At 44.9% G+C, this 128020-nt stretch overlaps 5 protein-coding genes and 5 non-coding genes across 17 annotated transcripts; 7 read left to right on the top strand and 3 right to left on the bottom strand.

The window, feature by feature from the left end:
- Positions 1 to 11238: 11238 nt before the first annotated feature.
- Positions 11239 to 34901, top strand: FBXO47 (F-box protein 47). Of its 5 annotated transcripts, none has more exons than XM_025280231.2 (11): positions 11239 to 11453; positions 13938 to 14144; positions 14659 to 14826; positions 20017 to 20093; positions 21575 to 21652; positions 24604 to 24712; positions 28810 to 28986; positions 30146 to 30292; positions 31263 to 31405; positions 33558 to 33717; positions 34380 to 34901. In XM_025280231.2, the coding sequence occupies exons 2-11, from the start codon at positions 13964 to 13966 to the stop codon at positions 34487 to 34489; spliced, it is 1350 nt and encodes a 449-aa protein (XP_025136016.1). In that variant the 5' UTR covers positions 11239 to 11453; positions 13938 to 13963; the 3' UTR covers positions 34490 to 34901. The 5 variants fall into 5 exon arrangements, with proteins under 5 accessions (XP_025136016.1, XP_044794955.1, XP_044794957.1 ...); XM_044939020.1 differs by having other exon boundaries at positions 14737 to 14826; positions 34377 to 34901; XM_025280230.2 differs by having other exon boundaries at positions 11244 to 11453; positions 34377 to 34901.
- On the bottom strand, positions 19464 to 19941 carry LOC102389586 (40S ribosomal protein S15a). Its single transcript, XM_006068535.4, has one exon. It carries the CDS (start codon positions 19914 to 19916, stop codon positions 19524 to 19526), a length of 393 nt encoding a protein of 130 aa, XP_006068597.1. The 5' UTR covers positions 19917 to 19941; the 3' UTR covers positions 19464 to 19523.
- Positions 34902 to 46365: 11464 nt separating the features above from the next.
- On the bottom strand, positions 46366 to 87074 carry LASP1 (LIM and SH3 protein 1). 3 transcript variants are annotated; one of them, XM_006045882.4, is made up of 7 exons: positions 86863 to 87074; positions 79925 to 80019; positions 70496 to 70580; positions 63211 to 63318; positions 52463 to 52610; positions 51634 to 51737; positions 46366 to 49459 (listed from the first exon to the last, which is right to left on the bottom strand). In XM_006045882.4, exons 1-7 carry the CDS (start codon positions 86929 to 86931, stop codon positions 49286 to 49288), a joined length of 783 nt encoding a protein of 260 aa, XP_006045944.1. In that variant the 5' UTR covers positions 86932 to 87074; the 3' UTR covers positions 46366 to 49285. The 3 variants fall into 3 exon arrangements, with proteins under 3 accessions (XP_006045944.1, XP_044794958.1, XP_044794959.1); XM_044939023.2 differs by lacking the exon at positions 86863 to 87074 and adding an exon at positions 80668 to 80807; XM_044939024.2 differs by lacking the exons at positions 79925 to 80019; positions 86863 to 87074 and adding an exon at positions 77687 to 77742.
- Positions 87075 to 87804: 730 nt separating this feature from the next.
- On the top strand, positions 87805 to 87876 carry TRNAC-GCA. Its single transcript has one exon. It is a non-coding gene; the product is annotated as a tRNA-Cys (tRNA).
- A 2037-nt stretch (positions 87877 to 89913) lies between these two features.
- Positions 89914 to 89985, bottom strand: TRNAC-GCA. Its single transcript has one exon. It is a non-coding gene; the product is annotated as a tRNA-Cys (tRNA).
- A 3273-nt stretch (positions 89986 to 93258) lies between these two features.
- Positions 93259 to 93330, top strand: TRNAC-GCA. The gene has a single exon. It is a non-coding gene; the product is annotated as a tRNA-Cys (tRNA).
- A 5260-nt stretch (positions 93331 to 98590) lies between these two features.
- Positions 98591 to 103089, top strand: RPL23 (ribosomal protein L23). The gene is made up of 5 exons (XM_006045881.3): positions 98591 to 98730; positions 99324 to 99407; positions 99698 to 99826; positions 102736 to 102849; positions 102962 to 103089. Exons 1-5 carry the CDS (start codon positions 98718 to 98720, stop codon positions 103042 to 103044), a joined length of 423 nt encoding a protein of 140 aa, XP_006045943.1. The 5' UTR covers positions 98591 to 98717; the 3' UTR covers positions 103045 to 103089.
- LOC112584126 lies at positions 99439 to 99574 on the top strand. Its single transcript, XR_003108472.1, has one exon. It is a non-coding gene; the product is annotated as a small nucleolar RNA SNORA21 (small nucleolar RNA).
- Positions 103090 to 105902: 2813 nt separating the features above from the next.
- C3H17orf98 (chromosome 3 C17orf98 homolog) lies at positions 105903 to 109986 on the top strand. 2 transcript variants are annotated; one of them, XR_006549476.2, is made up of 3 exons: positions 105903 to 106622; positions 108386 to 109467; positions 109554 to 109691. XR_006549476.2 is itself a non-coding variant. In XM_025280232.2 (3 exons), exons 1-3 carry the CDS (start codon positions 106416 to 106418, stop codon positions 109709 to 109711), a joined length of 465 nt encoding a protein of 154 aa, XP_025136017.1. In that variant the 5' UTR covers positions 105914 to 106415; the 3' UTR covers positions 109712 to 109986. The 2 variants fall into 2 exon arrangements, 1 of the variants encoding a protein (XP_025136017.1); XM_025280232.2 differs by having other exon boundaries at positions 105914 to 106622; positions 108386 to 108485; positions 109554 to 109986.
- Positions 109987 to 110498: 512 nt separating this feature from the next.
- TRNAC-GCA lies at positions 110499 to 110570 on the top strand. The gene has a single exon. It is a non-coding gene; the product is annotated as a tRNA-Cys (tRNA).
- Positions 110571 to 128020: the final 17450 nt, after the last annotated feature.

Consider the following 128020-nt stretch of genomic DNA (forward strand, 5'->3'; position numbering starts at 1 on the left):
CTGGACATTGATGCAATCTAAGAAGTAATAAAATCAGAATCTCAGGGAATTCCTTGGCAGTCCAGTGGTTAGGACTCTGTTCTCCCTGCCAAGACTAAAATCCCACAAGTCGCAAAGTCAAAAAAAAAAAAAGTCAGAACCCAACATCTTTTTAAAAACTAATCTTGGAGGAGGGCTCCTTTTGAAAGGAGATTGGAAAAAGATTCTGGGCAAGGGGGGTAGTGCTCACTAACTTCTGTGCTATTTGTTCTTCTGCCTCATGATTTCCCAGATAGCTATCAACTGGCTTAAATATTTGAGTATATTTATTTATTGATATCTTTCAGTTGATGATGATCCTCATTAAAAAATATCCAAAATGACTTTTCAACCCTCTTCCATCTCTTCCATTTGTCCTACAGTAATATGCAACAGTGTATATTTTAAATAATGCTTTTAATAGAACAAATAATACATACTCAATACAAAGAGCTTGGAAAACCCAGAAATGCACAAAAGAAAAAAGAACTTACTTAAATCTCCCTTAATATTGCCATGCAAAAATAACTACTATACTACTCAGTAGGGCTTCCCAGGTGGCACAGTAGTAAAGGATCTGCCTGCCAATGCACAAAACTCAGGAGACGTGGGTTCGATCCCTGGTTTGGGAAGATCCCCTGGAGAAGGAAATGGCAACCTACTCCAGTATTCTTGCCTGAAGAATCCCATGAACAGAGGAGCCTGGAGGGCTATAGCCTATCAGGTCTCAAAGAGTCAGACATGACTGAGCATGCATGCAGGACATATGACATATTATTAGTGGCATTTCTTCTGTTACCTGAAAACTGGGTTCATGTCTTAGTGGGTACTGAGCCAAAAGAGAAACCCAAGCCAAAGTTTGGAGGAAGGAGGGAGTTATTACTTGCAGAAAGTAAGAACACCTCAGAGGATCTTTCTCAAAGCAGTATCTCCCCAAACAGCAAAATTGGGCAAGGTTTTAAGCCAAGCGTACATACATATTTTTGAAGGGACTTGAAAAGAGAAGTCAGCATAGAGTTGAGGTAAAGGACAACAGAGTCCAAGTTTTAGTTGATTAAAGCCATGGAGATCAAAAGGGGTCAATACAATCATCACTTAGATTCCAGTTGCTTTGGTGCTGAGGAGGTTTGAATTCTACAAAACAGCTCAAGAAAGTGCTTCAGACTGATCTCTACCTTTGAAACAGAACCTGAAATCTTTACAACTGATTTGTTATCTTTGCTGCTGGTACGTCTCTTGCCTGCTAACAGATTGTTATTGTTTCCTTAAGTTCATTATTACTGAGACCTGTTCAAAGGCGAGCACTGAGACCAGGCTTAGATTACAAAATGGCTTAGGCCAAAAATGGCTTCTCTTATGTCAAAAAGCGATGTCTGGTTCTCTTTCTCCAGGGAGCCCCTACCCTATCAGCTTACACTCCCAGTATTTTATATAGTCATGTATACATTTTTTTCATTTTAAAATAGTATAACACTATGCACATTATAGTAGACTTTTTTGGCCTCTTTTTTCCCCCTTCTTTTTATATAGTAGAGTTTTTGTTGTTGTTGTTAGGCATGTCCAACTCTTTGCATCCTGGAGGAATGCAGCACACCAGGCTTCCCTGGCCTTCACTATCTCCCAGTTTTCTCAACTCGTGTCCATTGAGTCAGTGATTCCATCCAACCATCTCATCCCCTGTCACCCTCTTATTCTCCTGCCCTCAATTTTCCAGGCAAAATTTGACATGACCCAAATGTAATTACTCAAACTGGCTTCATAACAAGAAGGATGCTGGAGTTGAAAATCTTAGGAAAGACACATTTTTTGGACCTTGGTGTCCTTGCCTGAAAAGTGAGGAATTTCTTGCCATTCTGTTGTCAATGTCTATTGTGGGATGAAATCTTATCACCAAGTTACAGTCTAAGGACTTTAAGTAATAGTCTCTGGTTCCATATACCCTTACACGGTTTTATTCTTAGTATATTTTTTTCTGACTGCCTGATTCAAGTGCCCAAGGCACATGAATTTGCCTTATTATTTTTGCTGGCAATCTTTCTGATTCAGTTGACTAGTCTTTAAATATAAAAATAAAATTTTAAAAATAAAATAAACATAAAGAAAATACTCATCTTTTCTGAAAGAAAAAAAAAAAATGAGGACCAAAGAAATGATTTTAAAAAAACAAAAAACCCATCAACTGGGGGACTTCTCTGGTGGTCTAGTGGTGAGGACTTGTGCTTCCAGTGCAGGGGCCATAGGTTCAATCCCTGGTTGGGGGACTCCCCATACACCACGGGGCGTGGTCAAATTTTTAAAAAAAATTAGTCAGTGGACTTTATTTTTTGTATTTAAATAAATAAATGCTCAAAAGTAAAGAACAGAAATCACTATGTTTCAATTCAATTCAACCAGTTAGGCTTTAGTCAAAAAAAAAAGGGTAACAGACTTAGGGTCCAAATAAAGCAACATTAAAAGAGGATGAGAAATACCCCAGAAGGATGAACTAGGATTTGGATACGCCAAGGAAATCGAACTAGAAAGGAAATCACTGTCTAAACAAGGGAATTTAGAAGTAGCTTTAATTATTTTCAATAATATGAAAGATATAAGCCAACTATGTGGTCTTCTCTATCAAGAACCAACAGGAAATTTATTTAAGCTATTAGATTAATTTGGACATTAAAAAACTGTTTACTAAGGGTTGGGAAACCAGAAGATAAAATGTACCAAAAGTGGAAAGTGTGCTTACTATTTGTACAGGGACTGTTGTTGTACTCGGAGAAGGCAATGGCACCCCACTCCAGTACTCTTGCCTAGAAAATTCCATGGAAGGAGGAGCCTGGTGGGCTGCAGTCCATGGGGTCTTGAAGAGTAGGACATGACTGAGCGACTTCACTTTCACTTTTCACTCTCATGCATTGGAGAAGGAAATGGCAACCCACTCCACTGTTCTTGCCTGGAGAATCCCAGGGACGGGGGAGCCTGGTGGGCTGCCGTCTATGGGGTCGCACAGAGTTGGACACGACTGAAGTGACGCAGCAGCAGCAGCAGCAGTTGTTGTACTCTGATAGCTGCTCTTCCCTTCTTATATAGTAATAGCATCCCCTATTTTTAAGCTGGACACAGGGTCTTCCAAGATATTTCTCAGTTAGGACTGACCATGTTACTAAATTCTGGTCAAATCCACGTCAAGGGAAGGGTCTTTGAACTGTCAGGGAGAAGTCCCTTCTTTCCTTTCTTTCTTCCTGCTGACTGGAATGTGAACATGATAGCCTGAGCTCAAGAAGCCTTCTTGGGCCATGAGGTGGAAGCCACAGGTTGAGGATGTGGAGCAACTAGATAGAAGGGGCCTGGGTTCCAAATGTTTGTGGAGCTGCCACACCAGTCCCAATTACTTATCTCTAAACTTTATTTATATGAGAAAAATAAACTTCTATCTTGTTTAAGCTACTATATTTGGTGTTTTCTATCACTTGAAGCTTTTCCTAATTTTAAGTGATAGCCTCTTACAACCAAAATTTTTAAAAGTTTATCCTAAGATGAACATACAAAGTGCTCTTTGCAGGATTGTTTAATATAAAAAAATTGGAAAAAAATTAGTGATGCTGAACCAGTTAAACGAATGTCTGATGTATCTTTACAGTGAAATACCATGTAACTAGTGAAAAAGATGATACATATCTATATTTACAGACCAGGGAAGATTCCATCAGGAAGGCAATGTACCAAAGTATTATTATTGGTTACCCTCAAGTAGAAAGATTAAATTGATTTTTAAGGGATGGAGGGAAAGAAGACTTGTGTATATTTTTCTTTTTTCTGCACTAAACAACGATTTATAATAGGAATTTTAAATTAATATTTTTAAAGAAAAAACGTATGTATTGGTTTAATCAAAAAAATTTGTGAAATTTCCTTTCCTAAAATATTTGTGTGATGTTACAAGTAACCAGCTGTTTTTGAATACTTTATGTCAGCTCTCCACTTCTCTGGAATTTGCGAATGAAGACATAATTTGATCATTTACCCGCAGCTGAAGGTAAAAGGAATGATATTCTTTCATAACATAAAGTAATAGTTAAATGCTCATTTTATTAAGTAAAAAGTAATGGCAACAGAGGATATATGTATACTTGTGGCTGATTTGCATTTGCTAAAGCTGAAACTCCAGTACTTTGGCCACCTCATGTGAAGAGTTGACTCATTGGAAAAGACTCTGATGCTGGGAGGGATTGGGGGCAAGAGGAGAAGGGGACGACAGAGGATGAGATGGCTGGATGGCATCACTGACTCGATGGACGTGAGTCTCAGTGAACTCCGGGAGTTGGTGATGGACAGGGAGGCCTGGCTGAGATTCATGGGGTCGCAAAGAGTCGGACACGGCTGAGCGACTGATCTGATCTGATCTGATGGCAGAAAATTCTGAACACTGGCGGAGGACACCAGGCACCCAGAAAGGCAGCCCATTCTCTTCAAAAGGGGGTAGGACAAAATATAAAAGACAAAAGAGAAACAAAAGAGTTAGGCATGGAGACCTGTCCTGGGGAGGGAGTCATGAAGGAGGAGAAGTTTCTAGAGTAGGAAACCCTCTCACAGGCGGGTCTGTGGGGAGTTTTAGAATCTCAGAAGGCAACATAACCGGGAGAGAAAAAAAAACCAACCCACAGAATACACACCTAACCACAACTGCACAAAAGAGAACTTTCCTGTGAAAGGCTCTAACCTAACAGCTTAAGACGCAGCCTGGCCTGCTCTCAGAACAAAGGATTGAGCGAATACAAAAATGACACGCAAATTCGTGAAGCGTTCCATATTTTTTGCAGTACTGTTTATAATAGCCAGGACATGGAAGCAACCTAGATGTCCATCAGCAGATGAATGGATAAGAAAGCTATGGTACATATACACAATGGAGTATTACTCAGCCATTAAAAAGAATACATTTGAATCAGTTCTAATGAGGTGGATGAAACTGGAGCCTATTATACAGAGTGAAGTAAGCCAGAAAGAAAAACACCAATACAGTATACTAACGCATATATATGGAATTTAGAAAGATGGTAACAATAACCCTGTATACGAGACAGCAAAAGAGACACTGATGTATAGAGCAATCTTTTGGACTCTGTGGGAGAGGGAGAGGGTGGGATGATTTGGGAGAATGGCATTGAAATACGTATAATATCATATATGAAACGAGTTGCCAGTCCAGGTTCGATACTGGATGCTTGGGGCTGGTGCACTGGGACGACCCAGAGGGATGGTATGGGGAGGGAGGAGGGAGGAGGGTTCAGGATGGGGAACACGTGTATACCTGTGGCGGATTCATTTCGATATTTGGCAAAACCAATACAATCTTGTAAAGTTTAAAAATAAAATAAAATTTAAAAATAAATAAATTTAAAAAAAAGAGAGAGAGAGAGAGCTAGCTGGCTGCCTACCGGCCCCTCCCCACCAGGAGGCAGAGAGGCAGGCTCCGAAGGCAAGAGGCTGCTACACTCTTAGCCCCAGAGACGGCATCTTCCACCAAACTGTGAGCAGGCTCCCAGCTGCTAACCACCTCTTCCTGAGATCCTGGATGGTTGACATCTGCCAGGAGGGTCGCAACCTGAGATCAGCTCTCCAGAGAAGACATTCAGCATACCTGAGATGGTGCTCTCACGGTTTGCCCGGGGAAACCAAGCGGCCGGGATCAAGGAGGTGGTTAAGACGCACAGCCAACCTGTGACAGTGCGCAAGAAACTGACCCAGACATGCCCATGAGTGTCCAGGAGTCTCCAGCAGAGGCTTGGGTCAGTGGTGGCCTGCTTCAGGGTTGGAGGCACTGAGTCCAGCAGTGCATGCATGGGACCTTTTGAAGGAGGTCGCCATTATCTTCATTGAAGTAAAGTGAAGTGATGTCTCTCAGTCGTGTCCTACTCTTTGCTACCCCATGGACTGTAGCCTACCAGGCTTCTCCCTCCATGGGATTCTCCAGGCAAGAGTACTGGAGTGGGTTGCCATTTCCTTCTCCAGGGGATCTTCCCGACCCAGGGATAGAACTCGGGTCTCTTGCATTCCAGGTAATAATTATCTTCATTACCTCCACCATAGTTGGGCTTCAGGTCCAGCAACAGGGAGGGAACACAGCCCTGCCGTCAACAGAAAATTGGATTAAAGACTTCCTGAACACAGCCCCACCCATCAGAACAAGACCCAGTTTCCCGCTCAGTCAGTCTCTCCCATCAGGAAGCTTCCATAAGCCTCTTAACCCTATCCATCAGAGGGCAGACAGAATGAAAACCTCAATCACAGAAAACTAACCAAAATGATCACATGGACCACAGCCTTGTCTAGCTCAATGAAACTATGAGCCTTGCCGTATAGGGCCACCCAAGACGGACGGGTCATGGCGTTCTGACATAATGTGGTCCGCTGGAGAAGGGAATGGCAAACCACTTCAGTATTCTTGCCTTGAGAACCCCATGAATAGTAAGAAAAGGCAAAAATATATGACAATGAAAGATGAACTCCCCAGGTTGGTAGGTGCCCAATATGCTACTGGAGAAGATGGAGAAATAACTCCAGAAAAAATGAAGAGATGGAGCCAAAGCAAAAACAACATCCAGTTGTGGATGTCCCTAGTGACGGAAGTAAAGTCCAATACTGTAAAGAGCAATATTGCATAGGAACCTGGAATGTTAGGTCCATGCATCAAGGCAAATTCAAAGTGGTCAAAGAGGAGATGGCAAGAGTGAACATTGATATTTTAGGAATCAGTGAACTAAAATGGACTGGAATGGGTGAACTTAACTTAGATGACCATTATATCTACTACTGTGGGCAAGAATCCCTTAGAAGAAATGGAATAGTCATCATAGTCAACAAAAGAGTCCAAAATGCAGTACTTGGATGCAATCTCAAAAATGACAGAATGATCTCTGTTTGTTTCCAAGGCAAACCATTCAATATCACAGTAATCCAAGTCCATGCCCTGAAAATTGAAGAAAGTAGGGAAAACCACTAGACCATTCAGGTATGACTTAAATCAAATCCCTTACAATTATACAGTGGAAGTGACAAATAGATTCAAGGGATTAAGACTGATAGAGTGCCTGAAGAACTATGAACAGAGATTCATGACATTTTACAGGAGGCAGTGATCAAGACCATCACCAAAATAAAAGAAATGCAAAAAGGTAAAATGGTTGTCTGACAAGGCCTTACAAATAGCTGAGAAAAGTAGAGAAGATAAAGGCAAAGGAGAAAAGGAAAGATATACCCATTTGAACGCAGAGTTCCAAACAATAGCAAGGAGAGATAAAAAAGCCTTCCTCGGTGATCACTGCAAAGAAATAGAGGAAAACAATAGAGTGAGAAAGACTAGAGATCTCTTCAAGAAAATTAGAGATACCAAGGGAACATTTCAGGCAAAGATGGGCACAATAAAGGACAGAAATGGTATGGACCTAATAGAAGCAGAAGATATTAAGAAGACATGGCAAGAATACACAGGAGAACTATACAGAAAAGATCTTAATGACCCAGATAAACACGATGGTTTGATCACTCACCTAGAGCCAGACATCCCGGAATGCAAAGTCAAGTGGGCATTAGGAAGCATTACTACAAACAAAGCCCATGGAGGTGATGGAATTCCAGCTGAGCTATTTCAAATCCTAAAAGATGATGCTGTGAAAATGCTGCACTCAATATGCCAGCAAATCTGGATGTAATTCAGCCCCCAGATGTAATTCAACTGCCTTCTTGACGTCTCCCTTGATATCTCATAGACACACCAAACTTACCATCTGCAAAATTAAACTTTTTATTTTCTGCTAGAACAACTCCAGCCTTGAGTAAATGAAATTAACATCTATCAACTTATGGAAGTCAGAAGGCTAGGAATCATCCCTATCTCCTTTTTCCTCCCTCCCATATCCAATCCATCAACAAATTCAGTTACTTTTATCCCCCCAAAATATCTCTAATCTGTCTTTCCAAGGCAATCACTCCAACCCTGCACAACAATTCTAACAGATCTTACCTCTCTACTCTCACCAGCCTCATTCATTCTCCACACAAAAGCCAGCGCAAACTTTAAGTGATGTAAGTCAGATTGTATCACTCTCTGCTTAAAAGACCTCCATGACTTTCCATGACATTGAATAAAATCTAAGTTTTTTTATCACTCTGTATCTTTGTATCCATTAGGTACTCATGGCTCACTGCCTAGAGGTTGAGATCTTGTCGTGGACCTAATAAAAAACAAGAGGAAAAAAAGAAGTAGCTCCAAAAAACTTTTTTTTTCTGTCTAGTCTTTTAATTCACTTATATATTTAAAATGTATGTGTGTATATATATATATATATACAAACAGAATATTTAAATTTGGAATCATATCATAACTTTCTTAAAACTTAATTTTATATCCTATGTCATTTTTCAATGAAAAATCTTTAATGAAGATTTTTTAATCTTTGAAAGGACATTGTTAATAATGGACAAAGTTGTAGTGTGAAGAGGCATAATTTATTTAGTCATTCTCATATGATGAATGTTTGCAGAGTTTTCGCTGAGTCTTGGGGTTACCGTTCTCATGTATAAACCTTTTATAGCATCTCTGATTTTTCTTATATAAGGTTTCTAGAAGTGGGATTATTGGGTAAATAAGTATGAATATTTTTGTGGTTCTTGATGGATCTTGCAAAACTACTTTTCAAAAGTGCTCGTTTGCTTGACAACTGACCCTCTGGACTGTCTGGAGATTTGGCAGTGTGTTCATCACGTTGCAGAACAAACACATGTCTTTCTACCTGGCTTACGGTGGACACTGTGAGCCCACGGCCACATTCTCCCGTGTGGCCCTCCTAACAGACCCCTACAAGCACAGTTCACACAGTACTTGTTTCTCAGAGCCAGCAATCTAAAGGGCTAGGTGCTCTCGAAAGAAATGCAGCCGCATGAGGTGACTTGGTCCTGGTCAGCTCCATGAAGGGCTCCAGAGAAGACTTCAGAACCAAGAACCAGGGGGGGCTCCAAAGAGCTCAAATTTGAATAAACACTGCATACTCAGTCCCTCAGTGGTGTCCAACTCTTTGCGACCCCATGGACTGTAGGCCGCCAGGCCACTCTGTCCATGGGATTTCCTAGGCAAGGATACTGGAGTGGGTTGCCATTTCCTTCTCCACAAAAAACTTTGTAAGTCAAATTAATGAATGTCTGTGACTACATGATATATGTCAATTAATCCTAAATTTCATCTCAACCTTTATGAAGTTACTTATATATTTTATTTTACTGAGGAATGTGGGTACATCTTAATTTCTTGCATATAATGTAGAGTGGGTCTGCAAAGACAGGAGTTTCTGCTGTGTCTGACTCTTAGCCCGCCAGACTCCTCTGTTCATGGAGATGCTTCAGAAAAGAATACTGGAGTGTGTAGCCTATCCCTTCTCCAAGGGATCTTCTGACCCAGGAATCAAACCAGAGTCTCCTACATTGTAGGCAGATTCTTTACCAGCTGAGTTACCAGGAAGAGTCTACTGTGTTCTAAGTTGGCTCTCATTTAGGGCCTTTATATGAGGTCCTGCACATCTGCATCCATGCTGCCTCTCCAGGATCTCCATAGAGTCACTCCTGCTGCTGCTGCTAAGTCACTTTAGTCGTGTCCGACTCTGTGTGACCCCATAGACGGCAGCCACCAGGCTCCCCCATCCCTGGGAGTCTCCAGGCAAGAACACTGGCGTGGGTTGCCATTTCCTTCTCCAATGCATGACAGTGAAAAGTGAAAGTGAAGTTGCTCAGTCGGATCCGACTCCCAGAGTCACTCCTAGTTGCTTGCTAAACTCTGCCAACCAGGCTTGCAAATACCTAGAACATACCAAAATCTATACTGCTGTTCCCTTTTCTCCCATCCCCTCTCCTGACTGGCTCCTTCTCCTTCATTAGTTCTCAAATTAAATGTAACCTCTTCAAAGGGATCTTTCAAACCAGTCCATCTAAAATAGGTAACACGCTCCCTGCCTCCAACTTTCATATTTTCTGTTTGCCTTATTTTCTCCATAACACTGCTATCTGTAGTTTATTTTGTCTGCTCATTCTATATTTCCCATTAGACTAATGAGCTCCAGTAAGGCAGAACACATATGACTTCTCTGTCGTATCTTTAGGACCTGATCCTGTGACTGGCCCAAAGCAGATTTCAATAAATTGCCAATGAATGAATAAATAAATGAGAACGTATTCTTCAAGGGAGGAGGAGGACCAAGCAAGGAAGATTTGTCTTGGACTCCAACTTGAGATGCTGAAGGCACTCATCCTTCTTTGTTCTAGGCACACCCAGATAGGTTTAAAAAGGAACATTGGGGGTTTTCCCCAAAAGAAGTTTTCATGAAAGCTCTTGTAATTTAGTAACTTACCCTCTTGGCTGGGGGGGGGGGGGGGGGGGGGGGTGAGGGGGGGGGAAAGTGGCTCAGTGGAGTCCGACTCTTTGTGATCCCATGGACTAGCCTGCCAGGTCCCTCTGTCCATGGAATTCTCCAGGCCAGAATACAGGAGTGCCTAACAGTTCCCTTCTCCAGGGGATCTCCCCACGGCATCAAATCCAGGTCTCCTGCATTGCAGCCGGATTCTTTACCGTCTGAACCACCAGGGGGTGGGGGGCGTGGATTTAAAACCCGGCTTAAAACTAGGTTAAAAGGAAAGGAAATCGTTTGGAACAGATGTGCGGTTCACCAGATTGGGGCTCTTCATTTTGCACCCTCCCCTCTCGTTTCTGGGCTTCCCAGATGGCGCTAGTGTTACCACTAGCCGAATGCCAATGCAGGAGACTTGAGAGACAACGGTTCGATCCCTGGGTCGGGAAGATCACCTGGAAAGGTGAATGGCAACCCACTCCAGTATTCTTGCCTGGAGAATTCCATGAACAGAGGAACCTTGCGAGCCACAGAGCATGGGGTCGCAGAGTCTGACGCGACTTAGCACGCACGCACTCCCGTTTCTAACGGCCCCACCCCTTCCTGTTATCAGCCTGAAGCAACGAGTGGCTTTGGTTTAGGGTCTGGCACCGAAGACCTACTTCGTCCTCGTTGATTATTCATGAAGTGGGTGGGTCTGGGGGGGGGGGGTGTTCCTTAATATTTATAAGGGGCGGAGTCTCCTTTCTGAGGGAGCTCAGGGAGGGTTCTAAAATATTCTTCACGGAGGACGGCACTATGGGGTCCGGGGGCGGGGCCCTCTTCCCGCTGGGGCTCCTGGGAGGATTCTAAAATATTCTCGAGGCCAAGGGGGCGCCTGTGAGACTGGAACGCAGCTTCGGAGCCGACGGGAGCCGGACGTTCCCTCTTCCTGGCGGCAAAACCTTGAGGAAATACTTTCTTTTCTAAATATTGAGAAATTTGAGGAGGTGGGGCAGAACGAGCAAGTCCCATTTTCCTGTGATCCTTTAAGCCGGAAAACTGTCAAAATCTGTGGTAAAAAAAAATTTTTCCCCAATAATTTCTAGAGATAAGTTTCATCTTTCCATGGACTGGAGACAGTCAAAAATGCATCCCAGTGTGGTTTGACTCTTAAATTGGAAAGTTTTTCTTTTATGGCCTCTCTAGTTTACCTCTTTGAAGATATTTTGAGCTTATTCCGGAGCAGGGGGGGATGGGTCTCTTCAAAGGGTTTTCTTATGTTAAAACAAAATAGAAATCCTGCTGAATTGCTATTAGAAGGTTTTCTCAGAGGGAGAAAAGTTCATCCAAGAGGTACTTAAAGCCTTTCAAACGTGGGCAAAAGTAGTGAGACGAAACGGCGTTGAAACGTCATCGTATTACGATTATTTGGGTTCGTGATTCTCATTCTCTAGAGGGCTGAGAGGAAACCAGAAATAATTTGGGATTACACCTTTAGGATTTTCAGGAAGTCTTCTTATCTCCCCTGGAACGTTCAGGTCTGAGTGAGAAAAAGAAGGAATTTTAAGAGGAGACTTTAGTTTTAGCAGGATTTAGATCACTGTTTTAACTCCTCTCAGAGGTTTAAAAATATATACAGTGTGTGGTTGACACACTAAAGCCCCCCAGGTTTTAGGTGTCAGTGAGTTTCTGAAGAGCCCGCAGGCTCCCACCCAAGTCCCAGATTACACAGTGCTCAGAGAAACAGAACAAAACCTAGGCCAGGTGTATATTTTACTATAATGAAAAATGCTCTTAAATGCCTACTGTGAGAAGTTAAAAACAATCTTATGGATTGAATAAATTAATATTCTTTCATTTGGTGAAATCCCATGCAGTCCTTTTAAAAATATATACTTGTAGATATATAACTATTGGTATGGAAAGAAATGATAGTTTTAATTACAACTGAAAAGGATTACAAAATAGTGTGAACAGTGATTTCCTCTGTTTTTGTAAAAAAGAAACATATATGGAAAACTCTAGAATGTTATGAGCCAAAGGGCTTGATTTTGTGCTGAAAACCAAATGAATTTAATTTTCTTCTTTTTGTTTTGCTGTATTTTGTAAAAATTTTTGACAGTGCATGTTACTTGTGTAATTTTAATGATTATTTAAAAATATCTACTAGCAAAGCACTATGTAGGGTATAGTTTTAAGGGAAATTCACAATATGCTTTTCACTAAGCACTAAATTTCTTGGCCACATTTTCAATTATACAGCTGATTTTAAATTGATGTAAATTGGCACGTAACCTTTTAGATGAATAAGTAGCAATGTGATTTTTCAGCAATTTTGTGCCAAAAGGAGAAAATGCATTTTGGTTAGATATATTTGTAACTCTCTGATGAAATGTCTTAGTTGTTTCTTCAGAAATAAGGAGCCCTATATTGGAGTTATAGTTATGCATGTGTACATATGCATGTACATATTTACATATTTACAAGAGTGTTTTCTGAATAGGAAAAGGAAAGACACAAAGTCACTGTGTGTGATAACATTTTTTTAAAAGAATTATTGTTTAGTGTAAGTGAATTACTAGTAACTTCAATAAAATTCTTTCTATGAAATGTTTAGTTTGAAATAAGTTATGTAGATCCTTCCTAAGACTTGTCAGTTCAGTCGCTCAGTCGTGTCCAAGCTTTGCAACGCCATGGACTGCAGCACGCCAAGCTTCCCTGTCCATCACCAACTCCTAGAGCTTACTCAAACTCATGTCCATCGAGTCACTGATGCTATCCAACCATCTCATCTTCTGTCATCCCCTTCTCCTCCCACCTTCAATCTTTCCCAGCATCAGGGTCTTTTCCAATGAGTCAGTTCTTTGCATCAGGTGGCCAAAGTATTGAAGTTTCATTATAAGCTGTTATTAAACAAAAGTGGAATTGAGGGAAAATTATTAATTTATTCTAGTCTTATTAATTTTACAAAACTTTGATTTCATCACACATAGTGAATCATAATGAAACCATCTTAATCTGTTAGAGCTAGTCAGTTTTAAAAAGCTACAAACTAAAGTCTGTTTTTTAATCTGTCTTTATTGTTTCTAACAAAAGAACATGTCAGTATTGTTTTTAAAAAATAGAAAAAGTTTTAATTCTACATTAATACTTTGAATTTTTTAAGAATTAAAGTAAAAACAACATACTAATTGACAAATATTGAATGGATTGAAATTATAATTTTTGTGTTAATTTTTTTGCTTTTTGAAAATGTCATATTTCTTTTCTTAGAATACATTTCATCTAAATACGTACCTCATTTTCTACTAAAACTCTGTCTGAAATATCTGGCTAAGAGGGAAAAGATTTTTAAATATTTCATATTATGCTGGAATGAATAAATAGACTCTACTGGTTGGAATGCCCTATATTGGACATCACATTAAAAGTTCTGTAACTATAGAGAGATAACTATTACCCATCAAAATATGAATCTTTCTATTTAAAGAAACAACATCGCTTCATCAATATAATTTCCTTTTTTCTTTGTCTCTTGTGCTTTTGTTTTCTAATCAGAATAAATTCATGAGATAAGGAAGAGGATGACGTCTAGAGTAAATACCAGTTTCACTTTGATTCCTAACCAGAAATATAGACGTAGTAGTCGTCGATCCAGCTATTTTTCCAACACCTTTGACTCAGATTCTCAGCCCTTATCAGCGCTTGGAAATTTTAAAGCCTTGCCATTGGAAATATTCCAAATAATTCTAAAATATTTGTCAGGTGAGGTTTGGCAACTATAAGTAGGCAACATGGACAATGGAATATTTTATTTTCCCCAAGAAGTAGTTTTGTCATCTTAGACCCCGCTAGAATGTTAATGGTGTTCAGTTCAGTTCAGTTCAGTCTCTCAGTCATGTCCAACTCTCTGCGATCCCATGGACTGCAGCATACCAGGCCTCCCTGTCTGTGTTCACATTTAGTTTATTTTTTTAAATTTCATCATTGTTAGGTAAGTGGTACTCAGAGAAAATATGGCACTCAGACTCCTTAAAGTATGATTCTAATTATGACATGGTAATTTGAGTGTTACATCCCCAAATGTTTCTAATTCATTGATAACTAGATTTCAAACAATTTTAAGATTTTTCCCTTTTCCCCACTTTAATTATTTTAGTAGTATTATTAATAGTAGTATTATTAATGAGCTAACTTGTAAGTTCATAGACTGCTAATAGTGATGTTCTTGTATTTAAGCCATTTACATATATGTATATATGTATATTTCTTTTGATAGTGAAGGATATCAGCATGCTAAGCATGGTGTCCAAAACAGTCAGCCAGCACATTATTAATTATATCTCAACCTCATCAGGAAGCAAACGACTTTTACTACAGGATTTTCATGACCTTGAGCTGCCTGACAGAGAAGACACCGCTATATTGGAACACTACAGATCTCTAGGTAATTTATGTAATGTAATGAGAATTGTAACAGATAAAGAACTATACTTAATTAAGGGGGTTTTATCACGCAATTCTGTAAGGCCTGTGGGAAATGGAATACTTCCTATTTCCATGACACTTTTACTCTCCCAGTGTGAGGACTTTCCCTTAACAGCAATCCTTTTGTTTATTGTTTAGTCGCTCAGTTGTGTCCAACTCTTTGCGACCCTGTGGACACCAGGGGTCCTGTCTTTCAGAATCTCCCAGAGTTTTCTCAAAGTCTTGTTGGTGATGCCATCCAACCATCTCATCCTCTGTCACCCTCTTCTCCTGCTGCCCTAAGTCTTTCCCAGCCTCAGGGTCTTTTCCATTGAGTCGGCTCTTCACATCAGGTGGCCAAAGGATTGGAGCTTCAGCTTCAGCGTCAGTCCTTCCAATGAATATTCTGGGTTGATTTCCTTTAGAATTGACTGGTTTGATCTCCTTGCTGTCCAAGGAACTCTCGGGAGTCTTCTCCAGCACCACAATTCCAAAGCATCATTTCTTTGGTGCTCAGACTTCTTAATGGTCCAATCTCACATCCCTGCGTGACTACTGGAGACACCATAGTTTTGACTATACAGAGCTTTGTCAGCAAAGTGATGTCTCTGCTTTTAATACACTGTCTAGATTTGTCATAACTTTTCTTCCAAGGAGCAAGCGTCTTTTAATTTCATGACTGCAGTCATCATCCACAGTGATTTTGGAGCACAAGAAAAGAAAGTCGGTCACTGTTTCCACTTTTTCCCCATCTATTTGCCATGAAGTGATGGGACTGGATGCCGTGATCTTCATTTTTTGAATGTTGAGTTTTAAGTCAGCTTTTTCAATTTCCTTTTTCACCTTGATCAAGAAACTTGATCAATTCCTGTTCGCTTTCTGCCATTGGGGTGGTGTCATCTGCATATCTGAGATTATTGATATTTCTCCCAGCAGTCATGATTCCATCATGGGGTTCATCCAGCCCAGCATTTCACATGATGCATATAAGTTAAATAAGCAGGGTGATAGTATACAACCTTGTACTCCTTTTTGACTTTTGAACCATTCCATTGTTTCATGTCCAGTTCTAACTGTTGCTTTTTTCCTGCATACAGATTTCTCAGGAGATGGGTAAAGTGGTCTCGTATTCCCGTCTCTTTCAGAATTTTCCAGTTTGTTGTGATCCACACAGTCAAAGGCTCTAGTGCAGTCAGTGAAGCAGAAGCAGGTGTTTTCGTGAATTCCCTTGTTTTCTCTATCATCCAGCAAATGTTGGCAATTTGATCTCTGGTGCCTCTGCCTTTTCTAAACCCAGCTTGTACATCTAGATGTTCTCAGTTCACATACTGTTGAAGCCTAGCTTGAAGGATTTTGAGCATAACCCTGTTAGCATGTGAAATGAGTGTGATTGTTAGATAGTTTGAACATTCTTTGGCATTGCCCTTCTTTGGGACTGGAATGGAAACTGACCTTTTCCAGTCCAGTGGCCACTGTTGAGTTTCCAAATTTGCTGGCATATTGAGTGCAGCACTTTAACAGTATTATCTTTTAGGATTTGAAATAGCTCAACTGGAATTCCGTCACCTCCACTGGCTTTGTTTGTAGTAATGCTTCCTAAGGCCCACTTGACTTCACAGTTCAAGATATCTGGCTCTAGGTGAATGGTCACACCATTGTGGTCATCCGAGTCTTTAAGACCTTTTTTGTACAGTTCTTCTGTGAATGCTTGCCACCTCTTCTGAATCTCTTCTTCTTTTAGGTCCATACCATTTCTGTCCTTTATTATGCCTTCTTTACATGAAATGTTCCCTTGGTATCTCTAGTTTGCTTGAAGAGATTAGTCTTTCCCATTCTGTTGTTTTCCTCTATTTCTTCACATTGTTCATTTAAGAAAACTTTCTTATCTCTCCTTGCTCTTCTTTGGAACTCTGCATTCAGATGCGTGTATCTTTTCTTTTCTCCTTTGCCTTTCACTTTTCTTCTTTTTTCAGCTATTTGTAAGGCCTCCTTAGACAACAGTCCTTTACATTATCTTTAAAGATGAGAATGCACTTTAAAGTGTCTGTCCTTGTGAATTCATGTGGACAGAATGTCATCGAAACTTATCATCTGGTGGCTTACCAGTTTAGGAAATTGATGTATTTCTATGCTTTACTTTGTGTGGATATGATGAGTTTTATCTCTGTATTTCTTTTCCTTTTCAACCATAATCTAGTTCTTAAAATATAAAATAAATTTAAATATATTATTGTGGAAAATCACTTATTCTGTTATCAGAAACAATGGTTTCCTCTCTTAAGGATGCTATGCATTTACTAATAAATCATTATGCTATTATTAAATTCACTTTAGCAAAGGAAGTTGTGGACGGTTTCTTCCCTGGATTTGTAATCGTTTATATCTTTCATGCCATTCATTGATTTCATTCTTCCTGAGTGCTAAAATAAAATTCTAATTTTGACTTGATTTAATGACACCAGTTTAATTATGAAGCTACCTGTAGTTAATCAAAACATGGCAATGAAACAAAATATCTGATGTTGAGAGTTAAGTGAATATTACCTTTTAGTATCCCAAGGATGCTTAGTTTTCAAATAATGAAATAAGACTGCATAGATGTGAAATACATCAAACTGTATTTGATAAGTATACTTAATAAGACTAAATGAAAAGTATGTGATCTAGTTACAATGTTATTGCTTTCAGTACTTATGATTAAGCTTAGTAAAGCTTGCAAATGAATACATCAGTTACTTTTTGCCACTTATTGTAAATATCTTTTTTCAAACATCATCAGTTGTGGAGGAAGTGGTACTTGGGAAAAGCTTATTCTTTAGTTTAATTAGAAAGAATTTTTTTCTCCCTGATCAGGCTCAATTGCATAAACAAACAAACAAACAAAAAGCATTAAGACAATTATGTGGATAATTCAGTTAAAAATACAGATATGTGTTGATCTTTAAAGGTAGCTTTTAAATGTGGTTTTATTCGTATAATGATTTCAACCTTCCATTTAAATTTGGTGCAGACAGCTAGCTTATGACTGATTCTTTAGATAAATGTTTGATGTACTTGCCATTTCCTCACATTGCCATTCCTGTGTTCTTGTTTTCCGACATTAAAATAACATTTTCACAATTCTGCATTCTGAGGTTTATACATTTTAATTTGCTGCTTCATACAAAACAGAGCAGATGGCCAGTGTGAAAAGAACAGTACATCTGATCTATTTTAGTGAGAAGAAATTAAAGAAGTTGGTCTCTAAAGGGTATAACAGAGCACCTGTGTTAAAAAATAAATAAGTCAACTGGCATTGGTTTTTATGGGAAATTGCAACCCTTAAAAATAGGCATTCTGCATTTAAAAAAGCAACCAGCATGCAATTAGAGTTTACAATTCCCTGGCTATGATATGCCTTGAGACTGGATGCCAGAACATGAAAGGAAAAGAACTCAGCCCGAAAACCAAACACTGAAAATGTCTTTTTATGTACAAAAATAAGAAGAGTTTATCTTTAAAATGCAATCCTGGTAATGTGTTGCCCAAACATAGCAACTTCTAAAAATAAGTTCAATTCCCATAGATTTTAAAGAATTATATAGTTTTTTATATTATGTAAAAAAATTAAATGCAGAGAAGATGAAGACTAAAGAAAGTCATGATATTCAGGTATGTGTTTTCTTACCATATGTCTTATTTTTAGTTTGAGGATATTTGCCCTTATAGGAATGTTAACAATATATTGCCATTTTAGGAGAACAGAACACTTAAAGTTTGAGAAAACAAATCATACACTTCCTGTCACTGTAGTTCAAGTTACATAGCTCACTGGGAAATTAAAGGCTTTTAAAAAAATATGTAAACACAAAATTCTATACATTCTTAACATGTGAGCCCCATAAAAGGATATCTTTAAAGAAAGAAATAAATATTTCATCCAAACTGGATACTTTCTGTGAGGGAAAAAAGCCTTCTAATCTCTGAAATTTCAAGTACTTAAGACTAAGTTTTTGTACAGTATTTGGAGAAAAGAATACAAAATCTCTTCTCTCACTCTTTCCATTAGCAATTCTTAAAATATTTTCCCTTGTGGACATGAGGCTAATTTTAAGAGATACCAGGAAAAAAAAAGAGATACTGGAAAATGTTTTCTATGGAATAAGGACAGTAGAGTTTCCCAATTGTGTTTTGTATTTGGTTATTGTTGTCTTTTGGGGGGCTTCCCTTGTAGCTCAGTGGGTAAAGAATCTGTCTGCAATGCAAGGGACCCGGATTTGATGCCTGGGTCAGGAAGATCCCTTGGAGAAGGAAATGGCAACCCACTCTAGTATTCTTACCTGGAGAACTCCCACGGACAGAGGAGTCTGGCAGGCTACAGTCCATGGAGTCCACCATTGTTATCTTTTTAAATTGAAATACGTTCTTAAATCTATTCTATAGCACCAATTTCACAATTTTTTGTAAGATTTCATGTCATAGCCTCTTGGGTGAATACCAGAGTCATCCTTGGTAAACACATGTATTACAAGCGTTGTGCACCCTTCCTCCCAAACTTGCCCTTAAAAACACTGGTATCAGCTCACAGTCCGCTAAGGTACATCTCACTTTCAGGAAACATTATGCTGTGAGTTATAGATATTCTTTTTTTTTTTTTTTTTTGTCCTCTGAGGCATTTTATTTGTATGTATTACATCCCTAGAAAAAGAATCCAAGGATTTTCCCTCCTGTATGTTTTCGTCTTGCTTCTTCATGGTCCATGATGCCAGCTGAGGTTGTCAGTACAATGAAACCAAACTGACGGGATGGGAGCAGGTTATTCTGCCATTTTTCTAGATCTTTGAGTTGCACATCAAATCTAGGGCTGATCACTCCACACTTATTTAGCCTGCCTGTGAGGTTCACAACAATTTTCCCAGCCCTGTGATCATCAATGATTTCAAATTCGCCAATGTAACCATGCTTCATCATCACTGTTAGAAACCTGACGATGACTTTGGAGCACGGCCTAATAAGGACCTGGCGTTTGCCTCTTTTTTCAGCATTGTTGATACTCTTGAGAGCATCGGCCAGGACATTCATGCGCACCATTCTGGCGGCACGGAAAGATGGCGGAAAGAGCGAGTTATAGATATTCTTTAGTTAATTACATTATTGTCGTTTTCTTTCATGTGTCTCTTTACTTTCTCAGGTCTGCTATTTAAAAGATGTACATTGCTGCTACCCACAAAGGAAAGACTAAAGTACATTCACAAGATACTTGCAGATGTAAGATCATACTTCTAAATTAGTTCACAATCTTGATTTCCAGTAAAGATGTTTTATTATTAATGTCTTATACTTGTTTTAAATCTGTATTTATTTTCATGGAATTTCATGAATTAGTACTAAAAATTGATTGATGATAATTAATACTTTACCAAGTACTCAGATTATAAAACACCAAAATGTAGTATAGTAGTATTTTCACTCAAGTTTATTAGGTTTATCAAAGTAGTAAAAGTATTTTTACCTCGTGGGAATTCTGAAGATGTTTTAAAGTGATGATGTAGATATTTTATTAAAATGAAAATAATTTCCAAGTGTTAACATTTTACTGTTTAAATATTAAAAGCATTTTAAATATATAAAATGACAAACCTTTTATGATAATTTATGACTTGGAAATGTGTATTAATGTGTTAGGGCATAATCTCTGTTAGACATTGAGTTTTATTATAAAAGTCCAAATATATATCTACTATTGCTGATTCAGTTTTACACTCAATAGTATGCAAACTGTTTCCACTGGCTTTTTTCATGTCAGTGTTTGCATTAACTTCAGCCTCTATGTTATTGCAGCAACTTCCAAGATGATCTTCCTGCCATTCATTTCTTCACTCCCCAAGACATTCTGTATGCTGAATCACTTTCATCAATTTAATTTTCTTGCTTAAAAATCTTTCAGTGGTTACTCAATTTCATCACAGTAAGGTCCAAAGTCCACAGGTGGTATTTAGGTTCCCTTTGACAAGGGCTTCCCTGGTGGCTTAGAGGGTAAAGCATCTGCCTGCAGTGTGGGAGACCCGGGTTCAATCCCTGAGTTGGGAAGATCCTCTAGAGAAGGAAACGGCAACCCACTCCAGTACTCTTGCCTGGAAAATCTCATAGACGGAGGAGCCTGGGAGGCTGCAGTCCGTGGGGTGGCAAAGAGACGGACACGACTGAGCAACTTCACTTTGACAGTGCAAGCTTAATTCTTACTATCTTAAGCCTGACTAAGCTGCTCATATCTTTCTTTCCAAACGAACCTTTTTTATTTTTACCTCTATACAATTTTCCCTTTATTGTTTCCTCACCAATACTATCTATTCATTATATTTGAATCCCACTCAAAGACATTACTTGTTTTACATCCTTCATAAGCTTTTTAAATCATTCTCAGAATGATCCTTTCCCTGATTTCATCATGTCTGATATGCTTATTTGGTCATTGCAGCATTTATACATATTCTAACCTGAAATGTAAAAATAACTTTAGGTGTGTATATTGGCCTAAATAAATTGTGAGCTCCTTGAAGCAGAGACTTTGTTTTATATTTCTTTCATAATCCTCCACCTATGTAACATGATGCTAATCAGTTATATAGTGTTTTAGTTATTTTCAGTTAAGATTGAAAAAGGTCATTGCATATTTCCACTTAATTTGAATGTCAAATCATTGTACAGTTGCACTGAAAAGGAGGAATTAATAGTTATTCTCTTTATAGGTTTCCTGTTTTAAATTCAATGGATGTGCAGCTCCTTTGCAATGTGTAGGATTACTATGTTATGGCATATTTTTACAGGTACATTTTTTATTTACTGAAAGAAGAAAAGGAATTCTTTTTGAACTGTTAATAGAGTATGTAATCTGTCTGTCTATAAAATCATAAAAGTGATAATAATCTAAAAAGAAAACAAAATAACATTGTAAAGGTTTGAGAATGTGTTAATATGTTTGCCACCTCAGGTTTTCTTCTTGGATTTCTCACTAGTAAGAAATGTTTAACATTTATATGCTCTATACCAATGTCCTTGAAGTTTCCAGCCAATTGTAATGACTGGAAATATTGTGGGGTACAGAGTGTGGATGTGTAATAAATTTTAAGTCTTGGTCTAGTTATTGGGATGTGATTTTAGAAATCAACTGTATTTTAAAAATTGTGACTATAGGAAATGATAGATACAACTGATTTTAGTATGGGGCTTCCCAAGTGGTGCTTGTGGTAAAGAACCTGCCTGCTGAAGCAGGAGACAAAAAAGACCCAGGTTCGATCCTTGGGTTGGGAAGTTCCCCTGGAGAAGGACATGATAACCTGCTCCGGTATTCCTGTGTGGAGAATACCATGGATAGAGACGCTTAGCAGGCTACAGTCCATGGGGTTTCAGAGTCGGATATGGAGTGCAACACCTCAGGCTTCGTTGTCCTTCACTATCTCCTGGAGTTTGCTCAGATTTATGTCCATTAAGACAGTGATGCTATCTAACCATCTCATCCTCTGCCGCCCCCTTCTTCTTTTGCTTTCTCAGCATCAGGATCTTTTCCAATGAGTCGGCTCTTTGCATCAAGTAGTCAAAGTATTGAAGCTTCAGCATCAGTCCTTCTGATGAATATTCAGGGCTGATTTCCTTTAGGATTTATTGGTTTGATCTCCTTGAAGTCCAGGGGACTCTCAAGAGTCTTTTCCAGCACCACAATCGAAAGCATCAATTCTTTGACACTCAGCTTTCTTTCTGGTCCAACTCTCACATCCGTACATGACTCTTGGAAAAACCATAGCTTTGACTATGTGGACCTTTGTCAGTAAAGTGATGTCGCAGCTTTTTCATACGCTCTCTAGGTTTTTCATAGTTTTATTTCCAAGGAGCAAGCATCTTTTAATTTCATAGTTGCAGTCATTGTCCGCAGTGACTTCGGAGCCCAAGAAAAGAAAATCTGTCACTGTTTCCACTTTTCCTCATCTATTTGCCATGAAGTAATGGAACCGGATGTAATGATCTTTTTTTTTACAATGTTGAGTTTTAGGCCAGCTTTTCACTCTCCTCTTTTGCCCTCATCAAGAGGCTCTTTAGTTTCTCTTCACTTTCTGCCATTAGAGTGGTATCATCTGCTTATCTGAGGATGTTGATATTTCTTCCAGCAATCTTAATTCCAGATTGGGATTTATCCAGCCTGGTATTTCAAATGATATACTCTGCATAGAAGTTAAATAAGCAAGATAACAATATACAGTCTTTATATATATATACAGGCTGTTTATACAATATACAGTCATACTCCTTTCCCAATTTTGAACCAGTCTGTTGTTTGATGTCTTGTTCTAACTGTTGGTTCTTGACCTGCATACAGTTTTCTCAGGAAACAGGTAAGGTATTCCCATTTCTTTCAGAATATTCCACAGTTTGTTGTGATCCACTTAGTGTAGTTAGTGAAGCAGAAGTAGATGTTTTTCTGGAATTCCCTTGTTTTCTCTGTGATCCAGCAAATGTTGGCAATTTGGTCTCTGGTTCCTCTGCCTTTTCTAAACCCAGCCTGTGTACCTGGATTCTTGGTTCACATACTGCTGAAGCCTAGCTTGAAGGATTTGGAGCATAACCTTGCTAGCATGTGAAATGAGTACGCTTGTTAGGTAGTTTGAACATTCTTTGGCATTGCCCTTCTTTGGGACTGGAATGGAAACTGACCTTTTCCAGTCCTGTGGCCACTGCTCAGTTTTCCAAATTTGTTGGAATTTTGAATGCAGCACTTTAACAGCATCATCTTTTAGGATTTGAAATAGCTCAACTGGAATTCCATCACCTCCACTAGCTTTGTAGTAATGCTTCCTAAGGCCCACTTGACTTCACACTTCAGGATGTCTGGCTCTAGGTGAGTGACCACACCATCTGGTTATCTGAGTCATTTACACCTTTTTTGTATAGTTCTTTGTATTCTTGCCACCTCTTCTTAATCTCTTCTGCTTCTCTTTGATCCTTACCATTTCTGTCCTTTATTGTGCCTATCCTTGCATGAAATGTTCCTTGATATCTCCAATTTTCTTGAAGCTATTTCTAGTCTTTCCAGTTCTACTGTTGTCCTTTATTACTTTGTACTGTTCGCTTAAGAACACTTTCTTATCTCTCCTGGCTATTCTCTGGAACTCTGCATTCATTTGGGTATATCTTTCCCCTTGTCCCATGCCTTTTGCTTCACTTCTTTTCTCAGCTATTTGTAAAGCCACCTCAATCACTTTGCCTTCTTGCATTTCTTTTTCTTTGTGATGGTTTTGGTTACCACCCCCTGTACGATGTTACAAACCTCCATCCATAGTTCTTCAGGAACTCTGTCTACCAGATCTAATCCCTTGAATCTGTTCATCACCTCCACTGTATAGTCGTAAGGGATTGATTTAAATTCTACTGTAGTCTGAAACTAAGCCACGGTATGGTTGTGAGTCCGGTATCTAAAGTTGTGTTCTAGGGTTTGGGCCTTACTTTGTTATTTTCCTCATAACTGTCAGAGGTCAGGATTCAATACCATTTAGTTCTCTGAAAAGAGATTCTCAATGCAACCACAAAGAAATTGGATTTTGGAGCATTTCTAGGTTTTGTTTAATATAAAATTTCCTATGAATTTTAACAGTCCCATACTGGATAAAAATTGCACATCACCCTGATTTTGTGCTACAACAGTTGATGGTCATAAGGCAATAGTGACTTATGTTTTGATTTGATGGTTTGAATATCTGCAATGTTTCCTTTATTTTATCATTCTCAGACCTTAACCGCAGGTTGGGATGAACTTGAGTGCCATCGTGTTTATAATTTCTTATGTGAGCTGACTCATCTGTCCCGCAAGATGCAGACAGTTGTCTGCAGCAAACCAGGTAAAGAACTAAAATTCAGAGATAACATTATACAGAGATTAAAATAGAAAAAAATAATATAGTTCTAAAGTGTATTTTAAAATAAACTGCAGTGTTTACTTGTAGAAAGAGGACAAAGAGATGTAAGGGAATGATAAACACTAAATCAGATAGTGAGGCAGAAGTGGCCTGTAATTACAGAAAGAGATGAGCTCAGAGGGTCTTCAACCATATTAATAATATTTTATTCCTTAAACTGGTGGAGGATACAAAGGGGTTCATTATAATATTCTTTAAACCTTTATATATACCTGAAATATATCATATTTTAAAAATTAAAAGAAATCTATAATTTAGCAATGTCATTCTTAGAAACTCCCACAGTGTGCACAAGGAGACATGTATAAGAATGAGCATCACAGGGAAGACTGCCAACAACCTAATGCCTGTTGTCAAGAGAATGGATAAATGAATTGTGGCATATTTATACAATTAAAATGAGTTAACTAGAGCCATGTGTATTTTTAATATGGATAAATCTCAAAATATAATTTGAGAGAAAAGGCTACCAAACAATACTTTTAATATGATACCATTTATATACATATTAAAAACATGTAAAATAGTTCTATATATTCTTTATGGTTATATACATATGTAAAAAAATATAAGAACATAGTTGGGAGGTATGATAGTTAATTTTGTGTGTCAACTTCGGTAGTCCATGGTACCCAGATATTTAATCAAACATTATTCTAGATGTTTGAAATTATTCTTTAGATAAGATTGACATTTAACTCAGTAGACTTTGAGTAAAGCAGATTACCCTCCATAATGTGGGCGGGCCTCATCCAATCACTTGAAGGCTTTAATAGAAAATGACTCTTCTCCCCAAACAAGAAAGAATTCTGCCAGCAGACTGGACTTGAATTAGAAGTCCCCGCCTTGTTGGAGCCTGCCAGCCTACCCTGTAGATTATGGACTTGCCAAGCTTCAGTGATCTGCATAAGCAAGACAAATCCTGTGTATATATGCACATCCTGCTACTTTTGTTCCTCTAGAAAGCACTGATTAATACAGCAGGAACAAAACCCAATTCAAGATGGTGATTATCTCTAGGGAAGAAGGGAATTGGGACTGATAAACAAGAAGTTTTAACTGTGTGAATAATGTTTTTTTTTTTAATTCTGAAGCAAATATAACAAAAAGATTTGACAAAACTAGATGATCAGTATACAGTGTTTGTTATAGTATCTCTGTTTTTCTGTCAGCTTGAAATATTTCATTATGAAACAAATCATGGCAGAATTTTTTAAGGCAGATATAGAAGCCCAGTGAAACAATAGCAAAATTAATTTATCATGTCCTTCTCTTGATCAGAAAGCTTTATTAGTTCCTGATATCTTCCCTGGTAGTTCAGCAGGTAAAGAATCTGTTTGCAGTGCAGGAGACTTTGGTTTGATTCCTGGGTCAGGAAGATCCCCTGGAGAAAGGTTAGCTGTTTCTCCAGTAGTGGGAATACTACCCACTCCAGTATTCTTGGGTTTCCCTGGTGGCTCAGTTGGTAAAGAGTCCTCCTGCAATGCGAGAGACCTGGGTTTAATCCCTGGGTTGGGAAGATCCCTTGGAGGAGGGCATGGCAACCCACTCCAGTATTCTTACCTGGAGAATCACCATGGACAGAGGAGCATGGTGGGCTGCAGTCCAAGGGGTTGCAAAGAATCGGAAACAACTGAGGGACTAAGCACACTAAGCAATTGATATCTTCAAAATAAAGTCCAAACTATCCTGCTCTTCATATACTAATCCCAACCTACCTTTCCAAACTTACTGCCTACTACTCTCTGTATCAGTTTGACACAGGGATATTGCTTTGTATCACAGATTCCTCTTACACATTTCTACCTCATACCTTTCATTCGTTCTCTTTTTCCTGAAATGTCATGTCTCCTTTTCATCCTTTAAGACCCAGTTTACTTGATCTTCCCTGATCTCCTTAGACCTGCAGTAATCTCTCTCCTCTAAACTTCTGAGCTACTTAACACATCAAGAAATACTTATTTATACTTGGCCTTGGTGTGAGGGCTTCCCTGGTGGCTCAGAAGCGTCTGCCCGCAATGTGGGAGACCCTGGTTCGATCCCTGGGTCGGGAAGATCCCTTGGAGAAGGAAGTGATCCCCTAGAGAAGGAAATGGCAACCCACTCCAGTACTCTTGCCTGGAGAATCCCATGAAGGGAGGAGCCTGGTAGGCTACAGTCCACGGGGTCGCAAAGAGCCGGACACAACTGAGTGACTTCACTTTCGCTTTTTTTTTTTTTGGTGTGTTGGTAGACTTTCCATTTACACTTATGTACAAGTAAGTAGATCATAAGTAGTATAAGGATATAAAATGTAAAATGGTGTCACCACCATGGAAAACAGTTTGGTCATTCCTCAAAAAACTAAACGTAGAGTTACATGTGACCCAGTAATTCCACTCCTCAGCATCTAACTAAGGAAATTGAGAGCAGGTACCTGAACAAATACTTGTATAACAGAATTCACTGAAACATTATTTTCAATGGCCAAAACCAGGAAACAACCCAAGTGTTCATCAATAGATGAATGGATAGGCAAAAGGCGGCATATGTATACAGTGGAATATTATTCAGTCATAAAAAGGAGTGAAGTTTCTGGCCACACCATGTGGCTTGCAGGATCTTAGTTCCCTTACCAGAGATCGAACACGGGCCCCAGCAGTGGAAGCACAGAATCCTGACCATTGGACCACCAGGGAATTCACAGGAGTGAAGTTTTGATATAGGCCAAAACATGGATGACCTTTGAAAACACATGCTAAGTGAAATAAGTCAGACACAAAAGGACAAATATTGTATGGTTCCACTTCTGTGAGGTACCTAGAACAGGCAAATTCATAAAAACAGAAAGTAGACTAGAGGATACCAGGAACTGGGGGGAGAGGGGAACGGAGAGTGATTGCTTAATAGTCACAGAGTTTCTGTTTGAGGTGAGAATAAGTTTTAGATAGGGTAAGAGTGATAACAGTTGAACAACATTTTGATTGTAATTGATGCCACTGAATTTTATACTTTAAAAATGGTTAAAATAGCAAATTTTAGATTATATGTATTTTACCACAATTTAAGAAAATAATGTAATATATCAAAAACTGTTGAATTATATATATTAAATTATATACATTAAAGTTATATGGTATGTAAATTATACGTATATTCCAATAAAGTTGTTTTTAAAAATACATGAGATACCATTTTATACCCACTTGGATGGCTAGAACCAAAACATCAGATAGCAGTTGTTGGTAAGTGTGTGGGGCAATTGGAGCCCTGGTACACTGCTGGCCAGAATGCAAAATGATACAACCACTTTGGAAAACAACCTGGCAGTTCTTCAAATGATTAAATATAGAGTTACCATATGACCAAGCAATCTTATTCCTAGGTATATCCTCTAGAGAAACATATTCATACAGAAGTTTGTAAATGAATGTTAATAGCAACATTACTCATAATAGCCAAAAGGTAGAGACAATCATCAATGGAGGAATAAACAAAATGTGGCATATCTATACAATGGAATGTTATCTGGCTATAAGAAACCATGAAGTATTGATACATGCTATAACGTGGATGAACCTTGGAAACATGCTTTGAAAAGAAGCCAGTCACAAAATACCATCTACTATATAACTTCATTCATATCAAAGTTCAGAATAGGGAAATCTATAGAGATATAAAGTAGTGGTTAGTGCTGTGGGTAATAAAGGACAGAGGGATGGAAGAGGTATAGTTAAAAGAGCAGGGCTTCTTTTTGAGGTAATGACGATGTTCTAAAATTAACTTGGTGATAGCTGCATATATCTATGAATATACTGAAAAAAAGTTGAACTGTATATCCTTTAAATTGGTAAGTGTTATGGTATGTAAATTGTATCCCAGTAAAGTTGTTTTAAAAAGTAGTTCCTTGATAATCTAAAATTCTTACAGAGTAAATGAAGTAACATTCTCAGTACAAAGCATATTAATGATGTATGTCTTTGATCTATCCAATTACGCATATCAATCTAAGAAGAATGCTTTACAATTTGTCTTCATAGGAAGCGCCCGAAAACTGGAGTTAAGGATCAGACTATTCTGTAGGAATGTGCTGCTTGATCACTGGACCCATCGAAGTGATTCTGCATTTTGGTTGACACGTATATTGAAACCGTGGCCAATGGTGAATCAGGCAAGATTACTGTATATCATCTTCGGACCTATATCTCCTCAAGATGGTGAGCATCTATTTCTTAGGGATGTATGTTTCAAAGCTGGTTAATTACTTGTACTTTAGGAAACATCATTTTATACCTGCTTAGTTTCATCATTCTTTTTTTTTGGATATCATTAGTTATTATAAAAGAGAACCATGGAAATTATTTACATGATGAAAGATTTCAGAACTTCAGTGGAATGGGCAGCTTCACATGATGCCATTTCAATTTCAGTCAACATATTTCCCAAGAATGTGACCACTGTAAATAAGAAATAGTCCTGGTTGTCTGGAACTACTTTGGTGCCTCCATATTCTGGGAGAACTTTTATCTCCAACTTTCATGCTAACTGGTTGAATCTGTCCACCCTTTCCTTTAGAGCCGGATCCAACAGCTACCACCATTGCTTGCAATACTTTTCCTTGTGATTTTTCTGGAAGCATAATGCCTCCTTTGGTTATAGTTTTGGCTGCACTTCTTTCAACTAATACATGACTCCAGCTGCCACAGTTCATACTGTGCTCTCACACCGCAGCCACAAGGAGAGACCTCTCATCATTCTTAATAACGCAAGTGGATACAACTGTATACTACATTACACTACATTTGCTTGGATGAATATATTTTTTTTGTTCACATGGCATTATGTCAGGACTTAACCAGTTTAAAGTGTGTTGCATAGCAGCGGGAAGCCAATCTGCAATCAAATTTTGTTTGTGTGTATAATTTAGAAAAAAAATTGGTCATAGGTAAACAATAAAAAATTGACTGGATTACTCAGTTTTGATATAAGTGTCTGGAAGATTCTGAAATATAGCATGCTCTCTTTTTGGAAGGTTATCACTAAGTTTTATTTCATTTTAGTAAGATTTTTGTCAATTGTTTATTTTAATTTCTGTTATGGATAGATAACATTATCTTTGAACCATAAACAGTGTTTTGCTTGGTGAAACTACCTTTTCTTTACTTCATTTAGCTATTGTTGCTGTGCTTCATTGCATCAGTCAGAGACATTAAAATTTATACTGTTATCAGAATTTACCTTTCATTATGAAAGTAGCATGTATAAGTAATGGATTTCATTATGCAATCCAATTTCCTTTTTAAATAATCCATATAATCTTTATCAGAGAAGCAACTGTTCTGTCATAGCCTAGTTTTTGTTTCAATTATCATTCAGGACAGGTGGTTTGGCAGAAAATGATAGAAGGACCTACAGATGAATCCTGTCTGAAAGGTTTGGCTGATGCCATTAAATTACTATATGACACAGGCACCAAAGAATGGACAGCAGATGATGTTATCAGTCTTGTAGATGAACTATCAGGTAAAAAAAAAATATTTACCACATAGAGTAATAGAAACATATTATTAGAATACAGTTATAAAATTGTAAGGACATAAAGCAATTAAAAAAAAATTTTTTTAAGTTATACATACAACTCTATCGGAAACAACTTTTTGATTTTTGAAGAGAATGCATATAATCAATTTACTTTCCTTCGGTTTTCCTTGTCAATTTTATAGATATTATTCATTGTTATTATTATTTGAAAGTTTCATTATTTTATTAGCTTCAGTTCAGTCGCCCAGTCGTGTCCAACTCTTTGCGACCCCATGAATCGCAGCATGCCAGGCTTCCCTGTCCATCACCAACTCCCGGAGTTCACTCAGACTCACGTCCATCGATCGAGTCAGTGATGCCATCCAGCCATCTCATCTTCTGTCGTCTCCTTCTCCTCCTGCCCCCAATCCCTCCCAGCATCAGAGTCTTTTCCAATGAGTCAACTCTTCGCATGAGGTGGCCAAAGTACTGGAGTTTCAGCTTCAGCATCATTCCCTCCTAAGAAATCCCAGAGCTGATCTCCTTCAGAATGGACTGGTTGGATCTTAGTTATTCCCATTTTGCAAGTTCTCAGAAACACCTCCTAATGTTGCATGAGAGGCAAGCCCTCTCCTGTTGGTACAGGAGAGATGAAACAATGTTTCCCATTCCTGCATCATCCTTTAGATTTTTAAAGTTCTCAAGATTTCTTTCTTTTCCCAAGGTTAGACCACTTTGTCTGTTGATCTTTGTGGGAGAAATGCTTTGACTATATTACTAGTACATTTGTGAGAGTCACTGTGACTTGGCAATAATTTCTTTTGCCCGGTAAAGGCTGTAACTGGAAAACTAAAGCATTTTCTCCAAGATTCTCATTTGACACTAATTGTATTTCCAATACAGTGTATTTAATGATCTTTACTATAGCTATTGTGTAATATCTCATTAAATACTGTTTTTCCTTTAATAAAAGTGGTTCCTCGTGAGTGGCTTCTGGAGAATAATGCACGTCTCCTAATCCTAAGTGGAAACAATATCTGTTTCACTTTCATGGCTAGTAAAGCTGTGAATGGACGCACCATTGAACTGGCAAGACTGATAGTCTTTTTGGCTTTGGTAAGTAAAAAATAAATTTTTTCTAGCAAGTTTAACGATATAGCTGACCTACCAAGAAGCTGCCGTGAAGGAACTGAAATATGTACAGAACATTTTGAAAAAATAAGTATTTAAGTATATTTTTATATATACTTAAAAATTTTAATTTATATAAAAACTATCATATTTGGAGACATTCCTTATATTAACCTCTCCCCATATCTCATATCTGGATTGTCATTATACAGCTCTGCCAAGTTATATCCTTTTTTTCCCCTTAGATTCCATTAAAAAAAATAAAGCACCCTATATAATTTGCTCCAGGATATTTCCTGGGCATCAGGGAGAGAATGTGGAAGTGAGTGGTGGTAGAAGTGAAACAAGATTTGTAATTGCTGAAGCTGGAGAATGGATACTAAGGGTTTATAATACTATTCTCTTTACTTTTATATAGTTAAAATGTTTTTTTAAATAAAACATTAAAAAATATATTTAATGTCCATTCATTTAACACAAATTGAGTGTTTACTATGGCCCATACACTGTGTGAGATTTTAGGACTATGGAAATTAGTAGAACAAATCCCTGACCAAAGCTGCTTACAGTCTTTTAAGAGATATCAAAGTATGTATAAATAAATTCAGTGTGGGAATTTCCTGGCGGTCCAGTAATTAGGACTTAGCACTGTCACTGCCGCCGCCTGGGTTCAGTCCCTGGTCAGGGAACTAGATCTCACACGCCGCAGCAAAGCTCTGGCACAACTAAATAAGTAAATAAGTATTTCTTAAAAGATGTGAAAATATGAAGAAAGCTACCAAATTAACTGTATTCTCAATGTAAATATTTATTTTAATAAGCAGATGTCCTAAAAAAAGAGAGAGAATTGGAATTGCATGGCTGTCTTCAGGGAACTATAAGCAGCTCAGTATGATTTCTGAAGGGGAAAATGTGCAGAAGAGGAGGAGGTGGTGGGTTTAGATAAGAAGGGAGGGCCAGGCAGGGAGGGGCCTGGCAGACCTGCAGCCTGAACCACAGCAGCCACACTGCGACATGTTTTAGGAAGCAGGGCGACACTGTCAGTTTTACTTCTTGGAAGGTGACTTTGGCCTCACTCTAGCAAAAGGAACGGAGAGGAAGCCATTAGGGGTGGAGAAGCCTTCTCTGATTAACATCTCAACTCTGATCACTAATTTTCTCTAAATCGCCTCAGATTTGTCTTCTATTTATCTTCATTTACCACTGGTGTTCTTAAGCCACTATCTTTGTGAGGTAATTGTCTCCCTAAATAGGGAAACTCTTTGAAATCCAGAACTGTGTCACTTATTTCTTTCACAATGTCTTATACAGTGATTTATACATAATAAGTAGTCAATAAATCTCTCCTGTCAGATTAACATTATTTGGTTATATTATTATATAGTTTATTTTCATGCTGTATGTTATTTGGCTACGTGAACAATTTGCCATTTAGAATGTTAGTAAATCAACCTTTTTCCTTTCAGTCAGTTTTAGCTAAAAACATGTAATCCTCATTTTATTTATTTTTTTAATAAGAGCGAAATATTCCTTCCAGTCTCAACATGGAAAGTTAATATCATCATAGAGTTCTCTTGCCTATTGAAATTGCCTGTTTGTCTGTCACCTTCATTGGATCCCTTGAATATAGAGGCCTTGTGTTTATGGTTTGCCATAGTATCCCCAGCTCTTAGCATGTGCTCAATAAATATTTACTGAATAAATGAGTAAATAAGCAGGAGCCTTTTTTTTTATATGTTTAATAATTGGCATTTGTTTGGCCGTGTGGCATGTGGGAGCTTAGTTCCCCAGCCAGGGATAGAACTCATACCCCCCGTAGTGGAAGCACAGAGTCTTAACCACTGAACCACCAGGGAATTCCCAGTAATTGTTTTCAATATTATTTTTTTGCATTAATAGTATCCTATAATAATCTTGAACCAGGCTTTTATTTACTTCATGCTTTTTTCCCCATAAAATTTGTACCATTTGAAAGCAAAGGAGTATTAGATATTAGAGCATTTGCCATTTATAGACTCAACATACTAGGTTATTAAATTATGTTAAACTTATAAACAGTAATTGTTAATACTATTTTCAAATTCTACAACTTTCTTCACATGAAAATTTACTGCAATGGTTTGTATGTCTAAACCAGGTGTCTGAGAAAGAACTATACTGCATGGATTGGGCAGTTAAAATGATGCAAAAAGTCTGTAAAGTCTTTAGCACTCCAGTGGAAAGAAATAACTTCCTGCAGAGTGTGGCAAATGCATTTGCATGTGCTATACTAGAAATGCTACAGTCAGTTATGTCTGGTGAGTATACACATAGATGGTACACAAGTGTGAGTGAAATGCATGCTAGTCTTCCCTTAAGACAAATATAATTCTGTGTAGACCTTTATTTCTAAGCAAAAAATAGAAAAATCAGTCATTGTTAGTTTTTTCATGAGATATATTTAGTTTCTAGTATTGTCACTTTTAAAATCTGGTATTGGTTTTAATGGAAAACATAAAGTTGAAGAGTCTGCTCTGAAAGGAACCAATATAATTCTGCACAGCAAAGAATCTTAACCTGTTTACTTGGCCAACTATTATAACCATAATAATAATATCCTTTATTTGTATAGTTTACACATTATATTATTTCACAGTTTTATTAGGTGGCAAACATGATAATTAACCCTAATTTGGCAAGGAGAAAACTAAGGCTTAGAGAAATCACCTGACTTGCCCAAGGTCATGAAGTTAGAAGCAATAAAATATGGACCAGCATATTTTTTTTCTGATTTCTAATTCAGTGCTCTTAATATAATTCCATGATTTCAGTTGTTAACATCTAACTTAATGAAAATCACTAACTAGTCTTCTGTTACACAGTATTAGGAATAATGTGTATGTTTTGAATAAATCATATATTTAGAAACTTAACTGTCATTTTCTTTTCTCTATGTCTGTTCCTGTGTATGGCATAGGAGATGGTGATGACGACGACAGAAGCTTTATGAATTTATTCCATCTTGTGCAGGCTCAGGCTAGCTTCCATAAAGAGGTCCTGTATTTGACCATGAATGTTCTCCCTTCCTAAATACTCAGAATCTTTGCATTTAGAGAATACCTCACTGAACTAACTATTAGAAGAGTGTTACTTTTCCACACTCAAAGAAGAGCATCCTTGGGACTTTTTATCACCTAAGTAACCTAAGAATTTAAAAGCTGCATAAAACTCTAGAAGCAACTGCTTAAATCATTATTAATATAAAAATTACAGGCAAACCCAAGAATGTTTTGAGATTTCTCTAGAAAACAAGCTGTGCTTCTCAAACTAAATGCAACATTAGTGTTCCAAAGCAAGAGAAAATTCTGTTACATAATTAGAGCAGACCCAAATAATGTGTCTATGTTCATTTTGCTTAGATTGTATAGACATAGCCTAGAATGTTTATGATTTGCAGTATGATGTTTTGGGTTGTGCAGATATAAATCATATTTTTTTTACCACCTTTTTGCATATGATTACAGAGAACATTTAAGAAACTTCCCTGGTGGCTCAGAGGTTAAAGCGTCTGCCTCCAATGTGGGAGACCCGAGTTCGATCCCTGGGTCGGGAAGATGCCCTGGAGAAGGAAATGGCAACCCACTCCAGTATTCTTGCCTGGAGAATCCCATGGACGGAGGAGCCTGGTAGGCTACAGTCCACTGGGTCGCAAAGAGTCGGGCACGACTGAGTGACTTCACTTTCACTTTCACAGAGAACATTGTGTTTGGTTCAAGTTTTTAATGGATCAAAAACCAAAGGAAGTATGTTTCTGTGTATATACAGATCCATACATGTATGTGTATATATACATGTGTGTGTGTGTGTATACCACATACACACACATGCGCAAACACACATATAAGTCCTTCTTTAAGACAAATAATCTAAAAAAGTCTATAAATAGAGGAAGGTATACAGAGGAGCCTGGAAGGCTGCAGTCCATGGGGTCACTGAGGGTCGGATCACTTTTCACTTTCATGCATTGGAGAAAGAAATGGCAATCCACTCCAGTGTTCTTGCCTGGAGAATCCCAGGGACGGGGGAGCCTGGTGGGCTGCCATCTATGGGGTCTCACAGAGTCGGACACGACTGAAGCGACTTAGCAACAGCAGTAGCATATATTATCTTAACACAATCAAATCATCTTCTATTCTTTCCTGGGGATTTGAGTAAAATACTGCAAGTAAGGGAAAGTATAAAGTGAGAGAAAGTAGCTATTCTGCTCCTAAAGCTTTTCTCCTTATTTTAAATAATAGGACTTGATGGTTCCAACATGAATGGTTCCAGCAATCCATGAGAGAGTGAGGTTTATCTTCACTCAAGTAAATGGATTCCAAGAAGCTCCAGGACTATTTCAGTTTGACTAGTATCTGCAACCATCACTCTTACTATTAAAATAGAAAAAATAGTGCCCAATGAGCTGAAATAATGCTGGAGCCCTCCTGGATCTCCCATTTTCTTCTCCTTGGGTTTGATCACTTTACTTCTGCTGAAGATACACCCTTTCCCACTGGACTTCTCAGAGGCTGACTTTCTTTTCCTGAGCCCTTGATGTTTTAAATCATCTCTGGAGCTGATGAAGGAAAGAAAAACCAAAAGATATGGAAATTACGCACAGAATTGGGATAGAAATTGTGGGAAATTCTCAAGTTCAACAAGAGGGTTAAGAGGTTTAATAGGGTTGAGAAAATATGAATTGTAACAGGATTTTACTACACTTTAATAGCAAAAAGACTTACCTTTATTTTGAGTGGTCAGAAATTAACTGCCTTTCTTTGATGGATTGTCCAACTAATTCCATCAGTAGCAGGAAATTTTTTTCTCCAGAGTCTAGTATTTGTATATTTATGCACAAAGTTCTTTCTTTTATCCTGATTTCATTTTCTTCTTTTCAATTTAAGGATTCACCCAAAAAAAAAAAAAAAAAAAAAGGATTCACCCACAACTAAATTATAAGGATTAAAAGTTGTCAGATACCAGAATATAAAAACAACACTTTAATTAGCTTTTTTTCCCCCTTCTCTCACTCTTTTTTCCATACGTGCTTTGGAAAGCCTAATGCATTTCTTAATCAAAACACTGGTGATTCCAAATTGAGAATACTAGATTATATGGGGGAAAAAAGGAAAAAAATTTTAAGTAAAAATTTTCATATAAATAGTGAATATTTTAAATATTTCCTAGATGGATGTTAAGTTCATTGCCTTAGAGAAAGAAATTTAACATTGTGAAATTGCTTTGATTTCTTGAATTATCCAAGTCTCCACAGCAGTTATTTTCAGCATGTTTACAAAAGAATAATGGTTTAATTTAAAACATTTTTTTAACCTGGACTGTGAATTGTGTTATACACTTCACCTGACGTGATTGCTGCAGCAAATTTTTTTTAGCTCACATTATTTTGTTATTCTTAATAATTGTGAGATTATTATCTCATCCTCCCCAGAAATTTGGAACATAAGAAAATCTGATTCATTCTTTGGATACAGTAAATAAATGATATCATCTTGTTACCAATAAAAAGTAAACTGAAAATTCTTCATTTGATTACTAATAGATAGAGATAATCTTTGAGACCAAAATTGCAGTTTCCTCAACTTGGCAGTTTTTTTGCTGAATACATTTGTCATCAGCAATGAAATGTGATATCAAATTTTAAAGTGGGAAATTAACTTGCAAAAGTATATATTATTATCAATAGTATTGATGGTTAAGTGATGGTAGAGGCAATCATATCACCACAAAAAGGGAGCATTTGCAAAATGAATAGCTTAAAAACAGTGGGCAACTGTCCACTTCTAACCCACTCTAGAACAGTCATGATAAAATAATGATGTAAATTGTCAACAGGTCAGATAATTTATCCTGTACCTCTTTCTAAACTAGGAGATTAACCTGGGTTTCTAGCTTTTTTCCTCTTTTGATAATGATTTCATCAGTCTCTTTTGAGCTTGATTTATAGGATGCTTTTTATTTCCACTAGAAGACAAGCTTAACAACACATCATCATATTTATCTTTACTATGCCACCTCATGCGAAGAGTTGACTCATTGGAAAAGACTCTGATGCTGGGAGGGATTGGGGGCAGGAGGAGAAGGGGACGACAGAGGATGAGATGGCTGGATGGCATCACTGACTTGATGGACATGAGTCTGAGTGAACTCCGGGAGTTGGTGATGGACAGGGAGGCCTGGCGTGCTGCGATTCATGGGGTTGCAAAGAATCGGACACGACTGAGCGACTGATCTGATCTGATCTGATCTGTTTCTAAACACAGACATCACACCACATAGCACTAATAACAATCTAATGACACTCATTTTCTTAGAGACTAAAGTTTTTATCTTGTGAGAAATACTCTGTGCCTTATGAAACTATAGAACTTTTATCATTAGTACCTTTTTAGATAATTCCTTCTCATGCTGTGCTGACCCCTCAACTTTATCATCTTCACAGTGTAGTACATACTGTACTTGGGAAGCCACTCAGGAAGCTCAAGCAATTGTTCTATGAGGGAATAGTTGGCACATGATTTCATACTTTATCCATCCCTTCATGGCTTACTTGGTGCTTCCAGTTCTTCTATTAATAACAAAATATTTTATTGCCAGGATAATTATTCACCTTTGGAGATTACAGCAAGCATGAGGTGCCCAGTAAAAGGTGTAACTGGAAAAACGACATTATGTCAATAAAAAGCAAACATGAGCCTCTTTGTGTGATGATTACTCAAGAGTTAATTGCCTAACTACCCCACTCCAGTACTCTTGCCTGGAAAATCCCATGGATGGAGGAGCCTGGTAGGCTGCAGTCCATGGGGTCGCTAAGTCAGACATGACTGAGCAACTTCACTTTCACCTTTCGCTTTCATGCATTGGAAAATGGCAACCCACTCCAGTGTTCTCGCCTGGAGAATCCCAGGGACAGGGGAGCCTGGTGGGCTGTCGTCTATGGGGTCGCACAGAGTCGGACACTACTGAAGTGACTTAGCATAGCATAGCAATTGCCTAAGTGAATAATACTCAATTATATGATTACAGATTTGCATGTCAATATTGTAAAGGATAAAAACACAGTGCTCCCACAAAAACTTCTTTCGTTATTTGATACCATACTAGCAATAGGACTCCTTTACCAGTTCCACTAGCAGGCAGCTCTGAAACCTGTGAGAGATCAGGTGATGGAAATAGCTCCTTGGCTTACTGAGACATCACTAACAGGAAAGATGACCCGAAAGACAGCTGTATTGGACAATCTTTTCTAGGTTAAAAAAAAGTCCCAGAGGACTAAACACATTTTTTTCATCAAGAAAGCAAATACAACTCCAGAAAATTCCTCAAGTAACTAGACTTTAAAAAAAAAAAGTTTATCCCTTGAAAATTTTTTACATTAAAAAAGTAATAATTATAGATTTTCTAAGATCACTGCTTTCTTAAAGGTGCACAAAATTGAAAAATATTCATTGTTAAAGTATTTATGGTGAACTGTATTTGATACATATTTGCTAAATTTTATGTTATTTATTAATGTTAATAAAATACAATTAGAAACATTTCTAACTTGTTCAGAGTTTGTCTTTATGCAAACCACTGAGCATGTAATGCCTTTAAAATTTTTTTTGTATTTTAAAATAAATGTTTTAAGTTGATGTATAACATATAAATTACAGGTGTACAATATAATGATTCACAAATTTTAAAGATTATACTCCATTTATAGTTATTATAAAATATTTGTTATGTAATTCCTTTAAATTATTTCATGTAGAAGAACTTATTTTTATTTAAGCTGTTAATTATAGCTCTACCATGATCAAAAAACTAAATGTTTTAATACAAAATAATGCTTCAATTAGCTATATACTATATATTTATGTGTTTTATGCTTAATATTTGTGTATAAATTCATTTATTAGCAACAACTCAAATTGAATAATAAATCTACAAGCAGAACAGTATTCTATACTATATGCTGTTTAATTCATCCCAAGCAATTGATATTTCCAATTACTGCTAAAATACCGCAATTGCAGTTGTCATAGTTTAATACCAGTTTCAAACAACAAAATATGTGATTATTGCACATTACCTGCAATTTCCTCTTACAGTGTTTTTTAAAACAAAGACGTACTTAAATATTTCTAAAAACTGTGTCTGCCTTAGCAGTTGTTTTTTAGTTTATAATGGAAATTGTGTCAATGATTTTTTTCTGTCTCTCCCTTTATATATGACTTTGATTTTATTTTTACTTAAAATATATGGAAGCAAAGCTAACTTAGAAAAGGCCATTCTAGGCTTAAACATTTGGTCTGTGATAAAGCCAAGCATACAGTTTACAAAGACAATTTTCCCACTTTATGCTTAAGTACTTTATTAAGGGAAATTCTCAATTCTAAGTGAAGTGAAGTGAAGTCGCTCAGTCGTGTCCGACTCTTTGCGACCCCATGGACTGTAGCCTACCAGGCTCCTCCCTCCATGGGATTCTCCAGGCAAGAGTACTGGAGTGGCTTGCCATTTCCTTCTCCAGGGGATCTTCCCGACCCAGGGATCAAACCCAAGCCTTCCGCATTTCAGGCAGAGGCTTTAACCTCTGAGCCACCAGGGAAGCCATTATCATTTCTAAAAGATAATGTAAAGTTAAAATGATGCTTTTTTAAAAATTCAGTTTCGTTTATTTTTGGCTGTGCTGGGTCTTGGTTCCTAAGTGGGCTTTTTCTCTAGTTGCAGCGTGAGGGGCCACGCTTTGTTGCAGTGCACAGGCTTCTCACTGCGGTGGCTTCTCTGTTGTGGAGCACCGGCTTTATGGTGTAAGGGCTTCAGTAGTTGTGGTGCGTGGGCTCAGTAGTTGTGGTTCCCGGGCTCCAGAGCACAAGCTCAATAGTTGTGGCGCATAAGCCTAGTTGCTCCTTGGCACGTGGGATCTTCTCGGACCAGGGATCAAACCCATGTCCTTGCACTGGCAGGCAGATTCGTTACCTCTGAGCTCCCAGGGAAGCGCTAAAGTGATACTTTTAAGGGATTTTAAAGTTTGAACAATGCTAATTTTAAGCCTTTTAAAAGGAGACAAATTTTCTGAGGTTTAATAAATCATGTCATGCCAAGTTTCAAATTCAGAAAGTTTGGATTGGATTTCTTATAAAAAATACCCAATGAGTTTTAGGTAGTTCCAACTTAGTAACATTTATTAATATCTTCCCATTGTTTAACTGTTTCCTAAAATATGTTCTTTCTCCTAACATAAAATACATTATTTTCCACCTAAACCCCTTATTTTTTTAGTCAAGAAAACAAGTATTAATATAATGATTTTTAGCCAATTAATTTTGTCAATTTTATACCAATTAATGTTTAAGTTATCTGCATTATTTAGAGATGTTTTTACTACATTGATATGTAGTAAATGTTCAACACCATTTTTATAGGACATGATTGCCTTGTGGCACAGATTTATAAGATCTAAAGAAAACTTTATATTACAAAAGTAATTTTTGCAGGGTTTTATTATTTTAGGATGACGATACACAAATAATTTAAATGTGAAATTTAGAAAACTTTTACCGAAATGAGCACAGGAAAACTCAAGTTATAAACTGACATAGCATGGATATAGGCACAAAGTCATAAAATTTCTTCCAAAATGTAATTATTTATTTTTTAAAACCATAATATTTTGCAAGTTATTGAAAATATGATCTGCCTGTATATTGTGCCCAATATCACTGGTGTATAACTGAAATTGGCTGACTGTTTTCACTGAATTGATTAGTCATATCAACTTTGTATGGCCTTCCCAGGTGGCCCTCGTGGTAAAGAACCTGCCTGCCAATGCAGGAGACATAAGAGACGCGGGTTTGATCCCTGAGTTGGGAAGACCCCTGGAGAAGGGCATGGCAACCCACTCCAGTATTCTTGCCTGGAGAATCCCCACAGACAGAGGAGTCTGGCAGGTTACAGCCCATAGCGTTGCAAGGATTCTGACACAACTGAAACGATATGGATACAGCCTGAAGAGCCTTGACCTCATAAAAGACTTAAGAGGGAGCCTGGTTAGAGACTATATATATACCATGAAGATCTACATTACCATAATTAACTGTGTAACTTGGACCACTCCAAAATATTGACACTTGCCCTCCTTACCTACGAAAGGACCTAGAGCTGCTCTCTTGACTTGAAGTACAAAGTTTAGTTTGAAACACATGTTATGCCAGAGTTGGAGGAATGTTTTAGTGGGAAATGTTACATCAAGGACTCCAGATAACTGAAGATCATCTCTGAACATATTAATGTTTGGAGCCATGCTTCCCCCATTAGTATATCTCTCAGCTTACCTCATTTGGCTACATACCACCCCATATTGTACTTGTTAATATTCCTTAAACAGCTTAGGCAAATTATCGCTGATATGTTTGGGGTAAATAAGTATTTTCATTTTCTCCTCATAATGTGGCTGTTGGTACCCAAAAAGAGTTTTTCAGGTGAGTTTTCATTATAAAATGTCATTTGGGGAGAGCAGAAAAGCGGACTCCTGGTAAACTATAAAAGAGTTTGTTTTGTGGGAATTCTATTCTCAAACAAAGATGGAATTTCCATCCTAGAATTATAGAATTTTGAAATGGAAAAGCTCATAAACGATTTTCCGGTCCAACTGTTTCTTTTATCAGAATAATCTGAAGCCCAAAGGTTAAGTGGGCTTCCCTGGTGGCTCAGCTGGTAAAGAATCTGCCGGCAATTTGGGAGACCTGGGCTCAGTCTCTGGGCTGGGAAGATCCCCTGCAGAAGAAAATGGCTACCCACTCCAGTATTCTAGCCTGGGCTGTACGCCATGGGGTTGCAAAGAGTCAGACACTGAGCGACTTTGACTTTCAAAGGTTAAGTGACTTATTGAAGATCACATAATTTGTTGCCTAGACAAGTTCCTAGAACGGTGTTTTTTCTTGGCCAGATGTTGTGACGTATATTATACTTCCTTGATTTTCTTTTTAAAACATGGAAATTGAACATAATGTTTTAAATAAAACTATTAGGCTAATCTCTCTCGTTGTTTATTTATAAGCCAGAAAGAAAAATCAAATGTAGAACAATCATGACAGATTTTTCAAAGAAATAGATACCACAGATTTGGAGCCCAACTCTACTCTGGACCCTCAAATATATGGTTTCTTTAACCCTACTTGGACAGAGAAATGTTGAAAGATTTTTGCTTTTGTTTTTTGAGAAAGAGAACATTTGGCAATACAAAAAAGAAACAAAAAAACACATTTATTTGAGGGTAAGAGAGAAGTTTATCCCAAATAACACATGTAGCCATTTTGTTTCGATAATTTATAATTCAGGTATGCAGAAAGAATGACTGTATAACTGTTGCTCTCTTTAAATGAGAAACTGGAGCCCAAGGGGCATGGAGTGGGGAAGATAAATCTTAGAAACTCAAATGACAAGTTCCTTCTACAGAGTGAGACACGGAAACCGCACAAACCCAGACTGTGCAATCTTTAAAGACAGTGAGTGATAAAGCAACTACTTCATAGATGAAGATAGACAACATGCTCTTGGACTTAAAAGGGACACCCTTCGTGTGAGCAAGAAAAGAACATAATTTAGCTTAACATGAAGTTGCAGTTAAGACCTAAGTGAAGGCTATCAAATAAATTTTTGAGCAGTTCTCCATGGTAACTTTAATGAGTCTACATTTTAGCTCTTTCTCAACATCCTCCATCTACAGCTTAAATGCACGCTGCAGTTGCCAGCCATGCCTGTGAATTCCTGATGTCCCAGCCAAGTGCTTCTGCCTCTGAACTCTAAAAAGCCCCTTGCTTGACAGGGGTTAACCATATCCGGAAAGCTTTAGAAGAGGTCTGCTGGGCAGCAGGATTACTGTCGATAAGAGGCCTCTTGTTGGACTGGAATCCAGGAGCTGTGGGAAACCCAGAAAAAGCAAGGCTCAGATGGGAATACAAAGGTATCAGCTCCTGACATTGGGAGTTCCTCTCTCCGCCAAACCCCACAGTGGGGGAAGAATTGACATCTCCCACAAATCCCACTCCCAAGTAAATTTCATTTGCTATCTCATCCTCAAGTTAGAATGAGTTACTAGTTAATTAATTAATGCAATTATGCAAGCATAATTGTAAGCCACTCTACTGACATATAAAGATGTTTTTAACCTTTAATTACCAGGAAAAAATGGACGAAGTGGAGTTTGAGCACCTAACTTGAAGAAAAAACTAGGAAATAATAGTCCCTCCCACCATGCACACCACTCCCAACCCATTCTACCTAAAAAATCCTTTGATTGTGGGCTTTATTTTCATTTTAAAAATCATTATTTTAAATTAGGTCTTAAAGAAAGAAGTTGGCATTTCTTATTCTTTTCAGAGTGGTCTGGGAAATGCTACATCAATACATCTGAGAAAAAAAATAGGAAAACAAGATCCCTTGTAATTTTGTTTTTGAATCAATACCCGAAATAATGACCAGAAGAAAAAAATCTACCGGTGCGTCAGCAAGCAGGATGCTCGGCCAGTCAGCTTCATCCTTTCCCCCTGAGCTGTGGGCTCCACGCCGCCGTTTCGGGTCCCTAGAGCAGATAGATAATGTAGGACAGAATGACCAGGCCTATGATGGCAAAGAACATCAGGATGAAAATATCCAGCATTGTGGAGTCCTTGGCCGAGGACGCCTCTGGATTCCGGGGAAATGTGAGCACGGAGACTGCAGCCAGTGGAGAGAAATGGCTCCCCCTTCCCTCTACAGCTTAGCCCTCTTTCCCCCTCCCCCTCTCAGTGCCTGAGACTAAGGGATACTGCGGCTCCATCGGCAGCTTACTACCCGCCCCCGCGCCCCCCTTCCTTCGCCAACCAATCAGAAAGCTCGGGAGCGGGTAACCAAGGAACTGCTCGATTTAGACCAGGCAGAAATGAAGAGGCTCAATTTCTCTCCAGGAACCCAATCCTCCCATTTGTATCTAAATGGAGTCTGAATATTATGGAAGTAGGGAAGAGATCTGACCTGTATCCACGTGCCCAAGGAATATCTCCTGAGTGCTTTTCTTCTCCCTTTTTCCTCTCATGAATCCTTGGCAAAGGAACTCAAAATGATGGTTGGGGGCTGGGTGGGCCATTGGCACGTTGTAGAGTCAGGTTATGGAGGGACAAGGACAAAGGTCTCACGTGTGTTTCAGATGGCATCTCGGGGCATGGAGCTGAGACTTACGGGATTCCTATGTCAGATATTGCACTCGTGGTGTAATTTCAACCTCCCTGCAAGTCTTTTATAGATGAGGCTCAGGGATGATCAGTAACCTGCCTAATGTTTCATTGGAAAGGCCAGAGACCAATTCAAAACTAGGCTTGTCCACTCCGGAATCCACATTCTTCTCTTGCCCCAGACTGGCCCACCCTGTTAATCTGAAACCCCCTCTCAGGCCCACCTGGGCTTCTCAGCTTGCAACATTTTGCACAGATCCTTCCTATTACAGTGTGAGCATCAGAGGCCTCTCCTTGAACCTTTCCTTATCTCTTTGTGGTCATTTCCCACATCCTTATCCTCTTCTTATATCCTCCTCAGAGCTCATTGCAGTGTTATACCCAGAGAGGGCACTACAGAACTCTGGGTCAGGCCCATCCCTATGCAGTTAAGTGTTTAGAAATGCAACTCAAGTGACTTTTCTTATTGAAGTAGAGTTGATTCACAATTTTGTGTTAATTTCTGCTGTATATCAAAGTGATTCAGTTGTACATATTTATCTTTTTCATATTTTTCAAGTGGCTTTTTCTGAGGGGAAAGGAGAATTGATGTTTCATAGTTTAAGCTGGGTGGTGGGTAGTTATGCCTTGTTTTTATTATGCCTTTTGCCTTATTTCCTATTAAATTAAAAAACAAAAGCAAATTCCCTGTGACACCTCTGAGGCCTAGTGCCCTTGGCTCCACCCTAACTAGCTCCTTTGAGGGGCACAGAACGAGGGCAGCAGCAGCCCCTTCGTCATGCTAAGCCTCAGGAACTTAGGCTGCTTTAGAAGGGAGTCAGGAAACTGCTCGCGTGGGTTTACACAGGGAGGCAGGGCAACAGCTTCCTCTGAGTTGGGAGTGGAGACTTGGCACTGGTTCCCTCCCAAGCAGACTGTCCCGAAAAGGGGAATGAATGAAGCCTCCTGGGGAGAGGGGGCTACAGCTCTGCAGCAAACAGGAGGCAGGCCAATGGAGGCAAGATTTGCCAACTCATTGCCTGCTACTGGGGACACATTAAGCCGCCGGTGGTGTCAGAGGGGGAGCAGGTGTCAGTACCATCTGTAATTATCCCACCCAGCACTGCCTCAGCTGCTCAGAGCAGCCGTGTCATCTCCTGATCACAAAGGCTCTCACTTTGGGGAAAGCCCTCTTCCTCTCCACCCTGCTGCTATCCTGAAGCCAGGGGAAGCCTGAATTCTGCACCCGGAGTGAAGAACGCCCCTCTCCACAAGGCCGCAGCACGAGGCTGGCTGGTGGCCCCGACCTGCGGACAAAGGATCTGGATTCCTTCTCTGCCACCTCCTTTTCCCAACCCGGCAGAAAAGGGGAGGCGGGCTGCCTGACCTGGTCAAAGTTCAGACCCAACGCACCTGGAGCAAAGAACTGAGCCTGGGAGATACCGTGAGACAAAGCGTGTGGGCGCAGGGCTCCTGTCAAGGTCATGGCAGGAAGCCAGGAGCATCACATTGGGGTCCTAAGACCTCCAGCCCTGCCACTAGCTGGTGTGACTCCCACCAAACCACTGCCTTTCTGGGCTTCAGGGAACCCCATCTGTAAGATGGATATCAAGCAGTTACTTCTTTCATAGGGCTGTTCATAAAGTCAAAGGGGAAAAAAAGTGTGTCTAAAATGCCCCCAAGGAGACAGGACACACACACACACCACCTCAGGACCAGAGACAGCAAGCCAAGTCCGCAGGTAAAAATTATACTTTTATTTGAGTCACCAGGAGAAAGATTCACTTGTGGTCCAAGTCAAATGTTCAGAATCATAACAGGCCAGAAAGATTTGATCCCAAGCACAAGCCCACGAGGGAGGGGACCAAAACAGACCAAGAAAAGACGACCACCCCATATAAAAAGATGAACGGACGGCTTCACACACACACACACGCACACACACACACACACACAGATGAAATGTTTGGACAGAGGCAAATTTCACGTGATTTCTATTTCTTTTTAAATACAGGTTTGTGGGGTGGTATTTTTTTTTCCAGCTATTAAAAAAAAAAGGCCCAAAAGTGCATATGTGAGGGGGAAAAGGCAGAAATTAAGCAATAAAGTAGTTTTCCCTGGAGGGACATGAGGAAGAAAACAGGAAGCAATATTGAGAGAATTCACTTTTCTCACCATTGGGCTTCTTGCATTTTATTATTGGTCCACTAAAGTTATATTCACATTCTAGCTTCGTTGCATCTTCTTTCCTGGGATTAGATTGGCAAAAAAAAAAAAAAAAAAAAAAACCCTCTGTGAACTGTAGGAAAAGACCAGGGACTCGGCCCAGCCCTCAGGTTCTGTGCTCTGCTAGGGATGGATTATTATGGAAAGGAATAAGGACTCTCAGCAGCTCCTAGGTCCCTCAGCACCAGTGTGATAGTCCTTCCTCTCTCTCGGGGTGTGTAAGAAAAGGTCCCCTGTTTTTAGGATGGAAGGAACCAAGAGCTGGCAGCAAGATTCCAGTGGCTGGCTTGCCTTGTTTTGGAAGAAAAATTAGGCTGAATGAGAACAGGCTACTTCTTGCTCCCCAGCCCTCCTCCCAGCCTCTCACTTCCCTGCCAACCACAGGTTCTCCAACAGGATATGTCTCTCTGACCTTTGGTTCCAGAATCCACATTGTGCTTTGAGATTAAGAGGAAACAGAATGGACTAGCGTCTGCCCACGGCTCCCAAAATTGTTCCTTCTCTGCTTCCCTCATCCCCCACACTGCCCAATATAAGACTCTCCACCCGCCCTCACCATGGCTGTGGCCAAGGAGGGAAAGGGAATGGTCAGGCAGAGGCTCAAGCCTCTGATCTGGGGTAAATATTCCCAAGTCAACTCACAAGCAGTGAGGACTAGATGTTAAACATGCCTGCAGGCCCCTCCCTCTCCTGCAAGGCACAAGGACGCAAAGATGTCAACCACAGGGCCTGAGTCAGTGGACTTGGGGTAAAGATGGGAGGGGGAGACCCAGAAGGGTGACAGGAAAGCCCAGAGATGAATAAAATCAGGCAAGGGTGGTCACAGCCACCCACGAGTGAAGAAGGGACTTGGAGATAGCACCATCTTTCCCTTCCTCAACCCAGGTCTGCGCTTCCAGTTTTGTAAGCCCTGGGACCCTCTCCCTTTACTTCAAGGAGGCCTTAGGTAAATGAGTGAGCTGGGGGCAGGGGAGGGGGCTGGGGGTGGGCAGGAAGAGGGGAGAACACTGCGTAGGTGACACAGGTCCCCCAGCTCCCTATTCTACAGCCCAGGACACAGAGATGGGGGAAAAGTATCTGCCTGGAGTCATGAAGTCTTTCCTCTCCCACCTCCGCCAGCAAGCTACAGGCCCCAATATCAGCCCCCACCAAGCACACACCCCCTCCTCACTTCTGCACTTTGGAAAGAGGGGGTGGTGGGCTTCCTCCATTCAGGGATAGAAGGAAAGGAGGGATTCTCATTCCAAAGAAAACAGAAGGAACTTCTCTCCCTCAAGGACCTCCCCTCTGTGCACCCTCCAGAAAGCCAGCACCCTGCCTGCTTCTCTCACGCTCGCACTCACACTCGCCTGTCACAGACATCTGCAGACACCCACTCCTTCCCCCTCAAGGAAGTCATGGAGATACAGAGCGGGCTGTGGCTTCGCACATTCCAGTCCCCCTGGGGTCAGATCAGGTGGTGTGGGATAGGGGGAGGCCATGGAAGGCCCCAAGCTGCCTTCCCAGGAGGAGCGGCCCGTCTAACCAGGTCTCAGGGGCTGGGCTGCACGGCTGAGACGCTTGAGGCTTCCTTGCCCCATCTTTCAGGAGGAGGCAAGCCAGGGACCCCGGAGACTCAGTGGGAGGGAGAGAAAAGGGCTGCAAAGAGAACACCCCGCTCCCCTCTTTCCTGCTGCTATCCCTAAAGCAGAAAGGTGAGAGCCGGACCCAAGCCGAGCTTCCAGCTCCTCGCCCACACCAGGCCTGGGTGAGCAGGAGAGTGAAATCACAGTGTGAAAAGGAACCATGTGGGGAAGGATGAATGAATACCAAAGCAGGAACTTTACCCGCCTCTGTCAACCTTGAGCGGGAAGAGGGTGGTGAGGGGCCCTCTCGGAGGGCCGGCAGCCCCATCTCTGAGAAGCAGAGGCAGAGCCCATCTCACTGGCACAACAGGATCACCCTCCCCACCCCCATCCCCATCCCAGGGCACGGGCAGCAGGGTCCTACTCCTGGGAATGTGTGGAGCCCCTCCTCTGGGAGTCCTGGGGGTCTGGGGCTCACCCCAGTCCTGGAATGTTTGGATGTACGAGGAGGTGGGTAGGAGGGGCTGAGGGGGCAGAAAAGAGAGAAGGCAGAGGCCTGGGAGCCAACGGGTCACCCACCCAGACCATCCCCACAGGCCTTGGCCTCCCACAGAGCAGTTCACACGTGTTCCATCCAGAGAGAAAACCAAGAAGTTGGTCAAGGGGAAAACCTGCCAGAAGGGGAGCCGCGAAAGTGGCAGAACAAGGCTTCGGTTGGCAAAAGAAGCTGGAAGAGGGGGAGGATAAACAAGCTGTCGCAGAATTTAAAAAACAGAGACACCGAAGGGTGGACAGGTCACGCCCAGGACAGACGCGATGCTGTGGAATGCACTGAAGACGGATGGGGCGGGCGGTGCCCGGCGGGCTCAGATGGCCTCCACGTAGTTGGCTGGCAGCATGCCCGTGTCACCGGTGCGCTCCACGGTCCCGTACATCCAGCCGTCGTCGATCTGCTGCACGTTGACAATGGTGTCCCCATCTTGGAAGGAGACCTCGTCCTCGTCCGCAGCACTGTAGTCGTACACAGCACGGTACCGCTTCTGCAGGGGTGGGGGCGCGGTCAGCCAGGGGTGCCTACCTCTCTGGGACCCCAGAGCAGAGGGGACCAGGAGCCGGGAGACAAGGACGGGCTAGGCTCTGCCTCAAGTTTTCTCACCTCGGTGTCACACTTTCTGAGAGCGATCACCTTATTAACACTGCATCTGGCACCTCCTAAGGGCCAGACACAAACAGGCATGGAGGTTACAGGACCTCCACCCTGTCTCTCGGAACAGGAATGCAGTACTGTCCTGTGGACACCATGCTGGGTTGAGTTTAAAAGGATGACTTACCCTGTGTGCTATTATCTGTATTATTATAAACACCAGTCTTTGTTTTTTCTTTTTAAGCTGTTGATGAATTTGGTTCTTAAGTTCAGGATAAAGACCAACTCCTGGGAGGAAAAACTCCAGGTGATACAAGAAGTACCTGTCAGGTCCCACCTTCCAACCTCAGCCAAAGTCTGGTGTTTAAACCCCAGCTCTAGGAAATGTCCAATAAAAACACATGAAATCCAACTGTCATCTTGGAAGCAGGCAAGATTCTAAAGTCCTCTGACCATCACTGCCCTTGACACTGACTTGTCTCTGGGAGTCAGCTTAGCCTTTAGGGTCCCCCAGGCCAGGTTCTGGGATCTGTTTGGGTCCAAGGCTGGATGAATCCATTAGAAATCTCTAGAATCTGCCCCACCACCCCACCCCACCTCCAATACCCTGTTCAGACCTTCTGTTTCCACTCCCCTGGTCTGCCTCTTCCCACTGTTCATCTACTGTGATCTCAGGGGGAGCTTTCCAAAATGCAAACCTGATGAAGTTACTTCCTGGCTTTAAACCCTTCAGAGGCCCCCTATCCTATTTAGCACAAAACTTCCAATCCCCCCCCAACCCAGCAGAAACCAGCTTCATCAGCCCTGAAGAGTATGGAGTAAGAGATCACAATGCTCCAGGTTTCTTATCCTGCTTTCCAGATGAGGAAATACAGGTTCTAAGAAAGTAACCCAATTCCTGCAAAATTGATTCATAACCTCTCCCAATCCAGTGCTCTTCATGTACTACTTTTATAAGCAGAAAAATAAATATTAGAAACCACCACCAAAAAAAAAGAGGTCACAACCCTCATGGAATGTGACTTTAGTGACCTCGGTCCTTACCACCAACTGTGCCTTTAATCTCTTGGGCCAAGTCACCACCATCTACGCCTGCATCCTGTAACAGCCACCCAACTCATCTCCCTGCTTCCACCCTCAACTTTTTATTGCTGCTTCTCAACACAGCTGCTGAAGCCAGCTTTTAAAACACAAGTCAAAGCCCTTACTCTGCACAGCTTGCCAGTCATGATGGCCTCCTGGCAGCCTGAAAGACCAAGTGTTAGTTGCTCAGTCATGTCCGACTCTTTGTGACCTCAGGGACCATAGCATGCCAGGCTCCTCTGTTCATGGAATTCTCCAGGCAAGAATAATGGAGTGGGTAGCCATTCCCTTCCAGGGGATCTTTCCAACACAGGGATTGAACCGAGGTCTCCTACATCGCGGGCAGATTCTTTACTGTCTGAGCCACCAAGGAAGCCTGAAGCCTACAAGTCCCTGTATGATCAGACCTCATCCCTCTCCAGTCACCCTGGCTTTCCTGCTGGTCTTTGAACTCTCCTAGAACAGTCCTGCCTCAGGGCCTTCACACTTGCTGTTCTTCTCCACCACTCATTCCTTTACTGAGCCCTTTGCTGCCCCCACCCCTTCTCACTCTGCTGTTTTTTTCTTCACGGCTTATCTATGACCTTTTGCCACATACCTGCTTTATCTATTCATGTTTGTCTCCCTGACTGGAATGTAAGTTCCAAGAGGGCAGGAAGGTGAACTTTTACTCAGACCAAATCCCTTCTGTCTAGAACATGTTCAGTAAGTATTTGAAGCACTGGCTGGTCTATCTGGAACCTTAGCCTTCAGATGACCTCTCAGACTGTGCTCCTTCCCTCACTTGTGCCTCACTTGAGGCGCCAGCAGGTCTCTTATCTCAGGCTACTTTATTTCTCTGAGAATTGTCCCGCCTGAGTTTTTTTTCCTAAAGGTTGTCCAACAAAACAAAACAAAACAAAAAAAGGGTGTCCAAGAAGGGACGTCCAGGAAGCCTTCCCTAGGCTCACCCCACCTCCCACACCTCCCTCCGCCAGGGCCACTCACCCCGCCGCCGCCTGGGGCGCTGCGCTGTATGGACGCTGGGGCTGCAGGCTCCTTGTAGCCACCATAGGACTGGGCTGCCGGCTGCTGCTGGGGCTGCTGGTACACTGGAAGCCAGCAGGAGACAGGCTCAGGACCTGTCCTGCCAAACCCAGAGCCTCCCAGAGCCGCCCCTTCTTCCATGAGACCACATCATGTACTTCCAACTCCGCAAGCTTGCTCAACCCCCACTTCCCAAGGACTTCTGTCTGTGTGCACACACGCTGCTGTCACGCCCCAGCGGCACCCTCCCCGTCACAGCAGGAGGCCAGCACAGCCCTGACCCTGGTATTCATGCCCTGGGTAGGGACGGGACCTGGGGGATGTGTGTATGTGTGTTCATGCCCTGGGTAGGGATGGGACCTGGTGTGTGTGCGCGTGTGTGCGTGTGTGTGCGTTCATGTCCTTGCTGGGACAGGACCTGGTGTGTATGCATGTGTGCGTGTGCGTGTGCGTGTGTGTACTCGAGGCTTCCCTCTCACCTCCTCCTGTGTGTGTGTATTTCATGCCCTGGGTAGGGGTGTGTGTGTGTGTGTGTTCATGCTCTGGGTAGGGATGGGACCTTGTGTGTGTGTGTACTCGAGGCTTCCCTCTCACCTCCTCCTGTGTGTGTGTATTTCATGCCCTGGGTAGGGGTGTGTGTGTGTGTGTGTGTGTGTGTGTTCATGCTCTGGGTAGGGATGGGACCTGGTGTGTGTGTGTGTGTGTGTGTGTGTGTGTGTACTCGAGGCTTCCCTCTCACCTCCTCCCCACCTTGCCTCAGGTCCTCAGTCCCCACAGCCCTCCCGCTCACCTGGGGTGCTGGCGGGGATGTGGTGAGGCTGCTGCTGCTCCTGGGGCCGCCGGTAGCTGCTCTCCTGGGGATCTCGGCGCTCGCACTCCAGACCCTCACCACCACTGGGGCCCATGCGACTCTTCTCAAACTCCTCGTGGTATTTTATCTGCAGGGACAGAAAGCACTGGGTGAAGGACCCACAGCAAACCAACCAAAGCTTCCCTTTTCCGTTGCCACTCAAGATCCCGGGACGGGAGAGACTCCTGCAGGACTCCAGGCAAAGAGAGCCAGGTTCTCAGCAGGGGTGTACTGCTACGTGCCCTCAAACAAGCACTTAACATCTCCAAGCCTTGTTTCCTCCTTACAGAGTGAGCATCAGGATCTCCCCTCAGGGGTTGCTGGAGGACGCGAAGAGATGACAGATGTAAAAGGGCCATGGTCAGCTAAAGTGTTAGTGCCTCAATTGTGTCTGATTCTTTGCAACCCAATGGACTGTAGCCTGCCAGGCTCCTCTGTCCATGGGATTTTCCCAGCAAGAATACTGGAGTGGGTTGCCTTCCCCTCAGAAGGGAATGAATGTAAGTGAAAGCACCAGACAAATGTAAGCAGTCAGTTTATGTCCCTGTGGCAGGGCTGGAGCTGCCCCGCTTCCACCCTGGCCCACAGCAGTGACTACGGGCTTACAGAGCAGGTTTACAGAGCATCTGCTAGGTGCCAGGCACTATGCCAGGCGTTCTGCATCACAGGCTCATTTTACCATGTCAGCACCTATACGGGGGTACAATATAGTCCCCGTATAACAGACAAGAAGGAGACTAAAGCACTGACAAGCAACATGAGTTACCCATGCTCACGGAGATTTCAGAGCCTGTGTGCTTAACCAGCAGGCGATTCTGCCTCTTGTGGGCATGACCTCATAAAGCTCTGCTGAGGACCCAGCTTGCAGGACAAGAAATGTCCGGCCCTCTCCGAGGGTATGTCAGTATCTGGAAGATGAGGTCCTTCTCTCCTTGTGTTAAAAAATGGGCAAAAAGAGACCTGAAGAAGCCACACACCCAAGGTCTTCACCAAGGGCCACCAGGACCCAGAATTGTGTTCTTAAAGTCTGGTCTTCAGACTATCTGCTGAACGCAGGTTCTAGGACCTTCCATAGAATCTACAATATCAGGACTGGGGTTTTGGAATATGCACTTTTATTCTTTTTTCTTTTTTTTTTTTGGAGGGAATATGCACTTCTAAGGGACTTCCCAGATGGCGCTAGTGGTAAAGAACCCACCTGCTAACTCAGGAGACATGGGTTCGATCCCTGGGTTGGGAAGATCCCCTGGAGGATGGCATGGCAACCCACTCCAGTATTCTTGCCTGGAGAAATCCCACAGACAGAGGAGCCTGGCGGGCTACAGTCCATAGGGTAGGTATACAATCCATAGCACAAAGAGTCAGACATGACTGAAGCGACTTAGCACGCACAGACATATGCACTTCTCAAAGCTCCCTGGGGTGAGTCTGAGTCTTGAAGGCTCAGGTTTGAGAACCAGTGATCTGGAGCAGAGGTTGGCAAACTGGTCCATCAGCCCACAGCCCTTTGTTCATGGTCTGCATATGAGCTAAGAATGGGTACTACGTTTAGTAATGTAGTACTATTAACTCTCCGCACAGTACTAAGCCTGTGCAGAGAGTTAAAAGGAATAAGATTGGTAACACATGAAATTTCTATGAAATTCAAATTTCAGTGTCCAGAAATAAAGTTCTCCTAGAACAGTCACACCCATTCATCTCCCTATTATCTCTGGCTATTCTCACGCTGTCGCTATAGAGCTGAGTAGCTTTGACAGGCCCTTTGGCCCACAAAGCCTAAAATATTTACTCTCTGGAGCTCTACAGAAAAAGTCTGCTGTCCCCTCTTTGCTCAAATATTCCTGTTGGTAATATCTGTTTCAGCACAATCCTCCCAAATTGCACCTATTGTATAAATTACACAGAAGCACCACTTTATGGGAAATAGATGGGGAAACAGTGGAAACAGTGTCAGACTTTATTTTTCTGGGCTCCAAAATCACTGCAGATGGTGACTGCAGCCATGAAATTAAAAGACGCTTACCCCTTGGAAGGAAAGTTATGACCAACCTAGATAGCATATTCAACAGCAGAGACATTATTTTGCCAACAAAGGTCCGACTAGTCAAGGCTATGGTTTTTCCTGTGGTCATGTATGGATGTGAGAGTTGGACTGTGAAGAAAGCTGAGCGCCAAAGAATTGATGCTTTTGAACTGTGGTGTTGGAGAAGACTCTTGAGAGTCCCTTGGACTGCAAGGAGATCCAACCAGTCCATTCTGAAGGAGATCAGTCCTGGGATTTCTTTGGAGGGAATGATGCTGAAGCTGAAACTCCAGTACTTTGGTTACCTCATGCAAAGAGTTGACTCATTGGAAAAGACTCTGATGCTGGGAGGGATTGGGGGCAGGAGGAGAAGGGGATGATGGAGGATGAGATGGCTGGATGGCATCACTGACTCGATGGACGTGAGTCTGAGTGAACTCCGGGAGTTGGTGATGGACAGGGAGGCCTGGCGTGCTGTGATTCATGGGGTCGCAAAGAGTCGGACATGACTGAGCGACTGAACTGAACTGAACCACTTTACACCCATGAAATGTCTATACACATTTGTGTGTAAAACGTAAAAATATGAAAAAAACAAAGGATGAAAAAGAACCAGAGTCAGGAGTTCTAGGATTTTCTGCCTGCATTCCCAGTGGCAACATGCCCACATCTCACCTTGAAGACCTACTGACTTTTCAGAGAGGAAACTTAGGGGTAAGAAAGCAAGCAACCGAGAAGCGGTGGGAAGTCCATGGTTAGCGCTCCAGAAGCGCTGGGCTGGGGCTGGTGGAGGAGGTGGGACAGTCCCCCCGGCTCCCCCGCAGAGGAAACTCAGAAATGGGGACACAGAAAACTGGTCTGGTCCTGAGCAGACCCAGGCCTGAATTCTCTCCAGACCTCAGACCACCCACCTGGAGGCTGGCTCTCACTTCCTGTTCACTAGGATCCTGCCCTGTGCTGCTCCCAGTGGAAAAGGGGGTGGGGTGAGGGGGACAGGGTAAGGAGGGGGCAAAGCCTGCCCTGCCTCCAGGAATAGAAGGAACCTGCAATTCTGTGCCCTGAAGTCCCTGCCTGATCCAGCTGTCCGAGCCCAGCTGCTCCCATGGCCCACCCCTTCTCACTTTCTTTCCTTTCTCGCATCCGCTTTATAAGGTGGGCAAGAGCTAAAACTCAGCCAGAAGCACCCGGGCTACAGGTCTGCAGGGGTGGTCGACTGGGCCCACCCACATCTCCCTGCTGCTCTTCCGCTGTTGAATGATGGTGACTTGCTGCAGCCCGGGCTGGGAGAACAGGTTGGGCAGCAGCACAGCTTGGGATGGGCCGGTGGGGAGGTAGGGAGTGCCTCACTTAGGGCTTTGGGTCAGGATGAGCCCCCCTCCTCCTCTCACCCCTTTCCGTCATGCCCAAGAAAGGACCCACACCCAAAGAGCAAAATAAACTGAGCCAGTTCCTGAAGGGGAGACAGCTGGCCCTGGTCAGACTGAAAACCCATCAGATCCCCAAACTCCCATGAAGTAGAACACCGAGGGGTGAAGGTCAAGGGCCAGCGTCCTGCTCTCAGATCCCTAAGACAAGGGCAAAGGTGAGAGTCTCTCTTGAGCCCACTCAGTGAGCCCCCCTCCTCTGGCAAGGAGTAGGGGGGGAGTGGGGGCAAGGAGAGGCCTCTAGGCTCTCAAGGCAACTGCCCTTCTGACTTCTGTCCTGGGGGTGGGAAAGGTTAGCTTCCCGTGTTTACTTTCTGGTAATGAAAAGAGGCCTGACCCTGGGAGCCGGTGACCACGGGGAGGCAGACAGAGGCCTGCCCCGGGCCCTGAGGGAGCCAGGACGTGGGCTGAGGGGCAGGCCCCCGCTACCCTGGTTGACAGCCCACTTCTTGGGCTGCGGCTCTGTCTGTATTAGTGAAGGGGTAACTCTTGGAGGAAGAAGCACGTCTGGGTCCCATCCCCTGTCACGTTGTAGACTCAGTCCTTCATCGAGGACTGCACGTCCCTCCCACACCTCACCCCTAGAGTCACGAGCCATTCACTTGCTCATGCGAACTTGGAAGAGTCCTATCCCTTCTGGGCCTGGATTTCCTCATCTTAAAAAGAGGCCATGGCACCATCTGCTCCCACGTGGTCCTAAGGCTTCCAACTACCTCTAGGAACCTAGCCAAATCCTAGAACTGAAAGCAAGTGTGGACGTGTGTTCGTTTCCGCAAGTGGCTGATGGGATCCATCTTGCTCCTTAAAAAGCCACTCTACACAGGGCCAGCTAATCCAGGTGGACACAGCAGTGGCAGCCTGAACACAGGAGAACCCTTCCCACCACCGATACGGGAACCACCTGCTCACTGTAATAACCTTGACTCAGCTCTTCACATTGAGTTCTCTGCATATAATCTCCCTTGGCCTTGACAATAATCACCCTTTTAAAAAAGTCCCATAGGTGCACTTTAATTTCCATTTTACAGAAGTGAAGTGACTTTCATTAGTCAGGCCTGAAGCTGGTGATACAAGGACAAAGCCACAGCTGGACGGGTCCTTTCCTGGGACAGGGTGACCACACGCCCAAGTCTGCCCCTGGTCCCAGTTCGTGTCTTCTAGAACAAATATGAATAGCACTCCCTTTCGCTTTCAAAAGGGATGATAATCACAAGGTCACCCTAACTTCGAGAGAAGGGGCGCCAGGCACCGAAGTCAGGAGCAGCTGTGCAGAACGGAAGCGGACCGAGAAAAGCGGGGCTGCAGCCCTTCCGCCCGGGGGGCCACCTGATAAAATCTCGGTCCTCTCAACTTCCTCTCCCTCCCCTGCGCAGGAAACAAGGAAACTGTTATTACTTTGCTCATCGACCTAATAGCTTGAGAAGCAAAGAGGCACCTTAAAGGGTGTGAGCACATCCAAAAGGGAAATAAAGACTTATCAGAGGCCAAGGCCCTGGTGGAGCTCAGTCCCAGACTCAGCAAAGTTCCAGTCGTCTAAATGCCCTGAAAAGGGGTCACCATAAGCTCAGAAACGTCAGCAGAGGCCCAGCCAAAAACTGTCCTGGGACCCCATGGAAGGACGCCTGGAGATCCAAGTGCATGGAGGTGGAGGGATCCAGGCCCCGGAGGACCCTCCCCACTCATCCAGGGCCCTGCCAGCCAGGACTCCAGGATGACTCATTGAGGGTCCATTCCAAAGCTACGGAAAACACATTTTCTCTGCCAGCTGATGGTCTGTTTTCTGAACCCGTGTTCTCCTTCCTGATTGTGGTGGAAAACCAAGGTCTGACTCCACACTTGCTCCCACATGATTCCACATCACAGCCAAGAAGGGAATATCAGGCTCTGGATGGAATAATCAACTCACCAGCCAAGGTCTGGTTTTTCTAACAATGTTTCCATTTGTCGCGGGCCTCTGTGGTGCCCTTATATGCATTACTCATTTCCTTTTCTCAGCCAGCCCAAGAACAATGTATTACGATCATCCCCATTTTTCAGACAGGGAAACCAAGGCTCAGGAGGTAGGTAAGGGGTGCATAAGTGAGTCCCACCATCAGCTCCTTAGTTCTCAACCACCAAGTAATGCTGTGTTCCCCATGAGAGATTAACACTATTTTGTTTTTAAAACAAATGTAAATCTGTGCTCGACTTCGTTACTAATCAGAGAAATGCAAGTTAAAACCATGAGATACTACTACTGCTCACAGTGAGAATGGCTACATTGAACAAGTCTAAGGATGCAGAGCAGTGGAAACTCTCATCAGTGCTGGCAAGACGGTAAATCCATAGCCTGGCTTGAATAGTATTTCAGTGTTATCTGGTAAGGCTGAGGGGACACAGCCTCCAAGATCCAGCAACTGCCCTCCACGTTAACGCTAGGAAATGCGTAGGAAGTTGTCCACAGCCACGGAAGCAATCCAAATGCCACCAACCCCAGAGTCAACAAAATGTGGGATGAGCACTTTAAGCAGAATACAAGACAACAACAGAAAAGAATACACTGCAGCGTCATGATGCTTTAAACCCAGTGTTGCCCCAAGGATATGATACACAAAACATACTGTATGTTCAAAATTGAGGAAAATAAAACTATAGTATTCAGAAATGCATAGTTATGGAGGGGGGATAAATTAGTGGAGTTCGGGATACATATACACACAACTAAATATAAAACAGATAACCACAAGGATCTACTGTTACCGCACAGGGAACTGTACTCAATATCTTATAATAAACTATAAGGGAAAAGAATCTGGAAAAAGTTAACTGAATCACTTTTCTGTACACCTGAAACTAACACATTGTAAATCAACTATACTTCAGTTTTAAAAAAAGAAATATTACATACTTAAAAAAAAAAACGCATACAGGGTGTCCAACAAGCCCGTCTCCAGCCATTTGACTCTGGGGCTAGAATTTTCTTTGACTTTACTATTTACTACTGATTGGGCCCAAACTATAAGGACCTGAAGGGTTTCCCAGGTGGTGCTGGTGGCAAAGAACCCACCTACCAATGCAGGAGTCGTAAGAGACACGAATTCGATCCCTGGGTCAGGAAGATCCCCTGGAGAAGGGCATGGCAACCCACTCCAGTATCGTGCCTACAGAACCCCCTGGACAGAGGGGCCTGGTGGGCTACAGTCCACAGGGTCACAAAGAGTCAGACACGACCAAAGCAACTTAGCATGTATGCATGCCTGCATAAGGACTGAAGCTAATTTAAGAAATATGAGCTGCTAATTATTTCTGACTGTGAGAAATGCAAAAGATTTCTGCCTGTAGCAAGGCTATCGCCAAAGCTTATGGTTTTACAGTCCTGTAGGACATTAACTAGTTCAGCAGCTAATGGCAGAACACTAACCAGTTCTATATCTAATTATATCCAGTGCTTTCTTTCACAGACTAGGCCTCACCTCTGCCTGTCAGATGCTCCCAGCTGGTTCCTCATAATTAAGTTAATTATATGATAGGTACTCACTACATGAGAGTTATGTCTGTTTTTTGAACACTTTGAAAGCTCTATTTTGACAGGGGGCTGTCATGCTCTGCTTCCTGCCTTGCATGGTGAACACACACACAGGTGTTTATGTGTTATATTTTACAGAAAAAGGAAAAGTTAAAAAGACCCAAAACTGCATACAGGAAATCTATATATGAGGAAATATGTAGGTAAATGAAAACTTGTCTACTTGAAGGCAGGGGCTCCTAGTAAAGGGACTTAGCAACTAAAAGTCCTTCTGTCTAGGACTTCCCTGTTGGTCCAGTGGTTAAGAATCCGCCTGCCAATGCAGGGGACACAGGTTTGATCTCTGGTCTGCGAAGATCCCACAGGCTGTAGGGCAACTAAGCCCGTGCCTCGAGTCCCTGCTCCGCAACAGAAGCCACCGCAACAGGATGCCCGCACACGGCAACCGGAGAGCAGCACACTGCAGCTAGAGAAGGCCCATGAGCAGCAACTAAGACCCAGCACAGCCGGAGAAACAGAGAGGCTCCCATCCGTTACAGTCACCTGAGCTGGTGCCCAGGCCAGGCTGATACTGGGTTGGCTAAAAAGTTGGTTCGATTCTGTCCATAACATCCTGTGGAAAACCCCGAATGAACTTTTTGGTCAACCCAGTTTAACTGAGTCACTTTGCTATATAGCAGTAACGAACACAACATAGAAAGCCAACTATACTTCAACTAAAAAAAAGTCAATCAAGAGGCCTAACTTACTAGCACCTTGCCTCCCAAGTTTCCACACATTTTTAGTTCTAGACACAGGCCCAACTTTTGAGCCAAACTTTAGTCCATGTCCCTTCTTTCACCACCATATAGAAAGCAAAGTCTACCTTTAAATTAACAGCAATGGACAATATCTATCTCAGACTAAGTGCTTGACATTTTCCTCACAAATGAGGAGGCGTCTGACAATAACCCGGGAAATGAGTGACCAGCTCATACAGGAACACTATTTTGGATACAAAACAGAAGGTGTGGCTCTAGACAACATCGTTCCCAAAACTCCTCTGGAGGAAGGACAATTTAATAACGTGGTTTAAAGTTCCCTGGGGGTTCTGGGATGTAGCCAGGACTGGCACCTTTGGTGAAGCTCTTTTCAGACTCTCTTGGTGATGATTCTCACACTGCAGGGAACTCAGGGAATGTGTTAAAAATGCTGGTTCTTGAAAAAAGAAATTTTATTTTCTATCACTTTTAATTTTGTATCTATATGAGATGATCTGCTCAACTTATTGTGATAATCATTTCATGATGGAGGTAAATCCAATCATTATGCTGGACACCTTACACGTATACAGTGCATCATGTCAATTACAGCTCAATAAAAATGGAAGAAAAGATCAAAAACAACAAGAATAATTTAAAAAATAAAATGCTAGTTCCTGAGACTTCCTTGGTGCTCCAGTGGTGAAGACACCATATTCCCAATGCAGGGGACTCAGGTTCAATTCCTGGTCAGGGAACTAGATCCCACATCCCACAACTAAGACCAAGCATAGCCAAATAAATAAACATTAAAAAAAAAATGCTAGTTCCTAAAAATGAGATAAAATTAATGCAGTTTCTGGGCTCTGCTCCCAGGCAGTCCCAGGAGGAGGCCTCTGAGGCTGTATTTTCTTTTTTTTAGCCTGTATCTTCAATCAACCTTTTCAAGTAATTGAAGTACAGCTCTTTGGAAGCCCACAGCTGACAGACTAAGGGCATTTGCCAAAACCAAGAGTCTTCCAGCTCTGTGGTCGTGTCACAGGTCCCAGCTAAAGCTGCAAAAGCAGAACCAGGTCAGGCATCAGTCACCTCCCCACCTCAGATAGAGGACAATCAGCTCATTGCAGCCCTGTGGCTACTGATAAGATGGTATCTGCCCAGGTGTGGGTGTCTTGGCCAGAGTGAGTTGTTACCAGGGCTCCTCAGACACTAATACCTCCAATAACTAGTTGGGGGGGAGAGGTTGGGGAGTACAGGTGCAATAGGCTGGGTGTGGAGTATTCTGGAAGCGTTCCAGAAAAGCTGGCAAGGATGACTGGGCTTGCCTCCCCCTTCTAAAAGCCACACGCTGGAAACAATGAGTGAATGTGCTGGGGGGTTGCGGTTGTAGGAAGGGAGCAGGTGTCCAGATAACAGTCTTCACAATGAAAGGCCAGAGGCTAAAGTCTCAAGAGTCCAGTTTTCTGTATCTTCCTTCCCTGTTACCTGAGGTTTCCCCTCCCTCCTGTTTTCCATGAGGACAGCTGAGACCCACACCTTCTTCCCACTTTCTTCTGGGCACAACCTGCAGGGAAGCTCTCGGGTTGGGGCCAGGCCCTAGCTAATAAAGAAGCAATTGAGACAGGCTTGTTTGAGGGGAAGAGGGGATTACAGCTGTCAGAGGCATCTTAGCCCAAGGGAAGCCCTCCATTTCCTCAAGCCACGAATTTCAAGCTGCGGGTCAACAATATAATTGCGAAACCCGGCATCTTCTAACAAACTAAAATAGAACAGAAAATATCCGAATGTCCTTTAAATGGAAGAGCACTCTTTCCTGAAAGTTTTGGTTCTGTTTCTCTTAAATAAATCAGCAAGCCTGTTCAGTGGGCCACAACATGAAATGTATTTCATACTGCAGGCTGCTGATCTAAGTTTAAGAGCCAAAGTCTCAGGCATGGCCACTTCTGATGGCTTGGGTCCTGGCTTCTGACATCTACCTGAGCCACAGCAAGTCGACCCTAACAATGGTCCAACTTACTTCCAGGAGTGCCTGATCAAGGAGGTCTGAGGGCTGGATGCCGGATAGACCACCCAAAACTCAGGGCCCCTGAAGCCTCTGTCCCCAGTCCCTCAGCCCAGAGTGACACCAGGCAACCTGCCAACCCCTCCTGAACCAGACCTGAAGACACCTGCTTGCCCAGTCCTTTATGGGACTCTGTGCAACACAAGCCATGTCCATGCCTGTGGCTCACAGTGGTGCCCCCGCATTGCCCAAAGCCCCCTAAGCAGCCTCCCTATAAGCCCAGAGCTGCACAGGCTGCTAGTCTGGCTCCGCCAAGCAGGAAACTGAGGCCTGTCCCCTGCCACAGGTGCCATAAGGGGCGTTGATCCACTGCCCACTCTGCACACCAGCCCTGCCATGGCTAGACACTGGTGACCACCCTGGACCTGGGAGGGCCAGGCCAAAGGGTGCAGAGCCAGCGAGCAAAACCCGACTGGGGTTTTTACACAGGAAGGAAGAGCAAGGCGAGGTGGGGGAGGAGGCTGAAGAAGGGCGGAAATGACTGCAATGTCAGCACCCAGAGGCAGTCGATGGGGAGGCCAACCCCTCCCCACCCCTGCCACCCAGTTCTGACCTTTGTGCTCAGACAAAACAGCTAGTCCGGACCCTGGCCCTCGCCATAGCCAGCAGGGAGAGGGGGGAAATTTCAGAGAGAGTGGGGAATGAGGGGGGTGATTAAGCACAAAGGCCCTCCCAAAAAGTCCAGTTCTTTCAAGGTGGAAATATTATGTGGGCAGAGGGTATCAAAGGGGCAATCTGGGGGTGCACAGAGGAAAGGCATCTTGGGAACCCCAAACCCTTCCCTTCCCTCGGCTCAAGCAGGCACCAGCCAGGCCTGCTGAGGAAAGCAGGGGTGGCACAGAACTGGCCTCATGCACAACTGCCAGGCAGGTGGGGAGGAGACAAGAAGGGAGCGCCAGGGTCAGGGTAGTACCCGTGGAGCAGGGAACCTTACATTACTGATCTGGTCCTGGGTCTTCTTGATTCTCTGGAGCTCAGGCGTGTCTGCCACCACGCTGAAGCCTTTGCCCTTGTTCTTCTCAAACTCCTCCTTGTAGCGTACCTGGAGGACCAAGGTGGTGGAGAGGGATCAGAGTCGAGGCAGGGGGAGCAGAAAGGGCTCCAGCCTGCAGCAACCAGCCAGGAGAGACCCTGACCAGAAACCCCTCTGCAGTGACATCCACTCCCACCTCCCAACTCCAGGCAGAAACCTTGGCCAAAAAGTATCAGACCAATGATAATAAACTATTACTATGTATTCATATTTGGTGTATCCTGAGTGCCAAGAGCTTTACATGAACTGTCATTTAAGTCTTGCTATAGACTATCGTTAGTTCCATTTTACAGACAAGGAAACCTGAGCCACAGAAAGGGAAAGTCACCTGCCCAAGCTCACACAGCTTAGCAGCACAAGTTCAGAGCCAATAGGATGAAACTTTTATCTGCCTGACTCCTGAACCTTCACCACAGCCCATCCTGCCTGACGGCGAGAGGAAGAAGGTTCTTTCCAAGGACTGCCCCAGCCCTCACCCTGGCCAGGATGTGGTCCTACCCGCTGAGAGCCTGGGGGAGTTTCTGAGTGAGGGCTGTGCCAAGGGACAAAGTTGGTGCCCAGAAAGGAGGGCGGTAAGACAGCCACTCAGAAGACTCAATCAATGAGCCTTTGAGAGGCCCCAGTGGCTGCCTGGAGCCTGCCAGCCTGGCTTTTGAGGTCAGCACCACAGGAGGGGATGAAATGGGTGGGGGACAGATAGCACGTCAGGCTTCCAAGCGCCAAGAAAGACCTCTACCACCCCCTCCAATGCCCCTCTCTTCTGAGTATTCCATGGAAACCTGAGTAGTAGAGGGGCTTAAGTCAGACATTCAGAAAAGATTTCCCAAGCACTAAAGGAACTGAAATATGAAAACTGTCCTCCCCTGGGGGTTTTGAAGAACAGAATGGAGGCTGGAAATGGCCCTGGGACAGGGACCTATTCCTCCGGCTTTCAGAGTCTTTACTGTCCACCTCGGCAGCAGCTGTTCCAAAGCCCACCAGCTGCCTGGACTTCTTCCATGCAGGCTGCACTGTCCTGGGGGCAGGTCAGCCCAGGACACAAGGCCTAGGACCTTGGGAATTTCCAGGCCTTTCCCAGGCATGGAGTCATCTGGCCTCAGAGCTGAGCTGCACCGTGACCCGACTGACAACACGCACCTGTCGGTTCCTCTGCACCCCCCAGGGGTCAGGGTCCCTGTCTGTCTCCAGAGCCCCAGCTCACCCATCCAACAAGGGCTTCTTGTTCCTAAAAGGTTCCAGAACCTCCTTTGTTCTGACCCAGACTGAAATAAAGGCCTGGATGTGTTAGGTCCCCTCAGACTAGAAGTTAACACAGTGGGTTCAGGTACCAACCCACCCCAAGGGCCTAGAACTGCCCCACAGCGGCTCTTCCAAGAAGGCCTGGGCCAGCACAACAACTCTTAGTGGTAGGGGTGGGTTGGGGGGGAGACCCTTCTGGAAGCAGGCATCAAGAAAGGTAAAGCACTGAGAGTCAAAAATGCGTCGCTCCAGATGCAGAGGCACCAGATCTAAGACCTCTGGCCTTGATTTCCTCACCTGTAAGAGGACTGTCCATAATGGAGAGGGGGCTTCCTACCACCCAGCAAGAGCAAAGAGCCCGTGGGAGTTGGTATGAACACAGGTTGTCTCCCACTTGCTGATTGATCTTGGGCAACTGATTTAACCTCTTGGGCCTCAGTGTCCACATCTGTAAAATGGGGATCATGACACACCCATTCTAATCAAAGATACAGGTGGCTTTAAAGCAACAAACACATATGAAGCACATGATAAGTCACTTCAGTCGTGTCCGACTCTGTGTGACCCCATGGACAGAGCCCACCAGGCTCCTCCGTCCACAGGATTCTCCAGGCGAGAACACTGGAGTGGGGTGCCATTTGGCAGCGTTCAGTGTGCAAGGATAAGGGTTAAGTGTAAAGGTGCTTTGTCGAGTGCTGAACAAACACCAGTCCCTGACTCCTTCCTCCACTTCCTGGCCCTCTGGAGGGTCAGGCCCCTAATCCTGGGGAATAATTGTCATGGCAACACTACAATGACATCAGCTGGTTCCCAGGCTCAGGAACTACCTCTCCCTCCCTGCTGGGGAGGGATAATTCATTTCACTCCTGGCACAGGCAGCCCAGAGAGGGCGGGGCTGGAAGGAGCAGGGGGCAAGAAAGGACGGAGGCCTGTGCTCAGCACTACTTTGCTCTGTGTTCCTGGGCAAGTTGGGCCCCCTCTCTGGGTCTCCTGAGAGTGGCCAGCCAGCTGATCAATAAAAGTGCTCCTGGTTCTGGAGTTTCTGAAGCACCTGCCCCTGACTATGGAAAATCAAGGTGGGGAAGATTCTCTGGCCATCTGGAGCTGGAGTAGGTGGCAGAGTTTTGTGAAAGTCAAGGAACCAGAAGTCTGGGGAGGGCCCCACATGGAACCTCGCTCATCACCCAAGCTGGAGTGCTTGCCCTCCTCGGGGATGGCTTACCAGGATGTGACAGGGGGCTCTGAGCGGGGAAGTGACCTGCCCAAGGTCACTCAACCTGCCTTGTCGGTTCAACTCAGGAGTCCTGTCTGAATGCTTCCTGCCTGGGCCTCCCACCCTGGACACTCCCAAGGTAGAGAGGGGAGTGAGGCCTGAGGCTTCTCAGGCCTGAACAATCAGGGCCTAAGAAATTCCACTTTTCATATATAGATTTATTAATTATTCTCCCAGATTCTAGCTTGTTCATCACTTACCATAGGAAATAGTAGATACAAACAAAGGTTTGTTGGGTAAATAATGAACGAATTGAATGCAGAAATAAAATCTCCAAACAAGCAGCATAAGTGGAAAAACAACTGCCTTGCTGACCCAGTGTAAGAGGAAAGATCACTACTTAAAAATATATATATTGAAAAAAATGATACCAACAATTCCTACTTATTATGTACCTACCATGTGCTAAACCCACATACTATGTAACCCACCCACTTCTAACAAAAAAAGAAATTGTTTTAAGAGTAAACACACAGAGATGGGGAGGAGAGCTAATGAGAAAGGTCAGTCTGGAAGCAGTCATCAAAAGGTCTAATACTCCTCAGCTTTATCACATCCAAGTTCCATCTCCTCCCCTTTCCAGGAGAATAGTGCTGGAATAATACTGAGTGCTGACTGTATGCCAGGAACTGTTCTAAATACCTAATATATGCTAACATCCTCACAATAACCTTTGGAGAGAGGTAATTCATACTTTACAGATAAAGGCAGTAAGGTTCAAAGAGGTTAAATAACTGGTCCAAGGTCACTGAGCTAATGAGGGCAGATCCAGGATTTGGCCTTCAACTGGCTCGGGTATGAGCGCAGGCATGCTGCCTACCCTGCAGGTTATAAGATTCAAGGTAAGAGAGTGGGAACTTTGCACACAGCAGGGCAGGGCACAGGGCTTTGGTACAATCTCCTGTCCCCTGCGGCATGTGCCCCGTGGCATTTCCCAAGCACAGCACCAAGGATGATGAGGGTAGAATTAAAGACATCTTCTCCTTTCACTTTTGTCTGCGCTCAGAGGGCCACACAGACAGTCCCAGCTCAGCCCCACCCCAAAGCTGCTGCCTCTACTAGTCCTGGGGCTGGGGTGGGAGAGATGCCCTGTAGGGGTAGAGGGGTGAAGGGCCGCTAGGCCCTCGCCACTAGGGCTCTGCCTCAGCCAGGCCTGGACAGGCCCACCCAGAGGGTCATTTGTGGTCAGCCCTGTGGTTACCCGCCCCCACAAGGGAGGCTCCAGGTGTCCCAGACACCGAAAGTACCACTTTGGGAACCAATCTAGAAATAGGAAAACAAAGTTGAAATAGCACAGGCAACTTCCCAGAGACAGAGGAGACAGAGACACCAACGCAGGCCCAGGAAGGAGCCTGGAAAGAGATGGGAGGCTGGCCCCTGGTGGGTGGGGCGGGCTAGATAGGGAGGCTCCCACTTCCCTTCCCGACACAGCGGCCTGCCCAGCCCTCAAGGCCCACCCTGCCCCCACAGTGGCCACAGGAACCAGAACTGTCACGGCCCACGGTCCCAGCCAGACCCACTCAGCCCTTCCAAGCCTCAGAGCCTTGGGCCCAGCCCTCAACATCTAGGCAACTGGTCCCCATTTTACCAGGCAAGAAAAGAACACTGAGAGGCAAAGGGGTGAGACTGAGACCACACAGCCCGGGGAAGCAGCAGACAGAACCACACTTGCAAAGAGGACAGTACCCCTCTTCACCCTCTGCCTATCCCAACCCCTAGCCCCAGCCCTCAAGAGCCCAACTGCAGGAGATTAGAGCAGTGGCCTCAATGCAAAGCCTCAGTTCACACCCCTCACAGCAGCTCCTCACCTCCCCCTCTACCACACAGCCTGGCTCTACGCCGCTCAGAGCAGGTCTGCAGGACCAAAAGCCCTCATCAGAATCGCCAGGGCTGCCCAAAAGCAACTCCCTGGGCCCGGCCCAGAAGTGGCAACCAAAACCCCCTTGGGTGGGGCTGAGAACTCTGCATTCTAAACGCCACCCTCATCCCCTGCACCATCCCCCCTGGAGGCTGATGCATCCTGGGCATTAGTGTGCACAGCTGGGCGCCACAGCAGGCTGCAGAGGTGCTGAGAGCAAAGGGCTCGACTTCTGTCAGGGAGCTGGCTCTGCGTGGCCTCTAACCTGTGTCCCCGTCTGTAGCAAGGGGACAAGAGTCACTCCGTCATCAGGTGGTTGTGACGACTGAATGAGGTCAGGCCCGACCCCCGTGATGACCCATGAAGAGTGACTGGCCTTCTCATGACCTCCCCACCCTCCCAAGAATCAGGAACCCTGGGGACAGGCAGGGGCCAGGCCCCTGGGAGACAGGGTGGGTCTGGAGGTGGGCAGGGGGTGCTTCCTCCTGCAGACCCCGCCCCTCAGGGATTGAGTTCCACAGGCAAAAAGAGCTCCAGCCCAGCTTTTTGTGGGACTGATAAAGGCTGAGGGAATTAGCAGGGTTTGAATTTCTCCTCCTGAGAGTAGGTGTGTGTGGGGGGTATACGTGTGTCCCTTGCTTCTGCCTGAGTGTGTACACACACTCCCACACTCCTCTCATGCTCTGGGGTGAGTACAGGTCACCCCACAATGCTCTGACCTGCTCTCCCCATGAAGCCCCTTCTACCTGTGATAGGATGGGGAGTCCCTAAGGCGGTTGTCAGGGCCTGGCCAGGGGATTCCCTGTGCAAATCAGGCCCAGGCCTGAGTGCCATCTCAAGCCTTCTTCCTGCCAGCTGAGCCACCCAGCCTTCCTCAGTCAGGCGGGCTCTGGTACCCACATTAGCCCCCAAAGTGACTTCGGCTTTCACACCACAGCGGGGGCGGAGCCTGAGCTGGTAGATGTGAGCTGTGCTAAGGGCCAGATTAGCTTCCCCTACTTGCCCCCAGGTGGCTCAGTGGTAAAGAATCCGACTGCTGATGCAGGAGACGTGGATTCCATCCCAGGGTCAGGAAAATCCCTTGGAGAAGGAAATGGCAACCCACTCCGTCATTCTTGCCTAGGAAATTCCACAGACAGAGGAGCCTGGCAGGCTACAATCCATGGGGTCATGAAGAGACGGACACGACCTAGCATCGTGCACCTGCTCTCCCATCACGGTGGGATACACAGGAGGCCTGAACCCCTGGCTCCCAGGGCTGCACGAGGTCAAGGTCACTGTATTCGGGAGTGAAAAAAACAGAGCCTGGATCCTGCAAGCTCACTGAGAGTGCGTGTCAACAGGCAAAGTCCAGTGCCTCTCAGAGCCTTGGTTCCCTGCCTCTGACGCCTGCAGTCAAGTCAAGGATAAATGAGGTGAAGTAACTAAAGTGTTTGCTAAACTATAAAAGTTCCCACCGACAGGAGGAACTATCGTGTTTATTATCAAAGTAAAGATAGTTCTCCTTAGGGAGCTGGGTGGAAAACTGGAAAGAATACAAGTCTCAGACAAACTGGCATTCAAAGTCATTAGCACCTATTTCCTCTTCCGTAAAGTGAGAGGGATCCTGCCAACTGCACAGAACTGTGAGGCATGAACGCTAACACACCCGGAACACCAAGCACTCCATACATTAGCCACTAATACAGTTACTACCGCTACTGCTACTTGTATGATTTCAGCAAGCCCCTTACCGTCTCTGAGCCTCAGTTTCCCCATCTGTACGATGGGAAAACAGCACCTTCCTTGCAGGTTGCTGGGAGGATTAAATGAGAGAATGTGGGTAAAGCCTTTGCCATTCCAGGGCTAGTTCTCCTTCATGTGACCAACTGGGGGACAAGGAGCCAGAGAATTCACATCAAGATCAGGCAGCAGGCGCCCCACCTGGAAGGATCAGGAGGGATTCCCCCCTGAGGCCCAGGTGGATCCTCCAAGACATTTTCCTGGCCCTGGGCACCCTGCCCACTTGGTTACATTCCTCAAGAGTTCTTTGCTAAAGCCCCACCCTGTCCCACCCTGTCCCACCCTACAGTCCGGGCCAAGCTTGTCCTGGAAGCCCTCTCAGACCCCCAGTCAGGGTAAATCATTCTGATTGAAAGGTTCTGGACCTTTTGCTTATTCCTCAGTGACCCCTAAAGCCCCAGCTCTCTCTCCCTGGTGCAGGAACCCCGTCTCCTCCCCTACTGCAGTGGCAAGCAGGGCTCCCTCTGAGAAGGAGCTCAGGAAAATCAGACCAAGGAGACATGGGCACGACAGGCCCAAGGGCAAGGCTCCCTTAGCAGCCTGCCCTAGGACAGGTAGAAGAGGGCTGGGGACATGGCTAGAGGATAGACTGTGTAACTTCACTCTCCCTGGTCACTTCCTGACCAGGGATCAAACACGTGTCCCCTGCAGTGGAAGGGCTGAGTCTTCACCACTGGCAGCCATCCCAAGGACCTTCCTTTCGGGGTGGGTGTGAAAGGCTTGGAGGGAGAGGGGACCAGCTTCCTGGAGGAGGTGGGCTTTAGGGGCCTGCCACAAAATTCCTGATGCAGAAAGAATCTGAAACCCACACTCCTCCAACCCACTTTAGGTAGGGGGTGGGAGGACACACTCTTGCCCACTTCGCTGATCACATCAGGAAATGTGAAGTAACTGGGGGTGGGGGCAGGGAGACTAGGCAAGTGCTTGGATTTCAGCACCTTGCTGAGTAACCACAGAAGGAAGGAGCTCTTGCCAAATCCAGGCGGGCCCCGCCTCCCCCAGGCCAGGCCCCAGCTCTAGCCCCACTCCCTCACCTGACTCTGCAGCTCACTCTGTTGCTTGAGGCGGAGGTTTTCCGGGGTGTCAGCCACCATGGTGAAGGACTGCTTGGGGTAGTGTCTGCAGGACAGAAAACAACACAATAGGGTTCATCCTGGGTGAGAGGCTGGGAACTTCTGGGCTTTTCACCCCCTTATCCTTGGGAGGCCCCTGCCCCAGCATCAGGACCACAGTGCCCACCACCCATGGCTGCAAGGAGGCAAGTGTTTCTCAGCCTGGGCTGAACTGGGAAGATACATCAGGTCTGAATGATGGCCACCAAGAACCCCACAGGAGGCCATGGAGTTTCAGATCACCCAAATAATCCATGTCTACTGCGCAGGGAGGTCAAGGGGGCCAGGCACTCAGGAGGGGAGAAGATGCTCACGGGCTCAGGACAAGGCTTTCGGCTGAGACCAGAAATGGAGACCAATGAAGCAGACGAAAGGTGGGAGGGAGATGAAGACAGAAGGGGAAAGCAACATGCATACGCAGGGGGGCTTCTGGAAAAGGCAGTGAGAGAGAAAAAAGGCACCAGTGTTTCCAAGGGCAAATGAGGTCCAACTTAACCAGAGAGCAGCTGAGAGATCAGCTTGAGGCCAAAGAAGAAGTCACCATGTGACAGATAACAACACTGTAACAACAGTTGATGTTCCCTGTGCTAAGGGTGTCCATGCCCTAGTTCACCAAATTCTTAAAACCACCCTATTGTCTCCCTTTGACAGATGGGAGACAGCAGCTTGGAAAGGATACAGTGTGGCCAAGGCACAGGGCTAGTAAGTGGAGGCATCCACATTTGTTCCCAAACCATGTCTCAGGACCCAGCACCCTGAACCCAACCCTCCAATCTCCAGACACAGGCCAGACCAGGGTCTTATCCCCTAGGAGGAGGCCTGGCTTGGAGGTGGCAGTAGCCAGGGCAGCCCTCAGAGCCAAACCTGCCAGGACCTCCAGGGCCATCCAGTCCAACCCCCTCATTTCCTCAAGAAGAAGGTCGTGTGCTGGCACCGGGCACTTAGCTGACTTCATGATTATTTATCACATCAGTTGATTGTCTTTTCTCCACTAGTTCTTTGAGGTGAGAGGGTTCTCAGTGTTTCTTCTTCACGGACTTATCCCAAACTCCCCATACAGAATCTGGTGTTCAGTAAATATCTGTTGAATAAACGAATGTCCTACACTAGCTGTTGAAGCTGGGCCAGGATTAGAACTCAGGTCTCCTCCATCCCCACACCCCCCGCCCCAGGTCTCCTAGAAAACTAGCTAGAGAGGCAGCCCCGAGTCACTGTGGTCTGTGTGGAGGTGTTGGTATGAGAAAGGGCTGGGGGTCCACAGAGGCCCCAGTGATTTCAGGGACTGGTGGGTGGCTTCTCCGAGCAGGAGCCAAGGGCGGGCCATTCTCAGCCCTGGCTGACCACACCTCACCTCAGCTGTGACCACTGGCTGGTGCCCGACTCACAGGCTGACCCCAGGTAAGAGATGGATCGCCCACTTCCAGCCACGTGCTGTGAACTGGTCACCAGCTGCCCTCCTACCTCTGTGTGTTTCACCAAGCCTGGCATGTTCTCCAGCCACCCGCCTCAATCCTGAGCCAAAGCTATCAGTAATCACACAACTTCCCCGTGTCAAGGGCAGGATTCAGGTGCTAGAGAACTCAACTAAATGGGAGAGGAGCAGTGGCTAGAAGGCGCCCAGCCCTGCCACTGCCTTGCAGGGTGACTCTGGCAAATCTTTTTTCCCTGTGAGCTAGTTTCACCATCTTGGACCTAGAATCACAGCAAGGTGATTTCACCTGTGCCCCATTTTACCAGGCAGATCCAGTTAAAATGCCCCAACTCTTAGCCTCCACTGCCCACCTGAGTCCTGCCTCCCCGATCAGCCCAGCCCGTGGCTCCCTGAGCAGAGGGAAGAGCAAGAGAAGAGACTAAAAAAAGCAAATACAGGTGCCTGCAGCCGGCAGCAGAAGTCTTCCGTGGATGAAGGTGGGGCTAAAGCTGTAGACCCAGTCCCGGGTTTGGCCCAGCTCCACGAAGCCAGGGCCACCCACGGTGGAGAAGCTCCATTCAAAATTCCTGAGTTCCAGGGGAAGGGAGGATCTGTTCCTGGAGCGCAGAAGGAGACCAACAGGAGGGATCTAAGTAAGATCTTTAGCAGGACCGGCAAGAGATCTGAGGTCGCCTGAGGGAGGCTTTGGAGAGGACCCTCCCACCAAATCAGAGCCATTATGATAGCATCAAGGGCTGGTGGCGTCGTGAGGAGAGTGTCTATAAGTGGAGGCTCATGAGCATAGGAGAAAGGTCAGGTCCAGAAGCAGGGGGCTGGAGAAGACCTTCAGAGTGGCTCTGGCCCAGAACTTAAAGGGTCAGTTCAGAGAAGATGGTGTAATTAGCATTTGACGGGAAAGGGTGTCTGGCAGGCTCAGAAAACACATGCACAGGAGCCAGTCTGCCAACCCGCAGTTTCCCATTTGCCTGAAGGTACAGGGTTAAAACGGGAGTGCCGGGTCCAGCGGTCCAAGGTCAGCCAGACACATACACCTGACGTGCCTCCACTCTGCAATTCTGTGGCTCCTGACTGCTCTGTTCTTCCTCACACATGGTGAACATATAGACAGGCCTCTGCAATGCTCATCTCCTAGACACCAAGGCCAGCAGGTCCACGTTCACACATCTACAATCCACCAGAAGGGTCTCAGGAGACCCCCCACCATGTAGCGGGTGCCTGCATGGATGGGGCTGGCAGCTATTTCATTCTCTCTTGGGAGCCATCATGACCCCAAGATCTCAATGCCCCCACCCAGGGCCAGAACACTAATCCCATCAGAAGGGAAGGGGGGACCAGCCTGGATGTCATCAACTCAGCTCAGTCTGGAAGGAGGAGGGGGATTTTAAACATCAGATTAAGATAGATTAAAGGGGGGCTCTGGAGCCACCGATCTCTTACCCCTGCCTCCTAAACCCCAACCCCAGGTCAGAAAAAGGGAGGCAGACATAAGCATGGGCTATATTCCTCTTGCTGGGTCAACCCTGTCCCCTCCCCACAGCCCCCAACCCTGGCGAGACAACTCTGCCTTTCCCATCCCCTGCTCACTGTGCTTCGGGTTCCCATGGCAACCTCATCCTCAGCTCCAGGCAGCAGAGCGGTTGAGAGCAGGCAGACAGAGCGGGTCTGTGGGGGTGGGGGAAGAGACACAGACAGCCAGGGTATCCTCAACTGCAGAGGAACCCGTGAGGGCAAAACCAGGAGGCTGTGTCTGCAGAATACTTGTAGACAGTTCAGATGAGGAAGCTGTGAGCCTTGGGTTTGCTTTCAGGGCAGGACACAAGAAGGCCAGGGCTGTGCCCCTCCCCCACCAGCACAACTGTCTTCCAAGAGGGCTACAACCGATGTGACCTCCTCCCAGAAACAATTAATTGCTGGGGATTCTACCTTTCCCTCCCTCTCCATCTTCAGATTGAAGCTCCCCCACCCTTCATTACTACCCTCAGATCCCAGTCAAGATGAATGGATATATGTGTATCCCAATGTAGGCGCTAGGGCAGACGAGAGGTCCCCCACCCCAGCTAATGACCCCACTGGTACTGCAGCCCCAACAAGACTGGGCCCACAGTGAGGGAACGAGGGGCCAGGGTGGGGAGAACCGGGCCTCCCAACCCTGGCCTGGAGCTGAGTCCAGAGCACAGCTGTTCTTTGTCCCTTCTGTGGGCCAGCCTGCACCCGGCCCCTTGTTAATCATTCCCAGTGGCAGGCCCTCTGCTGATGCCCCTCCCCACCCTCGATGGCAGTATCAGCTGCTCTGGGAAAAAGAGGCATGGAGACAGCCCACTAAGACAGGAAGCTTGGGGGTGGAGGGTGCAGGGAAAGGGATCTAGCATTCATGAGGCCAAGAACAGAGTTGAGCAAGATAACCAGGCACCTGGCAGCAGCCCCGGCCTCTGGGAGAAGTTAGAGTCACATAATTGGGGGCAGAAGGAGAAAGGGACGACAGAGGATGGGATGGCTGGATGGCATCACCGACTCGATGGACATGAGTTTGAGTGAACTCCGGGAGTTGGTGATGGACAGGGAGGCCTGGTGTGTTGCGATTCATGGGGTCACAGAGAGTCAGACAGGACTGAGGGACTGAACTGAACTGAACTGAAAGTTACTTCAGGATACATTGTATCCTGTGCACATTCTCTCCTGAAACCTGCCACAAGGCTTTGGGCTAGAAAAGACAGGCATTATCACTGTGCCCATTTGACAGATAAAGAAACTGAGACTCAGTGTCAAGGACAGAGATCTGGCCCAATGCACTCTCCCCCATTCCACACATGTCTGGGCAGCTAAGGGTAGACTGACTTCCCTCCCCCAGGTGAACACCAGCCTGCTCCTAGTTCTGGGGAAAGAAATGCTTGGTTGGGTGGGTGGAGAACTTCCTCTTTTAAAGCCAACCAGTTTCCAAGTGTGGCTATTCTAAGAGAACCGTCTGGGGTCTCTCAGCCACCTCCTGCCTGAAGCCACCTACTCCTTCTGACATTTCTAAAGCAGGTACAGACAGTGACCTGGGTAGGGGGGCGGGCGGTGCAGGAGAAGTGGGGGCTCCTCCCAGAGGACCTCTGAGTCACCTTCCTGCTTGACGGGACTGCAGGGGCTCCTGCAACGGGCTTACTGGTGACAGGGATCACTTGCAGGGCAAAGCCATGTCCCTAGTTCCACCATCAGCTGTGTTCCAGATACAGAACAAGAATAGACCAGTATCCTGGAAGCCCAGTACCCGCTTTTGACAGGCAGCCTTGCCCCTTTCAGCCTTGGATCCCTTCAAAAACCACAGCTTTTTGTTCAAGAAGGAACAAAAATACAGCAACAAAAGCAACGAGGAGCCTTTGGTTTCACCAAAAGGGGGGAAAAAAAAAAAAAAAAACAACCCACAGCCCTGACATCCTGCCTCTGGAAGGAGCTACTGATCCCCCTGCTGGGAACACTGCCCATGGGCGGTCAGGGAGGACTCCCCTCTAACCCTGTTTTTCACCAGTCCCCCAGGCCTAAGGGGCCAAAATGGTGGGGATAGGAAGCAACAAGGAGGCATTGTTTGACCAGAGGAAAAACATGAGCAGCCAAAATGATCGAGGCTAGACAAGAAGAACTGACCAGCCCTCAGGGGTCATAAATAAAATGAAAAATCAAAATTGATGACGACAAAGAGAAATGATCATGTCAAGTCAGGAAAGGCATGGAAACACTGGGTTTCGGCTTCCTCATCTATAAAATGGGCTGTTAGGAAGCAAAGATCCCTGAGGTTTCCTAGGCCCTGACATCTGAGTGTAAGGAGCTGGAAGGTGAGAGTGAGGCGGGGGCTGCCTAGAGGTTACTATGGGTGCCCCTTTGAACTCCCCCCACCACCCCCCGACCCCTCAAACATGGCATACACACCCCTTCCTACTCCCTTCTCCTGGTCTCGTTTTTCCCAGTTAAAGGCAGAGAACTCTGGGGAGGCGGGAAAGCCCCAGGCCCCAGTCCTGGGTGTGCCTGCCACTGCCCCATCCCCAGCTAACTAGACCCCAGAGATGACTTCAAGCCCCACCAGCACAGGTCCCACCTCATGCCCCGAGGCCTGGGGAAAGGAGCAGGACCACAGTCTCTTGTTCCCTAGAACTAGGGACACCTCCACCCTCCTCAGCCCTCAGCCCACAGCTCAAGGCAACTGAAGGACAGTCCCAGAAAGACACAAGGGAGCATCCCCCCTTTCTTCCCCAGCCCCTGTCCACCCTCCACTTAACACCCCAGAAGCTGGTCCCCCAGGCCTGCAACTGCCTCAGGCTGGCAGCCTCCACTGATTCTTGGGCTCCAAGGAGGAAGAACAGGAACATTCCTCCCCACCCCCACCCAGCCCCACCCCAACCTCCAGGCTCCTCAATTATTTGCCTGGAGACAAGACAAAGGACCAGGTATGTAATTGTGACCAGATCTGCCCCACTTTCAGAAAAAGTAGTTTACAAAACAAATCGTCGAGGGCATAAATTGAGGGCATATATATTTCTCTAACCAATGGAACAGGCTCACCCCACCGACCTAGATGCTTCAAGAAAGAATTATACAAACGCAGGCCTGCTTCCCTCTACCTTGCCTTAGCACTGCTGGCTGCCAATGCCTGGGAAGTGTGAACACAAACGCGGCCTATTCAGTCCCATTCCCTGGCGCTACCCCTGGCCCCACAGCCGGCGGCGTGTGTCTGGATATCCAGAGGCACGTGTGTGAATGCACAGCCTTGGGGGTCCACTACCACCCAGAAGGCCGGCTGTGGGCTCTGGCCTGTGTTCTCTCCCCAGCCTCACCCCAGACAAGTCTAGTGCAAAGAGAAAATACAAGAGGCCTTTCTGCTGCTTTCAGTCACTTCCCAGAACTTAAATCTCAGTCTTCAGAACTCACCAGGGAGAAACAGACAGCTTCTTTCTCTTGCCCACCCTCCTGCAAGATCCTGGCTCAGGAACTAACCAGAGAACGCAGAGGCCCCCCTTGCACACCAACTCACATATACCCTCCCTGGGTGGGCTCAACTCCCTGGCAAAGGGCCCGGGCCAGGAGCGATCACTTGCCCCTCTGGGTCTTGAGCGGGAAGTGCTGAAAAGCCAGGCCTGAGGGTCACACAGCAAGGCCAGGCTGGGAATTGGGGCACAGCTATAGCCTAGAAACCCCGAGACTGGGGAACCTGAATGTCACTGGTGGATGCAGTCAGAGGCAGGAAGAAAGCAGGAAGGGATGAGAGTGAACACTCAGCACAGTGCCCGGCACAGCACAGTTATTCAATAAAACTGGTCTAGGCTCCGGCGTCCTGGGGTAGGAATTCTGAACCATGGGATAACCGAGGCCCAGACAAGTCCAGAGTGCGCCCCAAACAAGCTGGGCCTGCATCTGCGATATCCCAGAATCCCACGTCTGGCTCACTGGCACAGACCAGCCACTCAGAGACTCTGGCTTAGGGAGTGTGGCTTCCTTGGGCAAGCTGCTGCCACAGCTCGCATGAAACACAGCTGGGTCACAAATTCCCCAAGTCTTTGGCCCCTCATCCCGGGTCCTTCCCAGGTAACATCCCAGCTGGATCAAAGGTCAGCTGGGCAGGGAAGAATAAGAGCTGTAAAGGCTGAGGGAACAGAGAGGGGTCAACCTGCTGCTCTGGCTGGAGGCCAGGAGAGGCAGGTGAATCTCACCTTGGGCAGGTGGGAAGCAGCATCTGGGAGGGGTGTGTCATCTTCTGCCTTCCTTAGAGCCCCCCCTCCCTGCCCAAAGCCCTACAGGAGCTCCCCATCCTTACTGGCTGCAGCCTCTTAGAAGAGGGTGAAAGAAGTAAGCTGGGATTTTTTGGCACTACGCTGAGAACACACAGAGAAAACAAGGACAGGCCTCTGATTTCTTTCTCCAACTCCCAGAGCTCGCTGAATTCTAGGCTACCAGAGTCTTAGGAAGAGACAGGAAGACGCCTCAGTCCCTGCTGCCCACTGAGTTTTGGGCTCCGCCAGACTCCTGCCTTGAGGAGCAGAGGCTCAGAAGCTGCCCCCAAAGGAGTCTCGTGCCCAGAAACTAGCCTGAAGTGGGCCAGCAATCAAGGGGTTAACTGCCCCAGCCTCTGGCTTTGCTGCACCCCACCCTACTCCCCAACAGAGGGAGGAAGTGGCAGAGAATCAGGGTTTGTGAGAGCCTTTAAGAATTTGAAGAATGTCCCATTTCCCTTGGGGGGAGGATGGGAGGGGTCGGCAAGGGAAAGAGGACCAGAAGAGCTAATAGAGAAGGGGCAGCGGAAGGAGGAGCCAGGACCTAGCTGTGACCCTTGCTCTAGCCCAGGCAGTCTCCCCAGCGTCCCAGTCCCTCCCAGAAGGGAGGAGGTTCATGGTGCTGCTTGGGCTTGAGATTTTATCGGTTTTCCCAGCACCTGGCACAGGTTGGCATCTAGCAGCTGGCAGGCAGTAAGTGCCTGATGCAGGCTCCAGCCAAGGAGATGAGACTGTAGTGTGAGCAGGGAGGGGAAGACAGGAAGGGGGAGTTGTTGTTCAGTTGCTAAGTCATGTCCGCTTCCTTGTCCTTCACTATCTCCCGAAAGGGGGAGACAGCCATTCAAAGGGCTTTAAGAGCCCAACTCCTTTTAGACAAATCCCAAAGTTCCCCTCCTACATGAACTTCAGCTGTAGAAAGCCTCCAGGCTGAGAATTTAAAAAGGTAAAAAACAAAAAAAGGACTCGGACTTCCCTGGTGTTCCAGTGGCTAAGACTCTGTGCTCCCAATGCAGGGGTCTCGGGGTTCAATCCCTGGTCAGGGAACTAGATCCCACATGTTGCAACCAGAGTTCATGTGCCACGACTAAAGATTCTGCTTGCCACAACTAAGACCCAGCATAGCCAGATACATAAATATAGAAATAGTTCTTTTATAAAGGGACTCAAGTCAGAGCCTAAATTTTTTTGAATGCTGACCTTGCAGCCTACTTAAGTGACTTGACCTTCCAAAGCCCCCTACAGAGCAGCAAGGTTGTGAAGTCCTACATGAGCCCGGACCTGCACGTGATCAACTCGAAGGCACTGCATTCTCTGAAACTGCATGGGATGGGACAGGGTATCTCCCTAGGATGGGAGACCCCACCTCGACCCACCTCCCCACAGCAGGCCAGAGCAAACTCCACTGGAAAAGACGAAGTTCTCTGCTTCCCTCAGCAGGCAGGGAAGAGCTCTGCCTAGGGTCAGGCCACGCCCTTCATGCTGCTCCCCAGTCTCAAGAAATAACAGTCAGGGGGGCCCCTGGGCCCAGGGCCTAGATTCTCTGGTAGAGACAGGGCAGGGGAGAGGTGACAAGTCAGCTGCCGTCATGGAGAGAAACGTGGAAGGCGATGCGGAGAACACAACCGGCCAGAAACAGGACTTTTTCTTGAAAGACCATGTGGATCCCTCTCTTGCAGCAGGGTGCGGTGGAGAAAATAAGCTTGCTATACGGGGACTGAACCAGCCTCTCGTTAGTCATTCATCTTGGGAAAGCCCCTTCCCTTCCTCAAACCTCAGTTTCCTGCTCTGTAAACTGGGCATATTAACAGTCCTGACTATCATCCAGCCGTGGTGAGGAGGACTCAACATGGTTAAAACGTGCGGAGCAGAGTGTGGAAGTCCTGGGCCCTGGCACCTTGTGGGTGTTAGAACAGAAGGAAGCTCTGAAAGTGAAAGTGGAGTCGCTCAGTCGTGTCCGACTCTCTGAGACCCCATGGACTGTAGCCTGCCAGGCTCCTCCATCCATGGGATTTTCCAGGCAAGACTACTGGAGTGAGCTGCCATTTCCTTTTCCAGGGGATCTTCCTGACCCAGGGATAGAACCCAGGTGTCCTGCATTGCAGACAGGTGCTTTACCATCTGAGCCACCAGGGAAGCCCTAAGTGCCCACCCAACAGCCCCTGCCCGAGGTGGACTCACGCGTTGCAGTAGGGCTTCTTCTCATAGCCCTTGTAGTTCTTCATGTTGAGGGTCATCTTGCAGGTCTCGCAGTGGAAGCATGCTTTATGCCAGAACTGGGGGCAGAGGCAGAGGGAGGACACTGTCAGATACGCAGGATTTAGGAAGGGGGCTTGGGCCCCAGGAAGGAGCACTCCATCCCTGGGACTAGAACAGACACCCCCCTGCAGAAGTGAGCCAAGGACATCTCAGGTCACGGGCTCCAACAGCTGATGACACCTTCCCCTGTCCCACTGGCGCTGTCAGCAGGAGAAGAAGGGCAGACCCCAGAGTGAGTGGGGAAACCCCCCCCACCGCCCGCACCCCTGAAGATTGGCTCCACCTCCTCCAGACCACTCCCGAAGCCTGCCTGCCTGAGCAGGAGAAGCCTCATTGCTTATGCAAAGCCGCACCACGCGTTGCTAAGAAGCCGCTGCTGCTGAACATTGAGGGGCAGCGTCTCAGCCTAGACAAGGCCTAGGGGGACAGGAGGGCCCAGCCTCCATGTACCCAGGCCTTCCCACACCACAGCAGACACACTTGGGCCTGGGTAAGGCCCAGCCCCAATGTCTCCTCGTCCTGAGGGACTCATGCCCAGAGTATGGGTGAGTGCCCCCAGGCTCTAGCCAGCACACCCACACCACTTCCCTCCCTCAACCGTCTCCCACCCCCTAGCTGGTCTCCCTCGGAGGCAACAGAGCTTTGCTTGGAGGTGGATCCCCCACCTGCACAGTGGGCATCACAGCCCCATCCTGGCTAGCTGGGTGACCTCGGTCAGGACCCACACCTCTGAGCCACTTCTGTGTCTGCAGAATGGAAACCTTAATACCCATCTCTCTTGGGACTGTTGAGGTTTAAATGAAAAATCACCTATAAAACCCTCAGCACAGCACCTGGCACCTCTAAGTACTCAGATGTCAGGTGCTGGGTGCGGCAGGGATGACCCTCAGCTGCGGGGGCTGGGCAGGAGGTGTGTGAGTGCTGGGGTGCAGGCGGGGCTCTACTGTGCCCAACCACAGCTAGAAGACCTGTGAGTGAGACTGAGTGACCAGGAACCCCCCAGCAAAGACCAGGGACCCAGAACAGAGCGAGGATCAATCCAGGGCCGCCAAGGGAGGGGAACAGCGTCAAAGACCACGAGGGCAGGGAAACTGATGTAACAGAGGTGACCCCATCCCGAGAAACGCTGAAGCTCAAGAAAACCCAGGCAGATGAGAGACTCGCTCCTGGCACGTGGCAGCCCAGGACGAGGCCCCGGGGTTAGCACCTACCCGGAGCCCAGCTTCCAGGGCCCCAGAATCCGGGCTGTCGGGGTGACCCAGCTGGCCTTTCCCTGCCCCCTTTCCCAGCAGCTAAGGGACATCCTCCTGATTCCTCAGAGAAAGAGGCCAGAAGCCAGGGAAGGGCACAGGGAGACTTTCGAGGTACCCAGCAAATGCCTGGTTTTTGGCCACCTATCAAGAAATTCCCGAGGCAGTGCTTTTCAAATGTATTTCTCAGCCAAGAGGTGCTTCTGGGCCACTTGGGAGAAAGGGACAGAAAAAAAGGGTTAAGAGGTTGGGATACCACCTCCCTCACCCTGGCCCGTGTAGACCAGAGCCCACAGGGTAATTGTGTGTGGGGGTGTGGGGGGGGTAATCACCTTCTAATAGAGTACTTTTCCTATCAAGGAGACCCAAAGGCCTCTTCAGGAGTGGAATAGTGACCAAAGGAACAGGAGAACCGCTCTTTGGGAAGAAGGCCAGGGGAAGTCTGGAAGCAAAGAGGAGGCCGGTGAAGCTGGGCTCCCAAGCCAACCTGGGCCAATCCCACAGCCCAGCCGACGCCTCTCAGTGCGAAACCCCAGTGCAGACAGCCCACTGGAAACCTAGAACAGAGTGGTCCCTGCCCCCCACCAGCCCCGAAGTGAAAGCCCCTCTCCCTCCCGCAATGCCTGGGAGGTGCTGGCAGACTGCCCCAGCTCTGTCACCACCCAGTCTGCCGGCCTCTGCCTGCTTAGCCGCACATGCCCCTGCCTGGGCCCCCGCCCCCCACCCCCACCCCCGCAGGGGCCTGCCAGGAAAAACATTCTCTGGAATCCAGACCATGACCCACTTTCACACACACATAGGCAGGAATCCACACTGTCCTGGGCCTGAGGACCTCCAAAGGTGCCCCCCGATTGACCTGGGGGAGAAAAAAGGGAGGGACACAGACACGTCCACCCTAGCTCACAGCCAGGTACCCACCCTGGAGCCAACCCCCTTGGGGCTGAGTATACTGACCAGGCTGGGGTACAAGGCCAGCAGCCAATCCAGGGGTTCTACAAGACACCCCCTGCCGCCAGCTACCACTGGAAGGAAGGGGAGCCCCATACAAGGGAACAGTGCCCATTTCTATCTATAGCTCTTCCCCACCTCACCTCCAGACACCCCCTGCTCTCAGCTAGACACGTTAGAGGCTAGGGAGTGGTCATCTGTTCCCTTACAGGGGGTCCAGGAACAAAATAATGAAAAGGAGGGGACTGAATGCCTTCAGGGTAACTACGGAACTCCGTCTGTGCATCTGTAAAGTGGAACTAAAACCCCGGTCCCAGGGAAGTGCGGGGAGGTGACACAGCCTCACTTCCCTCCGCTCTCTGGAGGAGGGCACCAAGAAAGGTTCAAGAAAATCAGCAGCTTCCACCACTGTGTCCTTTTGGAGACAGGAGAGTGAGGGGAATGAGGGGCAGAAAATGGCAAGTCATTCAATAGCCCCTGTGGGCCAGGCAGACCCAAGGAGACCCCAAATGAAAAGACACCCATCCCTGTCTCAGTCAGGTCTGGTAACGGACACAGTCAGAGAAACATGTCAGTAACACCCCACAGTGACCCTCTGTCTGCCTCTTTTCCCTGCCCCAGGAGCCCTGCCGCAGAGCAGGAGTCCCCTCTTTCTTACAGGCCACAGGTAAGGTTTCAGAGCAGCATTCCCGGGACTCAGGGAGCAGTTACCTCTAAACATGCAACTTGAATCCTCCCCACTGCCCTGGAAGTCCACAGCTTTCCTGTTCACCAAAACCTAGTTTTCTGGGTGCCCGTTAGGAGCCTCTTTGGCCCATGTCCCAGGCTCCAGCATCAGCCTCCACTGTCCCTGGCCTGGAGCTCCAAAGCTGCAACCCACTCCACAGAAAGGCAAACTGAGGCTGCTGGGGGCAGAAGCAAGATCCCCTGCACTTGGGTGAGGCTGGGGGTCAGCCCTCTCTCTCTAGAGTCACTGCAGACGTGGGGGGAGAAGCTGCTCACAGCTCTGGGGGTGGGGGGTGTGGTGAACTTTAGGTCGCTGTGCCTGCTGCCTGGGATCTTGCCCACTCCACCCTCTCCACCCGGGTGCCCTATGACTCAGGGCTAGAGTATGAGACCTCTCCCTCCCTTCCCGTCACCCAGGGTTACAGTTTCTCACTCCTCCAGGGGCAACGGTAGCCCCACCCTGGCCTGCCCTGGCCCGGTCACCAGCCTAGCTCAGCTGGCCACCTGGGAGGCTGGCTTAAAGGCAGAGACCATGGCTGCACCTCCCCAGATTCCCAGGGAGTATTATTCCTGGTTCAAGAGCTCAGGCCTCGAGCATTCCACAGGCCAGTGTCAGGAAGGGGAGGGCCCACTACAAACATTAGGGAGATAGTGTAAATTAAAGTACTTTTTTGCAAACACAACAGGCAGAAGAGCTGAGCACCAAGAACTTTAGTGCTGAATTCCAGCTCGGGCTGTGGGGAGTGAACCGCATGACCTGTCTGGGCCTCTGCTTACGGGGGTCATAATTTACAGGAGCCATCGCATCTGCTCTGTGAGGCTCGCAGGAAGACTGAGCCTGGCACATTCCAAGGAGTCTATGCAGGGACGGTCATGGGATGACTGTGGGGTGCTCTTAGCTAGGAAACAAGGCACCAGGGCTACAGGCCTTTTCCCCTCTTCTGTGTCCAGTCCGGTTTCCTTCTACCTTGCTGCCACCTGGGGGGTGAGGGGGAGACAGGAGGGCACTTCAGACAACCAGAGGCAGAGAGCCCTCCCAATGGGGGAGTCCAGGGGACTCGGCCCACCAATCCTCTACCCTCCTCAATGCCTCCATCTGTATTCAGGAGCTCAGCAAAAGCAAGCCAGGCCAGGGGGACACAGAGAGTCCCCATGTTAATGCCTCCCAGTGTGATCTAGGACCAAACTCCAAGTCTGTCAAAAGGTAGAGGACACTGTGAGACACAGCCTCTCTCCCTCCGCAGAGGCCCTGCAGCAGCCGAGAGGGCCTCGCACCAAGTAGGTGCTTAATATTCTTTGAATGAATGAGCAAGCGACATCACCCTGTTTCTTCCCCAACTCTAATCCCATAAATTGGGGAAACGAATCTCGACCTCAAACACCGTGGCCAGCCATACACATTTATTCAGCACGAGGACACGCTGGGTAATGCAGGTTGATGGTAGGGTGGCCATCAGAGGTGATGTGGCCTTTACTCACCTAAGCCTTTGGGAGATAGGCTCAGGGAGGAGGAAAGGCTAACACCAAGGACGTAGCTTGTGCTCTGGGTCATGTCGGGTCCTAGGGAAATTGCAGTGAAACAGGTGAGTCTAATTTGACTCTCTCCTGTTGTAAATGGGTTGTCTTGGGAAGCTGGTTAGCAACTGTGTCTATGGGACTGAACGTCCCTCCTCAAGCATCAGGTCCCCATTCCAAGTGCCTGCCCTTACTGCCTGGAGGGCGTTGGGAGGAACCAGTCTAATACCTGGATATTCCAGGCCTCCTGCTCAGTGCAGGGGTGACATCTCCCCAGGGAAACCTCCTGTAGGGAGAGATCTAAGAAGAGAGAGGAACCGCCATGTCTCACTTCCCAGGGCACCCTCCACCTGAATGTCCTCTTCTAGAGAAGGGAAGAAAACAGCTGGGGAGGGCGCCTTAAAGGGGCTGCACCCTCCCTCAGACACCAAAGGTCTTTACAGGGAAAGCCAGGTATGGGGCTGGACAGAGTTCCCCAGAAAAGGAGAGGACGCACAGCCTATACCACATCCCCTTCCGGGCGCTGTAACAGGCACTTGAGTGCACTTCCCCACCTTTGAGGAAATGACATCATCATACCCATCTGACAGACTGTGAACACTGAGGCCTAGAGCCATTCACAGAGCTGGTGGTGAGCAGACCTGGAACTAGGACCAAGTGTTCCAACGCCCAGGCTAGCAGTCAGTCCAGCAGATACTGCTTCTGCCTTATGTGGGTGGAAAGTGGCCATTGCCTCTTCCCAATTCATGACTGTGCAGAAGGGGAGCACAAGGAACTCAAGACGCAGAGGCCAAAATCCCTCCCACCAGGGAAGAGCAGAAACACCAGTGTGCAAGGCCAGAGAGCTCTCAGCTCCTGCCCCCAGGCTCAAGTCCTGCCCTCCCGCATGGTCTTTGGGAAGGTCAGCACCCACATTCATTGCACCATAACATGGCCTTTCTCTCCTCCTGCCCAGCCAGGCCCAGGAGAGAAGACCGAAACAGCAGCGGCCCCGCATGACCCCTTCCTCCAAGAGCAGTATCAAAATGATCTCAGAACCATGGAACACCACCCCCTCACCCTGACTCAGAGGCCAAAGGTTACTGAGGAAGCGCCAACCCTAAGGAGGAGAAAGACAAAAGAATCCAAGGGACGACCCTTTTCCCCCCTCACAAAAAATACCTGACTCCAGGTGGGCCCTGCATCATCTTCCATCCCACGCCCCCCAACCCCTGGCCAGACCAGATGGGAAGGAGGGAATCTGTGGGCAAGGGGCCAGCTTTAGGAAGTGAATGAAAGGCATGATGAAGAAGTGGACAAAATCCTAGAGGCCTCTCCTCCAGACCGAGGAGGGGATGAGAGGGAAGGTGGATTGCCTTAGGATCTTAGTGAGATTAAAAGAGGTCCGGATCCTACCCCAAACTGCAGGAAATACCCAGTTCCACTCTCCGCCCCCCTTCAAAAAGTATAATGGCAACCAGATGAACGAGTCTAGCATGAAGGGGGGGGGGGGGGGGAGACGCCTAAGGGCCCCCAGGGGACAGTGAATTTCCAGAAGGCCACCTTCCCTTCCCCCCAACACCTCCCCCCTTTTCTTGGCTCCCCCTGAACTCAGCCAACCCCACCCTCCATTGGGGAAACCTGCTCTGAAAAGTTAGCTCTTTGTTCTACAGGGTGGACTCAGCCTCTGAACACAATTTCAGATCTCAGTGAAGCAACCCCCACCCACCCTACTCCAGCAAGCGACCCCGCCCGGGTCCCGCTGGGCGGACCAACGCTGGGAGTTGGCTTCTAATTTGAGGTGGGGGCTGGGAAGCTATGGAGGACGCCGGCTAGCCCATTAACCGCTGAACCACCAAGAGGGCTGCAGGTCGTCCAAAAAACGGGCTCTCGCAATGGGGCTCGGGTCCTTATCCGAAGGCCAGTTCCCCAGACGCAACACTTGCCCGCTGACGGCCCCCACCCTCCAGTCTCCAGGCCAGGAAGCCGGGCCAGTAGCCGCCGAAGCGGACCGCTTAGCAGGGGCCCCCAACCTCTGCCCCGCCCCCTCCCCCAGCGCCCGGCGCTTCCGCCTACTTGGCGCTCGGCGAGGCGGGGAGAGGGAGCGGCCGTCTGCTCTCACTCTCCCGGCCCTAGGGGGCGGGACTGCACCCCTAACCTTCCCTCACTTCCCCCACCCCCACTCCGGGGCCCGGCTTCTCCACCCCGGGGCGCCGAGCCCACTCCTCTCCAGTAGTGGCTGCCCGCCACGCGTGGACTCCTTTCCTCGCCCCGGATCTCCCGGTTTCCAGACTGGGGTCCGTCCCTCACACCCCATGACACCACCCACCTTCCCTCCTCCCGCGATCGCGGTAACGGGGCGGCAGAGACCCAGCCCCGCTCTCCTCCTCCGATCTGGAGCTCGGGGATTGCAAAGACGCGTCTCCCAATCCCGAGTCTCACCTTATCCAGACAGTTCACCTTCTCCGTGGGGTACACGATCTTGCAGCACCGAGCGCAGTTAGGATTCATGGCTCCGGGAAAGGCTGGGGCGAGGACGCCCGAGCTCGCGCGCGTTCTCTTTGCCCGGAACGAGCTGGCGGGGGACGGCCGCGGCCTCAACTGCACAGGCGACAGCGACGGCGGCTTGAGCTAGGGAACTGGCCTCCGCCCCCGCCCTCCTTCCCCTAATAAACACAGCGGGGAGGAGGGGCTGTACCGGGGCGGGGACGCGCCGCGGGCGCGGGCAGGGGCACGCGCGGCAAGGCGCGCTCTCCGGCGACGTGGGACTGCGCGGGGGCGGGTTCCAGGGAGGACTGCGCGCCCAGCGGTACGCGCCTAGGTGAGCTCGCAAGCAGAAAGGGCCCTGGAATGCGCCCGGAGGCCAGGCGCGGACATGCGACCTTGCCCAGGGCCCTTCCGCCGCTGGAGGCGGGGCGGGGGCGATCCGGTGGCACATCTGGGCACCTGGGCTGCAGGGCGGGCGAACCGCTCGCAACCGTCCAGGGTGGGGTTCGAACCCACTCGAACACCCAACCAGATTCGCCAGGTTTGGGGACTTCCTTTGTACCCGTCGGTACCTGGCGAGAAATCCACGGATCAACGGGAACCCCCCCTGCCCCGCCCCTAGGATGTTACCCAAGCCCTGCAACATCCTCTCCCACAATTTGTAGGGCGGAACCCGTCCCTCCCTCCAGGACTCAGTCCCTCGCAGACCGGGTTAGTTCTTCCGTCCCCGCGCCTCTGCCGTGCAGCTTTTCCGTAGTTCCCCGAATCCAGCGAGCTTCTGCTTTGCGCTTGATCCCATTTTCTCTTGCGTTTCTTTCTCCTTACCCTTACTGTTCACCTTTGGTGGTGCAGTGTCTTAACACCCAAAAGAGCCGCATCCAAGCCAAGGCGCGGCGTGGGGGTATAGCTCAGTGGTAGAGCATTTGACTGCAGATCAAGAGGTCCCTGGTTCAAATCCGGGTGCCCCCTCGGCGATTTTTCCCCTAACTTTTGTCTAGTATAATTCTTTCCTTTTTTTTTTTTTTTTTTATCCTTTTTTTTTTTTTTGTATTCTTTCCTTCTTGATTCATATTTTAACCTCGGGTCCTAGGTTAGAGAAATAGAGAAAAGCTATTTAAAAATTCCTTCCTCATTCTCCAACCTTAACGGAAGGCTTTCGGTTTTCGTACTCAGCAGCAGGAGAGGGTGGGTACAGGCACAAATCACCTACAAAAACTTCAGGTCCCCACGATCCATGCCGGAGGTACTGGGATTTCTGTGGTCACCTGCGGCAGCCTCAGTCGTGTAAGGCGGTTCCAGGCGCTGGTTCAGGAGGCAAGACTCCCCCAACTTGGTGTTTCATTTTGGGTAGGGGTGGGTCTGGAGAAGAAAACCCACAGACACAGATTTTCTCCAACTTCAACTTTCTTTATTACCGGTGACAAGCGCGTGCCCTAACCACCTCTCCTTATTGCTCATAACACCAGCACAGTGAAAGCAGTTTGAGAACGTGGAAATGGTCAGTGCCGACCCAAAATCTCATTTTAATTTACAAAAATAAAGTTACCTCCTGATATAAACTGATATAAACTAATGTAGTGGTTCTCAAACTTGAGTGTGTGTCAGAATTAAATAGGGAGCTCCTTAAAACACTACCCCTCCAACTACAGTTTCTGATACTCTTGGCCTGGAGTGGGACCCCAAGAATTTGCATTCTTAACAAATTCCCAGGGGGTGTTGATGCTGCTGGACCACACTTTGAGAACCACTGAGCAAATAATACAATGCCATTAAGTTTCATAACCTACAGATGGGGACAGATAACTGTCCACTGCGTGACTGGCTGTTATCACTGTTGGGTCCAAGGGAAAAGATCAGGGAGCAAGAGCGACCCTCTCGACTAGGTTTTGCCCAAAAAAAGGAAAAAGAAAGGATAGTGGGAGAGGCATGCTTCTTGAGTCAGGGGGAATTTGTGGTATTTTAAACTCGGAATTTGGTTGTGTCATCCTGCAGGGCCCCAGGGGAATACTACTCGAATATTTTTTTCCCCCACGGCTCCCATTGCTGTCTGGAGAAGAAAGTGGCAATCCACTCCAGTGTTCTTGCCTGGGAAATCCTATAGACTGAGGAGCAATCCTTGGGGTGGCAAACAGTGGGACACCACTGAGCAACTGAGCATGCATTACTGTGAGACAAGTGAAGCTGGACATGGTGATTAAGCAGAGCTGCTGTGCCGGTCAGAAGGTGATGGCACCCCACTCCAGTACTCTCGCCTGGAAAATCCCATGGACGGAGGAGCCTGGTAGGCTGCAGTCCATGGGGTCGTGAAGAGTTGGACACAACTGAGCGACTTCCCTTTCACTTTTCACTTTCATGCATTGGAGAAGGAAATGGCATCCTACTCCAGTGTTCTTGCCTGGAGAATCCCAGGGACGGTGGAGCCTGGTGGGCTGCCATCTATGGGGTCACACAGAGTCGGACACGACTGAAGTGACTTAGCAGCAGCAGCAGCTGTGCCGGTCAAAGCTCAGAGGTGAGAAATAGCTAATTTTTCACCCCATTCCTGGACACCAGGCCTCAAACTCCACCTGTAGGTTTATCAGGCCAAAACCCTGCCTTTGAGCTAATATAAAGACGAAAGCCGTCCACTTTTCATCTTAAATCTGTGCTGTGACTTCGCCACTATTATGAACTAGGCAAAATAATATTGCTCCGCCCAGGCATTCCATTTCTTCCCCTCCAAAGAAACTATGATTAACATTAAACCAGTAAGTCTTGAAGGATCTCAAACTGGAAAGGTCTCAGCCTTCTTTCTACCTACTGAGAGTACAGGTGAATGGGCTTCTTGGCCCTGAGTCAGAGTGCTCACCGGAAAAGTGGTGGAGTCATTCCTGTGTGACTTCTAGGCATCTCTCTCTACTTCTCAGGGCTAAGAGTATTTTCTGAGAATCTCCTGAAAGATTTGGATTCAGAACACACCTTTGACTTTGTGTTAACTTGTGACTGTGAAAAATGGAAAATCATGAAAGGGGGCACCCGGATTTGAACCGGGGACCTCTTGATCTGCAGTCAAATGCTCTACCACTGAGCTATACCCCCTCTACTGGCAGTGTCCTGGCAAATGCTTTTTACATCCATTCCAGACTTTTTTTTTTTCCTGAAAATTCTTTTTCTAAAATCAGTTCCTTCTTGCTACAAGATATTGAATAGTAATAACAAGGAACAACATTAAAAGACCTAGTAAAAACATGGAATTTTGAAAATATGTGAACTTTTGTCTTTTCTAAGTTCAATTCTTTATCCACGATCCCAAGTCATCTCTTCACCCTAAGAAGTCAGAGAATAGCTTCTTGCAAAACTGAGTAAGGCATCCTTTCTCCTGGTCTCTCTAAAAAGAATGCAAGCACCAGCTGAACAGAAATGTCCACTGAGAGACTTTCCCTGGCTGTGTTCTCTAGTGGTCCCTCTCTATTTTTAGAAAACTACTACTTTGTGCCCCATTGTAGGTGCAGAGCATGCTTTCAATAGAGAGGTACAAAGGTTCTCATTCTCACTGACTTGAAAATCAAATGGAGACAGAACAGAAACAAGTGCACAAATGAATAAACGCATAAGGAAAATGACTAAAATAAAAGACAAGATATGTGTTAGGGAGGTACGAGCAGGTATTTCAAGACGCATAGTCAGGGAAAAGTTTTCTTCACAGGTGATTGTGGAGTTATGATGTGGATGACATGAAAGAGACAGCCATTTGCCCATCTGTTGGGAGTGGGCATTCCAGTTAAAGGGATTGGCTGCTGCATTGGTCCTAGGGATGAAAGTATAATTCTAAAAGATGCATGCACCCCTATGTTCATAGCAGCACTATTCACAATAGCCAAGACATGGGAACAACCTAAATGTCCATAGACTGGATAAAGAAGTTGTGGTACATATATACAATGGAATACTGCTGCTGCTGCTGCTAAGTTGCTTCAGTCGTGTCCGACTCTGTGCAACCCCATAGACGGCAGCCCACCAGGCTCCCCCGTCCCTGGGATTCTCCAGGCAAGAACACTGGAGTGGGTTGCCATTGCCTTCTCCAATGCAGGAAAGTGAAAAGTGAAAGTGGAGTCGCTCAGTCGTGTCCGACTCTTAGCGACCCCACGGACTTCGGCCCACCAGGGTCCTCCATCCATGGGATTTTCCAGGCAAGAGTACTGGAGTGGGGTGCCATTGCCTTCTCCGACAATGGAATACTAAGCAGTCATAAAAAAAGAATGAAATAATGCCATTTGCAACACTGTGGCTGGACCTAGAGATTATCATACTAAGAAAGGTCAGAAAGAGAAAGACAAATACCATATAATATTACTTGTTTGTGGAATCTAAAATATGACACAAATGAATGTATCCAGGAAACAGACAGACTCACAGACATAGAGAACAGGCTCGCGGTTGCCACGGGGCTGGGGAGCGATGGCTTGTGAGTTTGGGATTAGCAGATGCAGACTATTATATAGAGAATGAATAAAGAATAAAGCCCTACTGTATAGCACAGGGAACTATATTCAGTATCCTGTAATAAACCATAATGGAAAACTATAAAATATATATATATAAATATATATAGCTGAATTACTTTGCTTATACCTGAAACTAACGCAACATTGTAAATTAACTACGCGTTTTGCGCACGTTAGTCACTCAGTGGTGTCCGACTCTGTGACCCCACGGACTGTAGCTGACCAGGCTTCTCTGTCCACGGAATTTAATAAAAATTTTTTTAAAAAAGAATGACTCAAAAAAATAAACATAAAAAAGAATGACTCTTCTTTTTTGACTTCACTATCTGGGTGCATGTGATTTCCTGAGATAAAGAACATTGAGAAAGGAGTAAATTTACCAAAAAAAAATCCTCAAGAGTTTCTTTTTAAAACTCTGAAACAAAGGTAATAAAGTACAGCCCCCTAGCCTCATAGACTTCACATTCTAGTATAAGGTCAATATGCTAAGTCTGAGGTGCCCGACAGACATTTAAGAGGAAATTTTAAGTATGCAGCTGGAGATCCCGTTATTTCTGAAGTTCAGAAACATGTCTGGATTTGAAATGTGATGTGAAGAGTTGTCAGTATATAGCTGGTAGCTGGTGAAAAATCAGTCCCAGAAGTGTGCTAGATTCGACTCACACTGGCTTGTAAGAACCAATTGTTAAATTTTCCAGAATTTTTAAAGCCAGTTGATTTCACTTGAAATTAGCAGATGGGCGTTTTTAATACTATGAGAATTGGCAAATCCTACAAATCAGGTCCTGGGCAGTTATTAGCCTTTTATCAGCACAACCCTACTTCTGACTGGTTCTGATGTTCTCCAAAAAGGAAGAGGCCAGCATCCTCTGAGGAGGAAAGATAAGATGTAGAAGGTTTGAGAATGGAGAACGTATGTGAAATAATCATTTTAGAGAGTGAGAAAGTGAATCTAGCCAGTCAGTGGTGGAGGAGTAATAGATACAGAGCCTGTTTCAGGTTGGTAGTGTGGTTCAGACTTCTGAGCGCTCCTCTAACAACATTCTACTGCTTAGGTGCAAGCTTGGTGTAATGCCATAGTTGAGTTGAATGAATTTGAGTTTAATGAGGTTTGGCTGATAGGTACCACCAGGGTTTGTAGTGAATCAGGCATTCTGCCAACTACTGTGAGGAATACAAAAGGGAAAGCAATGTGATCCTACCCTCCAGGAACTTAGTCTATTGGAGAAACAAGATACAGACGCCAAGGGGGGAAAATTCCTGACAGTTGAGAAAGTAAATGTAGAGAGTAACAGAACTGTGAGGAAAGCTTGTTGATAATGAACAAGAAATGAAGTCAAAGACTTTCTTAATATTTGGTAGTGAAAAAGAAAAACTGGACAGGTGATCATAGCTAAAGGGAGGAATTTCCAACCTAGGGGAAATCTATTGATGTTTGAAGAAGCAAAGCAAGTGGAAGAGACTCAAGATGCTGGAGATACCTTGGGAAAGACAAGGGAAGCACTTCCTTCCATGCGCAAAGCACAAGCTGGGGATTCAGTACAACTTGGGATGCAGGCAGGGAGGATAGAAATTAGACTTAAAGAATTCCCAGATGTCAGAGGTATAAGAGGTTGTAATTGTTGGAGGAGAGAAATCCCATCGCACACCACAGGATGTCTGGCCGGACTGGACTTCGTCCTTCCATCCTTCCCTCTTACCTTTTGGGTCCGTTTCCGTCCGGATTGCTTTTTCTCTTGGTCCTTAAGCATCAACCTGGGAAACCTGAAAGAGTTAGTCATACATTTCAAACTATTGTTAATCACCAAGGCAATGTCTGCTCCCATAAACACTACAAATAAACTGTAATCTTCTTTCCACCAGCAGAGGGGGTATAGCTCAGGGGTAGAGCATTTGACTGCAGATCAAGAGGTCCCCGGTTCAAATCCGGGTGCCCCCTTGTGTCCTCACTTTTAACCCTTATCCACCTCAACATGATAGATAGCAAATATTTGGTCATTTGTCAGTGTTTTCTGGGAATACAGAAATTGGTCTACAGGCATCTGTGGATTTCACATTCTAAAAAGGTCAACACCCAAATAAAGGGATTTCCGGTTCACCCAACAGGCTCCAATCTGAGTTTGGAAGTTGAATTCTTCCATGTCTGCCTGTGAGACCCTTTCCACATAGGGAAAAAGAATTTACTTCGCACTTCCTTACCTGTTTCATTCTTGTCCGTTCATGCGTACAGCTTTCCAGAGGCTACATGATGTCACAACAGACTAAATGTGGAAACATGAAAATCCAGATGTCTTTCATTTAGCCAGAAATCAAAGAAATTTCTAAAGGAACGTAAAGTGAAGCCACTCTTCTCATTATTTTTAAAATTTAAGTACAATTGTTTTTAAGCATATGTATTTTCTCAACATTCAAAAAATGAAAAGCATGGCATCCAATGGCAAATGCTTCATGGCAATTAGATGGGGAAACAATGGAAACAGTGACAGACTTTATTTTCTTGGGCTCCAAAATCACTGCAGATGGTGACTGCAGCCATGAAATTAAAAGACACTTGTTCCTTGGAAGAAAAACTGTGACAAACCTAGACAGCATATTCAAAAGCAGAGACATTACTCTTCCAACAAAGGTCTGTCTAGTCAAAGCTGTGGTTTTCCAGTAGTCATGTATGGATATGAGAGTTGGACTATAAATAAAGCTGAGCGCCTAAGAGTTGATGCTTTTGAACTGTGGTGTTAGAGAAGACTCTTGAGAGTCCCTTGGACTGCAAGGAGATCCAACCAGGCAGTCCTAAAGGAAATCAGTCCTGAGTATTCATTGGAACGACTGATGCTGAAGCTGAAGCTACAAATATTTTGGCCACCTGACTCATTGGAAAAGACCTTGATGCTGGGAAAGATTGATGGCAGGAGGAGAAGGGGACGACAGAGGATGAGATGGTTGGATGGTATCATGGACGCGATGGACATGAGTTTGAGTAGGCTCCAGGAGTTGGTAATGGACAGGGAAGCCTGGCATGCTGCAGTCCATGGGGTCGCCAAGAATCGGACATGACTAAACAACTGAACTTAACCGATTTTAACAGGTAATGGATCATCTTAAATATTTCACAATTTAAATTTCTAATCTGGTGACTGTCAGTAGATAGATATAACTATACAAACAAAACCTTTTTGGAGTCCTCAATAATTTAAGAATGTAAAGGATATTCAGATGAAAATATTTGAGAACCAATGCTCTAAGTAACCAACCAAGACAACTGGCAGAATAGCAAATAATACAGGCAGAAAAGCAAAATTTCTGGAAAAATTGATTTTGGTTTTGGATGTGTTAATCTGAAGTGTCTGTGGAGGTGTCCCTATCTCTGTTTCCATATACTAGCTAGAGCTAAGCAGAAATGTCTTAGGCTGAGATACAGAATTGGGAGTACTCTTGCCTGGAAAATCCCATGGACGGAGAAGCATGGAAGCCTGCAGTCCATGGGGTCGTGAAGAGTTGGGCACGACTGAGCGAATTCACTTTCACTTTTCACTTTCATGCATTGGAGAAGGAAATGGCAACCCACTCCAGTGTTCTTGCCTGGAGAATCCCAGGGTCAGGGAGCCTGGTGGGCTGCTGTCTATGGGGTCACACAGAGTCAGACATGACTGAAGTGACTTAGCAGCAGCAGCAGCTTATTGATAGTAATGGAAGATATTGGGTGATGTGATAACTCAGAGAACTATACTGAGAAGGGGCAATGAGTAAGGAGAGAGCAATATAGCATAGTGGCTTAGAGCCTGTACTTTGGAATCAGTCAGATTCAGGACACCATTCCATCTCTACCTTTCATGATTTGTTTGATCTTGGACAAAAACACTTAACCTTTCTATTTCCTAGTTTCCTCATCTGTAAAATGAGATTAATAATACCTAAGTCACAGGGTTGTGGGGAGGATTCAAGAAGTCACATTCCTATAAAATGGTTAACTCAATGATTAGTATTTAAGAACACTCCATAAATAGTAACTTCTATTATTACTAGCATCTTGGAAACCATAGGTGAAGAGAGTTAAGAAGATGGGACCGGTCCCAGCGTGCAACAATGTGAGGTCAAGTAAGATAAAGACTGAGGAGTGTCCTTGGATTGCGGAAAGAGTAGGTCACGGGGACTTTTTAGTATAATTTATCAGTATACATAATTTCTAGTATAATTTCAGTCATATAGTGAGGAAATAAACTAGATTACAGGGGTTCAAGGAATGTGTGCACCCAGGAAGTAAGAAATAGAGACAGATCATTTTGCAGCTCTGATTTTTATGGACCAATGAAACTACCCCGGAGATGGCAGTGTTGAGATGGTGAAAAGTTGATGTAGGATTTAAAGGAACATTTTTAACAACAAAAAGGATGAAGACGATAATCCTTTAAATTGAGCAAATGTAGCTTTATGAGAAACACGGTATTTTCCAAATATTTCTAATTTTGCCATAGAAGAATGAAAATTCCTTCATGCCAGGATGCTGACATATGGAAACCATTGAGGTAGACTTCATTTGTTCAGCAATCATTTGCCACGTATTTATTGAGTCAGGCCCTATGCTGAATGCTGGGGATATACTGTTGAACAACAACAAAAAAACATGAACTCAGCTTTTACTGGAACATATAGACTAACTGTGGGGGTGGGAAGTCATTCAGCAAAGTCATGAAATACATATTTAAGAACTGAAATAAATAGTATGATGGAAAAATACCTCTTAAGAGAAGTCAGAGTAAAATTTCTCTAAGAAAAAGATATTTAAGCTGAGATCTGTAAAAATCAATAGATGTAAAAATGTAACACTTTACATGGTGTAAAAATACACGATGAGGGTAGTCAGGCTAGAGTATGCCAAGCATGTGTGAGGCCTATGGCTATTCAGGAGCATATATGGTATCCGGGACAAAAAGGCCAACTCCGCAGAGGGAGAGAGAACATGGTGCAAGATGAGGTTAGGAGCTAGGACAATGCTAGATCAGGGCCCAGTAGGCCATGATACGGATTTTAACTTTCATTCTGAGAGTACAGAAACCACTGGAGGATTTTCAGGAGAGTGACATAGTAATATTTACATTTCTGAAAAATTATTTCTGGCCATTATATGAAGACTGAGTGGATGGATGAGGGAGAAATAGAGGCCAAGAGACCTATTGTAGAGCTTCAGAAGTAGTTTAGGCAAGAGATGGAGGTGGCTTGGACCAGAGTGTTAGTAGAGGAGATAGAAGTGGATAAACTTGAGAGACACTGAGAAGGCAGACTGAAAATACTTGGGCAGGAATCCCAGAGGCACACCTATGGTGGTTCCATTTATCAAGAGAGGCAAAAATGATAATGAAATCATATACTCAGAAACATATGGAATTCGGCTAAGTGGAGAGAGAGAAACTGGTAGCTAGAGAAACTGGCAGGAGCAAGTGAAGGATTTAAGAGTGAGAAGGATGATTTATAAATGGATAGATTTAGAGACCTCTTAATGTTGAAGTGCTCCAGAGGTTAGCCCATGGTCTCTTTTGTTTACACTTTCTTCTTTTTTAATTGATCCACTATCATGGCTTTACTTATATGCTGACAACTCCCAAATTTCTATCTCCCTCTTTCTGAAACTCCAGGCTAATACGTCCAACCTGCTATTGAAATCTCTCTCTTTTGGTCTAACAGACATCTAACTCAACATCTCCAAAACTGAACTGCTATTCTTACCCCCAAAGCTGTTCCTCTCACAGCTTTCCCCATCTCAGTTGATGGCAACTTGCTCAGACCTCAAGCTTTGGAAACATTTTCTCCTCTTTTTCTTCATCCCAAATTTTGTTGGCTCTATCTCCAAACATATCCAGAATCTGATCACATTACAGTACTTCTACTGCTACCATTCTGGTCCAAACCACCACCATTTTTCTTTTGAGTTATTGCAAGAGCTTCCCAAATAGGTCTTCTTACTTGTATCTTTGTGTTCCCTCCCACAGTCTAGTCTCAATTAGAGTGATCCTTCTGACATATTAGTCAAATCATTTCCCTCCTCTGCTTACAACTTAATGATTTCCAATTCACTCTGTAAATGTCAAAGTGCACAGTGATGTACAGAGCCCTACATGATCCAGTTCCATTACTTCTGACCTTCATTCTATTGCTTTTCGCTTCACTTACTCTGTCCAGTCATTCCTGGCTTCCTTGCTGGTCCTCACATTGTTCAGGCACAATCCCACCTTAGAGTCTTTCATCGGTTGAGGACTCTGTCTGGACTGCTCTTCTTAGACAATCAAATTGCTAACGCCCTCATCTCAAAATCTTTGCCCTAATGTCAACTTCTTCCATAAAGCCCACACTGACCATTCTATTTTGAACTGCAATTTGCCCCTCTTCCCACTTCCAGATTCTTCTTACTATTTTCTACTTTTGTTTTCATAGTATTATCAGCATCTAACATACTATATGCTGCCATTATTACGTCTAACTAAGGATTCGCTCAGTCGTGTCCGACTCTTTGCGTCCCCGTGGACTGTAGCCCACCAGGCTCCTCCGTCCATGGGATTCTCCAGGCAAGAGTACTGGAGTGGGTTGCCATTTCCTTTTCCAATTACGTCTATGGTTCGGTATCTAATACCCAGCTTCATCACCACCCTGACTGGATGTAACTTTCGTAAGGGCAAGAATGATCTGTTTTGTTCTGACGTAGTCTAGCCTGTGCCCAGGACAGAGTCTGGAATCAGTAGTCTTTTAATATTTGAGTGAATGCATCAACAGGAAGAAGCCTGAAGAATGGGAAAGCCTGAGGCAGTGAAAAGAATGATGAATATAGCAAGACATAGAAAATACAAGCGGGGTTGGGACCAAGCACACACAATATGGAGTTATCTGTAGCCCTACAATGGCACCTCTCAGTTGTATCACAGCCTAATGAAACCATTTCCAGCTCTTTAGCCCTTGCCCTCAACGCCCGTGCGTTCTCTAGGGGCCATTTAATCATTTCTGAATCTCTAGTGTCCATCTAAGTCCTTGGCACATAGTGTTCAGAAAAGGTGTCCGATCAATTAAACCAATGTTTCTGTGTCCCAAACAACTACTCCCGAGCTCCTATTGAAAGTACTCTGGGTATCATTCATTCTGCAGCCTTCAACCCCCAACACCGCTCACTTTGGATCGCGAGCTCTAGGCGACGTCCCGCATTTATGACGTAATAAGACAGCGCCCTGGGGAAAGAGGCGGATTGAGCAAACTCCGGGTCACGTGCCAAGATTGGGCGGGGCGTCGGAGTTCATATCCCAGTGTCCTTTGTGTCTACTTCCTTTTTGTCCCTTTCCGGCCTTCAAGATGTCGAAGCGAGGTGAGCTTTTGACTTTGGAAGATCCTTCGACATCTGTTGCGCTGTGGCAGCTGGCCTTGCCGGCAGCGGCGGCCGTGGGCAGCTGGGGCGATTTGCTATGCGCGAGGCCCGAGAGGGCTTGGAGGGTTCATCGGGAGAGCACCGGGAGAACCCCTGAAAGTGACGGGGGCCGGCTGGAGGGTTGAGTTGGCAGGATCCAGTCGTGACTCTAGATCGAACTCTGCGGGTTCACTCCGCGTCACCGCTACAGTAACGGGATTGGAGTTGGACTGACTTAAGCCCCAGTGTGTGTGCCATGTGCAGTCTCCCACCCTGCAGGAAGAATTGAGTGGTGCAAAAGTTGGATCGAGAATTGAGTCTTCCGGGCCAGTTAATCTCAGTCTAATGTCGTGGTAGTGAGGACTTGGCTATTGGCCTTGAGAACTGTGTGGCACATGGGGCAGGGAGTGTGTGGATTCCTAAAGAGAACGAATCTACAGTGTGCCGTTTCCCAAAGCATACTCCCAAAGCGAGTGAACTTCTACTTTAAGCATGTGAAAGGGACTCCAAACCATGACTGGGCAGTGACCTCCTGTTTCCCTTCCTACTTACAGGACGTGGTGGGTCCTCTGGTGCGAAATTCCGGATTTCCTTGGGTCTTCCGGTCGGAGCCGTGATTAACTGTGCTGACAACACAGGTGAGACCTTCGGCTGCCCCCTGCCATACTCACCCTTTTAAAAGCACTCAGTGGGCCTTTTGCTGATGACCCGCTGAGCCGTCAAGAAAGGGCAGAGTGAAAACACCGCTTTTGGGTGAAGCGGCAGCTTGTTGTGTTGTTTTGCTTCAATCGGTGGTGTGACAAGGTGTTCCACCTAGTGGGGACTCTCAGCTTGGGAGTGTGAGTGGAGGAGGTGGTGTTGGAAAATCGCAGCACTGCCTGATTGGCCCTCAAAAGTAGTCTCCATATTTGTTTACATTCTTTTATAGGAGCCAAAAATCTATATATCATCTCTGTGAAGGGGATCAAGGGACGATTGAATAGACTTCCTGCTGCTGGTGTGGGTGACATGGTGATGGCCACAGTCAAGAAAGGCAAACCAGAGCTCCGAAAGAAGGGTGAGTAGAGAGATGGAATTCTCCTTTTGGTCTATGGACAGTTGAAAGATTTCTCTCATTATTGGAAAAATGGAACAGTAATTTTGCCATTCTCAGGGCCTCTTAAGCTTGATCTAGTTAACAGTAGTTAACAGACTTGTCTCACATACCTACACCAAAGAGCCCTGTCCTACTGGGATTTACAGTCCATCCACACATGATTCCTTCCCAAGCTGTCTCCTTTTAGTTCTTGTTTTTTTGTTCCAACTTTCACTCCTTCCTTTGTGCCTCCGATTCTTGCTGTGTCCCCTATCTGGAATATTCTAATTCTAGTCGTCTTCTGCTCATTTCCTTCTTGACACCTCTCCTTACCCCATTCTCTCCCCTTTCCCGAATAACCTTGAATCCAGGTGGTAATTTTTGTATGTGACATTTAGGGTTGTCTCTTCTGTGAGAGCAGATAATTGTCTTTAGTTGCTGATTCCTTGGCTACAGACTAGGTGGTACCAGGTGAGAGTTCAGCCTTAAGACCTGAATCACCCCAGGCAAGTTTCTTTTCAGGAACTAATTTGAAAGGGAGTGATGATACATATGGCAAAGGAAATGGCAGCCCACTCCAGTATTCTTGCCTGGAAAATTCTGTGGACGGCAGAGCCTTGTAGGTCACTGTCCATGGGGTCGCAAAGCGTTGGACACGACTGAGCGACTTAACTTTTCACTTTCTAATGATACATTGATGAGATTAACTCAGGGTTGCGACTGAACAAAAAGTTCAGTATGGATACTTCTAAATCTCTTCTGATAGAAACTGAAACCTGAGGCTGCTCATTGCCTAATTGTGGACCACCCCAAAAAGTTTTCCCACTACATGTATGGATTAGGGGTTAGGGCTGAGACAGTGTTGCATTGTCTGGCTTTACAGCTTCTGATATTCAATGCACTGACTTTCCAGCTCTGTTGATCTCCAGTATGCACTTGGGGACTTGGTAGGCAAGAAATAACCATTGCAGTTAAGCACTGATAAAGCAGTGTGTTGATCAGGGTTAGCATGCAACTGGACAGGCTGTCCTCCTAGAACACTTTCTGGGTCTAGTCTGTGGCCTGGGAAGCTGTCAGGGAAGGGCAGAGCAGTTGTCCATCACTGTGGGTGAGACAGCAGCAGGGCATGCTGTCTGTCTCAATCAGTTGTGGGACAGACCAGAGAACACTTCTTGTTTTAAAACTAGGTCTGATTTTCCAACTGTATTACTTTATTCTTTGGGCCTTGTTTCTTCTAAATGATACTGTTAGCCCTTGAACAGCATGGGTTTGAACTGCACGGGTGCACTTAAACACAGATTTTTTTCCCACTAAATATATATTACTGTACCACACAACCTGAGGTTGAATCAGCAGATACAGAGGGTCAACTAAAAGTTACAGATGGGTTTTAGACTATACATTATAACATGTAGAAATGTGGGAAAGGACAGGACTGGAAATCCAGAATCCTGAATTCATATGACCTTATTTATTAGATTCATTTGTGAGAATTGCTAAATACATAAGGGTCCAATGGAGAGTCTCAGTCAGCATTACCTGTCACTCAGTGTGTATCCCATTGTTAAAAACTCAAAAGACTGTCTGTGAACATAGTACATGCTTCAAGGATAGCCTAAATAATCCTCTATTTCCAGTCTCATCTTAAAATATGGGGCTTCCCTGGTAGCTCAGTTGGTAAAGAATCTGCCTGCAGGGCAGGAGACCCCGGTTTGATCCCTGGGTCAGGAAGATTCCCTGGAGAAGGAAATGGCAACCCACGCCAGTATTCTTGCCTGGAAAGTCCTATGGACAGAGAAATCTGTTCGGCCACAGTCAGGGTCGCACGAGTCGGACACAACTTAGCAACTAAACCACCACATCTTAAATACAGAAATTTTAACTATTATCCCTAGTTTGCAAGAGGAAAGCTTAAACATCAAAAGATTGCATGACCTGTTCAAGGTCTCCAAACTACTGTCAGTCAAGATTTGAATTCAGGTCTGTCTGACTCTAGTTCTATCAAGTGCAGTCAATGCTCTGAATATCTGGAAAAGTATTCACTTTAGAGCAGGTAGGTTTTAAAAAGTTACTTATGACCCTGGGAAGCAGTTTCTCAAAAAGTTAAACCTAGAGTTAATTAAATAAGAAATACAAGTTGAATTTCTGTTACGCGACTCTTAGGCCTCCAAGAGATCATCATTTTTTTGTATTTTGTTGTATGTTCTTTTTTTTTTTTGTATGTTCTATTTTCCATTGTAAGTAAGACCATTTCCTTCCCATAACTCATTCTTGCTTCACAGATGATTGTCTTGGATATACAAAATTATAGAAATGTATAATCATTTAAAGTGGTTGTGTTCTGTGCATGTGCCCTGAGATATTTAGGTTAATTCCAAGGTTGCCTATTAAAACATGTACCTTGCAGTTAAAATGGCATAAAGTGCTAATTTTATATCAAAGTTTGTACTTGGAGGTCCTGATAGAAATGAGGATGGAATATTGTGTAATGAGGAGTTAATAGCTTGGCCTCTCTAGTATGAGGAAGGTCCGTTTCTCAATTCTATGACATTGGGATCTTAACAGTACCTACCTCTTGGGTGAAGTAGGGAAATGTATAGAAAGTGCTTAACAAGTTTCCTGTTGGTATGTTGCTGATCTGTACTCCCAGAGTACAGATTCATGCTTGTAAGGAAATGCGTGTAGTTTGAACTTAGAAGTAAGGTCTTTCCTTAAGGGGTGATGGATATTTATTCTCTTTTGCACTTGATTTTAGGAAATGAAAAAGCTAATGAGGATGCATTCTGTCCAAATGGGGAATGTTGGGAAGCTAGACAAGGTGTAAACTGCTTTCTCATGGTGACATTGGTACTTGACAGGTTTAATGACAACTGTTTTTTTTCCCCTCTCAGTACATCCAGCGGTGGTAATTCGACAACGAAAGTCATACCGGAGAAAAGATGGTGTGTTTCTTTACTTTGAAGATAATGCAGGGGTCATAGTAAACAATAAAGGCGAGATGAAAGGTAAGAAAGAATCCACGTCTTTGTTCAGCTTTTGAGATTTGATGATTCAACTCAAGAAGTGTGCAAGGAAAGGACCCTTTGAGCTTATGTGTCGCTTCATTCTTTTATGCAGGTTCTGCCATCACAGGACCAGTCGCAAAGGAATGTGCGGACTTGTGGCCCAGGATTGCATCCAATGCTGGCAGCATTGCATGATTCTTTGGTGTATTTGTAAAAAAAATAAAAATTATTTGCTCCCAATGCTTGCCCTCCTGTTTGTTTCTACATGTTACTCTTGATACCACCTAATCCTTCCCTGAATTTTTTAGTTCTTAAATTACAGATGATATATACTGTTTGGTTACAGGTTACCCCAGGTTACTGCCCTGCAATTAGAAAGTTATTTGAGATAAGGTAGAATGTATGGTCAGATCCTGGACACTCATGGACTTCCAGGAGTGATGTGAATAGGGACAATACAGTGTGCACTTTACAGTTACAGGTTTTCTTTGGGTAAATTGGTGCATGAATGCATTTATATTTATAAAACCTAACACATGGTAATTGTTCTCTGAAAGATGACTAAGTTGTTAATATCTACAAGTCTTTTTTTTTTTTGCTATCAAAACTATTTTGACAGCGTACATCTTCCAAACCCTAGCTTGAGAATAAAAGATGATAGAATGTTAACACAGCAGGCTAATACCCTTTTTCCTCCCCCAAGCCATGAGAGTTGATTTAGGTGACATTCATGGAGAAGGCAATGTCAACCCACTCCAGTACTCTTGCCTGGAAAATCCCATGGACGGAGGACCTTGGTAGGCTGCAGTCCATGGGGTCATGAAGAGTCAGACACGACTGAGAGACTTCACTTTCATGCATTGGAGAAGGAAATGTTAACCCACTCCAGTGTTCTTGCCTGGAGAATCCCAGGGACGGGGGAGCCTGGTGGGCTGCTGTCTATGGGGTTGCACAGAGTCAGACACGACTGAAGCAACTTAGCAGCAGCAGCAGGGCTTGAGAAATGAGCACTCGGCTGGTTTGGATCAGTAGTCTGGCCTAAAGATGTTGGAAGAGGATTTTTACACTAGTTTGTGTTCATGTATCTAGCAGAGTTTGTACAGTAGATCTGTCTCCCCTACCCCATCCTCCAGACTGGTGAATTTCAAGTGTTTAATGTGACATGAAGCCCCCAGGTACTCCCAAGAAACTGCCTGCCAATACAGGAGATGAGGGTGGGGAAGATCCCCTTGGAGGAGGAAATGGCAACCCACTCCAATATTGCTTGGAGAATTCCATGGACAGAGGAGCCTGACGGGCCACCGTCCATGGGGTTGCAGAGAGCCAAGACATGACAGTGTCAAAAGCTATAGACTTCTATGATTTCAAATTTGACTTATTAACGTAAGACTTGCCTATCCTAGTATAAAAAGGTTAAACATGCTAAGTTGATACATCAGGACCATTGATTATGTACAAGTATGTGGTGGTTTAGTTGGGAAGTGATGTCCGAATCTTGTGACCCCATGGGCTGTATCCTGCCAGGCTCTGTCCATGGGATTCTCCAGGCAAGAATACTGGAGCGGGTTGCCATTTCCTTCTCCAAGGGATCTTCCTGACCCAGGGATCGAACCCTGATTTCCTTCACTGCAGGCTGATTCTTGACCAACTCAGCTACCAGGGAAACAGGTATAATGCAGACTTTTTCTAATTAATACATGTGCTTTTGTACAATAAACATTTCCCTTTGTAGCTCACTGGGTAAAAATCTGCCTGCAATGCAGGAGACCCAGGTTCTACCCTGGGTTGGGAAGATCCCCTGGAGAAAGAAATGGCAACCCACTCCAGTATTCTTGCCTGGAGAATCCCACGGACAGAGGAGCTTGGCAAGATATAGTCCGCGGGGGTTACAGCAGTCAGACCTGACTTAGCAATGAAACATCCACCACAAGAAACTGATAACATAAAAGAATTCCTGAATTTGTTGCCTCATTTGTGAAATAATAGCACCTCAGTTCATATGAGGAGCAGAGGAATTTGTAAAGGCCCTTTGTAAAGCATCTATATAAAAGGAAATTGGGGAAGTAAACTAGAAAGAAAAATCACTTTAACAATAATTCGAGAAAATGATTGTTCATGTTTTGCTATATCCTATTATATACACAAAATTAACCAGAGGGGAGAAGTATGGTAATATGTGTCAACTTACTGTTTTGATGGGTTTTTAAATTTATCAGAAAAAAAAAAAAAATTTATCAGAAGGAGGTATATTAGCTGATGAAAAGAATTGGGTAGGGAGGGGAGAAGTGATTTAAGTGGATATACTGGAAGTCAGGAGATAAGTTCTGGTTCTGGATCTGCCACTAAATGAATTAGGAAATATCCCAATATTGCCGAGCTTCAACTTCAGTTCATTTGCTCAGTTGTGTCCGACTCTGCAACCCCATGAGTCGCAGCATGCCAGGCCTCCCTGTCCATCACCAACTCCCGGAGTTTACCCAAACTCATGTCCATCGATGATCCAGCCATCTCATCCTCTGGCATCCCCTTCTCCCGCCCCCAATCCCTCCCAGCATCAGGGTCTTTTCCAATGAGTCAACTCTTCGCATGAGGTGGCCAAAGTATTGGAGTTTCAGCTTCAACATCAGTCCCTCCAATGAACACCCAGGACTGATCTTTAGGATGGACTGGTTGGATCTCCTTGCAGTCCAAGGGACTCTCAAGAGTCTTCTCCAACACCACAGTTCAAAAGCATCAATTCTTTGGTGCTCAGCTTTCTTTATAGTCAGACTCTCACATCCATACATGACCACTGGAAAAACCATAGCCTTCACTAGACAGACCTTTGTTGACAGAGTAATGTCTCTGCTTTTGAATATGCTATCTAGGTTGATCATAACTTTCCTTCCAAGGAGCAAGCGTCTTTTAATTTCATGGCTGCAATCACCATCTGCAGTGATTTTGGAGCCCAGAAAAAGAAAGTCTGACACTGTTTCCACTGTTTCCCCATCTATTTGCCATGAAGTGATGGGACCGGATGCCATGATCTTCGTTTTCTGAATGTTGAGCTTTAAGCCAACTTTTTCACTCTCCCCTTTCACTTTCATCAAGAGGCTTTTTAGTTCCTCTTCACTTTCTACCATAAGGGTGGTGTCAACATACTGTTCTGTAAAATGCGAGTTGGAAGTAGATGCTGTCTGAACTGATCCATTCAGGGTTCAGGCTTTTCAAAGGAACTAGGTTTGGGAAATGTATATAACAACGTGGGAGCAGAGAACCTTGCTCTTAAAAGGAGCACGGGGAGTTGGGACCGACTGCGCTCACAGCCACATTGAGTCATCCCCCTTCTCTTCAATCTCTGAATCCTCTTGCATAGTTCCCTCCTAGACATCCCTCACCTCGGGACCATGCAAGCACCTACCCCCACATCCCTGTGAGGCTACCCCGTAGGATGGGGACAATCGGGTTTGTGTCCCCTACTGTGACGCCTACGTGATGTTTAATTCCACGTCACAATGTGCCGGGGAGCCTCCACCTAGGACACTCCGCTTCTGCCAGAAAAGCCCTCGGAGGCTGCGGTGGTCTGAATGGCGCACCTTTGCGCGTGTCCTCTGCGGCGGGAGAAGGGGTTCATTCTGGATGGGGTGGCGGTGAGCACCATGGCCCGCTCCTACGAGCACCTGAGGCCCAAGCTCTGGTCGGCGATTCCGCCGTACAACGCGCAGCAGGACTGCCACTCCCGCCGGTACTTCCGGAGCCGCGTGGTTCCGCCCATCCTGCGGAAGACTGATCAGGTACCCGAGCCCCGCGTAGGACCCGGCTATCTGCGCCCGCAGAGCTTGGCCCAGGTGGCGGGCTGACTTCCCAGATCCGGGCGTCTCATGCCAGCGCCCTCACCACCACGGAGGCTGCCGGATTTGCACCCTCTCAGCTTTCTGGATGAAACTCCGGAATTGCTGGAGGCAGGAGACAGGTGTTGAGCACGAACTTACTGAGCTCACCTTCCATGCCTGAATTTGAGAATGATCTCATTTCAGATCTCTGCGAGCCTCTGCCAAAGAAATCGGGTTTGTTGTCCTTTTTGGCGTCACGGATTCACCCTTTGGGGTGATCTCACGCCGCAGATTCTCAAAGCCCGACCCTCCGAGGTCCACTAGGCGAGGTGCCCTCGGTCCGCTGACGTAATGCGACCTTCTTTGAACAGACTGAAAGGAAACCTCCCAACTTACCCAGCCCTCGCTTCTACTCAGTTGCACATCCCCCTTACAGGGATCAAGATTCTGAGGCAATTACAGGCTGACGGCTCCAATTTTTTTCAACCCTTTTTGCTTCCAGTATTTGTGACTAATAATACATATCAGTGATACGGGGAGAGGAGGACTGAATGCGGGTTATTCTGTGAACACATCTTGGAGTTTCAAGTGGTCCCGGATGGTTGTGTGTGCGCATGTGTGTTCGTTCGGTACAGGCACACGGACTCACATCGGTGTGTTCCGTATTTGGGTGTGTTTGCTGGCTACTCATGTAATATTTATAACACAAGGAAACAGAATCTGGGGGAAAACTCCAGAACTTAAAAGTTCGAAAAATAATATGATGTACACACTTTTGAAACTTTCTATGTTCCATTTTGTAAGTTTTCTTTAGTCGTCACAACCACCGTTTGTGGTAGGTGGTATTTTCATTTAAATGAAGATCGTGTTTACTGAAATTTGCCAGACCCTTTATTTGAGGTCAGTTTATGTCTCACTTCAACCTCAAAGTACTGTTGAGGAAACTGAGCTCCAAAAAAGCTGTGTCTTTGACCTAAGGTCTTGTTAGGGGCAGAACTGGAATTAGAACCAGTCTTCCCTGATGTTTCAGACAGTAAAGAATCTGCCTGTGATGTGGGAGACCTGGGTTCAATCCTTGGGTTGGGAAGACCCCTGGAGAAGGGAATGGCTACCCCCCTCCAGTATTCTTTCCTGGAGAATTTCATGGATAGAGGAGTCTGGCAGCCTACAGGCTGCTGCTGCTGCTGCTGCTAAGTCACTTAAGTCATGTCTGACTCTGTGTGACCCCATAGACGGCAGCCCACCAGGCTCCCCCGTCTCTGGGATTCTCCAGCCAAGAACACTGGAGTGGGTTTCCATTTCCTTCTCCAATGCATGAAAGTGAAAAGTTAAAGGGAAGTCGCTCAGTTGTGTCCGACTCTTCGCGACCCCATGGACTGCAGCCTACCAGGCTCCTCTGTCCATGGGATTTTCCAGGCAAGAGTACTGGAGTGGGTTGCCATTTCCTTCTCCAGGCTACAGGCTATGGGTTCCCAAAGAGTTGGATAGGACTGAGCGACTAACACTTTCACTTTCTCTGGCATTAGACACTGAGCCTGTAACTACCAAACTACAACGCATCTCACTGAAAGGCAGTAGGTCACTAAGTATATTTAATCTGTCTGGCCCTTTTACCCCTGGGCTATGACCTCTCCCTCCCCCAACAAGACAGGAGGCAGGGGTTGGACTGTGCTTTTTTCGGCATCATGGCTGACAGTCTTCTGCATTTTCTCTCTCACTCTCAGGATCATGGCGGTACAGGAAGGGATGGTTGGATAGTGGATTATTTCCACATCTTCGGGCAAGGACAGAGATACCTCAACAGGAGAAACTGGGCAGGGGCAGGCAAGTGCCACCCCCCTTTCCAATCTCATCATGATCTCACCTGGGAAGAGTGGTGTGCCTTCCACAGTGAGAGAAACTGGGTCCTAAAGAGACCTGGAAGGGAAAGAGACCCAGCGACTGACTGCATCCTCCAGTTTTCTTCTCATGCATGAGCAGATGGTGTTACAGTGCTCCCTGATAGTTAGTTATTGAGCACCCACTGTATATCAGGCGCTTTTTATCCTCAGAATATCCTCAAGTTACAGCCAGGGAAATTGAGTTTTAGAGAGTTAAAATGATTTGTTAAGAAGGGTTGGAGTTCCCTGGTGGCTCAGTGGTAAAGAATCTGCCTGCCAATACAGGAGACATGGGTTCAATCCCTGCTTTGGGAAGATTCCCCCGGAGGAGGAAATGGCAACCAGCTCCAGTATTTTTGCCTGGGAAATCCCATGGGCAGAGGAGCCTGGCAGGCTATAGTCTATGGGGTCGCAAGAGTCAGACATGAGTTAGCAACTACACCACCACCATCACCAAGAAGGGCTGAGCTGAGATTGAAATTACACTGTTTTCCAAGGGAAGCCTGTGTTCTCATTGCTCCCAGAGCAGACTGTGTCCTGCTCACTCTCCAGGCCCAATTTAACAGCGGTAGGAAAAGGGAGTGTTGAGAGCTGTTTTTCTGGCAGAGTAAGCCCTCCTCCTACCCTACCTAGTCACATGATCCCTCGCACCATTGGCCAAATTGAGCTCATCTGTTTTCTCCAGATGGGTCAGATACAAGGGTGAAAACTTCTCAGTTCTCCAGGGTGCAAGGCAAGTTCAGCCAAGCCCAGAAGTTTCTGGCCCAGAATTCTCCCAGAACATATCATCCATGCTCCCTCTGCATGCTACCCCTAGTATGAGGAATGGTTTCCAGGATTCCATCTGTCTCCTCCACCTCATCCACCCTTGGCTCTTCAGGACTCAGGGTTCAGCAGGGACATGGGAGCACAGTGACTATAACTGAGTGAGCCTCCTATGCCAGCCCAATGGGAGTAGGGAAAACAAGAAAGGACTGAATATAGGCTCAGGTCTCTCTCTCTGTCCCCCAAGGGCATTCTCTCCAGCAAGTGACCGGGCATGACCACTATAATACCAATCTGAAAGCAACCCAGGGGTTCAATGGTCGGTTTGGCTATCGCCGGAACACCCCAGCCCTTCGCCACTGCCCATCTGTCTTTGGAGAGATCACCAGGTTACCTCTCCTTTAACAGCAGCTCTTCTCTTCATGCTCCACCACCTGAATTTCTAAAACAGATGTGTATATGAACTTTCAGTGTTATTTTATATTAAAACTTTTGTGTAAGTGCCTCAGTGTGCTATTTCATCCCTGAGACTGGGGGAGGGGGAAAGCTAGTTTCTCCACCCTCAGCTTCTCTACCCTGTGGAGGAGGTGGGAGGGGAAAGGGTGTCTCAGACTGTGCCCTTAAACTCCGTGTAAATAGAGTGCCAGACCTGAGAGGAGAAGCCTCTGGCCTCCCCTATATAAGGAGGAAGCACACTACTTAAGCCCTCAGAAACCCTTTCCCAGGCATCAGGAGGGGCCAGGTCAGAAGCTACCTACTGTTTCCATCAAGAACAGAGCAGGCAACGTGGCCACAGGGATTGTTGGTTGTCCTGAGAAGTTCCTGATTTTTCTGGATCATTCCATCCAAAAGAACTGATGTTTTCCTCCTCCTTCTCACCCTCAACTCCTCACGAGGCAGGGGATGAACAGGGTGATATCTGGAGCTGAGGATCATGACACAGTAATATGGTGTTTGTGGAAGGTTTCTCTACCAATGCTATATCACTTTCCTTTTCAGCTAGTTTCCAGCGTGTCAGTTTTTAAGTGCCCCCACCCCTTTTATTGGTGGCCAAGAAAAAAGCCAAACCAGATTACAGATACAAAGGGAGTGGAGTTTTGGAATACAAAGCTTGCAGGAATTCTACAGTGGGTGGAAACTGTTTGTATTGAGTCACCATAAGTAGACAAGGAAGACACCTCCCACAGGCTCTGGGGGTATAGCTCAGGGGTAGAGCATTTGACTGCAGATCAAGAGGTCCCCGGTTCAAATCCGGGTGCCCCCTTTGTTTTTTTACCATTTTACTTCCTTTAAATACTTCACTCCCAGCCCCAGGATGACTAGAGGAGGAAGACAAGAACTCCCAAGGGATTCTTGTCCAGATGAACTAGTTACTCCCATATTCCAAACAATGAGGATAAATCCCTGGAGGATTCCATTAAGACAAAGCCCCTGAGGAAATTCTTAGATCTGAGAGCTGTGATTACAATTTATCCATATGATGTGTGACAGAATAAAGATCAAGATGTTGGTATAACATATATAGTTGAGGGCTTACTACACACAAGGCTGCGGTGAATTAAAGGATGAAAGAGGGCAGCTGTCCTCAGGGAACTTTTGTAACAGGACTTTTGTAACAACTTTTACAAACAACTTTCCTGAACTTTTCTAACAGGAAGAAGCACACAACTTTTGAGAGAATGACATAGCCTAAGGACACAACATAAACTGATTAGAATCAAATGGAACCAAGATGGCAGACAAGTCTAGTCCTTGATCCTCGATCAGAAGTGAAATGACACACCCAGAGGTGCCATGACAGTTCCAAGACACTGTTAGAAGACCAAGGAATGGGCAGTGGCCCAAATCCTGGAATCTTCCCCAAAATAGTTGGAATAATCCTCCCATTCATTAGCATACGAAATTACCCAGCCTATAAAAACCAACTACGCCACATTTCATGGCCACACTTGCCTTCTGCGATGGCCCTCACTCTGTCTGTGGAGTGTGTTTCTCTCTGAATCTGAATAAATCCATTTCTTACCTATCACTTTGTCTCTCACCGAATTCTTCCTGTGATGAGACATCAAGAACCTGAGCTTTATTAGGCCCTGAAACCAAATACCATAATCTTGTCTGGGTTTAAGTCCCAAGCAGGGTTTTGACTGGGGTTTGAGTCCCAATCTATGGTAAAGGGTTTCACTTTCAGTCTAATGGAAGTTCACACATTTGCACCTAGCCATTTAGAGCAAGAGCACTTTATTGCTCAAGAAAGAGATAGCTTTTAAAAAGACCCACCACATAGGAAACTTACTCAGTACTCTGTAATAATACTCTGTAATAATCTATATGGAAAGGAATGTATAACTGATTCACTTTGCTGTTCAGCAGAAATTAACACAACATTGTAAATCAACTATACTCCAATAAAATAAAAAATAAAAAGACCTACCCACTTTTTTAAGATATAATTTAGAAATCCAGCTCAGTCCTATACCTAGAAGTGTCTGCTGGTGCCACCAACCCTAGACATTCGTCACTGTGCTGTGGATATTGTTCCAGCTGCACCGACATGTCCAGGACAGTTTCTCAAGTTTGAAAATGCCAAGTGGAAGCATTTGATTAGCTGAGCCCTGGCCTGACACATTTGTCGTTTTCCTCCATGAATGGGAGAAGTGTGTGTTAATGGCTCAGCCATGTCCAACTCCTTGCAACCCCATGGACTATAGCCCACCAGGCTCCTCTGTCCATGGGATTCTACAGGAAAGAACACTGGAGTGGGTTACCATTTCCTTTTCCAATGAAGGGGAGATGATGGTCTTATCTCACTAAGTCTGACAACATGAGGTATTACCCCAGAATTGGAGGGGTGTTTGGGTATAAAAGTGAATGTATCATGACCATACTTTTTTTTTTTTTCCTCTATGAAGAAACCACTGTAAGAAGAGAGCATCAGATCAGATCAGTTGCTCAGTCGTGTCTGACTCTTTGCGACCCCATGAATCGCAGCACGCTGGACCTCCCTGTCCATCACCAACTCCCGAAGTTCACTGAGACTCGTGTCCATCGAGTCAGTGATGCCATCCAGCCATCTCATCCTCTGTTGTCCCCTTCTCCTCTTGCCCCCAATCCCTTCCAGCATCAAAGTCTTTTCCAATGAGCCAACTCTTCGCATGAGGTGGCCAAAGTACTGGAGTTTCAGCTTCGGCATCATTCCCTCCAAAGAAATCCCAGGGCTGATCTCCTTCAGAATGGACTGGTTGGATCTCCTTGCAGTCCAAGGGACTCTCAAGAGTCTTCTCCAACACCACAGTTCAAAAGCATCAATTCTTCGGCGCTCAGCCTTCTTCACAGTCCAACTCTCACATCCGTACGTGACCACTGGAAAAACTATAGCCTTGACTAGACGGACCTTTGTTGGCAAAGTAATGTCTCTGCTTTTGAATATGCTATCTAGGTTGGTCATAACTTTCCTTCCAAGGAGTAAGCGTCTTTTAATTTCATGGCTGCAGTCACCATCTGCAGTGATTTTGGGGCCCCAAAAAATAAAGTCTGACACTGTTTCCACTGTTTCCCCATCTATTTGCCATGCAGTGATGGGACCGGATGCCATGATCTTTGTTTTCTGAATGTTGAGCTTTAAGCCAACTTTTTCACTCTTCACTTTCACTTTCATCAAGAGGCTTTTGAGTTCCTCTTCACTTTCTGCTATAAGGGTGGTGTCATCTGCATATCTGAGGTTATTGATATTTCTCCCGGCAATCTTGATTCTCGCTTGTGTTTCTTCCAGTCCAGCGTTTCTCATGATGTACTCTGCATATAAGTTAAATAAACAGGGTGACAATATACAGCCTTGACGAATTCCTTTTCCTATTTGGAACCAGTCTGTTGTTCCATGTCCAGTTCTAACTGTTGCTTTTGACCTGCATACAAATTTCTCAAGAGGCAGATCAGGTGGTCTGGTATTCCCATCTCTTTCAGAATTTTCCACAGTTTATTGTGATCCACACAGTCAAAGGCTTTGGCATAGTCAATAAAGCAGAAATAGATGTGTTTCTGGAACTCTCTTGCTTTTTCCATGATCCAGCGGATGTTGGCAATTTGATCTCTGGTTCCTCTGCCTTTTCTAAAACCAGCTTGAACATCAGGAAGTTCACGGTTCACATATTGCTGAAGCCTGGCTTGGAGAATTTTGAGCATTACTTTACTAGTGTGTGAGATGAGTGCAACTGTGCGGTAGTTTGAGCATTCTTTGGCATTGCCTTTCTTTGGGATTGGAATGAAAACTGACCTTTTCCAGCCCTGTGGCCACTGCTGAGTTTTCCAAATTTGCTGGCATATTGAGTGCAGCACTTTCACAGCATCGTCTTTCAGGATTTGGAATAGGTCAACTGGAATTCCATCACCTCCACTAGCTTTGTTCGTAGTGATGCTTTCTAAGGCCCACTTGACTTCACATTCCAGGATGTCTGGCTCTAGGTGAGTGATCACACCATCGTGATTATCTGGGTCGTGAAGATCTTTTTTGTACAGTTCTTCTGTGTATTCTTGCTATCTCTTCTTAATATCTTCTGCTTCTGTTAGGTCCATACCATTTCTGTCCTTTATTGAGCCCATCTTTGCATGAAATGTTCCTTTGGTATCTCTGATTTTCTTGAAGAGATCCCTAGTCTTTCCCATTCTGTTGTTTTCCTCTATTTCTTTGCATTGATTGCTGAAGAAGGCTTTCTTATCTCTTCTTGCTATTCTTTGGAACTCTGCATTCAGATGTTTATATCTTTTCTTTTCTCCTTTGCTTTTCACTTGTCTTCTTTTCACAGCTATTTGTAAGGCCTCCTCAGACAGCCATTTTGCTTTTTTGCATTTCTTTTCCATGGGAATGGTCTTGATCCCTGTCTCCTGTACAATGTCATGAACCTCATTCCATAGTTCATCAGGCACTCTATCTATCAGATCTAGGCCCTTACATCTATTTCTCACTTCCACTGTATAATCATAAGGGATTTGATTTAGGTCATACCTGAATGGTCTAGTGGTTTTCCCTACTTTCTTCAATTTCAGTCTGAATTTGGCAATAAGGAGTTCATGGTCTGAGCCACAGTCAGCTCCTGGTCTTGTTTTTGCTGACTGTATATAGCTTCTCCATCTTTGGCTGCAAAGAATATAATCAATCTGATTTTGGTGTTGACCATCTGGTGATGTCCATGTGTAGAGTCTTCTCTTGTGTTGTTGGAAGAGGGTGTTTGTTATGACCAGTGCATTTTCTTGGCAAAACTCTATTAGTCTTTGCCCTGCTTCATTCCGTATTCCAAGGCCAAATTTGCCTGTTACTCCAGGTGTTTCTTGACTTCCTACCTTTGCATTCCAATCCCCTATAATGAAAAGGACATCTTTTTTTGGGTGTTAGTTCTAAAAGGTCTTGTAGGTCTTCATAGAACCGTTCAACTTCAGCTTCTTCAGCATTACTGGTTGGGGCATAGACGTGGATTACTGTGATATTGAATGGTTTGCCTTGGAAACGAACAGAGATCATTCTGTCGTTTTTGAGATTGCATCCAAATACTGCATTTCGGACTCTTTTGTTGACCATGATGGCCACTTCATGATAAGTTATAAATTTCAGTTCTGGCAGCTAAGGATTTGCTTTCTCATACCCCTTTATTTCCTATTTGTTAAAATTAATTAAAAATTTTGTATTAAATCGTGTTCACATTTTATCATGATCATGTAAATACTATTGACTATTATCCAGTTATATATACTGTGATAGCATTTTCTTTCTTGAAAACTTTTCTGAAGAAAATTACCTCATTATCTCACTTGTGTATTTTTCTTTGTGCTTGTTGAACAATTTGAACTTCAACAGTCTCAGGGTGCAATTACACGCTTGGCCAAACCTACCAAATTAATTTTTCAAGGAAGTTCTGACAGCCTGTATCCTTCTGTTTCAGGCTGTTTAGACCTGCCATCCAGCTTGGGGTGCCTTGCAAATTCCTAATCCTTCTCCTCTAGGCTGGATTCTTTGTCTCCTGGGTAATGTTTTCCTTTTCTTAGTTTCCTTCTTTGTATGGTCAAAAATAACCCCCAGGAGCTTCCTAAGAAAGAATATATGGGAGGCAAAAAGTCCTTGTGTGTTTGAAAATATATTTATTTTACCTAAACACTTGAGAGATAGTTTGAGAATAAAATTATTATTGAGAATTTTTTTTCAGAAGTTTGCAAATAACTGTCTTCTAGCATCTCTTGGTAGATTTGATGGCGTTCTTATTTCTATATGTGAATGCTTTCTGTCTATAAAAATCTTAGAATCTTTGTTCCTGATGTTCTGAAGTTCTTCAATGATGTACTTGGTGATTCCTTTCAATCTAGAGACTTAATCTTAAATTTTATTATTATTTTTAAATTTTTTTATTTTTTAATATTTCTTTTTATTTGTTTATTTATTTGGCTGTGCCAGGTCTGATCTTCAATCTTCATTGCAGGATACGGTAGTTGCATCATGTGGGATCCAGTTCCAAGACCTGGGCCTCCTGCATTGTGAGCCTGGAGTCTTAACTGCTGGACCACCAGGGAAGTACCAAATTTTATTATTTCTTTGATACTTTATTCTCTTTCATTTGCTCACTGGGGAAATTACCTTTTCTCTCTTACTGTTCCTTTGTCTCACCACCCCCCGCCCTGCCCCCTGCCCGACTCCTTTGTCTTTTTGTCATACTTTCTAGGAGATTTACTCATATTATCTGACAATGTGAGCTTTTTGATTTTAGTTTTCTCATGGTTCCAATTGGTCCTTTGTTATTACATCCTGTTCTAGTTTTATGGATACTGGTTAGTCTCTTGTTTCTTTAAAATCAAGGGTATGCCTCTTACACTGTCGGTGGGAATGCAAACTAGTACAGTCATTATGGAGAACAGTGTGGAGATTCCTTAAAAAACTGGAAATAGAACTGCCTTATGACCCAGCAATCCCATTGCTGGGCATACACACTGAGGAAACCAGAATTGAAAGAGACATGTGTACCCCAATGTTCATCGCAGCACTGTTTATAATAGCCAGGACATGGAAGCAACCTAGATGGCCATCAGCAGATGAATGGATAAGAAAGCTGTGGTACATATACACAATGGAATATTACCCAGCCATTAAAATAATACATTTCAATCAGTTCTAATGAGGTGGATGAAACTGGAGCCTATTATACAGAGTGAAGTAAGCCAGAAAGAAAAACACCAATACAGTATACTAACGCATATATATGGAATTTAGAAAGATGGTAACAATAACCCTGTATACGAGACAGCAAAAGAGACACTGATGTATAGAACAGTCTTTTGGACTCTGTGGGAGAGGGAGAGGGTGGGATGATTTGGGAGAATGGCATTGAAACATGTATAATATCATATATGAAACAAGTCGCCAGTCCAGGTTCGATGCACGATACTGGATGCTTGGGGCTGGTGCACTGGGACGACCCAGAGGGATGGTACGGGGAGGGAGGAGGGAGGAGGGTTCAGGATGGGGAACACGTGTATACCTGTGATGGATTCATGTTGATATATGGCAAAACCAATACAATATTGTAAAGTTAAAAATAAAATAAAAGAAGTATACAGATAAGCAGAAAAAATAAAAAATAAAATAAAATCAAGGCTATGGTTTTTCCAGGGGTCATGTATGGATGTGAGAGGTGGACTGTAAAGAAGGCTGAGCACCGAAGAATTGATGCTTTTGAACTGTGGTGTTGGAGAAGACTCTTGAGAGTCCCTTGGACTGCAAGGAGATCCAACCAGTCCATCCTAAAGGAGATCAGTCCTGGGTGTTCATTGGAAGGAATGATGTTGAAGCTGAAACTCCAATACTTTCGCCACCTGATGCAAAGAGCTCACTCATTTGAAAAGACCCTGATGCTGGGAGGGATTGGGGGCGGGAGAAGGGGATGACAGAGGATGAGATGGCTGGATGGCATCACCAACTCAATGGACATGGGTTTGGGTAGATTCTGGGAGTTGGTGATGGACAGGGAGGCCTGGCATGCTGCGGTTCATGGGTTCGCAAAGAGTCGGACACGACTGAGCGACTGAACTGAACTGAACTGAAGTATTCTTCTTCTCAAGGAAGTGTCTATCTTTCCCTTTAAGTCCTTTCTACTGCTGTTTCTTTTGGTTTGGGATTCTTGTGTTGAGAGCATTCACCAATTAACTCCGTAGGATAAAGGCCACTGGAAACTCTGTGTTCTTGGGTAGGGCTTGCTGACTGGTGAACTTCCTTGTGAGAAACCCAATGCTGAGCAGTTTTTTCATTTGGGAACTTCCAAATGTCTGTATCTGTGGATCACTATCCCCTACATTCCTCAGTTCATTTAGTTTCTCCATAGAAAAATTCTGAGATCTCCGGCCTAGAATAAACACACTAATGCTATCATTTTGGGAGTAGGACAGGGAGGAGGAAGGGAATTAGTGATCCTGTTTTTTAATACGCAGACTTTCAATTAATCCCCACCGCAGATTCTGAAAGCCCTTGGCAGTCCAACTGGAAGTAGAGGAGTCTCTCAGGTTCAGTCTCTTCAACAAATCTTTCCCCTGTGGGACTGGAAATTCAGAGATTAAAAATCTCAACTGCTCCTTATACGGACTTTCACCAAAATTCCCTATATGCAGCCCACCTGGTGAGTCTCAGTGAACTTCGGGAGTCGGTGATGGACAGGGAGGCCTGGCGTGCTGCGATTCATGTGGTCACAAAGAGTCGGACACAACTGAGCGACTGATCTGATCTGATCTGGTGGTGCCAAGTTCCTAGTTTTCCCAGGGTTCCTCAACTATCAGTTCTCTTCTCGGTTCCTCTCCAGCTCTCCCTCTTGGAACCTGCATTTCACTTTCTGTATGTATGGATTTGACTACTCTAGTGCCTCATGCAAGTGGAATCAAACAGTATTTGTCTTTTGTGTCTGACTTATTTCACTTATAAAGTGAGGATTCAAGATTCCTCCACGTTGTAGCAGGTGTCATAATGTTAGGAGAAACACGGACTGAAACCATCTACCCTGGCCAGGCACCGTAGTAACCATTTGCATGATTTATTCTACAACAGGAGAGTTTGGTAAGGAACATGAAATTAACAAGCCACCACCAACTGAAAAAATTTGGGAAAGGTCAAAAGGAGATGCCACATGTCCTACCATCCTCCCAGAATCCTCCTTGTTGGAATCTGTCTTGGCTGAGCAATGTGTGTGCCACCAGGATGGAAGGACCCTGAGTCAGAATGATTGGCCAGAGACAACCTGGAAGCTTATCCCCTCGCCATAAACCTGAGACTGAGAGCCACACGGCAGAGCAATCTTCCTGGGTTCCCTTACCCTCCTGCTCTCCACCTGGGCATCCCATCCCAGTAAAGTCTCTTGCTTTGTCAGCAAGTGTGCCTCTGTGGACAGTTCATTTGAGACTAGAAGGGGTCCTCCTTCCTGCAACAAGAATTTCATTTCTTTCTAAGGCTAAATTTATATATACATATATATAATATATTGCAATATATTAACATATAATAATTATATATACACATTATATATACATACATTACATTATATTGCATTGTAATATATTACAATATATAATATAATATATTATATAATATATAATAATATATAATATTATATATATATATATACACTCAGAGGTGGAATTGCTGGGTCATATGATAATAATTCTATATATAATTTTTTGAGGAACTGCCATATATCCAGAGATATTTTTGAATTATTTATACCTAGTGGGACCCAGGCCTCCACACTTGTTTCTTTATCTTACAGGTCATTAATATATATGTAATATAATATAATTAATATATATTTAATATATATTATATTATATATTATATAAATATAATATATAAATATATAATTTTAAATAAAAATATAAATATATAGATAAAATATATAAATAATATATTATATTATATAATTTATCATTATTATGATATGATATGATATATTATTATATATATTATATATATTTTTAATAAAAATATATAAATGTATACAGAGACTATAAATAATATATTATATACTATATTATATATATTATGATATTATATGATAATATATTATATATTATTATTATATATGGTATTTTATATATATATATATATATATGGCTTCCCAGGTGGCTCAGTGGTAAAGAACCTGTCTGTCAGTGCAGGAGATGCAGGAGACATGAGTTCTATCCTTGGGTCGGGAAGATCCCCTGGAGGAGGAAATGGCAACCCACAACAGTATTCTTGCCTGGAAATCCTATGGACAGAGGAGCCTAGTGGGCTACAGTCCTTGGGGTTGCAAAGAGTTGGACGAGACTGAGTGCGCACACACACAAACACACACACACACACATGATATGGTACAGGGGCTTCCCTGGTAGCTCAGATGGTAAACAGTCTGCCTGCAATATACACACTTCGTATATATGTGTGTATTTGTATTTTGTATATATATATATTTTTTGTTTATCCATCCATCAGTGGACACTTGCATTGCATTGCTTTCAGCTATTGGCTACTGTGTATAATACTACTATGAACAGAATGAACAGAATATACAAATATTTGTTTGAGTGCCTACATTAGTTTCTTTGGAGCATATACTCAGAGGTGGAATTGCTGCATCATATGATAATTCTATATATAATTTTTTGAGGAACTACCATATACCCAGAGTTATTTTTGAACTATTTATACCTAGTGGGACCCAGGCCTCCACACTTGTTTCTTTATCTTACAGGTCATTTTAATATGCTTTCAAAATGTAGTGTACTGCCAGAGTCAACACTTAGGTTTCAGCTTCCTCTTTTCTGCTAAATCATAGCCCCCACCATCACCACTTTCCATGTTCAAAAACTGACCCAGCTCTTCTCTTCCCTTTTCAGTTCTCTTTTTTCCATGTCAAGTTATATATGCTATTGTTTTGGCAGAGTTTTGGGAGGGAATGAAGCTAAATACACATGTTCCGTGTTTGTTTCTCATGATAAGTTCTTTTTTTTTGGAAAGAGGTGCTGTGCTGCGTGGCAAGTATGATCTTAGTTCTCTAACCAGGGATTGAACTCAAACCGCCTGCAGCAGAAGCATGGAGTCTTAACCGCTGGACCTCCAGGGAAATCCCAATAATTATATTTATATGGATTTTATTTATTTTTGGCTGTGCTGGGTCCTGTTGTTGAGCGGGCTTTTCTGTAGCTGTGGCTAGTGGGAGCTACTCTTGTTGCAAAGCATGGGCTCTAGGGTGTGAGGGCTTCAGTAATTGCGGCTCATGGCTTTAGCTGATTTGCAGCATATGGGATCTTCCCGGATCAGGGATCAAACCCTGCATTGGCAGGCGGATTCTTTAACACTGAGCCACCAGGGAAGCCCTATATTGATTTTTAAATGTGTATAAATGTGGCCCGTCTCTTGAGTTGGAATTTCTTAGGAGCAACAGCTTTGCTGTGCTTGCTCTCTGTAATGGCCAGGAGTCCTCTTCCATTCTCACAGTCACTCGTTTGCTCATGTAATCACAATACAGAATGCCTACTACATGCTAGATACACACTGGATGCTCCTTATAGGATGGCAATTGTTAGGCAAACAACAGACATAACTCTACCAACATACACACTGGGTCGAATGAAAGCTGTCCTGTCAGTTTCCTGCCCTTTTTGTTGTGTCTCTGTTTTGATAGACACATGCTAGGATTATAATCAAAGTTGCTTTCAACACACCTAGCCACCTCCACCTTTTAACACTAGTAATTAAAAGGCCACCCTTTTAATTAAGTCTTGCAACAGTTAACAGAATTTGGACTTATTACAGTACGAGTAGAACATTTCATTGCCCAGCACGAGCCCTAACTTCAAGTCCTCCTGCTCCCTATGCAATCACTACACCTTTTTTTGTCTCTTAATAGTTTCCTAGAAACCCGGTAGCTTTGAGTCCAATTCTACCCAGTGTTGCTGAGGAAGTTTTTGAGAAAGTTCAGCTGAAACAAAACTTAATTAAACATCAAAGTGTGGAAGAAGGGACTTCTTCCCTCCTTTTGCTCTCCTTTCACTGGCAGATGGCAACGTGCTGGTGGGGGTCAGAACTCCCTGATGGAGTATTTCAGCACAAGGCAGCTGGCTCCTATTTCAATTCAGTTTTTTTTCCACAGAAACCCCTCCATTTCTAAGAGACACCTTAAACCCACCTGGCATCACTTTTACAGGCTTGTTTGTAGAGTGATAACCGAAATGCTTAGATGTCCCTTCCTGTGCCACTTAGTAAGAATTGCTTCAGTGGATGGAGCAGGTGCCACACACTCAGAGCTATACTTTGACTTTGAATCTTGCCCCTCAGTTTGCCCCAAGGGTGGGATGGGTACTACAGGTATATGCAGTTTGACAATAACTGGTCGACATGTCACAAAAACATCTGAACCACAGAGTGAAAAAATTACCTTTTTTTCAATTCTTTTTCGTTCCTGAGTAACTTAAGTAAAAAATTGTATGAGATCATCTCTCTAATGAGAGACCTAAAAGAAAGGTCACTTCTGAAACCTATCTTTTTTTAATCAATGAGAGTACATGTAAATATCTAGCTAGTGTTTAATAATATTGCATTTGGCTTTTCATTCTGTTTATTGCAAGTGATACTGATTTTCTTTTTTTTAATGACAGCCTTATTGATATAAATCATATATGATACAATGTACCTATCAAACATACACAATTTAATGGTTTTAGTATATTCACAGAGTTGTGCAACCCTCACCACAATCAACTGTAGAAACTTTTGCTGCTGCTGCTGCTACTAAGTCGCTTCAGTCGTGTCCGACTCTGTTGGACCCCATAGATGGCAACCCACCAGGCTCCCCCGTTCCTGGGATTCTCCAGGCAAGAACACTGGAGTGGGTTGCCATTTCCTTCTCCAATGCATGAAAGTGAAAAGTGAAAACTGAAAGTGAAGTTGCTCAGTCGTGTCCGACTCTTAGCGACCCCATGGACTGCAGCCTACCAGGCCCCTCCGTCCATGGGATTTTCTAGGCAAGAGTACTGGAGTGGGGTGCCATTGCCTATCATCCCCAAAAGAAACCCCATTTCCATTAGCAATCACTCCCTGTTTCCTCCAATCTATCCATCTGCAGATAACCACAGATCCACTTTTTGTCTCCATGCGTGCATACGTGCTAAGTTGCTTCAGTCGTGTCTGACTAACTTTGCAACCCTATGGACTGTCCATGGGGTTGCAAGAGTCAGACACAGTAACTAAACAACCACCACCATGGACTGTAGCCCACCAGGCTCCTCTGTCCATGGGATTCTCCAGGCAAGAATACTGGAGTGTGTTGACATGCCCTCCTCCAGGCTCTTCTGCCCATTAGAGGTCAAAGCACGGTTATATATGGTTTTGAGACTGAGGGATGTAACTCTGACAGTTTACACAATCCAGGTCTACAGGTACAGTGCAAGCAGTGGGTGAGTCACGAGTCATGGGATTAAGGAGGAAGGTTATCTCCTGAGGAGTTATGACCCTTGATGAGATTAAGAATGAACGTTATCTCTAAGGAGGTCTAGTTAATGCAGATGCACAATACCCACTAAAAGGGAGGGAGGAGGACCAGATGGACAAAGAAAATTTTTATGTTTAAATTTTTCTTGTCTTCTTGTTTTGTCGTTTGTTGGCCACGCTGCATGTAGCATATATATGTGCGATCTTAGTTCCCCAACTAGGAATCAAGTCTGTACCTCCTGCAGTGGAAGCAGAGTCTTAACCACTGGACTGCCAGAGAAGTCCCCAAATTTTTCTTGTCTTGTTATAAAATATGAGTTTTATTTCAGCGCTATGAATATTCATATATAACTTTTTGTATGGATATATGTTTTCATTTAACCTATGTATATATATTGAAGAGTGGAATGCTGTGTCATTTGGTGACTATGTTTAACCTTTTGAGTACCCGCTAGACTGTTTGCAAAGGGTTGATTTTCCTTTACAGTTATGAGAACTAATAAGTGAATTTAGCAAGGTTGTAAAATATAAGGTTAATGTACAAAAATTATGTTTTTATATATGAAAAAAAGTTTCTCCTACTCACAGACTCAGTTCTAACCACCAAATGTGTGAGAGTTTTTCTCACATCAAGTAACTCTCTGGTTCTCTGTGGATATCAACTGGGTGTCCAACATTAAATTTTTTTCCCTTTTTTTTTTGACTGTAACCATGGGGGCTGACATGGTTTCTCCCTGTATTATTTTATTTTATTGTTTAATTGCACCACACAGCATGTGGGACCTTAGTTTTGTAGTCAGGGATTGAACCCGAATCCCCTGCATTGGAAGCATGGAGTCTTAACCACTGGACCACCAGGGAAGTCCCCAACATTCAATTTAATTCAGTTCTGATACTTTCTACCTAGAGTCAGCATCCAATCCACAGGATGAAGGACTCAGTCTCATTAGAGTATCCCCCCACCCCTGAAACTTCAGGTACCAAATGCAAGTCCAGGTTGTCACCTGTACTTCTGACCAACCAGCTATATATCATTGGTTCCCATACTTCTTCAGTACCACAGTTTGCTAGAACAGCTCACGGAACTCAGGGAAACAGTTTACTTACTGTTAGTCACTTACTTATGTCCAGTTCCTTGCGACCCCATGGACTCTAGCCCGCCAGGCTCCTCTGTCCATGGGATTCTCCAGGCAAGAATACTGGAGTGGGTAACCATTCCCTTCTCCAGGGGATCTTCCCGACCCAGGGATCAAACCAGGGTCTCTTGCATTGCAGGGAGATTTTTTATCATCTAAACCAGTGGGGGAACCTCCTACTTACTAAATTACCAGTTTATTATTGGCTTAGATGGTAACGAATACACCTACAATGTGGGAGACCTGAGTTCAATCCCTAGGTTGGGAAGATTCCCTGGAGGAAGGCATGGCAACCCACTCCAGTATTCTTGCCTGGAGAATCCCCACGGACAGAGGAGCCTGGCGGACTACAGTCCATGGTGTCACAAAGAGTCAGACATGACTGAGCGACTAAGCACATAAGAGGACACAACTGAGAAACAGCCAAATGAAAGAGAAGCATAAGGAAGGTATGTGGGAAGGAGCGCTAGGCTTCCATGACCTTTCTGGATGGGCTGCCCTCCCAGCTTCTCCACGTGTTCACCAACCAGGAAGCTCTGGAATCCTTTCAGTTAAGAGTTTATTTTAAATGGACACTTCATTATATAGGTCTGTCCACTGCTGATTAACTCAAACTCCAGTCTTTTTCCTCTCCCGTGCAGTCAGCAGGTGGGGCTCAAATATCCAACCCTCTAGTCTCAAGGTCGTTTCCCCTGGCAACCAGCTATCCTGTAGTAATAGGCGGGTTGAAAGAGGCTTGTTATGAATAACAAAAGATGCCCCTTTCATCTTTATTGCTCTTATCCCTTAGGCAATTAGAAGTGGATTAAGAGCTCCTGCTAAGAGATGAATACCAAATATTTGTATTTCTTATTTCATCACAATATCACAATTTTGTTGTTCAGTCGTTCAGTCTTGTCCGACTCTTTGTGACCCCATCCGTGGACTGCAGCGCTCCAGGCTTCCCTGCCCTTCACCATCTTCACCCTGCCCTTCACAAATGTATACCAATATTGGGCTCCCCAGGTGGTGCTAGTGGTAAAGAACTTGCCTGCCAATGCAGGTTAGTGGTAAGAGACAGGGGTTTTATCTCTGGGTCAGTAAGATGCCCTGAGGGAGGGCACGGCAACCCACTCCAGTGTTCTTGCCTGGAGAATCCCATGGACAGAGGAGCCTGGCGGGCTACAGTCCATAGGGTCACAAAGAGTTGGACACGACTGCAGCAACTTAGCACACACCCACCCATTGAATCACTCTGTTGTGCACCGCAACTTAAATAGTGTTACAGGTCAATTATACTTCAAAAACAAACAAATAGACTAGTAAAAAAGAGATCAAATTTGTGGTTACCGGAGGTAGCCTGTGGTGGGTAGGGTGGGGAAACTGGATGAAGGTAGTCCAAAGGTATGAATTTCCAGTTATAAAATAAACAAGTACCAGGGATATAATGTAGTTGTTCAATCGCTTAGTCATGTCCGACTCTTTCCGACCCCATGGACTGCAGCACACAAGGCTGTTCTGTCCTTCATCATCGCCAGGAGTTTTCTCAGATTCATGTCCATTGAGTCGGTGATGCCATCTAAACATCTCATCCTCTGCTGCCCCACTGTCCTTTTCCTTCAGTCTTTCCCAGCATCAGGGTTCTTTTCCAGTGGGTTGGCTCTTTACATCAAGTGGCCAGTGTACTGGAATTTCAGCCTCAGCGTCAGTCCTTCCAATAAATATTCAGGGCTGATTTCCTTTAGAATTAGCTGGTTTGATCATCTTGCCATCCATGGGATTCTCAAGAGTCTTCTCTAGCACCACAAATCAAAAGCATCAGTTCTTTGGTGCTCAGCCTTCTTTATGGTCCAACTCTTACATCCATACATGACTACTGGCAAAACCCTAGCTTTGACTATATGCATCTTTATCAACTTCCCTGGTGGCTCAGATGGTCAAGAATCTGCCTGCAATGCAAGAGTTTGATCCCTGGGTCAGGAAGATCCCCTGGAAAAGGGGATGGCTGCCCACTCCAGCATTCTTGTCTGGGGAATGGACAGGGGAGCCTGGTGGGCTACAGTTCATGGGTTGCAAAGAGTTGGACATAACTGAGCAAATTTCACCTTTGTCGGCAAAGTGATGTCTCTCCTTTTTAATATGCTGTCTAGTTTTGCCATAGCTTTCCTTCCCAGGAGCAGCATCTTTTAATTTTATAGCTGTAGTCACCATCTGCAGTGATTGTGGAGCCCAGGAAAATAAAATCTGTCCCTGATTCCACTTACTCCTCTTCTATTTGCCATAATATGATGGGACTGGATGCCATGATCTTCGTTTTTTTAACGTCAAGTTTCAAGCCAGCTTTTTCACTCTTCTCTTTCACCTTCATCAAGAAGCTCTTTAGTTCCTCTTCACTTTCTGCCATTAAAGTGGTATCAGCTGTGTATTTGAAGTTGTTGATATTTCTCCCCACAATCTTGATTCCAGCCTGTGATTCATCCAGCCCAGCATTTTGCATGATGTATTCTGCATATAGGGCTTCCCTGCTGGCTCAGATGGTAAAGAATCTGCCTGCAATGCGGGAGACCTGGGTTCGATCCCTGGGTTGCAACAATCCCCTGGAGAAGAGAATGGCAACCCACTCCAGTATTCTTGCCTGGAGAATTCCATGGACAGAGAAGCCTGGTGAACTACAGTCCATGGGGCTGTAAAGAATCAGACATGACTGAGTGACTAACACACACACACACATTCTGCATATAAGTTAAACAAGCAGGGTGACAATGTACAGCCTTGTTATACTTCTTTCCAAATTTTGAACCATGAGTTGTTCCCTGTCCATTTTTAACCATTGCTTCTTGATTGGCATACAGGTTTCTCAGGAGACAGGTAAGATGGTCTGATACTCCCATCTCTTTAAGAATTTTCTACAATTTGTTGTGATCCACACGAAGGCTTTAGTATAGTCAATGAAACAGAAGTAGATGTTTTTCTGGAATTCCCTTGCTTTTTCCATGATCCAACAAATGTTAGCAATTTGATCTCTGGTTTCTCTGCCTTTTCTAAACTTAGCTTGTACATCTGGAAGTTCTGGGTTCACATATTGTTGAAGCCTAGCTTGAAGGATTTTGAGCATAATCTTGCTAGCATGTGAAATGAGAGTAACTGATGGTAGCTTAACATGATTAATATAATTAACACTGTCAGATGTTATATATGAAACCTCTTAGAAGAGTAAATCCTTAGAGTTCTCATCACAGGGAAAATTTTCCTCTTTCTTTTATTTTGGTTCTATATCAGAGGATAGATGTTGGCAAAAAAAGAATAAAGGTGAAAAAATGTATTCATGAGAAAGACAAATTCTGCTCAGTTAATGAAGGATATAGAGGTAAATACATCCTATAAATATTTGTTGTGAATTTACTATGTGCCATCAGTGAGATCACACCTTAGTTGGGAAGACAGAAAATAAATAAATGCATAAATAATCCAATATCAGGTCATGATACAGGGCATAACCCAGACAGAGGCGTCCCCAAGCCAACAACTTCATTTAGTACTCAGCGACAGCAGCAGGAATGTGCTCATTCAAGTTCTTTGCCAGGTTTGGGAAGCATGCTTGGACCTACAGCCCCAAACCTGCTTTTCCAGCACTTACCAGGAACATCTTGCCCCACTGAGTGGATATTGTGATGATTTCTTTCTGTGTGACTTTCACTGAAGCACACGTAGAGAAGCGAGCACATATTAAAAGTGTGCGGTTCAATGAACATCCCACCCTGAGCACACCTGAGTAACTAGCATGCAGCGTTCCTCCCCAGGTACCCTTGTGGTCCCTCTGCTGCTAATGTTTACTAGTGTTCTGACACAAACACTATAGATTTGTTTTGCATGTTTATAAACTTTATATATAATGGGACTATACAGCACATGAGCAGTACATATGCTCTGGTTCGTTTACTCATCATCACATCTGTGAGATATAGTCAAGTCGTTGTCTCCATCAGTTTTTTTTTTTTTGGTCATTTTTTATTGTCTGACTGTGTCACAGTTCACTTATCCATTCTATTAATGGACAAATGAATCATTTCCACTATTCGTTTTATAAAAATATTTATTGGAGTTTAGGGAGTATAG

This window comes from Bubalus bubalis, chromosome 3 (assembly GCF_019923935.1).
Source record: "Bubalus bubalis isolate 160015118507 breed Murrah chromosome 3, NDDB_SH_1, whole genome shotgun sequence".
NCBI classification, from domain to species: domain Eukaryota; kingdom Metazoa; phylum Chordata; class Mammalia; order Artiodactyla; family Bovidae; genus Bubalus; species Bubalus bubalis.

Excerpts from the sequence above, each read along its gene's own strand:
- FBXO47 (XM_025280230.2), top strand. The coding sequence starts at position 13,964 with ATGACGTCTAGAGTAAATACCAGTTTCACTTTGATTCCTAACCAGAAA. Across the intron at positions 14,145-14,658 it reads AATTCTAAAATATTTGTCAG|TGAAGGATATCAGCATGCTA; the intron begins GTGAGGTTTGGC and ends TTCTTTTGATAG. Across the intron at positions 20,094-21,574 it reads TTCACAAGATACTTGCAGAT|GTTTCCTGTTTTAAATTCAA; the intron begins GTAAGATCATAC and ends TTCTCTTTATAG.
- LOC102389586 (XM_006068535.4), bottom strand. The coding sequence starts at position 19,916 with ATGGTGCGCATGAATGTCCTGGCCGATGCTCTCAAGAGTATCAACAAT.
- LASP1 (XM_044939023.2), bottom strand. The coding sequence starts at position 80,775 with ATGGGTATTAAGGTTTCCATTCTGCAGACACAGAAGTGGCTCAGAGGT. Across the intron at positions 63,319-70,495 it reads AGAGTGAGCTGCAGAGTCAG|GTACGCTACAAGGAGGAGTT; the intron begins GTGAGGGAGTGG and ends TTGGTCCTCCAG. Across the intron at positions 51,738-52,462 it reads CATCCCCGCCAGCACCCCAG|TGTACCAGCAGCCCCAGCAG; the intron begins GTGAGCGGGAGG and ends GCTGGCTTCCAG.
- RPL23 (XM_006045881.3), top strand. Across the intron at positions 99,827-102,735 it reads ACCAGAGCTCCGAAAGAAGG|TACATCCAGCGGTGGTAATT; the intron begins GTGAGTAGAGAG and ends TTCCCCTCTCAG. Across the intron at positions 102,850-102,961 it reads CAATAAAGGCGAGATGAAAG|GTTCTGCCATCACAGGACCA; the intron begins GTAAGAAAGAAT and ends TCTTTTATGCAG.
- C3H17orf98 (XM_025280232.2), top strand. The coding sequence starts at position 106,416 with ATGGCGCACCTTTGCGCGTGTCCTCTGCGGCGGGAGAAGGGGTTCATT. Across the intron at positions 106,623-108,385 it reads TCCTGCGGAAGACTGATCAG|GATCATGGCGGTACAGGAAG; the intron begins GTACCCGAGCCC and ends TCTCACTCTCAG. Across the intron at positions 108,486-109,553 it reads GAGAAACTGGGCAGGGGCAG|GGCATTCTCTCCAGCAAGTG; the intron begins GCAAGTGCCACC and ends CTGTCCCCCAAG.